General features: G+C 38.5%; 2 protein-coding genes and 1 long non-coding RNA gene across 4 annotated transcripts; 1 reads left to right on the forward strand and 2 right to left on the reverse strand.

Annotated features, from left to right (window-relative positions):
- Nucleotides 1-1,811: 1,811 nt before the first annotated feature.
- PRSS12 (serine protease 12) lies at nucleotides 1,812-74,354 on the forward strand. Of its 2 annotated transcripts, none has more exons than XM_082600411.1 (13): nucleotides 1,812-2,343; nucleotides 18,443-18,581; nucleotides 21,360-21,538; nucleotides 25,258-25,408; nucleotides 34,789-34,967; nucleotides 36,726-36,867; nucleotides 40,106-40,302; nucleotides 44,714-44,855; nucleotides 54,758-54,963; nucleotides 58,759-58,837; nucleotides 59,578-59,700; nucleotides 69,672-69,952; nucleotides 71,900-74,354. In XM_082600411.1, the coding sequence occupies exons 1-13, from the start codon at nucleotides 1,854-1,856 to the stop codon at nucleotides 72,205-72,207; spliced, it is 2,616 nt and encodes an 871-aa protein (XP_082456537.1). In that variant the 5' UTR covers nucleotides 1,812-1,853; the 3' UTR covers nucleotides 72,208-74,354. The 2 variants fall into 2 exon arrangements, with proteins under 2 accessions (XP_082456537.1, XP_082456536.1); XM_082600410.1 differs by lacking the exon at nucleotides 1,812-2,343 and adding an exon at nucleotides 8,262-8,294.
- Nucleotides 15,695-16,843, reverse strand: LOC309791589 (ADP-ribosylation factor-like protein 6-interacting protein 1; the record flags this gene model as incomplete). Its single annotated transcript, XM_082600470.1, has 1 exon — nucleotides 15,695-16,843. The coding sequence occupies one exon, from the start codon at nucleotides 16,841-16,843 to the stop codon at nucleotides 15,971-15,973; it is 873 nt and encodes a 290-aa protein (XP_082456596.1). The 3' UTR covers nucleotides 15,695-15,970.
- A 376-nt stretch (nucleotides 74,355-74,730) lies between the features above and the next one.
- Nucleotides 74,731-75,779, reverse strand: LOC309791598. Its single transcript, XR_014291527.1, has 3 exons — nucleotides 75,394-75,779; nucleotides 75,101-75,143; nucleotides 74,731-74,882 (listed from the first exon to the last, which is right to left on the reverse strand). It is a non-coding gene; the product is annotated as an uncharacterized lncRNA (long non-coding RNA).
- Nucleotides 75,780-105,326: the final 29,547 nt, after the last annotated feature.

Genomic DNA, 105,326 nt, shown 5'->3' on the forward strand with positions numbered 1-105,326 from the left:
AAAAGGGGGACTCCTTTTAGAATTGTCACCTATTATATCAAGAATCTGTGATTGGTGAACACTGTCGACCCTACTAAAATAAGTAAATCAACCTCCCCCAGAGAAGGATTTTACCTTCACTCTCTTCCCCAAGTACAGTTTTAACTATGCTTTTGGAGTCAGAAAACTATTAGTTAAAAAAAAAAAAAAAGAAATAGTGGGTAAAAACATCTTGAATAAAGATTTGATAAATACATTCCTGGATTCCTAATATCATTCACTTGCCCACTTCTCTCTGAAGTCAAATTAAATGTTTCATTAATAGGAGTGAACAAAATTTAAAAAGAAACAACAGATGATTCGAAAAGATTAAACTAAGATAGATTATTATTTGAACTGGGGGAAGGAAATTAATTCAGTTTCTAACTGAAATCTAGGCTTTAACAATAATCGTTTAAGTCATGCTCAAGTTTTCTTCAGAGGGCAGTATATACTATGGGACAGTAGTTCTACCCCGCACTGAAACACGATTATGCCAGAAAGTAAAATATTGCCTTCTTTACGGCCTTCCTTTTTCTTGTTTAACTTCAGTGGCATAGTCAGGAACAACTGAAAGGGGAAATCCTAAAACATCCAGCTCCAGTGATTTTTTAAAAAATTCTAAACCAACTTTTTTTTTTTTTTTGGCGGCGGGAAGCTGTTGAAAGGGCTTTGCTAGGGTCGAGCTAACAGCTACAAAATTGCCGGCAGGCAGAGTCCACTTTGGAGAGGTGAAAGAGTAGGCTTAACTCAAGTCCCTTGCCGGGCAAAAACGAGGCAGGTGTTAGAGGGATGGCCTTTTTGGATAGGATGGAGACCCGGACGGATGAAGTCTTCTCTGGTTAGAAAGGAAATTTGGTCTTAAGAGGGCCTCACGGAATCCCAATAATAACCAAACAACTGGTGTTGTTCAGGGCACCGGTGGAAAGTGGGTGGCAGGAAGTAGAAAGGCTCAAGTTGTTTTCCCTGCGTCGGTTCAGGAATTTAATTTCAGCAAATGTTTACTGGAGCCTAATAAGTGTTGGCCACGGTGTTAAGCACTGGGATATAAAGCGGAACGGAACGTGGTCTTGTCCTTGAGGAGCTCACAGCTCAGGAAAACGGCTTCTGCATTCCAAGTCGGCTTTGATAACTTTCACCCCGGGACTTATCAAGGGAGAGTTGCAACTAAACCCATCCACACTTTTAACGATTTCAGAATAGAGGAAACGAGGCGCGGGGTGGAGGAGAGATGGCTGCAGGGGCTGGTGGCAGGCTTGGCAGCCGCCAGACGCGGGGCTCTGGTGGTGTCGCCTGCTGGCAAGGAGCGGCCAAGACCGTCCCCCTCGTTGGCACCCTCGGGCTTGGCTCGGGCACACTGAGGCCGCAGCGGTGCCATCAGGTGGTCCGGCCCGGCCGGGCGGGCTGACAGCCGGGAGCCAGGCAGCGGCCGCGCGGAGGTCCGGCTCCGGGGCGAGACTGCGCGCCCCGTGCCGGCAGCCAGGGGGCAGAGTTCCCGGGCCCGTGTCACTGCAGGCTACCTGGGGCTCCGGCCCCGCCACTGTCCGCCGGGTCCGCGTCTTCTCTTGGCGGGTTCTCTCCACCAGCCGGGACTCCGCGGAGCACAGGATTTCCCCGCCCGCGATCGCTCCCGAGGCGCAGGAGCAGAGGCACGGCCGGGGATCCGCGGCGGGAGGCGAGGTGGGGAGGGGAAGGCGGACCGCGCGCGGGGGACGGGAGGGGGCTCGAGTACGGGATTCCAGGGACGCGCAGCCCCGCCCTCGCCCCCTCCTCTCCTACCCTTCAGAACCCGCGGAGCAGGGGGAGTATGGAGCAAACGCCGCTGCTCTGGCACCATGACGCTCGCCCGCTTCGCGGTGGCTCTGATTTTCGGGGCGCTCCCCGGAGTGGTCAGCTTTGATCCGGTCCTCAGTTATCCCCTCCACCACCGCCATCGCCATTCGCCCCCTCCGGGTACCCAGTACCCTTATTACCTTCCTACCCAGCAGCGTCCACAGAGGACATCTCTGCCGCGCGTCCCGCGCCCCACGGCGGCGCTCCGGACCCCGCGCCTGCAGGCCCTCCACGCCCGGCACACGCCCGGGCCGCGCGCCGGGGACTGCCCCGCCGGCGAGCCCTGGGTCAACGTGACGGACTTCGGCGCCTCTTGTCTGCGCTGGGCAGAGGTGCCACCGTTCCTCGAGCGGTCGCCCCCGGCGGGCTGGGCTCAACTGCGAGGGCAGAGCCACAACTTTTGCCGGAGCCCCGACGGCGCGGGCAGACCCTGGTGCTTCTATGGGAACGCCCACGGCAAGGTGGACTGGGGCTACTGCGACTGCCGACACGGTGAGTGGCCTCGGGGCAGCGGCGGCGACTTGGACTGGCGGGGAGCCACCCTAGCTAGGAGAGGGCATTAGGTGTTCCTTGAAGAGAGAGAGTGAGAGGGGGTGCGATTGCGGGTTTGCCTCGCTCAGTGTGATGGTGGGCTGCCACTGAGTTACCATCCAGGTACCTTGGTACCTTGACTTTGAATTAGCAAGGCGGGCTTCGTGTGTGAAGGTTATTTGGGGCAATAGTTTCTCTGGAAGATGCTGCGCTCTGGGTTCCTGGATAAGGTCTTGTCTCTGCCGTGTGTGTGTGTGTGTGTGTGTGTGTGTGTGTGTGTGTGTGGCCGCGCACATGTGTTGGGAGGATGTGTGTTTTCTGGATCATCTTGCCTTCAGAATGTTACCATATTTACGTAGACGAGGCAAAGCAAAGGAGGCGATAGTTTCTAATTACTTGTTTTGGAAAGGGAAATATTAAATCTAATATGACAATCAATAACCTTCCCCCCCACCCCCGCCCCGACCCGATTTGGGAAAACGTGGTAAAATTTCTGCCTTACTCCCACCATTGACATATATTTGAAAAAGTTTGGCAAAATTTCCCAGCCAAAATACAACTTATCAAAATGATGTTCATGTTCTGGGGCACAGTGTGATAAATATCATCAATGAGTGAAGAAAAAAGAAAGGGAAAAGAGATCTGAATAGTAACTATCTTAGAGAAGAAGCAACCTGACATAGTCAAGTGCGGTTTTCAAGAGTGCCAGTATTCAGCTGTGTATGTTGTTTGTGGAAAATCGGGATCAATTGGTAAATAGATAAAGTTGGTAAGATGTTTTGGTTTTGTGGTAATAAAAGCATCACATTAACAGATTTAATGTAAGTGAATAATCGGCCTTTGAACAGTGCTTTGTTTTGAGTTGGTGTTTTGTTTAACATTAGGGCTTTTTTTTTTTCTTTAATATTTGTGGGAAAAAAAACCTTACATGTCCTTCAAAGTTTGGATTTTCTTTAAAAATTCTTTTTTTGGCAGCTCTCCATCCAAGCTGTGGGGCAGCGGTTTCACTAATTGTGATTCTGAGATATGTTGTACTTTGTACCTTTTGGAGGTAATTTGGAGGTTAACTTTCACAGGGCCATTCTTTCCCTTCAGAAATTGTTATTTATCTGTGCTTTCAATTGCATTAGTGCTTTGAGTTAAAGGAGAGTGATAGGAAGGTTAAGATCAATTATCCTTTATGCTAGAGAATGAAGTCATCACTATACTTGTGTTTCACAGACAGAATGCCAATGTGGCTGTAAAAAATTTGAGGTGATATCAAGCAGAGAGCCCTAGCATTGTTTCACTATTTACTGTAAGAGATTATTTGTAGTAAAATCTCATGTTTAGCCAACACTGACAGTTTTTTCATCTTTCTATTATTATATTTCATATTTCCTACTGTATATACATAGACATAAATAAATGTATTTCAGAGTTAAAACACTAGATCTATTGTTCTCTTCCTGACACATAATTCTTTTCATTTTATATTCCAAATGAGGAGAGTAGCTTGTTCATTGATTCTCCCCACCCTCTTGTGTTGAAAAGAGATTTAAACCTAACAGCAACGCACTCTTTGTGATTCCTTTATGTTCATAGTCAATTCTCACTAGACAGAACTCTGAACACTGCGTAATAGTGTGTGTACTTCCTGGAGTACAGTGGTTGAACACAAGAGAAACAAAAGAAAACACCCAAGATGGGAGATAAATTCTCCCCCCGCCCCCCCCAAAAAAAAGAAAAAGAAAAAGAAAAAAAAACCAGGACAGCAATCTGCTGGCTATGTAATAATTTAATTACTCTCACAGGCTTAGTCTTGCTAACCCATTCTGTCATTTATTCCTCACATTCTGATTGGATGTAACTCATACCTTCAAAATGACTGGCATATTCTGAACCTATGACTTTTTTCGTTCCACATTTCAGTTAAGAGTGTGAACAAAGCTGTCATGGAGTGGTGAAAAGAATTTGGAATTAATTGTGCTTTAGAAAACACTGGTGTCCGCTTTGGCTCTGCCAGTAGCTATGCAGTATTGAGTAAGACTCAACCCCCAGAGCTTTAGTTTCCTTATCCGGAGGAAGGCAGCTTTGAAACAGATTTATTCAAAGGACTTTCCCAGCACTGAGCATGTACCAAAACACCCCGGCCTGATAATAACAGGTAGGATTTATTGAGCATTCACTCTTTTTTTTTTTTTTTTTTTTTTTTGCGGTACGCGGGCCTCTCACTGTTGTGGCCTCTCCCGCCGCGGAGCGCAGGCTCCGGACGCGCAGGCTCAGCGGCCATGGCTCACGGGCCCAGCCGCTCCGCAGCATGTGGGATCCTCCCGGACTGGGGCACGAACCTGCGTCCCCGGCATCGGCAGGCGGACTCCCAACCACTGCACCACCAGGGAAGCCCGAGCTAATCATATATTAGTTTTCTCATTTAATTCTTTTATTATTTTTTTTAAACTATTTATTTATTTGGCTGAGCCGGGTCTTGGTTGTGGCACATGGGATCTTCGTTGTGGCATGCAGGATCTTTTTTTTTTTTTTTTTTAGTTGCGGCATGTGGGCTTCTTAGTTGTAGCACGCACGTGGTTTCTAGTTACCCGACCAGGGATGGAACCCGGGCCCCCTGCATTGGGAGCGCAGAGTCTTACCCACTGGACCACCAGGGAAGTCCCTCATTTAATTCTTATAGCAACATTATAAGATAGTGCACATTTCACTCCACAGCTCATTTTATTCTTTAATTATATAAACATGTAGAAATATCTGTACTGTCTAATGATCCTATTCTTGTAGTTTAAAGACTAGTTTAAAAAGAAAGAGAAAGGAAATTATGTTTGGTCCAATGTACATGATTTCCAGTCTCTTCTGACTTGAGAATATCCAGGGTTTTCTTTTTCTTTTCTTTCTTTCTTTTTTTTAACAAAACAAACAAACAAACAAAAAGGACAAAAGGAAAGAAAATTAATTGTAATGAAATCCCTCCTTTAAAAAATAAACTGGAGGCTAGAGTCATGTACTTGTTTGCATCGAGAGTAATGAGGAAGTTGGTGCCCCTGAGGTGGAGAGTTGGTTGAAACCAAGTTGAAGGGGTGGCAGGGGGATATCAGGTGAGCCGGGGCAGGGCATGGACACTCCAGTGGCTCAGATATCTGAGAACAAGAAAGACGATGCCTGGGCCCTGGTTGTGTGAAACTTGGAAATTAGTAATAAAGAATCATCTGGGGGATTCACCCTGAATCAGCCCTGGGAGTTAGTTCTTACAATGAGCATTAGAATCACGTGGGGGCTTATTCAAATGCAGATACCTGGGCTCTAGCCTTCAGAGACCCTGATTAAGTAAGCTAAGGAATTCCGCTCAGGAATGTGCATTTCTAATGAGCAGTCAAGGTGATTTGGAGGCTGAAGACCCTTTGTCACTGTCAGGGAAAACCATGGGAGGGCATCAGAACCCACCTAAGCTGTGTAGCGGTGCGTGATCATGTCAGCTGAGTCTACCATTCTGTGACTTCATCCCGCTAGATTTAGGATCAAGCATAAGGCAGGCCTATGGTAACTTTTTGTGTGGTTTTAGAAAATGGTTTTGTTTGACCAGTGTGGGATAATAACAACTTAGTTCACCAGAATATGATTATTAACTGAATGTGAGCCAGATTATTTTCACATGTCTATAGGAAGAATTAACAGGCAACTGATTCCCCCCAACAATACCTTGCAGTAATTTGGAGCTTCCTGACTAGAAAGAGGGATCCCTTTTCCAGTCTCCAGTTGGTGTGGCAGGTGGGGCAACTTGCGTACACTGTGCTAGGAGCTCCTCTTTGTTACAGGCAGACAAGTGGAACTCAACCATAGGTGACCGATGACTGATGGGTACAATAGGTATAATAAACGATAATGCTCTAATGATTGAGATTTTGAAACAGGAGGGAAGGGGCAGGGCACAACCTTTAAAAGAATGACGTAGCCATAGGACATGACAAAAACTGGGTAGACCAACTAGGTCCAAGATGGCGGAAGATTTGATTTCCAGTGGACCTTGAGCCTCATTATATGCTCACTGTAATATATTAGCATGCTAAATGACACACCCACCTGTGCCTTGGCAGTTCTGAGGCTGATCAAAGATCAAAAAGTGGTCAGTGGCCCAATTCCTGGAAATCACATCTTCCCACTCATTAGCCTATGAAATTACCCAGCCCATAAAAACTAACCACACCATATTTCAGGGCCTCTCACCCTCTGAGATGGCCCACACTCTATCTGTGGAATGTGTTTCTCTCTAAATAAATCCACCTCTTATCTATTACTTTGTCTCTCACTGAATTCTTTCTGCAACTAGACGTCAAGAACCTGAGCTGTGTGATCTCAATTAAAAGACCATGGGTTCAAGTCCCAATCTGGGTTTTGGCCGGGTTTGAGTCCCAGCATGCGGGTTCAAGTCCCAATCTGGGTTGAATGGATTCAATTTTACCAGAAAGAGTGATTCATAGATCTGACTTTTTGTCATGTCATGCAGATTAGTTCACCCAAATCTCCTGATTCAGATAGAGATAGCGGACTTGTGGGATGATACAGGCTGTACTCTTTGAAGTCCATCTGGTGTTTGAAGTGAAGGTTAATTTAAAAAGTTGGTAGAAAGCAGTCCCTTTTTAAACTTTTTTAACGCTGCATCTTGATTCTATGTAGCAGGTGCTGAAAAACATTTATTAGCAATAACAGGTTTGATACATTTCCTGGCTGGATTTTAAATATTGAGCTCACTCTGCTTTTCAGGCTAAGGCAGATATAAAATACTTTGATTTGGGGCATTATCTGACTTTTTACTAGTGTGAATTTTTTTTTTAAGAAGAAAATTAGATATCCACTTACTACTGCCTTTTATGAGTGATTATCCTGGACTCAAAAATACTCTCTCTCTCTGCATATATATGCAGTCCTTGGTGTGTGTGTGTGTGTGTGAAGGTAACCTTTGCAAAAGTAATTTGCTTTATAACTGTGAAGGCAAACCTAAATATCAAACAATAAGATATTACTCAGAGATCTCTTTATTCGATGGATACTCTGCAGCTCCTAAAGTGATAATAACAAAGATTGTCTATAAAAAATGGAAAAATGCTCACAATAATGTTAAGGGGAAAATATGGATACAAAATTTAGATACATTATGACTAACTGAAAACAAGGATGGCTGTGAAAAGTTTGGAAGAGGAAAGAGATGATAATTACGAACGTGGGTATGAGTGTGGCTTGGATCAGTTAAGGTGGTTTTGGTGGCAAAGAATAGAAAACCCAATTCAAAATGACTGAAGAAATAAGATTTGTTGTTCATATGACAAGAAGTCAGGCTCCAACATGGTACAGCTCTATTTCTCTGCTACTCTTGATTCCTTTATTTTCAAAGTGTGGCTTTTATCCTTAGGCTAATGGTTATTCCAGATTTCATATCGAGATAGAACAACTTGAGGAAGAAAGATAGAGCCCCCTCTTCATGTATGTCCAATTGAAAATGCAAGGAGACCTTCCCAGAATTCCACCCCCCCCCCCAGACTTCCTCTCGTATTTCATTGGCCAGACCTTCCTGGCACTATCTGGGAAGGAAAATGCAATTACCATGCTTGCCTAGATTAGTCAGGATTGACCTCTGAACACATGGGGACAATACTGGCAGGGAGAGGCAGGTAGTTATTGAGGAGGACCAACAGAGTCTGCCAAGAAGTGTGGTTGAGGTTTGTCCTTGTTGGCCTGCACCCCTCAGGCCTGCAAGCCCTGTACTTGCCCAGCCTCCTGACCGAAGAAAGAGCCCAGAGTCAGCGACAGAGACATCAGTGGTTTAATGGATGGGGGATCTTACATCTCTGAAGTAAGGTCCTGGAGCAACATCCCACCATGTGCAGCAGAGGGTGGGCAGGACATGGCAGCAGTCTTTGCTACAGGTGAGTGTGTGTGTGTATGTGTGTGTGTGTGTGTGTGTATAGGGGCCTGGGGGTGGGAGGAGTAGGGGTGAGGGTGGGGGATGAGGGGGTAGAGAGGGAGGTTACCAGTTACAGAGGGAATTGACATCAGGTTGGCTCATTGGTTACCAGGGAAACCAGCAGGGGAGCACGCCCCTCACCACCCCTTTGATAAGCTATCACAGTGGAGATGTTCTGATCTAAAAATTAAAACAGTCTCTAGCTGGAGTTGAGGCAAGTGTGTAGGTGTTTACTGTTAGGCTCTATGATTAAGAGGGAAGGTCAGCCACGTGAGTAGCGTGTAGGTGAAGCAGGGACTGGTTGAGCAGGGGATGAACAGAGAGCAGGAGAGCTGCCATCTTGGGTGGCCTGACCATACAGTCCTTATACAGGTATCCCCACTTTGTGAAAGTTTGCTTTACGCCACTTCACTTTTACAGAAGACCTACATTAGTACCTGTTTCTGCTAGAAAAGAAATCCAAAGAGAACTTTTGCTCTTATGAAAGAGCAAAAGGTGAAAGGTGAAAATTGAAAAGAGCGTTCAGTGTTTGTTTTGCAGTGAGCCATTATAGAGGCAGCACACACCCAGAGCAGTGAGAGTGGCGCCCCTAAGCTCCTTCTCCAGGAACTACGCTCAGTATCTCAGCATCAGGCTGCTGTCAGGCTTTGAGCTGTGTCTGTGAGCATCTGTGCTTTTTCTCAATTTATTTTGTGCATCTCTTAGCAAGATATGTCCTAAGGTTAGTTGCTTCTTGGCTTTATGCCATTTTGGCTTACAAAAGGTTTCATAGGAAAATTCTACTTTTGGATAGCGGGGAAAACCTGCATTGGGGAAACTTAATGCAATTAGAAAATAGTTATAAGTAACGTAAAAAATTACACCGTGAAATGCTTCACACATTTTTTTGCCATATGTAGATGAATAACATTTAGACAGTGATTTAACTGGTAGAGCATATTTACTTGTTTTAAGATGCTATTTGCAGCTCTAGCAATTTATGTATGAAATGAATAATTCCATTGTTAAGAATATGGAAGTTGGTTCAGTTGTTAGGTAAACAGTGTTTAATTCTAATTTTTAAACTTTTTCCCCCTTGAATTAACCTGTAAAGAAGGAAGTCCTCTGAAGCCTGTCCCTTTAGTCTGCATAGCAGACGAGAGTTTAGTTGTGCGCTATATGAACAATTGTTGTAGACTGCCTTCTACATGGTTGACATGCTGTTGTTAGAAAATCAGGAAATGTTGATTTTTGCCTCCTTTGTATCTAACTTTTCCAGAGCAGTCACCTCCTCTCACCTCTTCTTCCTCTTCCTGAAAATTAGCACAACAATATTAATAAAAATTTTATTGTTTGCAAAACACTAAAGTAATGAGATTTGCCTGCAAGAAGCCATGTATGCTCATTCAGCTTCATGCTTTTTATAAGGGTCACCAGAGAGACGCAAAGACTGAGAAATGCTGATTCTTGTAGAAAGGCAAGAGTAGATTTCATTAAACATTTACTGAGTTCACACTAGGGGTAGAATTTACAAAGATGAATAAGAAATCACCTGTGTCCTCTAGTTGAGGATGGCCACTCTCTGGTTGAGATGTCAGGAGAGTACTAAGCATTTTTATTACCTTTCCTATGATATGTACTTTGGGAGACAGCTACGATTACTATTAAGTGTAGTTTAATTTCATCATTCAGAGTTGTACAATAAAATGGTAATACCCATACCATGTGTTTATGTGTGGATAGTTCAGAGACAAACAATTTGTGGAATTTTCTGCTCCAGTTATTTAAATGCATGTATTGTTAGTGTACCATAACTTAACCTTGCATAGAGTCTTCTTTTATATAACATTATATAACATTTTAAACCCACGAATAATCGATAAGCTTTATAAATTTCTAATAAGCCCACTGTAAATGGGTAGAATTGCTTACAGAGGATATGCTCTCATTGTGAACCAGACCAGTTCCTATTTTTTTCTCAGTACTAAAGGTATCTACATGAATAATAAATGAACAATTAATATGAATTATAGATGTGAACTAATGGAGGCAAATATAGTTCAGTTGGGTAATAGTTCAGGGGAATGCTTCGTACGTTAAAAGATGATTTGATTTCATTTTGACATGGCATGATTTGAATAAAATCTATTTCGCAATGCTAAACTGGTTTCAGTTATGGGTAAATGTAATCATAGACAAAACAATACCTCAGTACCATCAAATAAGGTATAGGAAAAAAACCCATCAAAACTAACGTAACCCCCCCTACTGTTCTTGAAAAATTCAGCTAACTGCTGCCCAATTCATTTGTTTTTAGGGAGCGTGATTTTTTGTCTGTATTTTATAATTAAGATAGGAAATGATCATTTAGTATATTTTTTCCAGTGTTACCTTTGGTATAAGACAAAAGATTATGTTTCATTCTCAAATATGTGTACTAAATTGTCCAACATGTAATGGGCTTTTTTCTATTCTTTTAAATAGTTCATAAACTGAAATTTCTGCATTTTCAGCTTCAAGTATACTTTTTGTCAAGGATCTGAACAATAGCTTGATGTCACCAGCATGGATTCTTTCTGATTCCACCAGAACAATAGAAATGACTAAAAGTAATTACTTCGTGCCTCTCTGAAGTTCAGTAATAGATGAGAAAGGACCTGTGTGATAACATTAATTTTCTTTTACTCATTTATCAAACTGTGATTTTAAAAGATTTTTTAAATATTTATAATTAATTCTATTCAGAAAACACTACTGGGATGGATCTTTGTTTTTTGCTGTTTTTCTTTGTCTTCAAGTGAGTGCTATTCTATAAATATATTTTAAGGAGTTAACTAAATAGGCATGTCTTTTCATTTGATTTATTTTGGAATGAGCTGGATTTAAAGAACAAAGATAGCTGACCTATTTGGTTCCTTTCCTAATATTTCTTTTACGCCTCCTTGAAGTATGGAGTATGAGAAGGGAGGTTTTGCCAGCTGTCCAAGGAGGGGTAATACCATAATGGCTCTATTAGTTTGCTAGGGCTGTCGTAATGAGTACCACAAACTGAGTGGCTTAAACAAAGAAACTTATTATTTCACAGTTCTGGAGACTAGAAGTCCAAGGTCAGTGTCAGCAGAGCCATGCTTCCTCTCAAGGCACTAGGGAAAGATCTGTTCCAGGGCTGTCTCCTAGCTTCTGATAGTTCCTTGGCTTGTGGAAGTTAGCTGCAACCTTCAGGTGGCCTTCTCCCTATATGTGTCTCTGTCCAGATTTCTACTTTTTATGAGAATATAGTCATGTTGGATTAGAGCCCTCCCTAATGATCTCATCTTATCTTGATCATCTACAAAGACCCTATTTCCAAGTAAAGTCGCGGGTATTCATAGGCACTGGAAGTCGGTACATCCACATCTTTTGGGGGAATAGTATTCAGCCCATCACAATAGCCTTAAAAACTATAAAACCAATGAGACTTGTGAAGACAATTTTAATCTAGTTAGCTGTCCTTCTCTAGATTACCTTGTGTCGAGAGAGGCTGATAACATGGTTAAAGAGAACCCCTCGGGAATGTCTCTTTGTTTTAGGAATTCCTGTTTTTTAGCAAAGTTTAGCAAAGCAAATTTCTGTAACAAAAAACTTATATGTTCCTTTTCCTTTATAAAACTGGAGCTACATTTACATAGAAGAAAAGTAATAGTAAACTAAAATGACAGTAAGCTCAACATTTTTGGCAGGGAATTAAGGTAGTAGAATTCTTACCATTGTTGTGCACTGGCACATTTTGCCTTTAGGTAGCTGTAATAGCAGCAGACTGGTACAGCTGACTGGTTTTTGTTGTTGTTGTTTTTTGCAACAATTCATTTCATGAACTCTGGGGCTCCTCTCCATGGCGTGCCATCATGCATAGCTTCATAGTTCCAGACTTTCTTCTGTTACTGGTTTAGCCTATAAATTTGCAGTGCTTATTATAGTTGACCAAAAACCTCTGTTTGAGACTTCAACTTTTAAATTATTGTTATTACCACATTTTAAAAATAGGAATATTTAGAATAGAATATTTTCCATCAAATTGGCACATGAGAGACTTTAAGACTGTGCAGCCCTGGATTCACTGGGGTGTGGCCCAGAGGCATTAGCAGAGACTATGAGGGACATCGCAAAGTCCTGGGCTGGAGTAGGAGAGTGTGAGCGAAGGAGGACGGACCGATCAATTTTTGATAATAAGAGTCTGTGACAATGGAGCAGTATCGCCAAAGAATTGGTCTAGAATTTATCTGAAGGACTTTAGTATTAGTAAGGTAGCAATAGAAATAGAGTTTACCAGGCTATGAGCTTTGTGGATTGCTTTATTGTTTCATCCTCTCTCTCTCTCTCTGGTTTTTTTTTTTCCATTGAGCTAAGGGTATTCCCTCTTGTAATTGTGCACCTATAAATTTGTGCAAATATATAGTTCTCCTACAAATTTGTTCAGCCTCCACTGGAGGATCAGCCTCAAGTGTAGATCACCAGAAAGCCACTTCTCTCCTGTTGTGCAGTGTAGAGAAACTCTTCAGGCTGTCTTATGCTTCTGCCTGGCTAGTTTATCCCCATGTAATGTTTGGTAGATTAGTTGTAATAGTTCAAACAGAATGGTGAAAACCAACATGTCAGAATGCATAAACTGGTAGCTGAAGTATTGAAAGGTGCTTATTACATCACAGGGTCTTTGCTCAGATTGAGAGACAAGGGGACCATAGCAAGGGTGGGAATCTAGGAGGTCATGGCTCTGCAACTGCTCAGTTGATTGGGTCCATAGCTTACACATCCATAAATGAAGGGAAATGAATTACAGTTCAACCATCTCAACCATTCTAAGAGAGTCAATGAAGCAAGAACAGAGTAAAACCAAACCAAACAAAAACTACTGCCTGTCTTAAATGTGCATAGTGTGAATTGTGTGTTCATGCTTTTATTATTTTAGGCATATTATTAAGTTGATTTTTTTTTAAAAAAGCTCTCAAAAAATTATTAGAAGAATTGTGAACTTCACAGAATTACATACCAGTAAGAAATACTCACTTTGAGTTCAAGGTAGATGATTACTCAGAATATTTTGGAAATTTTTATGGCCTTAAGGAAAGGATAAACTATGTGGAGGGGCACTGCTAGGAAGGTGTGTGCCTTGGGGATGTTGGTGTTGGGAATGGATTCTGATAGAGAATTAATTAGTCATTGACATGCAAATTGCCTTTCCAGAATTGCAAATATTTGTCTTCATTTGTTAAAGGAAAATTGGATGAGCACTCCACCTTTCCTGCCATATAGCAGATGCAGCTAAATGAATCCAGGCTTTCACAGCATGTTGGGAGCATCTGAGAAATGATGGTGGAACTGATAGTTGACCTGGAAATTATTTCCAGTGTTATCATTTTCATTATAATGATGTTATGGTAACAATTATACTTTATGCAGAGTCTTTGCCTTCTCATTTGTAGATGCCTTAATCATTTAGATGATATGCATGCATCATTTCTTCTTGATAGTTTTTTAGTGATTTAGGCAATATTTTACATTTTATTATGATTACTTAACATGCATAAGTAGAGTTCCAGTTTGTTTTCATTACTAGAAATTTCTTCCACCGCTTTCACGTGAATAATTTGGTGGTGGTGGTGGCGAATTAATAAACAGATAATAGATTAAATATCATTTCAAATAAACATTTGTTTCAGGTGAACAAATGAATTCTTTGAAATAAACTGCTGGCATTTGTACTGTGCATAATATTATGTGGGTCTCTATAGAAGACATTTTGTGGTTAAAAAAATCATTAAAGGGCTTCCCTGGTGGCGCAGTGGTTGAGAGTCTGCCTGCCGATGCAGGGGACACGGGTTCGTGCCCCGGTCCCGGAAGATCCCACATGCCGCGGAGCGGCTGGGCCCGTGAGCCATGGCCGCTGAGCCTGTGCGTCTGGCGCCTGTGCTCCACAACGGGAGAGGCCACAACAGTTAGAGGCCCGCGTACCGAAAAAAGAAAAATCATTAAAGTTCGTTAAACTCTTCAGACATATTTCTTTAAAAATATTCTGCAGTTCACAGTTTTCACCGAGCTAGACAGGGCTTCCTCTTGCTTGGTCGAATTAAAGAAGTTTAGAATATATGAATGATTTTTAGATTATCTGCCATATGAACGACCCACACCCATGTTCTCTCCTGAATAATCAGGATTTGGTAGTGCTGTGTTTGCCTCCATTTATGATTGCCTTTTTTTTTTTTTTTTTTTTTTGCGGTATGCGGGCCTCTCACTGTTGTGGCCTCTCCCGTTGCGGAGCACAGGCTCCGGATGCGCAGGCCCAGCGGCCATGGCTCACGGGCCCAGCCGCTCCGCGGCATATGGGATCCTCCCAGACCGGGGCACGAACCCGTATCCCCTGCATCGGCAGGCGGACTCTCAACCACTGCGCCACCAGGGAGGCCCTATGATTGCCTTTTGTTCGACAATTTTGATACAAAATTGACACTTTGTCATGTGAAATAGGATATGTTTCTCTTAAATAGTTACTTATTATTTTTTTGGGGGGGGATTCCAGCTTTTTTATTTTTCCCCTTTTACACACAACAAAGTAGAAGAAATAATACAGGATTAAAACTGCAAAAGTAGTTAATTGGTAGAACACACATACACACAAAAATCTAGGAAGACAAGCTTATTTACAATGAGGAAACACATGTAAATTATGGTAGTTTGTATATGAAACATTAAAAAAGAAAAGTCAAACATATGCTACATGGGTGCCACTGTTTACAGCAATATTGAAGGGGAGAAAACAACACTTATTTAGGAACAGATATACCACAAGGTCCAGGTTTTACAGCATCAGTGCAATAAATTCACAAAACTATATTACAGCTAGTTAATCAGTTTAAGAATTGTTCCCAAATATGTCACATTTCCAGCCCTCGGACGTTCATTCCTACAGATTTCAACTATTCCATCTATGGGGACCAAAAGCAGCCAGTGTTACCATAAAATGAGAATCTTGAGGCTTACCTTTAAAGGCTTATTCTGGTCTTGAAAAACTGGTAGGATTTTCTACTGAAATGAATCTTGACTAAACACAGGATGAGTTTTGTTCTTTATTGGCTGGTCTTGGAGTGAAGGTCACAGACATGACTCTTAACCTATTATGTACTTTAGTTTCATTTAGCTGAAAATCTGAAATTACAACTATGCTAAAAATCCTAAATACCATCTTGCTTAAGCCTGCTACTAAGAAGCCCTTAAGGATGTACTAACTTCAAGTTTAAGTGCACGGGAACAAGAGTTCTAAGCCTGTCAGATTACCCATTTGGGAGGAAGGATCAATGCTTCCAACAAATTGCTAAATTCTGCACAAAGGAGAAGCCAACACAGGCTATGGAATTACTTTCATTTTATTCCATGAGGATTCTTCTCCCACAGTATGGAAACAGAATGAGGAATGAATCTTAACTGGTCTCTTCATCAGAAGTGGTAAACTTGGTTTCTATATTCACGAAGCCATACAGTTGTTTAAGCAGAGTGTGGAAGTAGACAGTAGAACCAGCTTCCTGTAGTCACAGACCACTATCTTGTATCCAGCTAAAGCAAAGATCAACTTGAACAGTTATCCCAGGCCACTGTTAACTGTACTAAAGGATGAAGTTCACCACTATATTATTTTAAAAGTAAGAGTTCAATTAACCCTGGGTGAGAAAAACCAAGACAAGTGGTAATGACGAATGAGTTGTCCATATAAGGCCAGCTGATGAGAACACACCCATGAAGACACTGGGCATAAAGCCTTACTTGGCAAGTCAGAATTTCTTCTAAGGGCAGAATGAGGGACAGCAAAGAGCTACATCTGTAACATTTGAGTATCCAGACAGCATAACAGACACTGTCCCCAAGGACACCATTAATCACACTGAATAAAGCAGATATATTATTCATTTTTCTTTTCTTTTTGAGAAGCTTGTTTATCTCTCTTTTGGCCATTCCAGTGTACTTCGAAATGATTCCATGTTGGTTTAGTCCAGGAAGCAAGAGTAAGGAAGTCACTATCAGGTAGGTGAGAAGGAGATTGTGGACTTGCTGTCCCACCCAAGCAACTGCAGCAAGAGAAATGATCATGGTCATGAAGTACATTTTAGGCTTTTCTTCCTTTAGCGTAAAGAGGCGTTTCCACCAGCCCACAACTCTGCATCGAGTTTTTACTAGATTGCTGCAAATTTCATGGAATCTCTGCTGTTGCTCAGTGATCCATTTATTGGAGCCAAAAATTCTAGGCACTAGAATGGGAATAAGGTAGTCAGCCAAGCACAAAAACATAACAAAACAGGAAACACCTGACAGAACGGATGGATCTAGATAGTAGGTAGTCAGAAACACCAAAAAAAACACACCCATGATGGCAGGTGGAAACCAGGCTCTTTCCCATCGGAGGACTTTATCTGCCATCAGCATCACTTCTCCCCATCCTTGCAGCTGCTCTTCCAGATTTGCAGTCTCTGCAGCCAGCAGGTTGGTGCTGCTATTATCTCCTGCCATTGTTCCTGAGGTGCCCCCTCAGAGAGTGCAAGACGCCCCCCAAACCCGGCCTTCCTCAGAGGCACTCACGATAACCCTCAATAGTTACATTTTTTAAGGATGATTATGTGGAAAGTAATAATGGTAGGTGACTAGGCTAGTGCAAATGAAATGTATGGATGATTTGTGAATCTAATGTTTTCGGAAAATCATTATAAAGCCATACATAATGACTTTGAAGTATGCAAAACATGCCAGAAAATTTTGGTAGAATTTAATTTCTTAATTTCTTTACCTATGAAAAAAAGGCCATCCTAAGCAACTTTTCACAGAATTTTATGAAATTTTTAAGTTGTCTGAGTTTGATTCTATCTCTGCAAGTGTCCCAATTGCTGCCCGTCAGTCAGTACCCACTCTGAAAACCAATGACCATGAGAAGAGAAATGTAGGCCTTTGATCCACACTTCTTTAAAAAAACTGAAATATATTTGATGTATGATATTATGTTAGTTTCAGATGTACTGATAGTGATTGGATATTTGCATATGTTATGAAATGATCACCACAATAGGTCTAGTAACCACTTTGATCCACACTTAAGGGATAAGACATAAAATATTATTTTCCCCAGGGGTGCTTGAATTTAAATTTTGACTTTTAAGACTGAAAAGAATGACTCAAATTGTGGACTGTGAAGCAGCTGAGTGGGATGGTATGTAAGGGGAAGTGAAGTTCCAGGGCCATTCAGTTACACCAAACTACTTTACTTAGCGGCAGTTTCCCTAAGACTAACTTTAGGCAATGTTTTCAACACTTAACACTTTTCTGAACTTATAGACATAAGCTTTAGACTTGTCACGAGTAGTGCTGGAGGCTAAAAGGGGAAAAGCATTTTATTCTTCTTTAGTGGAAGAACAAATCAGATAGAAGGAAGATATAACAGCCAATAACAGGTAATTTATAAACAGAACATTGAATTTAGTTTCTCTGTTTTTTTTAATCTGTGACCTCATGTGAAGATGGAAAGTGATCCATAAATGATAAGAACTTAACATGTGATGTGATCTAATACTTGGGATGTAATTATCAGCCATTAGTCATAGTCTTTCAATTTTTCCCTTTGAAAAATCATAATTGGACTTTGTTTGCCTAGATAAAAGAAAGTATCATTAGCATTGACATCAGGATGTTAATTACCAAAAACAAAAAAAGAGCCTGCTAGGGCTTCCCAGGTGGCTCAGTGGTTGAGAGTCCGCCTGCCGATGCAGGGAACGCGGGTTTGTGCCCCGGTCCGGGAGGATCCCACATGCCGCGGAGCGGCTGGGCCCGTGAGTCATGGCCGCTGAGCCTGCGCGTCCGGAGCCTGTGCTCCACAACGGGAAAGGCCACAACAGTGAGAGGCCCGCGTACCGCAAAAAAAAAAAAAAAAAAAAAAAAAAAAAAAAAAAAAAAAAAAAGGGGGGCCTGCTAAATCCTCATTTAAAGAAAGAAGCACATGCTGTGAACAGTGAGAAACTGGATCTCTCACCACTTCAGTGGAAAAATCATGTTATCAGTATGTTCAGTATGTTCAAATGATTATTTGCTATTAAAGGATTTTGGGATTCTTTTCCACTTTAGGGTCAGTCCGACTTCATGGTGGCAAAAACGAGTTTGAAGGCACAGTAGAAGTATACGCAAACGGAGTTTGGGGCACAGTCTGTAGCAACCACTGGGATGACTCTGATGCATCGGTTGTTTGTCACCAGCTGCAGCTGGGGTGAGTTCGCCCCTCCTTGACCAAATCTGTCTGATGATATCTGAGAGGAATGCTGGGCACCCATCGTTACTGTGGAGAGGTTACATCTTCCTTCCTCATTCTCATTTTTCTCAGAAGAGATGTAAAGAAAGGGCCCCAAATGGAAGGAGTAGTTCTTTTACATACAAATGCACTTCACTTGTTACTAGCCCTACTGAGTAGGAAATGCGCAAATGCTAAGTGGTCCAAAGTTCAAAGCAGCTTTTGGCCTTTGAGTTTAACAAAATAATTGTTCAGTGCTAGGAAGCAAGGAATTTGGCCCTAAGAGTTTTACTTTCTCAGCAGCCTGTGCAGCCTGAAGTTGCTGTCATTTGCTTTTAACTTTCTACCTTGAGCCACCCACAAATTCCTTATGTGTGTATGTGAAGGAGGTGAGGGTCACTCGTGCTTTCATCCCATGCTGGGTAAGGGGTGATATCCTGGGACATAGATGTCTGTGCCAAGGAGGACCTGTAATAGATGGCAGCTTCGCTCAGCCCCGGCAGCATCCACTGTCCTCTGAGAAGCTGCCTGCCCTTCCAGGACTGTAGGCGCACTTAAAATAGATTGGTGTATGCTGACGCCCACCAGGCCCTGCACCTTTATGCCTTGTTTCAAGGGATTTCCCAGGGGCAGAAGGTTACATTTTGGAACAAACGTTTTTGGTTTTTGTTGTTATTCTTATTGTTCTGTTTTTGTCTCATTTATTTTTTCGAAGTATACATGCCCTATATTTTTCTTGGTCTTTATCACCAGAGATCTTTAGAAAGCATGGAAAAGATCTTGTTATGAAGGTTAAAAGAACTGAAAGAAAAGTTTTCCATTTGCAAATATTTTGGATTAATAATCAGAGAGTAGTAATATCTAATGGGATGACACAAATGAAAATGTTAGTCAACTCCAGTCAAATCAGTAAGAATTAAATAAAATTAATTAATTATTTATTTTCGGGCTTCCCTGGTGGCGCAGTGGTTGAGAGTCCGCCTGCCGATGCAGGGGACGTGGGTTCGTGCCCCGGTCCGGGAAGATCCCACGTGCCGCGAAGCGGCTGGGCCCGTGGGCCATGGCCGCTGAGCCTGCGCGTCCGGAGCCTGTGCTCTGCAACGGGAGAGGCCACAGCAGTGAGGGGCCCACGTAGAGCAAAAAAAAAAAAAAAAAAGGGTTGGAATAAATCAGGATAAAAGAAGGAAGAAGGGGAGAGACTACAAAGTGTTAATGGTGTTTAGGATGTTAATTACTGATTTTATCAATGAGTATTTTGTCTGGCAAACAGTCACTGGCAGGTGGGCAAGTCACAAAAAATGTTGACTTGCTGCTTTTTCTTTTGAGGGCCTGGAGATGTAACAAATTTGTAGGCTGGTGTCAGTATCTTCCTTTATGTACATTTCTACCTGTGCTTTTATTACCCTGAAAATCAGGGAAGAATAAAATTTTCTGAGATTCTGACATAAAACAAAAAAAAGGTACAAATAAACTTATTTACAATACAAAACAAATAGAGTTACAGATGTAGAAAACAATCTTATGGTTACCAGGGGATAAAGGGGGGAGGGATAAATTGAGAGATTGGGATGGACATAGACACACTACTATATATAAAATAGGTAACTAATAAGGACCTTGTATAGCACAGGGAACTCTACTCAATACTCTGTAATGACCTATATGGGAAAAGAATCTAAAAAAGAGTGGATATATTTATTTATATAACTGATTCACTCTGCTGTACAGCAGAAACTAACACAGCATTGTACATCAACTACACTCCATTAAAATTTTAAAAAAATAAAGAAAAAAGAAAACAAGAACATTGCAATGGAGACATGAATTACAGTGGTAGGTTACTAGTCTCTTGATTGATGAAAGAATGTAAACTATCTTTCTGCAAACATAAACTTCAGATAAGCTGATCTGATTCCTTCTATCATCTCTTAGTAGTCCATTAATAAAAAAGGATTGCACAATAAGAGCAGGGCAACCCAGCTTTATTGCTGTTAAGACACATTCATATTTTGGATAAACCCCAAATATTTACTGTTTGGTTAATGGAAGCTGTTGCATGAAGACAGTTCTAGAGATTATCATGTTATTCGGATAAGCATTTAATCTTTTAAAGGTGTAATACCAGTTTTGTACATATCAGAGTTAAAAATATGTAGATTATATGAGTTATTATCTTATTAATTGGTTTCAAAGTCTTGCTAGCAAATACTATATATAAAGTTTAAAAAATATGAATGGATTGCCTCTCTTGATACTATCTTGCTTAGACGTGGTAATAATAATTGTTTTGAAAACGAAAGCCTGAAATATTGGAGTAGGAAAGACTCTTCAAGCATCCAGACTTCTTTTACATATCAGAAGGTGGAGCTTAGAGAGACTTTAGAGTGATTTGCAGCTGAGTTCAGACTAGAATCCAAGTCCCACTGGGCCACATGACACACTTCTTCCACAAAGCCACCCAGACTCCCTTTTTATTTATATCTGTAGTGTTTGCCCATTTTCTTCTAAAATCAGCCATAGATAGTAAAGACACATGCCTACCATTAGTTATTCAAGATTAACTTAGAAGATTACCATAGGTAATCAATCCAAGTTCTGATCTGATGTTTTGATTTGCTTGAAATTTACATAATGCATTATGTTTTTCTTTTTCTTCCATATCTGTCTTTATTGATTTCTTCCATTTTTAAAAGTCCTAGTGCTTTGATAAAAATTAGCCTACATTTGATAAACCTAACCTTATCATTGTACTTACAGAGGTAAAGGAGTAGCAAGACAAACCCCATTTTCTGGACTGGGCCTTATTCCCATTTATTGGAGCAATGTCCGTTGCCGAGGAGATGAAGAAAATATACTGCTTTGTGAAAAAGACATCTGGCAGGGTGGGGCGTGTCCTCAGAAGATGGCAGCTGCTGTCACGTGTAGCTTTTCCCATGGTAAAACAAAATATTTATTCTCTTGCTTTACTGTTATTGTGGTTTCAGCCTGATTCCAGATGATAAAAGTGTCTCAGTTAAATCATTTCCTAAAAGAGTTTAAATACAGACCTAAGTGGAATCATCATAGTCTGTCTCCAGTCTAATTAGATAGTCTTCAATAGGATTTCATCTAACAATTGGATTTCCATTTGACCTCACTTTTTATGTATTTTCTGTTTTATCTAATTTGCTTATAGAAGTATTATATACTGTATATGAAAACACTTATTTTAGTAATGGAAAATTGTGATGTAATCAAGTTAAAAGTCATGTTGAAACCAAACTTAAAATACAGCAATTACAACAAAATATTCTCACTTTATAGAATGGAATAGAATCATGGTACCAGTGTTCTTTTTTGAGTTGTAGACGGCACATTTCATAAACAAATTGCTTCCTTGGATAAGGGCTCCTTCTAAGCACCATATACTAGGCATGAGGTGATTAGAGTATGGTTTCAGTATACAAGTATGCATATGTTCATGAGAAAAGGAAGCAGAGGAGGGAATAGCTGCCTTTCACAATGGCAGATGGGTTTTCTGGGGTCCATGGTTGTTTTAATGTGTGACCACAACCTGAGGCTACCACACTGTCACAGTATCCCTTTTGCATTTTCCTTGGAGACAGCAGCCTGACCAGATGTCCCAGGTCTTAGAATGCCAGCAGCCAGCGCAAGGCAGTGGTTTCTGTTTGAGTTCAAGTATCAGGGGAGGAATTGAAAAGTTTCCACCGCAAAACATACAGAGACCCAATTTAGGGTCATTCCTGTGAACTGGCTGGAAGAACCAGTGGAAATGGTACAGGATATGGTACAGGTGTGTGCTCGGAGAGCTACAATCCTTTTGTGGGTAGGCAAGGTGCATGTTACATCTTTGGTTTTTTTTTTTTTTTGCATGTTACATCTTGATGTCTTGTAAGTTTTTCCTTTTCTTCTTTTGCCTCTCCACCTTTGGGTAATGCTACTTTTGGCAAATACGTGTTTACACATTGCTACATCAGGGATGCTGTGAATTGGGCTAAACAGTGCACTGCGTTTCGTAGATATTGCTTGCATTCTATGTTCAACCCAATTGATAAAATATGTTTAACATTTTTCAAGTAGTGAAGTAAAATCTTGAAAACAATCTCTTTTTTCCAGGATCTCTATCTACTTTAAAAAAAAACCTAATTCTACTCTTTGTGATCTGTCCACTTGTTTATTCTCTGGTTGCAAAGATAAATTTAAGGTCCGTTGTAAGCATATATAAAACATAGAAGGTTGAGATAAATTAGAAGTGAGAGTGAAAAAAGATGCTTTTATGGTAAATTAAATGAGAATGTGAAAGCAAATAGCTCAGCAAACATGGAGTCTATCTTAAGGCATAGCAGTAGACTTTTAATACATTCTTTTAGTTTGGAATTTACATTTGGCGTCTAGTACTTTTCCAATGCTTACAAAGTAGAAGATCGTGTGTGAGTACTGGACACAGGAAATAGCAATCTAAATGAAACATCTGGGAGTTTTATTTATCCATATGTTAAATATGAGTCAATTACTTCACTGAAATCTTTTTCAAATGCTTTTTTTGCTTTTTTTTTGTATGTGTATTTGTTGGGAGGATGTGAGATGTTGACTAAATTTTGTCTTTGAGCTTCTCTATATTTTCACAATTACTTATAGAACCAGTGGAAAAACTATATGTTTTAAAGTAAAACATGACCTTAAAAAAATGTAAGGTAATATGCGATAATGTTTCTAGGTTGTAGGTGATTTTAAATTTCCTCTTAAAAAATTTTGTTTTTCTGTTTTCTCCAAGCTTACCATGGAGATGCGGGGAGGGGAGGTAGAGGAGAATATAATAATTTAAGAAATTTATACATTTTTTTCCATCATTTTTTCTATATTTTCCAAGCTTCTTAAAGGAAAAATAAACATAATAACATGCAAATTTAAGTTTATTAGCATAATTCAGTGATCAGTCATTATAAGAAGCTAATATACAATAATGAGACCAGTTATGTTTATTAAACCTGTCTTTTATCCTTTTACAAATTACAAGTGCTAGTTGACATGTAAGAAAACTATATTACAAGTATTAATATATGAGTAGATGCAAATGTTCACTTTTCTAAATCCCTCCTCAAGTGTGATATTTGAATATAAATATGAAAGTCCAAATACCATTTATTGACGCCACTAACACTGTGGAAGAATTAGGAGCATATTTCATGTGGATAAATGATGAACATTTGGCAAAAGTTGCAACTAAATTTCCTGACAGGGACCCAGGCTGTTCTGAATCTTTTACCATCTCACATCCTTTATTCCAGAAAAAGTAGACTGCAACACTGTTTCCCCAATACATACAGCTTTGTGCTTCTATGTTTCTGTTCATACTGTTCGTTTTGCCTGAACTGCACTTCCCCCGTGTCTGACTTCTGAAATCCCATCCATCATCTTGGTCCTCTTCAGCTACCAACTTCTTCAGAAGAGATTCTCTAATTACCCCCACTGGTGAGCAAGCAGCCCTTGCACCTGGACCCCTGCAGGGTCTTCTCGATGCTGTCTCGTCTGTACTCACGTTGTCCATGTCCTGAGGCAGTATACTTCTTGAGGGTAGTGTCTGTGCAGTGCCTTTCTGCCTAATACCCGTTTAATAAACTGAATTGAATGAACAGATATTGCTAATTATTTTTCCTTGTTTGGGATATCCTTTCTAGGCTTTTAGTTATCACTTGCCAGTCCACTCAGTCAACAAATATTTTTTACATGCCTCTGTATAGCTGGGTATCTGAGGTACACAGGCAAAAGGGAAGGGCATTCCCTGTGTCCTCAATTTTAGACCAGGATAAACAGGGAGAAATTCAGGGACTTCCCTGGTTGTCCAGTGGTTAAGGCTCCATGCTTCCAATGCAGGGGCCCAGGGTTCGATCCCTAGTCAGGGAACTAGATCCCGTATGCCACAACTAAAAGATCCCGCACGCCACAACAGAGACCTGGTGCAGTGAAATAAATAAATAAGTATTAAAAAAAAAAAAGAGGGAGAGAGAAATTCAGAAATGGATGAAGCTAGATAAGGGCACTGTAGACTACAATACAGAATTTGCAGTGGGAATCCTCTGGTGGTTCTTCACCGAGTATGAACTGACTCATACCTAAATGAATTTTCAATATTGTTTTTTGAAGGTGCTGGTTGTGATGTCCACCAACTTGTTATAATGTGTTAGATGTTAACTTTGTCTTGATTTCTATGTAAATGTAAAAGTATTTCTATGCTGAAAACAAGTATCTTATAGACATAAGTGACATTCTTAATAATTACATATTGGTAATGCTCAAGTTACTGTAAATAAAAAACCAATGCCACCACCACAATGGTGGCAGCAACCCCGTAAAAATCAAATGGGTTTCCAATAACTGCAGTTTTGAGTGTGTCTTTTCTGGTTTCTGAGGTCCTTGGGGGAAAGTGAATTTAGACTATTTCTTCTTGAGAGCTATTTGTGTGAGCGTAATTCAAGTTGGAGTATTTTAATTGGTAGAGAGTACCATAAAATATATTAGACATGTGTGGGTATGTCCATATCACTTAATAAATATAACTTAATTATAGAGAATGGCAAAGAAATAAACTATACCTGATCTTCTCACCCGGTGTGAATCCGTAGGTTTACTTTGTTGTTAATTTCACGTTGTGCAGGCCCTGTGTTCCCCATCCTACGCCTTGCTGGGGGGAGTAGTGCGCGTGAGGGCCGAGTGGAGCTCTACCATGCGGGTCAGTGGGGGACCGTCTGTGACGACCAGTGGGATGATGCAGATGCAGAAGTGGTCTGCAGGCAGCTGGGCCTGAGGTTGGTCTTTCTTGTTCTTGTTTTGTTTTGCTTGAATTTTTGAGTTTATTATTTCCATACCCAAAGGTAGATGTGTTTAAATTGCAGATTTCTTTGAACAAATGGAAAAAGCCACCTTCTGATCTTTGTATTAGGCTGTAGGCTCCCTGAAGAGAATGGTATGTACTCTTAGGTCTAACCTATTTGTATCTGAATTCAGCTGATTTTATATCCCTAAGAATCTAAGCCTTTTACCACTTTTCATCAGGAGCCTTTACATTACTCCCAGGTAATGACTAGCATTGTCAGCTGCAGCGACTTACCAGAGTCATATGATAAAACTAGTTGTTAGGCTTTAACTGAAGTTCAATTCCTTTCCCCCAGACACTGTCTAAACTTTTGACCTTTGCCTCCTTATTTGTGAGGTATGTGCTTAGAACAAAGGATGTTTATTAGTGTACAAAGGAAATAATTCCTATGCAGGATATGGCAATGAAGCATGTGCGATAAAAACAACAATATGAAAACCAACATTAAATGTTGCTTTAGTTGTGATTATTTTGGAATAGTATGTTATAATTTTGGATCCTCTAACCCCTGTCTTTATAGTGATTTTGAACATTGATATAGCAAGCCTAAAAGTTTCTCTAAAATTATATTAGGGAATCTTTTGAAAGTTGATATTTTACTTTAAATTAGAAAAAAAATTATTTAGCATGTCGTGGCAGGTAGGGGTGGGTGGATGTGGAGGCTTTTAAAGCTTCTCTATGTATCCTTTTGTCGATTTAAGCATAATCTTTGACACTAGAGCATGAATTTTGTACCTTGAACCATCTACTGTAATTTTTTTGCAATTGTTTTGCAGCTGACCCCCCTATTTTTCAGAACTGTATGTTAATATTGAAGTATTTTAAATTAAAATAAAGACGTTTCAACATTTTACCTCTAAATACTTCAGTATGCATCTCTTAAAAATAAAAACATTGTCCTACATAGCCAAATTATCATTATCACAACTAATATAAATGGTAATCATTCTTAAATTGTCTAATACTCTGTCATACTCAAATTCCCATAGTTGTTCCCACCATGTCCTTGACAGATCGTTTGTCCACAGCAGAATTTAGCCCAGGACCTTGCAGTGCATCTGGATGTTAAGTCCCTGAAATCTCTTTTAATCTAGAACGGCCTCTTGTTTTTCATGACACTGTCTTGTTGAAGAGACCAAAAACCAAGCCAGTTGTTTTGGAGACTATCCTACCTTCTGGATTTGTCTCATTTCTTCCCCCTGGTATCATTTAGCCTACTCCTCTGGTTCTTGTAACTCTTGAAATGGGAGGCTAGGTCCAACAGCTTGATTAGATCCAATCAATCAAGTATTTTGGCTAGAAACCATCACAGGTGATATGTTCTCATCTTGCACCTCATCAGGAGTCACAGAACAGCTCTGGTTTTCCCCACTGATAAGGATAAAGTTAAGCACTGAATTAAAGTGGCATCAGCCTAATCCTTCACTGTAGGTTACATTTTCCCCCTGTAACTGATTCTGCAACCTAAATGCTCTTTCACAGTTTATGCATGGGAAAGGAATAAGCATGCAAAATCCTGTGTCCATAGGGCTTATAATTACTGGTGGTGTATTATCTGACTGGTATGATCATTTTCTTTGGATGGGTCAGGAATAGGGCCAACTAGCTATTTTTGAGAAAAACTGTTATTAATCATTAATTTTTTTTTTTTTTTTTTTTTTTTTTTTTTGCGGTACGCGGGCCTCTCACTGTTGTGGCCTCTCCCGTTGCAGAGCACAGGTTCCGGATGCGCAGGCTCAGCGGCCATGGCTCACGGGCCCAGCCGCTCCGCGGCATGTGGGATCCTCCTGGACCGGGGCACGAACCCGTGTCCCCTGCATCGGCAGGCGGACTCCCGACCACTGCACCACCAGGGAAGCCCAATCATTAAATTTTGAGACTAGATCTTCAATACATTCTGACGGGGTATCAATTTCAAGACCAATTTTTCTCAAAATTTTAGATGGTTGTCAGAGTCAGCATAGCATAAGATTATGAGCATGTGCCCTGTACTCAGAATGACCTGAATTTGAGTTGTATTTCTGGAGATAAGAAAAATTGCAGAATATCTCTTAGCTGCAGTTTCCTCATCTATAACACATTTCCTGATGTAGAGAGTTTAGTGGTTATAAAGCAGTTAGCACACATAGTAGGTATACAGTATACATTGACTATAATTGGGGACTTATAGCTGAAAGATGTTATTAAACATTCAAAGAAGAATGTTATTAAACATTTCAAAGTAAGCTGGACATTTGGTAGGAGATCATCAAACACCATTCCTCTATCTAGAACTTCTATTTAGTTAGGTGTATCTATGAATTTCATATTTTTAAAAGACTCTAATGTGGGTATATGTGTATTTACTGTGTTACCAATTATAGTATCAGTGTTATGCTAATTGATTTTCATGTTAGTTACTAAGAAATCAATGTCTTTGCCAAAAATACAAGAATTTTAAGGGTATAGTAATCATATTTAACATTACAAGTTGCAGTATAGATTACTCTAAATTTAAGGTATAAGGCATTTATTATTAGTTATATATTTCTGTGGGAAAAGACAAGCTTTTGTTGCTTAGAAAAATGTGTAGAAAATTTAAATGACACTAAATTTTAGTTACATTTATAGTTATTCTAAAAATTCATGTTTTAACGTAGAGTTCTTTCTTGAGAGCCAAATTTTCTTTTTTCACTCATATAAACTGTTGTTAAACAAAGACCGTGTTGCAAACAGTAGTCTACTACATGGAAAGAATGTAGAGATAGAATCACAAGGAAGACTATATTAATGTTGAACACATGCGTGGGTTGAGTAAAGTGTTTACATCTTTCTCAAGCATTGGCTCACTGCTATCTTTTGTATGAGAAGATTTGTGTTCAGAAAAATGATTAAAAGGAAAAATATCTTCAAATATTCAAGGCAGCAAAGATCCTCCACAAGCCTATGTAATCACCAACAATCCAGCTTGGTGATTTGTTTTTATTATAAGTACTTTAGGTTCATTTGCTTTTCTTTCCCTTGATTTTATACTTCTCTCATAAGCTTGCAACAAAGCAATATGCTGCAACTGCTCTTCCCCTAGAATTTGTTTTGCTCACTTAATGGCACAGTACTTTCAGATGAAGTAATTTTTAATGTTACAAGGTTGATAGCAGACAGCATAATCATAGCTTATCTCAATTTATGATTTGTTCTTAAGCAAATTTCATCTCAGTCATACTAGCCTTGTCAAATTCCCAAAGGGAAACTACACCATGCCTCTCTGGAGTGCTGGTTACAATTTCTTTGTGAGATGCTGTCTTTGATGACCCCCATCTTTTAATGATGTCTGTAGATTTTGGTAGCTGGCAAGCTTCCTAAAACGCAAAAGGAATTACTGTACTTAAGATACTGAAATTTGATTAGCCTAGAACTCAGAGAAAGATGAGGAGCAGGAAAGGAGGCAGCCCGATGTTAGAAAATTGAACTTGAGAATGCATATGTACATAATGAAGTTTCAGGTAGAGACATTTTAATTGGAGTTCCTTTGGTGCACTTAACATTGAAGCATTTCCTATGTCTTTTAGAACTCTTAAAAGCGTAGTGTAGAACTGTGACATCATATTTTATGTGTGGATATGCCATAATTTACATAAGGATTTAAAATTTTGGAACACTTTTTCTTCTTAGGTTTTTTTTTTGCTATAAAATTATCATGTAGAACCATACTACTGAGTGGTCAGAATAAAAATTCTTCTGGTACAATTAAAAATGTTTCTTTGGGGGGGCTTCCCTGGTGGCGCAGTGGTTGAGAGTCCGCCTGCCGATGCAGGGGACATGGGTTCGTGCCCCAGTCCGGGAAGATCCTACATGCCGTGGAGCAGCTATGCCCATGAGCTGTGGCTGCTGAGCCTGCGTGTCCGGAGCCTGTGCTCTGCAACGGGAGAGGCCACAACAGTGAGAGGCACACGTACTGCAAAAAAAAAAAAAAAAAAAAGTTTCTTTGTTCTCTTATTTCACTGTTTATTAATTTCTAAAATACTTTATAAACATTACTGGTATGTGGAATTATTGAGCAGGAAAGAGGCCTTATATAACAAGATAAGAAAGTTAGGCCCTCTGAGATTACTCAAAGCCCCTAAATCATACTGTGAGTGAGGGCCAGAATCTTGAGATTTATGGCTTCCAGTGTAGGATTTTTTTTTCTTTCATGTTACACTGTTTGCAAAATAGACAGATGTTAATAAGAATACTTATGAATATAAGTCTGAAAGAAATAAGTAAATCAAGAGAGAAAAGTTAATTGTAGGAAGAAACAATGATGAACATGTTTTAGACAGACTGTATTTGCGATGCCATAGCCACCTCACTGAAAATGCCCCAGGAGACTGCAAGAAAGCCAAGTGTTTCAGGGTCTGCTGTGTAGCCAGACAGGCCTTACCAACTCATGGTGGTGTGATGCTGGGCTAATTGTTAACTTCTGGACCTCAGTTTCCTCATTTGTAAATTAGGGATAATAACATCATGGGGTTGTAGGGAGGATTAAAAGAGTTAATACATATAAAGCTGTTAGACCAGTGTCTGGCATGCAGTAATCATTCAGTGTACTTCAAATATCATAATTGGAGATGGAGGGGGTTGTTTTCCAGGGAGAAATATAGGCTATTGATCATTAAAAATGAGCTTTTTTCATCCATATGTTACAAGTGCCACAAACTGATATTTGCAGTCAAAGGACCAATCTTTTATAACATATCAAGTAATTATCTTGCATGATAGAATTGCCTGACTCTATTCTCTGTCTATTCAAAGTAGTGGCTAAGCCTGGGGATTGAGTTAGTCAGATGGTACTATTTATTTGCTTTTTTTTTCTATGGAAAACAAACAAACTTTATATGAATACAGTCAGATTAGCTAAGTAGGTTTAGGAATGTTTTGGGTAGAGATCAGACATAGAATCAATTCAGTGTTTATTGGGGATTGCTGCTATGTAGGTCAAACAGCTTTACAGAAAATAACCTAATAAATCAGTGTATTATATCAGAGAACCCCACAAATTTATTCTGTGGTCAGAGGGTAAGAGAGTAGGTAACACTGGGACTATTACTACAAATGAACTGCCAGGGCTGGTGTGGACATAATTTCCATAAAGGAAGGACAGAGAATACACAACTTTATCGAATTCACATAGCACTTATTTGCCTTTAACAACCCATGAGGTTTTTTTGTTTTTTTAAAAATTTTATTTATTTATTTATTTATTTATTTATTTATTTTTGACTGTGTTGGGTCTTCGTTTCTGTGCAAGGGCTTTCTCTAGTTGCAGCGAGCGGGAGCCACTCTTCATTGCAGTGCGCGGGCCTCTCACTGTTGTGGCTTCTCTTGTTGCGGAGCACAGGCTCCAGACGCACAGGCTCAGTAGTTGTGGCTCATGGGCCTAGTTGTCCCGTGGCATGTGGGATCTTCCCATACCAGGGCTCGAACCTGTGTCCGCTGCATTGGCAGGCAGATTCTCAACCACTGTGCCACCAGGGAAGCCCCAACCCATGAGTTTTATGTTGCTTTCCCTAGTATTGCACAGTCTCTTGAAGGGCAGAGTCATCAATTTCTTTGGTATTCCCCTGAGAGCCAGCACAGTCCAGGGCACCAGGAAATACTAGTGACTGGCTGAAGGAATGTGTGTATTTATAAATATTATAATCTTAATTTTAATAGACTCAAAAATTAGCTAGGAAACCTACTTTGTTTTACATCATAGTTTCCTAGTTAGTTTTTTTTTGGTTCTTGAATTTATTATATTAGTTTTTCTGATTAGTTTATTTAATTTTTTTATTTTTTTATTTTTATTGTCCCCTGCGTCGGCAGGCGGACTCTCAACCACTGCACCACCAGGGAAGCCCTGATTAGTTTATTTTAATTAAACATTTTTGTGATTATTAAAATAATGTTTGTAAATAATAGAAAATATGGAAATATATAAGGAAGAAAATAAAACACCCAAATGGTGTTTTAAGACTGCATTATAGGACTTCCCTGGTGACACAGTGGTTAAGAATCTGCCTACCAATGCAGGGGACACGGGTTCGAGCCCTGGTCCGGGAAGAACCCACATGCTGTGGAGCAACTAAGCCCATGTGCCACAACTACTGAGCCTGCACTCTAGAGCCCGCAAGCCAGAACTATGGAGCCCGCGTGCCACAACTACTGAAGCCTGCACGCCTAGAATCCATGCTCCGCAACAAGAGAAGCCACCGCAATGAGAAGCCTGCACACCATAACAGAGTAGCCCCCGCTCGCTGCAACTAGAGAAAAGCCCATGTGCAGCAAGGAAGACCCAATGCAGCCAAATATTAAAAAAAAAAAAAAAAAAAAAGACTGCATTATAACATAGATGACTTTCCCCAGAGTCACTGTTTGGGGCTTCTGCTCTCCCATCCTGTGTCCTCCCTTAAGGAAGGGACACAATTCAGAGGCAGTTAATCAGGCCTTTTGTTTTTTCCTAGGACCTCTATCACATAACCTTTAACATATTTGAAATACAATATATTTCAGTTACTCTGTCCAGCCCATCTCAAGTCACTCCCAACTAACGAATATTTTAGGCTTGGTTTGTTATTTTTTTCATGAGAATAAAAAGGCTTTAGTTTGTAAACTTTTAGCCTAAATATTTAATGAAAATGATATTAAGGATATGTATAAATGCATTCTTACTGTTTTAATTTGACCATTGTAAGGTTGAGCATCTTACCATATGGTCAGTGGCCATGGGTATTTCTTCTTCTTATTAGTATTATTTTTTTTTATATTTGATTTGATTTATTTATTTTTGGCTGCATTGTGTCTTCATTGCTGCGCACGGGTTTTCTCTAGTTGCGGCGAGCGGGGGCTACTGTTCGTTGTGGTGCGCGGGTCTCTCACTGTGGTGACTTTGCGGAGCACAGGCTCTAGGCACATGGGCTCAGCAGTTGTGGCACGTGGGCTCTAGAGCGCAGGGTCAGTAGTTATGGCGCACAGGCTTGGCTGCTCCGCGGCATGTGGGATCTTCCCGGGCCAGGGCTCGAACCCGTGTCCCCTGCATTGGCAGGCGGATTCTTAACTACTGCGCCACCAGGGAAGCCCTATTTCTTCTTCTGTAAATAACCTGTTCCTCTCCTTCGCCATGTTTTTTTATGTTGGTCATTTTGTCTTTCCTTATGATAATAATAAGTTATTATTTATTTCTAGGAGTGTTTTTTTCTTTGATTGTGGTTACATTTTACAAATATATCCTCCAGCTTGTTTGCCTTTTGACTGATTATGGTGTATTTTGCTATACAGTAGTTCAAATTTATATGTGATTAAATTTAACTTTTTTAGTCTTTGTTTTCTGACTTCTGGATTTTTTATTTTTTATCTTGCTCAGGAAATTATCTTATTACCAAGGTTATAAGAACTATGTTCTTTTTATTTCATTATATTAACTTTTTAGCCATCTTCCTTCCTTCCTCCTTCCCTTCCCTTCCCTTCCCTTTAGGTCTTTAAACCATCTGGAGTTTATTTTTTGTTTCTGTTATGAGTTTGGGATAAAATTTTATATTCTCTCCTACTGGTCCCTGGTTTTCTTATAGCACCTAATCTTGGCTCAGTGAATTATACCCATTGAAATTCTCTTTAACAGATCTTTTTCTTTCCTAGCATTTATCCCAGGGCAAAGATCCAAGGAGGCTGTTAATCTGCCATTCTCCAAAGCTTTCCTATCTGGCTTCCCCATGACCTGCATTAGTCATCCTGTCTCCTCCTCCTCTGTTCTCCAACTTTCAGTGTTCTCTAAATCAGTTTCCATATTTGCTTTCATTAATCTCTTTCCTCTAGAGCAAGGGTCAACAAACTTTTTCTGTAAAGGGCCAGATAGTGAGTATTGTAGACTTTCCAACTACTCAACTGAGCTTTTGTGTAGTGCAAAAGCAGTCACAGACAATAAGTTGGGAATCAGTGTGCCTTTGTTCAATAGAACCTTATTTCTGGACAGTAAAATTTGAATTTTATATATATAAAAATTATATTCTTGTTTTGGTTGTAAATTCTTAAGATAGTTATAATGTTATAAGAAAAGGACAACTTAAATAATGGGGAATAGATGCAGAATCATTGAAAAACAAACTGCAAGTATAAATGCTCTAGTCTAAAAATTAAAAGGCTAAAAGGGGCTGAAGATGCAATTTCTGAAGTCATTAACCATTTTGACAGGCAATCGTGATCTTCTTCATTTAAATCTGGGGTTCTAGAAGATGGTGTCACGTTGAATTGTGGGAGAAGTAAATTTAGTCAAATAAATTTGAGTGAAGAGATATTTGGCCATGAGTAACAGAGAACTGAAGATAACAGTGGCTTCAACAAGACAAGAGTTTACTCTTCTCTCTCAAGAGACCAGAGATAGCTCAAGGCTGATATGGTGGTTCCACAGTCATCAGGGCTGCAGGCTCTTTCTTCCTTGCAGTTCTTTCATTCTTAGTGTGGCACCTTATGGACCAAGATAGCTTCTCAAGCTCCAGCCATCACCTCTGCCTGACAGTCAGCAGGAAGGAGGAAGTGGGGCAAGGATACTTCCTGGAAGTGATACATGACACTTTTACCTAAAGGTTATTGGTCAAAACTTAGTCATATAAAATGAATACAGAGCTTCAACTTGGGATGACTAAAAAGTTCTGGAGGGCTTCCCTGGTGGCGCAGTGGTTGAGAGTCCGCCTGCCGATGCAGGGGACACGGGTTCGTGCCGCGGTCCGGGAAGATCCCACATGCCGTGGAGCCTCTGGGCCCGTGAGCCATGGCCGCTGAGCCTGCGCGTCCGGAGCCTGTGCTCCGCAATGGGAGAGGCCACAACAGTGAGAGGCCCGCGTACCAAAAAAAAAAAAAAAAAGTTCTGGAGATGGATGCTAGTGATAGTTGCACAACAAGGTGAATGTACTTAGTGCCACTGAATTGTACACTTAAAAATGGTTAAAGTGGTAAATTTTATGCTATGCATATTTTAAAACAAACAAACAAACTTCACTGTAAGGAAGGGAGGGTGGGAAATGTGGTCTTTATTCTGGATAGCCATTGTCCTCCTAAAACTCTGAGGTTCCTTTACTAATGAAGAAAAGGGAAGTAAATATTGGAGAATAACTAGCAGTCTTGGAAAGATTTGTGATAGCTGAAAATATAAAGATCAACAAACAAGCAAACAAAAAAGAAATAGAGCAAGTCATGTGTGACCTATGGAGTGAATTGATAAGGGAAATTATGAATTAATCATAATTTTACCTTTGCCAGGGGCAAAAGAAAAAAGTCAGACCAACCTTTGATCTGACTTATGTTCTTATGTTTGTTCAGTGGCATTGCCAGAGCATGGAATCAGGCATATTTTGGGGAAGGATCTGGCCCAGTAATGTTGGATGAAGTACGCTGCACTGGGAATGAGCTTTCTATTGAGCAGTGTCCAAAGAGTTCCTGGGGAGAGCATAATTGTGGCCATAAAGAAGATGCTGGAGTGTCCTGTACCCCTCTAACAGGTAAGAGCTTCACCCCATCAATCTTAACCAACACTTGCCCCCAGCACCATTTGGGCTTACCTTCCCTTCTCCTCAATTTAGCTGATACTACTAAATGAGCTTACAAATAAAGCCCCCAAATAAAACTTAAAAAAAAAGTAATACAAATGATATATTAAAATGCTATCTCCTTATTCATAGATATTTCTGAATTTTTCAGTTGCAAGCTATACAGTCCTATAAAGCTAGGTCAGAAAATATGATCTTGTTGCAATATATAGTACCCAATAGTCAAAATCCGTGTGCAATGATAAATTTCGTGTGTTAGGTATTATACTTCTATATTTAGTCCATTCATACATTAACCTATCTTGATTCTAGGAATGTGATCGTAGCTGGTAAAACCATATTGATGGGATTGTTGATTAAAGCACACTATTAAAGAACAAAGTTACCTTTGCTGTGCTCAATATTCAGACTATTCCAAATCACAGCATGCTTGTCAAGTATGTCTTGCGTTGCAAGAGGACATTTCTGAGTGTAAATGAGTGTATGTGTATGTACTTATATGTTTGGGGGGAAGAAGAGGGAAATGGAGAGGCAAGAGAAGTGGGGTCATCACAAATCTGTTGTTTCTACAGTAAAAAGAGCTTGAAGAAAAAAATTGGGGGCTTTAATCTTTTTTTAAAAAAAATCAAATGAAACACTTCTTAGGGACTGTGAAATGCTGAAGTTCTACTTTTTTATTTACATAGTTCTATACACACTGTTTTTTTTATTAGAATAATACATTTATACACAATAGAAATATAAAATTTACACCAGTTTGTAAGCCAGAGCACTTCATTCTCTTGAACCTCCATTTTTTCCTCTTTCAAGTGAGGATAGTCTTATAATGTTTCTGGGATGGTCAAATGAGATAATAGGTGTGACAGTGCTTTGCAGATGGTGAAGTTTTACATTTGTAAGTGATTCTGTTGCTAGGAGACCTTCATTTACTTTAAAAGAACCCAGAAAGTCATGAGAAGTATGACTTTTACCCAAGATTATTTATGTTTCATTTGGTGGGGGGGTGTTTGGATTATTTTGGATGGAAATAGCTTTTTAATATACTTTTTTGGGAATAAATTTATTGTATTGTGTATCTGCTTAGAAGCTTTTTATGGAATTCTCTGGGAATTAATTATTCATCGAATTCACAAGATTCAAATTCAGATTTGTATTATTGATAAAAGAACAAAGGGAAAACATGAACCCCAGTTTTGTAACTTATGAATGCCTAAGGAATAATAAATGCCTTGACATGATAGATCACTCTGTAACCAGAATAGCTTTTTCTGTCTCCATATTGCAATATTTTTTCATTCACAGTTAAATTTTTGAGCTATTTCCAAGTTACTATTTTTTTAACTTTTAAATTTAAATGACTAATACTGCTCATACTTAAGGAGATTGAAGCCATAGGAAATTTCCCAAATATTATGTAATCTGGAAAAATCTAAATAACTACTTTGGAGTTCTATCAGAATATGTTTTTCTACTTAGAAATAGGAGTACAAATAAAAAGGAAAGACTATTTTGTTAGGACAGATATGTGTTATGACTTTTACTCCAGAAACAGTCCAGTGACCTCAGGTCATTGAGCACAGTTCTAATGGAAGTTTAACGAAAGGCCTAGAGAGAGATCTGAGTAGGGTGATATTTCTCGTGCAATTAAAATGTTGTTCTACCATTTTTGATAATTATTTGATTAGTATCTATGTCTCCTTCTTGTCACAGATGGGGTCATCAGACTTGCAGGTGGTAAAGGCAACCATGAGGGTCGCCTGGAGGTGTATTACAGGGGACAGTGGGGCACTGTCTGTGATGACGGCTGGACTGAGCTGAATACATATGTGGTTTGCCGACAGCTGGGATTTAAGTAAGATCCATTGACAGGAGGCAGCTAAATGCCAAGTTATATTTTTAAGAGTCTAATTTTGTAATCCTTACTTGTAATTTCTATAATACTAAAAATATATGTTCACAATCATTATCTACCTATCTATTCTACCTACCTTCCTACCTACCTTATCTACCTTCTCTATATGGAAATTCAACAACAAAAAAACCAATAACATTTTCTTTGATGATAAATAACCATATCTTGCTGTTTATCTCATTTGCCTTTCCTGCCACCACCCCTATTCTTTTTTTTATAAATTTATTTATTTATTTGGCTGCATTGGGTCTTCCTTGCTGCACGTGGGCTTTTCTCTAGTTGCAGTGAGCAGGGGCTACTCTTTGTTGCGGGGCGCGGGCTTCTCACTGCTGTGGCTTCTCTTGTTGCAGAGCACAGGCTCTAGGCGCACGAGCTTCAGTAGTTGTGGCACGTGGGCTTAGTTGCTCCGTGGCATGTGGGATCTTCCCGGACCAGGACTCAAACCCGTGTCCCCTGTACTGGCAGGTGGATTCTTAACCACTGCGCAACCAGGGAAGTCCCACCCCTCTTCTTGAATAATGGAGCCATGGATGACTTTTAGGTCTCATTGTGTCTGTTCAAGTAAGACTGTATGCTTTGAATGCTCAGTTTTATTCTGATGCTTCACTACTATTGGATGTTTTTAGTACTGACGTCACTGTATCTAAAATTGCATAGAAGTCCAGTGTCAAATGCTTTGCTATTACATTATTTCCTTTCTCAGAATGTGATGATAATTATCACTTTTATTTGAGAAAAACAGCTTTCTTGTCATGAGATGACCTTTAGAACTCACCCTTGACCTCACTCTCTTAGAAACTGAGTATCACACTTTGGGCGATATATTTCATGTCACACACATAATGCATTCCAGAGTAAAGACTTAAGTTGGCTGAAGTAGCTGCAAATGATGCCTTTGAGCTAATATCTGAATGAAACCCATGAATGCCCATTCTTTCTTGTTTTCCTTATTTCTGTGTCATGCTTGAAGTAATTGTCTCATGCTTGAAAAAATGAGTAAAATTATTTCATTTCAGCTTGAGATAGAGCTAATTGCAAATATTTGTTAAACCTTAAAAATATGCTGTCATTCAAGCTAGGTATGACCATGTTTAAACATATATTTTTAAGTTTGTAAAAGTAATATAAAATTTCAGAGAAAGTTTGGAAAATAAAGAAAATAAAAAACTACCCCTTAAAAAAAAAAACTACCCCTAATTTTTCCATTCTTATACCATCATTATTATAACTTGTGTGTATAACTTTATAACAGCTCTAATAGTAGATATGTAATTTTTCTATTCATTTTTTTACTTTTATATTATTACACAGTCATAATTTTTAATAACATAATAACTATTGAATGTTCATACTATAATTTACTTAATATTTAGATTAGTTTAATTTTTCCTGTTATAAATAATGACATCATGAAGATATAGATGCATGTTATTGACTAATATTTTGAATTTTCATGGGCAGTGCAGTTATTATTATATAATTGTCAGGTCAAGGGGTATGACATGCCAGCCAAATAAATATTGTTGTTTAATTAATAAGAATTACTTAAAAATATCATTTCATCTGAGTAAATCTGTTAGTTTGAGAACTGTATCCTGTTGTCACAGACTTAGAAAGATTCAAAAATACTATTATTTACTATTTTTATATTTTTCCTTATTAATTAAAACAATTGAGTGACTTTTTTTCCATATTTTATTTATTTTGTTTCACAAATACATTCAGTTTTTCTTGCATATACAGAGTATCAGAACTTAATGGTTTTAAAAATGTTCTCAATATTTGTTAAAAGTTCTAAATGACTGTGTTAGAAGGTAGAATAGGCATGTGCTACATTTACATTTTAGTTTATGGAGGAGTTTCTGAAAGAGAATACTCTTTTGGAATGAGAAAGAGGGTAAACTCTGGGTTTCTTCATACAAATGAAATCCTAAAGTAAAATGACCTCCTGCTGTCTGTTATATAGTTGATATGGACAGATGGTAATCACATTGATGCATTTTGTGGAAACATGGTATAAGTTGAAAGTGATAGCAATATGGGATTTGGGATAATTACTTTTCTATCTAAGACTTGATTAGTCAGCACAATAGAAGTCTTAGAATGACTCATTCAAAGTTACATTGTTTTAATTTATTGAAATGTTTACCTTGTTAAATAAATTTAATAAATAAGTGCATGGTAAAACAATTAGGAAAATTCATGGGGAAACAATTAGGAAAATTCATCTTTCAAACAGAAAGATCTCTTCATATTCTTAGTACAGAAATAATAAAAACATTCAGTGGTGGAAGTGACTGACATAAAATTTATGAGTAAGAGTTTAATTATATAGACCGAGAACTGAAAGACACTTCAAATATCTTTTAGCCCAGGAATTTCTGGAGGTTTGTTTGTATTCTACAGAACAAAAGAAAACAAAATTGAGGGGAGGTTGAATGAAGGTAGAGACTGTGACTTAGTTACCAATTTTTAATTTTTCAGGTCTTTCCTATTTCTATTAATACATTTAGGATTTTTTGTAGTGCAGTGTTACAAATAAAATCAATTGAAACACAAATATATTTATAAAAATCTTAAAAATCAGATTTATGTAACCTTATGAAAAGCTAAGAACATTGTCATTAATCTGATTTTGATGGGTTGAAATCCATGTTTCATCATGGTTTGGAAATGGTGCTTGAGAAATCACTGAACTAATACACACTTTTTATTTTGGAAGAGAGGATACCAAAGAGGCCTAGAGAAGCTAATGAAATCAAATGAGCTTTGATGGCTCTTCAGAGGCTGATTTAAGACACACGTTCTTACTTTCTGGTCCACTGTGTTATTTCCATGGTCAGGAATTTGAGGTTTATCTCTGTCTGCATTCTCTGTGGTTGGTGGGTTAAATTGTAGACAAAACACAAGAATGGTTGGGAAAAAAGGATTAATTATCCACTAGTTAACCAAACATTGTTGGTTAACTAGTGGATTAGTTAACCAACATTGTTAAGATGATCAAAATATGTGATGGAGCAGAACACTGCTCTGAGAACTGAGTTCTCAAGATAGGAGAAAGAACAAATACTTACCCTCTGAAGTCATGCCGCTTAATTAGGTTGTTTGTTTTATGTTTTATGGTTCCTTGAAACAAGAGACAAAAGTTCTATGCACAGTGTTTATTTTATTGCCACAGATATGGCAAACAAGCCTCTGCAAACCACTTTGAAGAAAGCACAGGGCCCATATGGTTGGATGACGTCAGCTGCTCAGGAAAGGAAACCAGTTTCCTTCAGTGTTCTCGGAGATCCTGGGGAAGGCATGACTGCAGCCATCGGGAAGATGTTGCTATCTCCTGCTACCCTGGCAGGGATGGACACAGACTGTCTCTGGGTGAGGTCCTGCCACAGCTCTTGAGTATCCGTATTTCAGTAGCCACTACACCTCTATCCACTGGTCTGGAATGTGAAGCATTTCTCATCTTTGGCTTTTTTTTTTTTTTTTTTTTGTCTGTTTCCCCAAATGCTCTAATTTTTACTAATTTGCATTCAGAGAAAAATAGTCTTTTGAGTCTTTCCGCCAATGTTATAAATTTCTACTCCTAATTTTTCTTTACCTGTAAGCCTAAATTTCTCATGTATCTGAAAGATGGATTAAAGAAGCCACGATGTCCATTCCCCAAATGATCAGTCACCTATTCTGCTTCTCATTTACCTTGAATTCTAATGAACTATTTGAGAAAGGATTAAAAATAAATCAGAACAAAACAATAGCTCTCTTTCCCACCCTCCATGATTCATTTCTTCTTTAGTCCCGAGGCCTTGTCAATCATTGGTTACCAACCAGCCTTTGCTCTGTCCTAACCTAGATCTTTCAAGTTTCTCACTGGGCTCCTAGGTGGATTCATTGGAGTAAGTAGCCCACCTATCTTTCTAAGATACCCTGTTACTAAAAATCCATTAGTGTCCTTTATTACTCCCTAGTTCCAAATTTCTTCAGACTTATGGTCGGATAAAAGGTACCTAGCTCATCTAACAGTTTTAAATATTTGTAGATGAAGGTCCTTTTGTGAGCAGAGAGCAAATAACTATATATCCTTGACAGACTTAATATCCAACAAGGAGGGCAGAATAAATATGAATGAAAAATATAGAGGGACATATTCAAAAGACATGCCAGGACTCTACCATAGCTCTATTTGTATCTATACATGTTATTTTTTGGTGCATAGATGTTAAAATAACCACAGGTGGTTCTTAAGTTTCACCTCAGGCTTGAATCAGCCCTTTTTGTATCCTCCTGTTTTGAGACTGTGAAGCTGGAATCTTCACATTATAAAATAATGGAACGTGTTGAATCCCACAGTATTAACTGTTTTGTATACTTAAGTTTGTCAAAGTACGTGGTTGATTCCTCATTGTACTCTATCTTGTGAGATCATAGTGACTCACTGCACTAATCTAGCATTACACCAGGTAGAAATACAGCCTTTTACCCCATACCTTATGGGTCATATTTTCAATTTTGTTTCTTTTTTTTTTTTTTTTTTTTTTGCGGTACGCGGGCCTCTCACTGTTGTGGCCTCTCCCGTTGCGGAGCACAGTCTCCGGACGCGCAGGCTCAGCGGCCATGGCTCACGGGGCTCAGCCGCTCCGCGGCATGTAAGATCCTCCCGGACCAGGGCACGAACCCACGTCCCCTGCATCGGCAGGCAGACTCTCAACCACTGCACCACCAGGGAAGCCCAATTTTGTTTCTTTTTGTTTGTTCTCTTACCTTGCTCCTTTCTTCTTATAAAGGATTTATGATCCTCCCCGATTATGTGATGATTCCATGTGGTTGGGGGAGTTAGAGCCTATTTGCTAGAACTGGATCCTCTTAGCCCCAGAGAGTGGGTATTTGGATCATGGAGTGATATGTTCAGGCACATTCCATCAGTGTTCCAGGTAATGAAATATTAGAAATACAAAATACTATAATCTGAGTTCTCTGAAGACCTGTGTGGTTTAATATACACATAGAGTTAGGACATCTAATCCTTTCAGTTCCCCTAAAAATCTTTAATCCGAGGGTGATAATTATTAATAAAATATGGGATCATTATTATGAAGTCTTTGGTCCTAATTTTGGTAATATATCTACTAACCACTCATTTGTCCAAAGGATATTATATCTGAGCCAAATTATCCTTTTGGAATAGAATCAGATTACCATTTATTCATCCAAAGAGATCATTACTTTCCCAGTTATCAAAAAGGACTGCATAATGAAAAGAGAAGGAGATCATAGAATAGTGGTATAAACAACAGCATTTTAAAAACAATTGAGATTTTTTACTTCCTTGGCACTGTGATAAGAGCTGTTAGACTATTACAGTTTTCAACTATTTGAAGGGTAACTTGTGGATCTTAACTTTAAATGTGAATGAAAACTTTCCTCAAAATTAGTAGTAGTTCAATAGACACTTTCTAACTTTGGGTGTGTGGTAGATGGAATGCTCAAAAGCAATATTCTAGGTCAGTAAAAGTAATTTTAGTAAGAATGCAGTTAATGCCTATGTGAATTGGGAGAAATTTGTGGGATGGTCAATATGTAGATTTCTCATTTAATACTGCTTTAATTCTAAAGTTTAGAGTATTAAATCTTAGCAGAGATTTCTTTCACAGTGAGAGTGTCTCTTACTCAAAGTTTGACTTTTAATTTACATTTCTGCTAGATTTTATCTTTTTTTCTAGGAAAAATATTATTTTCTTAAGATAATGTATTAAATCAGTGTTACAGGAAAATTGAAATAAAGAAAACTACTGTAATCAGAGTTTGAGGTATATAATTAAAGATGCTGTATACCCACAGGACTGTTTGGTTTTCCCAAGCATTTTATATTTATTTAAGATTTTAGAAATAAAACATGTATATTATTATTGCCATAACAGATAGAACTTAAGCGGTAGGGTGGTATTGATAGAATGGCTTTGTCATTCAGTTTCCCTTCAGGCATTGAAAATCCAATAATTTTATAAAATGGATGGCTAAGATTAGGTTCATAATACTGTATTATTATTTTTACAAAGTACACAACTTAGGCTTTAAAAACACTTTATCATTTTTATTTTTATGGTATGTGAAAAGCTGCCCATAAAACAACTAGGGTGGAATGTGGAGGTCTAACTCCATGTACATATGATTTCTTAATTTTGCACCAAAGATCTAAAAAATGTAAAAATTGAAAAATTTAAGAATTTCATCTGTTTAAATTCTTTTATTGAGGATCACATTTTTGCCTTGCTCCTCTTGCAGAGAATCCCCAAATTTCAGATACAATAATAAGAAATGTTAAGTTTCAAATACACTGTGTTTTGTGACACACCTAAAACACCAAGATTTTCAGCTAATATAAGCAGTGCATAGAGTAGGCACTCCACAAACATTTGTTGATTTTGACTTTGCTATGTTGATTCTACTGTGATGCCTGTTCCACGAAGTATGATCAGGGACGGAAATTAGAGAGCCAGCAACTCTGGGGGCAACAAAGAATCAGAGGAATCAAAGTAGGATGTGTCCATCTTGCCAACAGTATTTTCCTTCAGTTAACAAATGTTGTCTAGTGATTCCATATGTTGGTTTAAACACATATAGAATGATACTCTGTTCATTAGCTGCTTACTTCACCTCCTTGGTTCTGCTAATTTCACTGTGTTTGATGGTATTCCCTAACTCCTTATCAGTCAATCTTAAGGGCTCCGAAGCTGGAGACACTTCTAGTAACTAAGTAATCTAAAGTATATATATTACTGTAATCAAGTATCACATACTGGGTGGCTTAAACAACAGATATTTATTGTCTCACACTTCTGGAATCTAGAAGTCCAAAACTGAGGTTGTCCACAGAGGTTGGTTCCTTCTGAGGGCCGGGAGGGAAAGATCTGTTCGAGACCTCTCTCCTTGGCTTACAGGTGGCCATTTTCTCCTATGTCTCTTCACTCTGTCTTCTGTATATTTATGTGCACAAATTGGATTAGAGCCCCCTCTAATGACTTCACAATTCAACCCCTGGCAGTATGCAAGCCATAGTGAGGGCTTTTGATAAAACAAAACCGTATTTGTTGGTGTTGATAGAGATGTGGGACTCTATAAACCACTTTATTTGCGTAATTTAGATAAATCCCAATTTGCTAGAGGTCAGTTTCTCAACTTTTACATCTTAATAATTTTTATGATTTAAGCCCTTCCTTTGGAATCCATAGTAAATAGGAGGGCTGAGATAGAAATTGTCCTTGTGCTTGCCTTTTTTTTTTTCTTCCATCATTCAAGTTACTCATGCATTTAAGGGTATATCTAAAAATCCTTCCTAAAAATCCTAGCTTTGGAGTATAAATTTCTAGGTTCATGGATAAGTGAGTAGATGTAGAACAAAAACAACTCCAAGTTAATGTCTTTTACTAACTAGAAGTTAGTGGTAATAAAACAATCCACGATTTTACGGTGATATATATTCATTTATTCAAGAAACAGCTATTACGTGTACTCTATACACTATAATGCCAGGCACCGCTCCAAGTGCTGGGAATACAAAGTTAGACAGGATCAGCACTCTGACTTCAAGGCTACAGAAGATATTGCAAAAGTAGATACAGTTTTTTTTTTTTAATTGGTATCTCTCCTCTCTCTCTCTCTCTCTCTCTCTCTCATTGCCCAGCTGATTTTTAGCCCCTTTTACAAACAAATAGTACTTTATAAAGTCTCTCATGCTTTAGTATCAGTTTGCTTGTTTTGGCTTTTCTAATACTTTTGAATCATGACTTAGGTTTTCCAATCAGACTGATGGATGGAGAAAATAAGAAAGAAGGACGAGTGGAGGTTTTTATCAATGGCCAGTGGGGAACAATTTGTGATGATGGGTGGACTGATAAGGATGCAACTGTGATCTGTCGACAGCTTGGCTACAAGTAAGGAAAACCTAACTCTATTTGGGATGTTCATCTGATGAAAATTTCTGATTTTTTATCCTTGTTCTTGCCTAAAATTAACTTCTGTGATTCAATTGAAAATACTGGCAGCATGCTTATTTGATTCAGAATTATAAAGAAATACGAAGTAGAGTCTCTTTAAATTTTTCTATTTTCTCACAAGAAATATACATTATGTTACTTAAGAAATGTAGCTTTTATCTAGTAACAAATTGTCTAATAACTCTTGGCTATTCATTCTACTGCTTTTGTCAGCCAAAGGTGTTAACCTTTTCTCTGTGATTTATGTCGTAACACAGCCTTATAAGGGATTCTACTGTTACTGAAATTACAGTTGGTTCTTGTTGTTTGAAGTAGTTACATTCTGTAAAGTCACTGTGAACATCGAGTTAGAAAATACTGAGCCATTGCTTCTAGACCTGAGGTTGAACCAAGCCATGTTCTGCCTTGTTTTAGCTCTCGTGCTTGCAAACAATTGCCCTTTTTGCAGTCTCCTAGTGCTTTTTTTTTTTCCATTTCTGTACCTTTTTGTTGATGATTTCCCTGTTTAAAATGTTCCCCAAGAATTTTGCTGAAGTGCTGTCTAACATTCTTAAATGAAGGAATGCTGTGATATGCCTTACAGAGAAAATAAGTGTGTTAAATGGGCTTCATTCAGGCATGAGTTATAGCATGAAAAATGTGGCACTAAATGAGGTGAGAAAAGACACTTATTTCCAGTTTGAGAGCTGAACTAGAAAGGCAGTTTATCTCCTTGTGAGACCTCAGCTGGGCAACTCAAATTTTTTGAGACTTTACGCATGTCTGCAAATGACTGTGAAAGGGCTGATTGATTTTGGAGTTGCAAATGTATGGAACATGTTACAGTTTAGAGGGTCATGAAATTTAAGCTAATATACATAATTTGCCTCATTTATATTGGATTACTAATGGTTTGGATTTTAAAATATATCCTTAATTACATATCTATGTGTATCTTAAATATTGATAAATTTAACTGGTTATTCCTGTGCAGAATACATTTTTCTTTTTAAAATTATTTCTATTTTGATAAAAGTTCAAATGCATTTTTTTTCCCTAAAGTTTTAAGTCAGAATTTGTTTTTGGTTACTCAGATACTACTTCAATTTACGGTTCAGTTTTAGACCTAGTTGCAATTCCAGTTGTCCTATGATCAGTGGGTCCATTATTTGTAATATAGATTTTCAGTATTCAAAATTGGTGGTATGTGACATATTTTCAGCTTTCAAAATATGGAGTAGTAGAGGAAGGGAGGAAGCATCTACATTAGATGCCTAGATGAATTCAGTCAACAATTTAAGTTTCCTTTGCTCACTACACTTCTAACATTTCGTTCTCCATTTGAAAAAAAATGTATATATATACACACATATATACATTATTGTTCTTACATTACATGCCCAGTGAGTTTCCTTACCTAAAGTCAGCCATTAATGTATATACTGCTTGAGACTGGTATTTTGGCTTACTTTTATTTTTTTGGTAGAGGTGATCCAAGAACCTAGTGTTACCTTTGGAAATATGAAGGAAAATATGAAAGAAAAGGTCAAATTTGATCCTTGAATTGTGTGTCTAAGTCATGTTTAAGGAGAAAAAAAATTGTAAGAATATTCATCAATGCATTTTCACTTTGATTTCTTTCTAAATTTTTCATTGCTTTTTATTTATCATTAAGTCCATTTTACGTTCAATTCAAATGGTGAATTTAGGTAAGAACAATCTAGATTAAGTGAACAAAGTTTGTAGCAATTTTCAATACTATTTCTGTAACAATTATCAAGAAAAGCATTAAAGGAAGATCATACTTCATAATTGTTTTTAAAATAAAGCCTCTTAACACATAATTCAGTAATTTAATGTAACTATGACAAATTGGATAGACATCTTCTAGTGCACAAGCTACAATTTGCCATCAAATAGTATATAAAAGAAAATCATTTCGATATTTGATCAATCTAAATATACTTGAACGATTTATAATTTTCCACCAAGGGGAGATGGAATTTTATATAAGAACATATATATAATTGTAAATAGGTATGTGATTAGAACAGGTTTTTTTTCCCCATGTTACTTTGAATTAATAAAAGTCTTTAATAAGGCAATTTATTTGTAGAAATCAATCCAGAAAACTTTGAAATTGTCAAAAGGCTTGAGTTTTATTAATAAGAATTCCAGAGAACTGTCCCCCAGCCAGCTATATCACACTTGAGGATTAGTCCTTGGAAACACTGAGAATCAAAATAGCATTAGAAAGCTTCTTCATAATGGGAGAAACAGAAATGAAGTAATAAAAACCAGGAACATGAATGGTAACTAACATAGATACGCTTAGAGTGAACAGAAAGTAAAAGGCACTCTTTAATGATGTATTACCTAATGTCTGACAAAGTCTAGCATATGAGCACGTTGTTTTTAGAGGGTTGAGAGAGAATGTATTGCTATCAGTTAGCCTCGTTAAGAAAGACTAAATAGCCATGATGGAAATTCCATTCTATCTGAACTTTGTGTGAATCCATTAGCATATATTTCAATATGACATTGTTTTTGTTTGTTTGTTTGTTTGCGGTACGCGGGCCTCTCACTGTTGTGGCCTCTCCCGTTGCGGAGCACAGGCTCCAGACGCGCAGGCTCAGCAGCCATGGCTCACGGCCCCAGCCGCTCCGCGGCATGTGGGATCTTCCCGGACCGGGGCACGAACCCGTGTCCCCTGCATCGGCAGGCGGACTCTCAACCACTGCGCCACCAGGGAAGCCCCTGACATTGTTTTTGAACTGTGTATTTATTAGAGTAGTATCCCTTAAAAGAATTTAAAAAATGATGTACCCCTATTGTCTTAGTAGAGACCTAAAGTTAAGTATATCTAATTTTTATCTTACATTTAAATAGCTGCAAAGGATTTAATTTCTGGCATACTTGTATATGACATTTAAAAATAGAACAGTTACTTCACTCTTAATTATATCCAATAAAATATAAATATAGTGCTTTGATACTCCGTCATTCATTTAAAAAATACATGAGCAAGCTCTTTTTTGACCTTCACAAATTTTACATAGTTCCTTTTTCTCCTGAAATTGTGGTTTAAATTTTCTTTCCCCACAGAATCCTAATGTCCTATGTCTTTAAAAATGTGTGTGTGTGTGTGTACACACACATGGAGAGAGCGAGAAAGAGAGAAATTAAATTCTTCTAACAAGTTCCTCTCAGGATTTTATAATTTCTAGTATACAACTAATTAAAAACAACAACAACAAAAAGTAAAATTTGATAAATAAGTATTAAACATAGGAAAGAAAAGTTGACCAAAGCTTCCATTTCCTAGACTGATGGGCTGGGTTTTTGGTCCTTGGATAAAATTTATTTTGAATTGTTCTTTTGGCCACTTTAGAGTCTTTTAAATCTTGGAGCAATGCACTGTGATTGGATTTGGTTTGAGTGAAAGATATGCCTTTGTTTTGTGCAGTGGGAAAAGGGAAATTTTGAAAGAGAAGTTGACCTTGACTTTAGTAAGACCAGTTTTAGGAGAGAATACACGTGGGTTTTGATGATCTGCATATCAGTTCCCATAAAGTCCTTATGTCCCTTGGAAAGTCATCACCTACTCCCAGGAGCACTTGATACTCAGTTTAAAGACTAATGTATTAGAGCCTATTGTCTCATTGGAATTCTTAGCTATGAATTACTGCATGCTTATAGTCCAGTGAGAAGTCTCTATAGGTAACACAGTCCTTAATTATTTTTTTAAAAGTCAAAAAAAATTTCTTAGATTTCACTATATCATTGAAAATGTCTTTAATTATGTACTTTCATTAGTTAAAATGTTCTCTAATTCTACTTGTTGATATATCTAAAATGGTGCATTCTCTTTAGTTTGTGCATCGATTGGTAAATTGCTAAGGAATCATCCTTTTGTTTTATTTAATGAGTCTAATTTTATTTTCTACATGTTTACTTCCACCTGTCATCTACTTTTTTTTTTTTTTTTTTTTTTTTTTTGCGTTATGCGGGCCTCTCACTGTTGTGGCCTCTCCCGTTGCAGAGCTCAGGCTCCGGACGCGCAGGCTCAGCGGCCATGGCTCATGGGCCCAATCGCTCCACGGCATGTGGGATCCTCCCAGACCGGGGCACGAACCCGCGTCCCCTGCATCGGCAGGCGGACTCTCAACCACTGTGCCACCAGGGAGGCCCTGTCATCTACTTTTATGCTATTTATCATGCTTTATTGTCTGTTCTTTGTGTAATCTTCGGTTTTTTTATTTGCAAGCAATCCAATTTTCTTTCTTTCCTTTCTCTAGTTGTCTGGAATTTCAGCATTCTTGTTATTTTACTAGAAATTTGAAAAAATTTTTAGCAAACATACTGGCATATTTTCTTACCAATTTCAAAAATTATTTGTAACTTCCCCTTCCTGAAAAACATCAAGAGATTTAGCATACTATTATTTACCTTCTACCTCTACTCACCTTCACACCCAAAACTGATGGGAATCATCTGGGATATTAGTTTCAGGATGCTATTAGTTTTTAATTTTCTTCAAAGTATACCTATTTGAATTTTAAGTTGCTCTACATTACGCATGCACTTATTAGCAATTATTTCCATTTTTTAAAAAGGTTAATAAAATAATTCCTGACAATTCTGATTAAGAAGAAGGAGAGAATACAAGTAAACATCAGAGAAAAGAAAAGGAATATAAGCACAGATACACAGAGGGTTAAAAATTGTAGAATACTATGAACTACTTTTAGCTAATGAATTTGCAAATCTAGATGAAATGAACCATTATCTAGGAAACTGTACATTTTCAACAAAAATATCATTATCAAAATTGATACAAAAGATAGAAAGCCCAATTTTTTTTAAAAATTGAAGTGTAGTTGATTTACAATGTTGTGTAAATCTCTGCTGTGCAGTGACTCAGTGATACACATAGAGACATTCTTTTCTTTTACATTCTTTTCCATTATGGTTTTTCCCAGGAGATTGTATATAGTTCCCTGTGCTATACAGTAGGACCTTGTTGTTTATCCATCATATGTATAATAGCTTACATATGCTAAGCATAAACTCCCAGTCCCTTCCTCCCTCCCCCCCACCTTGGGAAACACAAGTCTGTTCCCTTTGCCTGTGACTCTGTTTCTGTTTTGTAGATAGGTTCATTTGTGCCATATTTTAGATTCCACATAGAACTGATATCATATGATATTTGTCTTTCTCTTTCTGACATACTTCACTTAGTATGATAATCTCTAGTTGCATCCATGTTGCTGCAAATGGCATTATTTCATTCTTTTTATGGCTGAGTAGTATTCCACTGTATATATGTACCAATCTTCTTTATCCATTCGTATGTTGATGGACATTTAGGTTGTTTCCATGTTTTGGCTATTGTGAACAGTGCTGCTATGAACATAGGGGTGCATGTATCTCTCTGAATTATCATTTTGTCTGGGTATATGCCCAGGAGTGGGATTGCTGGATCATGTGGTAATTCTATTTTTAGTTTTCTGAGGAACCTCCATACTGTTTTCCACAGCGGCTGTACCAACTTACATTCCCACCAACAGTGTAGGAGGGTTCCCTTTTCTCCACACCCTCTCCAGCATTTGTTATTTGTAGACTTTTTAATGATGGTCATTCTGACCAGTGTGAGGTGGTACCTCATTGTAGTTTTGATTTGCATTTCTCTAATAATTAGTGATGTTGAGCATCTAGAAAACCCAAATAAATTAATGATGACAGAAGAAGTGACTCTGACTTTTTGACCAAGAGTTTTAACCAATCTTTAAGACACAGATGACTCCTGAGTTATATGTTATTGTAGAGCAAAAAAAAAAAAAAAAGATGAAAATCTTTCCACTCATTTTATGAGGCTAATATAACTTGATTTCAAGACTAAACAAGATAAATACACATACACAAAAGAAAACTCATGAATCTACATTAAATATTCTAAACAAAACATTAGCAAATTTAATTCCGTAGTGTATTAAAAGAACAATATCCCACAAAGAGAGTCTATTGTAAGAATATGAGAGTGGTTCAACTGAGGCATTCAATCAGTGTATTTTAGTTTGTTGTCTATAAGTGAAAACAACTATGATCATCTTAATAATGTTGAGAAGTTACATGGTAAAAATCAACACTCCTTCCTCATATATCTTAGGAAGCTGAGGATGAAATAAAACTACCTTAACTTTATATCACAAACAAGCATGAAATAGGAACAAATAAGGGTGCCTGCTATTTCTGCAATGACTAAATATTGTCTGGAGTTTCCACTCATCATTAAGAATTGTATTGTATTGAAAAAAAAGTCAGAATTGTTATATGAATAATATGATGTCCACCTGTAAAATCCAAGAGAATCAACTGGAAAGACACTAGAACTAGTGTTTATTAATGTAACAGTATGAAGTATAAATATTTTTTAGAAAGCAATAGTGTTCCTATATGCTAGATTGAAAATTTTTAAAAATCTCATTTATAGAAAGTACAAAACTGAAAAAAAAATCAAGGAATAAACTTCACAAGAATTGAGGTCTGTGTGAAAAAAAATAAACCTCTACAAAAGCTAGAAGACTTCATAAATGATACTCTACAACCCTGAATGGGAAGACAAAATAGAAATTAATCTATACATTAAATCCTCATAAAAATCTTTTGTTTTTCTTGGTGTGTGTGTTGGTTGAGGAGGGGGACTTCCAAATTTATCTGAAATAAAATCCATGGGATATTGGCACAGGAATAGGCAAAGAGGTCAGTGATACCAACTACGGCAGTGGTTAACAGCCTTGGTTGTGCATTGAAATCACTTTGGGACTTAAAAAATATTACCCCTGCCTCACCCCACTCCCATTTTACTTGATGTCTTAATTCTACTTTAATTGACATCAGGTGGGGTTCAGGTGGTGCTATATTTTAAAAGCACCCAAAGGAAATTCTAATGTGTAGCCAATTATTGAACTCTAAAGACCAAGAAATGGCTTGTGTACTTATAAGCATGATAAATAAGTAAATAAAAAAGCCCTTTAAATCAGCAGGAAGAGTTGTTGGGACAGTTACTTTAGCGACAGAACTAAAACTAGATCCCTTACTAATACTAAACAGAAATAAATTCCAGACACATCAGAACTGTGATATACAAAGTAAAACAGAAAAATACCTTTTCTTTAAATGGTTATATACATATTTTAAATGCATAACTTTCTTTCCAAAGATTTGTTCTGTATTCAGCAACATATATCCAGAATCTTAAAAAAAGTTTATACCTGTTGAATAAAAATTTCACTTCTGGGAAGAAATCTAAGCTGCCCACAAAGATTTATGTATAAGGATGTATATAATTATAAAAAAGTCTAAAATTCTTAAAATAAATGTGCAACAATAGGGAAATGAATTCTGTTTTTTTCTACACTAAAGTTTGATGCAGAACCACCTGTATAAGACTCACCCACTTAGTTTGAGATCCACTAATCTGTACAATGAATTTTTTTTAACCATTAAAAATTGTAGTTAGGGGCTTCCCTGGTGGCGCAGTGGTTGAGAATCTTCCTGCCAATGCAGGGGACATGGGTTCGAGCCCTGGTCTGGGAAGATCCCACATGCCGCGGAGCAACTAGGCCCGTGAGCCACAACTACTGAGCCTGTGCGTTTGGAGCCTGTGCTCCGCAACAAGAGAGGCTGCAATAGTGAGAGCCCTGCGCACCGCGATGAAGAGTGGCCCCCGCTTGCCACAACTGGAGGAAGCCCTCGCACAGAAACGAAGACCCAACACAGCCAAAATAAATAAATATTAAAAAAAAAATTGTAGTTCGTATGCAATATTTTCCCCATAAATGTGTACCAAATGCTAGCAGAGTGTTGTTGGGATTTTTTATACTTTTATTTTGCAAACTTGATACAATGAGCATTTATTACTTATACAACTATTAAAAGTTTTGTATGTTAAAAAAGAGTAACTTTTTTTCACCAACACTCTTTATTGTCCATCTCTTTGACAATGGCCATCCTAGTAGGTGTGAGTCGTGTCTCACTGTGGTTTTGATTTGCATTTCCCTGATAATCAGTGACACTGAGCATCTTTTCATGTGCTTGTTGGATATGAGCATATCTTCTTTGAAGAAATGTCGATTCAGATTCAAAAAAGAGTAACTTTAGAGTTACCTGTTTGATCTTCCATGACTGTAAGCATTTCTAATGGGTTAAATCTTATTTTTATTTGCAATTTATGTCAGAGTAGCAGTTACCAATACAGAAGAAATGACGGGGTATATTTTTGAAATGAGTGTACTGCCAACTACAAGCATGTGAGGCCAGGTCTCATTGCTGAAAGAGGATTATTCAAGCAAATTCCTCAGATAATTCATATCAGTAAACTACTTTGCCTGAGTTCCTTGCATAACTATAAGGAAAGTATAATAACCTTATCTTAACTAAGTAGAATATTTTAGTGTTAGAAATCTGGTCCAAATTGTCATTTTTAATAAGACAGTTTCTTTTGATTTAAAACCTGTCTTTTGCCTGTTTTTCTATTAGGTTGTTGATTTTTTATTCTAAATGAAATCTGAGAGTTATTTGTATATTGTATGCTACGTCCCTCTATCAGAGAATGCATCCACCAACATATATATATATATATATATATATATATATATGTATTGCAAATATATTTGTCAACTTTAAAACTTATCTTTTCACTTTCCTGTGGGTGGTTTTTAGTAAAGTGGCATTCTTAATTTAATTTTTGTTGAATTTATCAATCTTTTAATTTAAGGTATACATCTGTGTCTTGTTTAATAAGTCTTTCCCTAACTTGAGGTTATAAGGATAATTTTCCTATAATTCAAACTTTAAAACTTTTCCGTTCTTATGTCACTAATTTAGCAGGAACTGAGTTTTGAATATGGTGTTAGTTTGAAATATTTCACCAAAAAGATTTTGTATTTGGATATTTAAAAAGAAGTAATATATTATTAAAAAAAACAGAAACCAAAGAAAAGTGATATACCAAAATAAGTCTGCCTTCTATTCATGATTCCTGGTGTTCTCTTTCTCAGTTAAAAATTGTGCTTTTGTACTTCTAAAGTAGGCTTTAAAAATTCTTAGCTCCCTAGGTAATTATTTAATTCTCGTAATTTTCTTGGAAATACTGTACCAAGTTCTTTTTTATTAATTTTTATTTAGTTTTGGCTGCGTGCAGGCTTTCTCTAGTTGTGGTGAGCGGGAGCTACTCTTTGTTGCGGTGCGCAGGCTTCTCATTGCGGTGGCTTCTCTTGTGGAGCATAGGCTGTAGGTGCACAGGCTTCAGTAGTTGTGGCGCAGGCTTCAGTAGTTGTGGCACGCAGGCTCAGGAGTTGTGGCTTGCAGGCTCTAGAGCACAGGCTCAGTAACTGTGGCACACAGGCTTAGTTGCTCCGCGGCATGTGGGATCTTCCCAGACCAGGGCTCAAACCCATGTCGCCTGCATTGGCAGGCAGATTCTTAAGCACTGCACCACCAGGGAAGTCTTACTATACCAATTTTAAGAGAGTATTATGCTCTGGAAGGGAGTAGAAAATTTTGAGGTGATTTTTTTTCCTGATTAAGCTAGAGTTTAAGACTACCATAAATTTTTGACATGCCATTAAATGTGACTTTCTTAGTAGGAGCTAAGATGTAATCAAGAAGTTCGGAGATATGAAAATAAAGAATGTATAGTTATTACCTCTCAAGCTTTTTTTTTTTTTTTGACAGTCATGAAATAAGTGTTTTAATGTATGAGTTAAGAAATATAATTGAATGAGGGTATATGTTGTGATTTATTCAATTGTATGTTTGACTGATTCTCCACATCCTCAAGAATGCTCTGTTTCCAGGGGTCCTGCCAGAGCAAGAACCATGGCTTATTTTGGGGAAGGAAAAGGACCCATCCACGTGGATAATGTGAAGTGCACAGGAAATGAGAGGTCCCTGGCTGACTGTATCAAACAAGATATCGGAAGACACAACTGCCGCCACGGTGAAGATGCAGGAGTTATTTGTGATTATTTTGGCAAGAAAGCATCAGGTAACAGTAATAAAGGTAAGTCACCTTCTGGGGCCTATACAAGTCAAAGAATACAAAGCCACACTTCATTATTCTAAGCAGTACTTTGATAATGAAACTCCCCTCCATAAGAATACACTCAATCCCTTGTTCCTTCTGCTAGTATTTAGAGGCAGTGGTTCTTGACAAACTTTACTGGATGGGACTCACAAGGGAGAGCAGGGTTCAGGGGCAGGAGTGGATTTACAGGATTTTGTAATCTCTGAGATTGTCCCCTTTTGACATTCTTAGCCATTTCTAACCGTTCCTTCTCTGGATGTAATAAAACTATCAAACTTGCTGGTGTTCTTGAAGATTCAGAATTTATATTTGCTTCATAAAAAGAAGAAATGAAAATTTAAAGATGAATCAGAGAAGGGCACTTCTTCCTCTCTTATTAATATCTTAAACAGCAAGGGTAATTTTTAAAATTAATTGTAAAAAGAAAATTATCTTTTGTAGATTCTACTCTCTGAAATTTAAAAATGTAACTGGGGACTTCCCTCGTGGTGCTGTGGATGGGACTCCGTGCTCCCAATGTGGGGGCCGGGGTTCGATCCCTGGTCAGTGAACTAGATCCCACATACATGCTACAACTAAGGAGCCCGTGAGCTACAGCTGAGGAGCCTGCCTGCTGCAATTAGGGAGCCCATGAGCTGCAACTAAGGAGACCGCCTGCCGCAGCTAAGACACAGTGCAACCAAATAAATAAATAAATAAAATTTAAATAAAAATAAAAATGTAAGGAAAATACAAGTAATCTTCTAGTATAATACAGTAATGGATGTGTCATACATATATAAATAGAAGAGTTCCTAAAAGCTCTGAGTTTAATTTTTATGAAACAAATACAGCTTTAAATGAATAAGGGGGAAAACTAGCTCTTTTGGAGAAAACTATGGTTATGTTTTATGAAAAGAACAGTCATTTATTTATGTGGATTAAGAATCCATGGTTTTGGGCTTCCCTGGTGGCGCAGTGGTTGAGAGTCCGCCTGCCGAGGCAGGGGACACGGGTTCGTGCCCCGGTCCGGGAAGATCCCACATGCCACGGAGCGGCTAGGCCCGTGATCCATGGCCACTGAGCCTGCGCGTCCGGAGCCTGTGCTCTGCAACGCGAGAGACCACAACAGTGAGAGGCCCGCGCACCACAAAAAAAAAAAAAAAAAAAAAGAATCCATGGTTTTGATACTTAAGATTTTCTTAAAATCAAGTGCATCTAGGGCTTCCCTGGTGGCGCAGTGGTTGAGAATCTGCCTGCCAATGCAGGGCACATGGGTTCGAGCCCTGGTCTGGGAAAATCCCACATGCCGCGGAGTAACTGGGCCCGTGAGCCACAATTACTGAGCCTGCGCCCCTGGAGCCTGTGCTCCGCAACAAGAGAGGCCGCGATAGTGAGAGGCCCGTGCACCAGGATGAAGGGTGGCCCCCGCTTGCCACAACTAGAGAAAGCCCTCGCACAGAAACGAAGACCCAACACAGCCATAAATAAATAAATAAATAAATAATCAGGTGCATCTATATCTGAGCATTCTCTTTTTCTAACATCTTTTAATAACCATTAAAGACAATGCAATAAATAAATTGGACGTTGTTAATATGATTCTTCACTATCTGAGGGTCTTTTGAGTGTGGAGAAGAATACTTATAACCCTTTGTGCTTTGTTTCATATATATATATTATATATATATACACACATATATATTACATGAAATAAATATGATTTGGTAAGCCAATTTTTCCTAAGTATTGACTATAATTTAATGTATTAAATTCCCTCCAATAATTTAAACCACAGTTACAAAGTGAACATAATTAATTCTTTGGATTGTGGAAAATTTCTTAAGCAGCAGAAAAGCATAAAAATTCAGTAATTGTAAAATGTTCTACCATATTTCTATGTAAACCTATTTTAAAATATGAAATACCATATTTATTTCTTCATTATTAATACATTTGTTTTAATGCCTTCCAAAGGTGTAGCACTGCTTATTTTGATACCCTTCCATGGTCTTAATGCTACCATATCTGAAATAAAAAAATTTCATCTTAGACTAGCTGGATTACTGAATCTGGTTTATTATTAACCTGTTGACTTTGTGTGGAGGCTCAAGACCTAATAACTTCTATAAGGTGATTCAAACCCAAGCCATTGGTTATTGGTCATCTGATGGGATCCTTTTATAAATGAATTTCATTTTACTTTATAATTTTTTTTATAATAGTGGGGTTTATGGCTTTAAATAGATTTCACTTTCTTGCAATCTGCTTCCTTACTCCAGAATGATGTAAACTTCCAGTTTTGCTTGCTTTGTATTACATCATTCCTTGTCATGGCATTATATACATTGACCTGACTTGGAACATTACTGGAAACTTCTGTTTTTCTGGTATCTTATAATTTGCAGTGTCATGTAGAGGACTCATATCCTAAGAGACGAGGATTAAGGTTTGACAGCATGTCTCTGAGATCCTTTGACAAATTAATGATCTTGGTACACATTGTTGAACCTCTCTCTTCATGAACCTCTCTCTCCGTGCTGATTCCATATTGGGCTCCCTTCTACCTGGTTATTATGGGAGAACATTAGTGCAGACTAGACTTTCATGGTCTTGGCACAATTCCTACCCTTCTCTTCTTACACAGGTAGAAAAACAGTATATATCTATACTTTATACACGTGTACTTAACCAAAGAAACAGTGTATCCCCATACAGATTCTCCTACTTTCTAAAATTATTTTTAAAGCTAGTCATAGTTTATTTACTCTTCTTTTATACACCACCTTTTCATATATTTTTAGTTTAACTCTTCTTTTTTTATGCTCTTGACAGAAATCTGTTATCTTGAGAAGTTTGACTATATATATCCTTAAATACAATTTGCCACTTAAATTGGCTTAGTAAATCCTTTCCATATATTAACATGCTATATGAGTAAATGTAAATTTATGTCAGAATTTCATCCTGGGAATGTGCTTTGCTCCTATGAATTACATTTGTGTATGTGGCTTGGAAGAGTGTTGTCTGTGAAAATCAAATAATTCAGAGCATTGTTGCCATTTGTAGTTCTCGTTTAATATTTCTGAACTCCCGAACAATCTCTATAATCAGCAGAGGAGGAGATGTGGGTACCACAAGGATGATGTACTAGACAGGGCCAAATCATTCAGCAGCCTGTGAAACCTCTTCAGAACTGATTGTAGGAAACCTCATAAAGTTCCTTGTCTACTTGTGAATTATTGTTGCCTTGGTTAAATGAGAAAACAACTTTTAATTTTTATTATAAGATAGGACTTCCCTGGTGGCACAGTGGTTAAGAATCTGCCTGCCAATGCAGGGGACACAAATTCGATCCCTGGTCTGGGAAGATCCCACATGCTGCAGAGCAACAAAGCCCATGTGCCACAACTACTGAGCCCATGAGCCACAACTACTGAAGCCCGTGTGCCTAGAGCCCATGCTCTGCAGGAAGAGAAGCCAACGCAATGAGAAGCCTGCACACTGCAACGATAGCTCTTGCTCGCCGCAACTACAGAAAGCCCATGTGCAGCAGTGAAGACCCAATGCAGCCAAAAATAAATAATATATATAAATAAAATAAATAAATTTTAAAAAAAGTTTAATTTTTATTATAAGAAAAATAGCCTATAATTTGAAGAGAAAAAGCACTTTAAAATAGAGGAAACATCAGGGGAATGTGTCACTAAGCATCAGGGGAATGTGTCACTTGTGTCTTTATCCCACTATCAGCAATATGATAGTTTAATTAAAAACCTCTTTCTGCTTCAGAGTCTCTCTTATCTGTTTGTGGTTTGAGATTACTGCACCGTCGGCAGAAGCGGATCATTGGTGGGAAAAATTCTTTAAGGTAAAAGGTTCTTCAAATACAGATTACACTGATAATTTCACTGTCCTTTGACCTATATTTACTTTATATAGACCATGTTCTTCAAATCACTGTCCCCTGATTTATGAGATAGATGGCTTGCTGAAAAGTTATGTGGCAGAAACAAACTAATTTAACAGGAAATCTGAAAAAAATGTATAACTACAAATTCATTTAATTTAGAATATATTTGTTTTGGACTTGACTCACTTTAATATAATTTTTTTATTTGTTGAATTTACTAGTGGAAAACCAGTGCTTTGCTTATTAAATACTTCTTCCGGGGAATTCCCTGGCGGTCCAGTGGTTAGGACTCGGCGCTTTCTCTGCCGTGGCCTGGGTTCAATCCCTGGTCGGAGAACTAAGATCCCACAAGCCAAAACAAAAAACAACTTCTTCAGGCTGCTTAGGTGAGGGAGAAAATATGCTTCAAATCATGAAATATAAAGAAGACACAGACTGTTTCCAAGAACATCAGAATTTGGTGGGATGCATACACATCCTATAGGCAAGTCTTCAGGGTGGTCTGCTCAAAGTTGTAGGAATATTCATTCTCAAAGTAGGAAGGGAGTCTACATCCTAGAGTCCCCTTTTTCCTCCCACCTCCCCTTTTTACTTCTTTCCTCCCACCTCCCAGCCTTCTAAGTCCTTGTTTTGCTGGATGACTGTCCTTGCTTTTCAGCCTTTTATGGATATTGATGAGTGGCTTACTTTCTTCTTAGGGGTGGTTGGCCTTGGCAAGTGTCCCTCCGGCTCAAGTCATCCCATGGAGATGGCAGACTCCTTTGTGGGGCCACACTCCTGAGTAGCTGCTGGGTCCTTACAGCAGCACACTGCTTCAAGAGGTATGTGTTCACCTTTCCAAACAACTCGGTTTGGCTCTTATTGGCCAGCTCTTCCAATCCCTTCCTGCTCTACAGCGTGCAAGAAACTTGGGGTTTCAGAGCCAGGGTATAGGCCTTCCTTGTCTCTACCAGCGGCACTGTGGAAGTGAGGGGGTAACATCAGTAGCAAACAGAGCTCTCAGGAAGCTACTTGCTACCTGGTGTTAAAGCAAACTCTAGAGTTAAGGAGAAGACAAGATCGGTTTTTGAAGGGGAGGCAGCTGTGTTAGTGCTTCCCCCAAGAACATATCTGAGGATGAAATTATATCCCATATTGCTAGAAGAGACCTCAGATTATTTGATTATGAATGGTAAGGAATAGGGAGTCCAAGTTTAGTGTTTTGATTTGGTGTTTTGATTTTAATTTTAGAACCTTTCGGTCTTCTTGGTGCTCTGTGTCTTTTAGATTTCTCTATTTGTACCTGTCAGGTTGCATCCTATAATTTCCGTTTGTCCCAGGAATTTTATCAGCCCAATCTGAAGTTTTCCCAGTTCAGAGGGGAAGCCATGCAGAGAGATTCAGTGTGCCAGAGTCACACTGCTTATGGTGACAGCACCTGCACTAGAACCTAGTGGTCCTTTCTCCTTGTTCTGTGCTCTTTTGTGGGCCCTGGCTAATGGCCATTTCCTCAGCATAAATTTTAGTATTTAAAAATGTATACCATTGCTTGCAAATATTGATAGTTATTGAATCAAGGTGATGAGTACAAGGGGTTTCACTATTCTGTGTACTTAAAAATACTCATAAAATGTTTTAAGTAAAACATGTACCATAGTGTTGAAAAATTGTTACAACCAAAAATTTGTTTTGTATTTTTTCATATGTGAAAATATATGGCCTCATTGTGTATTTACAATCCATCCATGTAGATTTTAACTGCCATATGAGTGTTAACTTCTATTGTAAGATGAAACCAACCTCAGTTTACTTATTCTCCTACTGGTGGAAGGTTAGGTGCTTTCCATTCTTTCATTATTAACACAATGTTGCATTAGATATCCATTATGTGTCTCATTGGTACAGACATGTGGGAGCATTGTGCTGGGTCCTGGAGTATGGGTGCCATTCAATTTTACTAAACACTACCAACTTATGTTCTAAAGCAACTGTATCAGTTTATATCAGAGCAATGTGTAAGTTCCTGTTTCCTCACATCCCTACCCCAACTTGATACCATCAACATTTTCAATTTTTGCCAGTCTTAGAGTTTTTGGATTTCTTTTTAATTCTGTTTTCCTGATTAGTGTCTTCCTCTTTCATGAATTATTTGTTCACATCCTTTGCTTATTTTTCTATTCGATTGTCTTTTGTAATTGATTTAAACATTTTTTTGGATATATTCTTTGTACAGAATCTTTGTTATTATGTGTTACAAATAACTTTTCTCAATCTGGGGCATGTCCTTTCACTAGTTTAAGGTCTTTTTCTTATGAAGATGTTTTAATTTTAATATATTTAAATGTGTCAATTTTTAAAGTCTTATAAAAGCTTTGTATATCTTATTTTAAAAATTCTTCTTTAGCCCCATATGAAGATAGTAGTTTTTTACAAAAAAAATGTACAATTTTGTTTTTCCTATTTAGATTTTTAATCTGTTTACAGTTTTTTTTTGTGTGTGTGTGTGTATGGTATACGGTATAAGGAAGGGACCTAATTTTATATTTTTCTTTATGGATAGTTAGTTTTCCCAGTACTTTTTAAAACTAAACATTCCATTCTTTACCAGCTGATTTATGTCAACTGTGTTGTTTGCCAAGTTCTCATATATCTTTGTTTCTAGAATCTCTATTCACTTCCTCTTATCTATTTTGATAAATATTATGGAGTAATGTTCCATGTTCAAGGTGCTGCAGAAGACACAAATCTGTATTTTACATAGCCTTTGTCATTTCTGCGGTAATAATTGAGTTTGAGAGTTCACCTATATACCAGTGGGTTTAATATAGTCCTGTGTTACATGAATGGCACAGACAATAAAGATTCATTTATTAACTTAACAAAAAGTTATTGAGCCTGTAATGTTCCCAGGAATGTGCCATGCGCTAGAAATATCTTGGAGAATAAGACGGATAGGACCCTTGGTACCATAAGGTTTTTTTGTTTGTTTGTTTTGTTTTTGTTTTTTGCGGTATGTGGGCCTCTCACTGTTGTGGCCTCTCCCGCCGCGGAGCACAGGCTCCGTATGCGCAGGCTCAGCGGCCATGGCTTACGGGCGCAGCCGCTCCGCGGCATGTGGGATCTTCGCGGACCGGGGCACGAACCCGTGTCCCCTGCATCGGCAGGCGGACTCTCAACCACTGCGATACCAGGGAAGCCCATCATTTTTCATATTTTTCCTAGTGTTAATACAGACTTTGGAATGCAGTATCCTATTGGCAGTTTGAAGCAGAAACTTGGATAAATTAAGTTTTTCTGCAGTTGCCCTATGAATTTTACACAATATAAATTGCTTGCTTTTGCTATTTTCTACTTTTTTTTTGCCACGCTATGTGGCTTGCAGGATCTTAGTTCCCCGACCAGGGATCGAACCCCTGACCCCTGCAGTGGAAGCATGCAGTCCTAACCATTGGACTGTCAGTGAACTCCCACTATTTTCTACTTTAAATCATTACTACAAGTACTGTAAAATGACCCTCTCTCTATGGTGGTATGGCAATATAATTGAGAGAAAAATTCCTGAATGTTAAACTAATTTCTTTTAATTGCTTTTTCTGATAACAAACACCACTTTGGAGGAAAGAATGTACCCAAAACAAGGATTCTTTCATTTCTGTAATTCTTCTGCAAATTTGATTTGATCAAGAATATAGCTTTACCTGATTTTATCTATTTGACTTTTTTGCCTAGAATCACCAAAGAAGCTGGAAATTGTCAGAGATTGCTGCTCTGAAAATCAGAAATATCTAAATTATTAGACATTATAATTAGAAAGATGAGCCAGAGTAATGGGACTTTTTTTTTTTTAAGTTTTACCTTTTTTAAAAAAAATTTGTTTATTTATTTATAGCTATGTTGGGTCTGTGTTTCTGTGCGAGGGCTTTCTCTAGTTGTGGCAAGCAGGGGCCACTCTTCATTGCGGTGTGCGGGCCTCTCACTATTGTGGCCTCTCTTGTTGCGGAGCACAGGCTCCAGACGCACAGGCTCAGTAGTTGTGGCTCACGGGCCTAGTTGCTCCGCGGCATGTGGGATCTTCCCAGACCAGGGCTCGAACCCATGTCCCCTTCATTGGCAGGCAGATTCTCAACACTGTGCCACCAGGGAAGCCTGGGACTTCTTTTTAAGAACAAAATGTGTGCAGTACTTAACATATGTTCCACCATGACTTAGTATATGGTAGAGTTCTTAAGGACATGGTCTTTGGTGATATACACAATACCATCAACTATGCTAAAACCATTTCCTGAACACACACTATATGTATGTAAGGGAGAGTGCGAGGTTCTACAGGGAACGTCTCTTCTCCATAAGCAACTGGAACCATTTACACAAGCAATTTCAGTCAACTACTTTTTGAGTTTCATCCAGACAACAGAGAAAAAAAAGATTCTAGAAGTAGCAGATGTGTACCGGCTGATGTAAAATACTGTCTTTTTGAAGAGATGAATCTATAAGGAAAGAAAATGACCGTCATAAAGAAAATGACCATCACCTGAATTAACTCTTCTAATTCTAGAAAATTTTAATTGTAGTTTAATTCCAGAATCTCAGAGAAATTAGAATAGTGGATTTTACTAACTGCCCTGTCTCAGATCCTCTCTTGCTCAAACTTGTCCAGGAATTTCATCCAATTTTTATTTGAGGGGGAGTTGAAAGCATTTCAGCAAAGCAAACAACTGAATGGCTGTGTCAGCCAAAACCTGAAATGTTTGTTTTAGAAACGTTTTTGAATAAAGTGTATCAAAATAACAAAAAGCTCAACTAGAAAGACCTTAAAATGCATTGAAAAAGAATTCCTTGATATATTTTTCTTGAGAAGCCTAGAACCATAGAAAATGATTTCAAAGTGCAAAATCATACTGGTAACCTCAGCCAAAGTGTTATCCCTGAAGTATATAATTGCACTCACTAGGAGAGGTGACACTGGAAGACAAATATTTGGTTAGAAAAGTAATCCAGCCTTGTGTCAGATGCTCTTCAAATTCCAAGCATAAATCTATTCTAAGAATAACTGGAGTGAAAGGAGTGTGGGAATCACTGCTTGGATTTAGCTGGTCCATTTCTTAAATCAGGATGACTTTAAAAGTATAGATTCTAATAAGGAACTTCATCTTAACAAGAATGATGCATTTTTCCTTCTTGTCAGGTAAATATTTTATTTTTATTCTCAGGTTAATATCAACTCCTGCTTGGTGAGCATATTAATTTGGGAGTATACTCAAAAATACCCGCTGAAATCTACCTGATCTGAGAACACAGTATAAGTATGGAATGTGTACATGTTTGTGTTATGGCAGTCTGTTAGTCATCTCTTAGGATGCTCACTTCACCCAGTGAAATTCCAGGCATGAAGAGGCAGGCGTTATGCCCGTGCCTTTAAGTCTCTGGTTCAGTGGTTCTCCAGACTGACTGTGAATTTGGATTACCCATGGTCCTACATCAGCCCTATTAATTTAATGTTCTCAGAGTTTGTATGGCCTGGACATTTGTATTCTTTTTTTTTTTGAGGTATGCGGGCCTCTCACTGTTGCGGCCCCGCCCGCCGCGGAGCACAGGCTCTGGACGCATAGGCCCAGCGGCCACGGCCCATGGGCCCAGCCGCTCCGCAGCATGTGGGATCCTCCCGGACCAGGGCACGAACCCATGTCCCCTGCATAGGCAGGTGGACTCTCAACCACTGCGCCACCAGGGAAGCCCCTGGACATTTGTATTCTTAAAAGTGGTACAGGGCCTCCCTGGTGGCGCAGTGGTTGAGAGTCCGCCTGCCGATGCAGGGGATACGGGTTCGTGCCCCGGTCTGGGAGGATCCCATATGCCGCGGAGCGGCTGGGCCCGTGAGCCATGGCCGCTGGGCCTGCGCATCCGGAGCCTGTGCTCCGCAACGGGAGAGGCCACAACAGTGAGAGGCCCGCATACCGCAAAAAAAAAAAAAAAAAAAAAAGTGGTACAGGTGATTCTGATGAACAGCTAGTATTAATGAGAACATTAGCTCTTTGTGGAGACTTTTTTTAAAAAGTAACTTTTGTGAGGGTGTTGTTATAACATAGGAATTGGTGAGAGGAGGTCTCATTTCAGTAAGTACGGGATCAGACTGTATGTATGTGAACAGAACGTGTCTTCCAAAGGAAGTCATTTAACATATATTTATTAAGAGCTTTCTCTGTGCAAACCACTTTGCTTGGTGCTGAGGATACAAAAGTGAGCATGACATGGACTTTACACTTAAGGAGCCTTTAACTGGGGAGACCTGACATCTTAACAAGTGGTAGAAGCTGTTATAAACGCTCTGACAGTGCTATTGCGAGTGTTCAAAAGAAGGATTGGCTAGCTTTCAGGGAGGGCAGGAAGAGCTTACTAGGAGATCTTGAGACTTGAAAGATAAAATCAGTTTTTGCCATATTAGGATGAGGGGTGGAGGGAATGATATTGCAAATAGTCTGAATAAAGACAGGTTTGTCAGATACCTTTTCAAGTGGCCAGAATGACAGGGACACAGACACGAGGACGAGGGTGGTATCAGAGAGGTGGACAAGGGCCATTCTTGGATGGGTTTGTATATCATTTAAGGAATTTGAACTTTACTATGTAGACAGTGAAGGGTATCTATCTGGAAGGGTATCCAGAAGAGTAGTTATATTGTTAGATAGAAACATTGCTCTGGCTGCAATGTGAAGGATGGCTTGAAAAAGTTGAAACTTGAAGCAGCAAGGCCATTTAGCAGACTGCTGTAGTAATCCAGGCATGAAGTGACGCATTAAGGCAAGATTCCCCAAGACTTTAAAACTGGGATATTTAAAAAATAAATTTCCTTGCTGTAGAAATGTCCTGTTTCTTTGTTCACTGGCTGAAGACTCAATTTTTAGATAATGTAGGATGTATTCATATAGCCAGTTTAGATGCAAGGATTATTTTAGTTAAGTGTCACAGCTCTTTTTCAAAGAATGGAAAATATTGTTGCAATAAAACTTTTCTTTTTGGCTGAACAGTAATGTAATTATCTTAAATATAAAAAGTTGACATATAAAGGGAATGTCTCATAACTCGAGCTTAAAAGTTATAAGCAACACAAGAAACTGCATTAAAGAAAAATTAAAAAATAGGATGCCTACTTTATGCCATAGTATTTCTCTAGACCAGTGTTATCTACTAGAAATATAACGTAAGCCACAAATACAAATCTTGTATATAAGTTTAAATTTTCTAGTAGCCACATTAAAAGATTAAAAAACCAAATGGGTGAAATTAACTTCACCCATATGATATATTGATATATATATATATCATTGTATATAATGATATATTTCATTTAACTCAGTATATCCAAAATATCATTGCAAAATAGGATATAAAATTGAGATATTTGATAGTCTTACTATCTAGAGAAACAATATATTTTATATTCTTTTTTCATAGCAAATATTTGAAATCTTGTGCATATTTTTGTACTTTTAGCACACCTCATTTTGGACCAACTGCATTTCAAGCACTTCATTAGCCACATGTGGCTACTGTACTGGACAGTGAAGCTTGAGATAATTTCTTAAATTCCACTCCAAAGATATATGAAACATTTAAGCAGCACTTTCAAGGATGCATTGACAGTTATTCTTGTTAGAAACATAAATCACTTGGGATTTTGCTTTAAAACCTGAATATATTAATGAGTCATATTGAATTTTTAAAATACATTAGTATCAATACACAGAAAGTAGAAGTGAGAGTTATTTAAATATCTGATTATTCTTCATGACTATTACTTTTTGAGTTTCAGGATATGAAATAATCCTAAACTTAAAGTTTTAAGTGGAATCCATAAGAAGATAGTCTCTAGGTACAATCTATGAAAAGCCTTCTGAACTTTAAAGATATGTGATAATTTAAGGTTGAAAATGGAGAATTTCAAGCAACCACAGGATTATTAGTTTCACAGATCACTGGTAGGTGGTTGTGTAAGCTAAATCATCTTTGTTGCATTGTTCAGTTTTTTTGAGCTGACACAGTTAAGAAAATCACTTTATATATTGCAATGTTGTTAGAGCCCTACTTAGGGCTATAAGAATCTTTGAGCAACTTATAACTTCCAGAAATTTTATAGGAATAAATGAAAGGTTATTTCAAATAGGCAGTCACTAGAAACTTCCAGTTTTTGAATACCACTTCTCTAAATTCACATTCAAGTACAGGACCCATTTCCAGTGGAAGATATTGAAGTTTTGATTAAAAAAAAAATTAAGGTGAGAGCTGTTAAATGTTCCTTTTGAACAGTCAGATGCTAGCGGAAAGTAGGTGGTGAGTTGATGAAACCAGAGTTGGAGTTTTGGCAGATCAGGCAAAGAAGGATTGAGAGCTTTTGCAAAAGAGTGATGATGGAATCCAAGCCTTGTAAGAAGTCATAAGCAGAGTGAGAATGACATGAAAAAACTAGTGGGGCCGACGGATTGAAGTCCAGTGGGGGTGAAGAGCTGTGGATGGAGCTGTAAAACTGTAAAGATAGGAGGTACTTAAGTATGAGTAGAGCTGTAAAACTGTCAAGATGAGGTGCTTGAAATCAAGACTTCAAAAATGTGTAATATTTGGTGAGTATGAGCTGTAGGTGTGGGGCTGAGATCAAGCAGAGAAAACACTCTCTGCAGGTGAGGTTAGGGAACTAAAAGGGAAAGGTGTTGGGAATTAAGTCATTGAGAATGTTTTAAGTAGCTATAGAGGGGAAGCGAGCAAGGTGCTATACTCTTCAGTGAGAAAGAGGAAGTGATCAGGAGGTGGGTTGGAAGATGTATTTTAGGTTGGCGGTTCTCAAGTGGGGACAATTTGCACCCTAGGGAATATTTGGGATGTCTGGAGACATTTTTGGTTGTCAAACTGGGGTGTGTGTATAGGAGTGTGCATGCTACTGGCATCTAGTGAATAGAGGCCAGGGATGCTTCTAAACATCCTACAATGCACAGCACAGCTCCTTACAACAAATGATAATCTGGTCCCAAATGTCACTAGTGCTGAGGTTGAGAAACTGCTTTAGGCAGATGTATCAGAATCAAGGTATGTTGGCTGAAAAACAGGCTGAGAACTGTCAGTCAAGTAAATATTGTATTTCTATTTTAATTGAATAGTTCCTATGGAAAAAAGACATTCATTAAAAATAAACATTCATTAAAAATAAACGGTATGGAGGTTCCTTAAAAAACTACAAATAGAACTACCATATGACCCAGCAATCCCACTACTGGGCATATACCCTGAGAAAACCATAATTCAAAAAGAGACATGTACCAAAATGTTCATAGCAGCCCTATTTACAATAGCCCAGAGATGGAAACAACCTAAGTGTCCATCATCGGATGAATGGATAAAGAAGATGTGGCACATATATACAATGGAATATTACTCAGCCATAAAAAGAAATGAAATTGAGCTATTTGTAATGAGGTGGATAGACCTAGAGTCTGTCATACAGAGTGAAGTAAGTCAGAAAGAGAAAGACAAATACTGTATGCTAACACATATATATGGAATTTAAGAAAAAAAAATGTCATGAAGAACCTAGGGGTAAGACAGGAATAAAGACACAGACCTACTAGAGAATGGACTTGAGGATATGGGGAGGGGGAAGGGTAAGCTGTGACAAAGTGAAAGAGCGGCATGGACATATATACACTACCAAACGTAAGGTAGATAGCTAGTGGGAAGCAGCCGCATAGCACAGGGAGATCAGCTTGGTGCCTTGTGACCGCCTGGAGGGGTGGGATAGGGAGGGTGGGAGGGAGACGCAAATGGGAGGGGATATGGAAACATATGTATATGTATAACTGATTAAATTTGTTATAAAGCAAAAAAATAAAATAAAATAAAATAAAATAAAATAAAATAAAAAAAAAAAAAAAAGAAAAAAAAAATAAAATAAACATTCATTCATTCACTAAATCAACAAACATATGCTGCATTCCTACTTAACTGGCATCACTATTCTCAATGTGTAAGATTCATCAGTGAACACAAAGATCCCTGCCCTTGAGTACCTTTTGTTCAAGGGTGGGGGGAGACAGAGAACAATAAATACAATAAACAGTAAATTAGATAATTTGTTAGAAAGTGTTTAATAAAAAAGGAAAAGTAAAGCAGATTAAGGATATTGGGAGTACTGGGGGATGGGAGCACAAGCAAGGGTGGGTTGCAATTTTAGATGTCAAGGTAGGTCTTACTGAGGTGATGTCTGAACAAAGATTTAAGAGATGAGAGCATATAATGAATGTATGTTGCCCTGAAGATAGTTTTGGTTTGCATTCAGTTCACAGAAAAGGGGAGTGAAGTGGATTGTGCTAAGTGCTTGGGGGGATAGAGTTAAATCAGTTTCCGCCCTCATGGAATTTCATGATGAACTAACAATCTTGGAAATGATAGAAAAATGACGACAGCAAACACAGGATGGTAATTTTGCCCTATACTATTTGTTTCTGTTTTGATCCTTTTTCATGGTGGGGAAATGACAGGTTAGTGATTAGCCCTTACTTTCCACATTTGCTCCTTCTCAGAAAACAGAGTTAGATGGTAACCTGGGTTAAATAGTGAAATGAATGAAGAAAAAAAGTGATGACAGTGGGTTTACAGTGTGACCCCAAGAGCAGTGGGATCAGAGAAAAGGAAAGGAAGGTTAAACTTATAAAAGGGATTAATGATTTGGAAGAAAGGCTTACAAGCATCTCTATTAACCTTCCTGGCTGACAGTTATCAATTTACAACATTTGAAACAAGCTTCCCATTAGCTCTCTCTGCCTCCCAGGTATGGTAACAGCACTAGGAACTATGCTGTTCGGGTTGGGGATTATCATACTCTGGTGCCGGAGGAGTTTGAAGAAGAAATTGGAGTTCAGCAGATTGTGATTCACCAGGAGTATCGACCAGACAGCAGTGACTACGACATCGCCCTGGTTAGATTACAAGGACCAGAAGAACAATGTGCCAGATTCAGCAGCCACGTTTTGCCAGCCTGTTTGCCACTCCGGAGAGAGAGGCCACAGAAAACAGCCTCCAATTGTTACATAACAGGATGGGGAGACACAGGTAACAAATAACCCAAAGAAACAATTAAAAGCTGGGCACCTGCTTGTGTCTGGGATTATCCATACATTTGGGTGTACAGTGGGTAGCAAAATCTTAAAGGGGGTTCAGGCTTAGTTGTCTGGAAATTTCGCCAAGTGTGAGATGCATGCATGTAATCTGGATTCATACCCTGAGCGTACTGTGGTTCCCATTAGAACTTAGACCCTACTCAGGACTTGGGCCTAGCTATCTCTATTTTAAAAAGTTTTCCTTGGGCTTCCCTGGTGGCGCAGTGGTTGAGAGTCCGCCTGCCGATGCAGGGGACACGGGTTCGTGCCCCAGTCCGGGAAGATCCCACATGCCGCAGAGCGGCTAGGCCCGTGAGCCATGGCCGCTGAGCCTGCACATCCGGAGCCTGTGCTCCGCAACGGGAGAGGCCACAATGGTGAGGGGCCTGCGTACCAGGGTGGGGGGGGGGGGTAGTTTTCCTAATGACTTTGATGTAGCTCCCCCAGCAAAGAGCTTTGGTGTTTGATGGTTTCTTTGTAATGGAGCCCTTTATCAAAGTGAATCTTATGCAGAATTCCTAAATGAAGAACAGACAAAAATCAGAGCTGCTGAGGTTCAAGTGGAAGGATCCAGCTCACTTGGGTTTCTCCTTCCACAACCTCCTTCTCACTCTTACCACCTCCCCATCCCCAAGCAGGATAGTGTTCAGCTTTCTGTATTGTCTTGCTAGAGTTAACATGAGCTAGTGCCTGCTCAGGATGGTCTTCGAAACATCTAGGTCTCACCTGGATTAGGTGCTTGACTCACACATGACTACTGAGTAAGGAGAAATGATTGGGTTGACTGCTTTCCATGAGAAGTAATTAACACTGAAAAGAACATCAAATAAGTATTTCTACAGGTGATAATTTCAATAAGGTTATATTTAGTAAATGTAAGTATTTGTTTTCATTTTATCGCATGCTACATTAAATCTGGGCTTTAAACTTACGTTATTTCATAGCAGCAAAATGTAGAACATCTGTAGCAGATATACAATACTGAGACTTCTGCGACCAATCCTGAAATAAACCTTAAAAAGTGGAAACATTTCCTGGATGATATAATAGAATCAGGTCAGAGTAAATGCCTTCTCACAACGCTATGCTGATCTGTGAGGCAAACTGAAGGCTGGAGTATAGCTGCTGAAATTATTACTTCATCAGGAAAGTGAATCAATCACCTCCCTTTAGACACTACATCTGAATAGAGATGACAAAGAAAGTAAATTTTACAGAATGTTTTATTATGGATGAATCACTCCAGTTAAGTAAATTGGACAATAATGTGGAGTTTAGATCCAAGAAAAGGCTATCATGGAGAACCTATCAATTATACATTTTAGCCACTAAATAGAGAATAAGTGGCTTACTAGTAAATAGAATACATTAACAAGTGGTTAAACTTCAGCCTGTTTCTATGTAAGAATGTTGTTTCTGAATCATCTTTATGAAATACCATGTTTCTCTTGAGGATAGTAATTGCCACCTTATGTGCTTATATAGAATTATTTTTAATTAATCCTCAAGTCAGTAAAGTAGATGAGTCCTACAGCAGTGGATTTGCTAATACAGAACCAGCATGAATGCACCCTCAGTGTTTTAATATACAGAATTCAAATTCTAAAGCCTGGACAAATGTGCTTTCTGTAGGTTACCTTTTTCTACTGGGCAAGTCCGTAAGCGTTACTAAAGTATTCTTCAAAAAATGCAGTACTGAGAAACAGAATGGTGAAGGGTTAGAGTATGGTTAAGTGCAAATAAAGAAAATACCATTTATAGTTACCACTCAAACTACACTAATGCCACAGTAGGGCTTTTTATTTTAATAGGGCTATTAAATGTTCATTAAACTGTTAAATGTAGCTCTTTTTGCTCCCATCTTTACCTGGAATCTAATTCAATTATTTGGTCTGCATAGGACGAGCCTACTCAAGAACTCTACAACAAGCAGCCATCCCCTTACTTCCCAAGAGGTTTTGTGAAGACCGTTATAAGGGTCGATTTACAGGAAGGATGCTCTGTGCTGGAAACCTCCACGAACACAAACGTGTGGACAGCTGCCAGGGAGACAGCGGAGGACCACTCATGTGTGAACGGCCAGGGGAGAGCTGGGTTGTATACGGGGTGACCTCCTGGGGATATGGCTGTGGGGTCAAGGATTCCCCTGGTGTGTATACCAAAGTCTCAGCCTTTGTACCTTGGGTAAAAAGTGTCACCAAACTGTAATCCTTCATGGAAACCTCAAGAAAATAATATTTAGAGAATCTGTTGGAAACTTTCCAACATTGGCATTTAGCCGAGATGCCAACTAATGGGAACGAAGATCCCCGTTTCTGTGTTTTGTGTTGTGATAAGAACTGCGCATCCCTTTGCTGCTTGAGAATTTGTGATGTGAACATTTTGGCTACAGATACCTCAGTGTAGTAATGATTATCCTTATTTAGCATTGTTGCCTACCCAAATTAGTTTAATGGACACTAAATTCATTATTCTCATCAGTCTCGTCTCTGCCTGTTCTCAGCATTCTCCAGAGATTATTGTATATTGATTGTGCAGTCAGGCTGTTTTTACATTTATTTGGATTGAGAACTCCTTTATAACTGAATCAATATGGTATATATTCATAAAGAGCCTACATTTGACATAAAAAATACTCTTTACTATACTCAAAATAAGAGTGGCATCGTTTTCTGTTCATGTAATTTTTTAAGCTCAGATTTTTTTCATTAGGCTGATAAAAAAAAAATCAGACCACATCTTTCTGGCCTTTCGTGAGAAAATTGAAGGCCAAAATAAAAGATAAAGGAATTCTGTTATAAACAGACTGGAAAAGAATATCATTGTCACGGTACATTCCTGAATGAAGCCTTTGTACCAAGCACTATGGCAACTAAAGAGAAAAACATTCTAGCTACCTTGTATGTTGTTAGCACAATTCAGCATTCCTGATAACATAATAAAGAATGCCTTCAAATTGTTCAATGCACAACCTAATTCAATCAGCTTGATTATTTTTAATCACTTCAAATTTACAGCTTGGTAAAACAAAAATGTTTTTTCCTTAGCATCATGCTCTTTTCCAGACAATGATTTAAGAGTGCCACCTATTGCAACCTTCTGGTAACTAACTTAAACCTGCAGACTATCCTGATACAGTCCCATCTAATAAAAATAGACTATTAAAAATGCTTTCCCTGTCTATAGTTTGAAAAAGTCTAAAATAACTGTTATATTTAATCCATATACCACTTATGTGCTAGGTGGCTATGCACCTCATTGACAATTTATAAAAGGTAAGATTTTATATTTCTAGTTTTCAAATGGGTTAACAGGCAGAGGCCAAGATGAGACAGCTGTTGAAAGGCTTTGAATCCAAACTCCAGGACAGGAAGAGTCCCAGTGCAGACAAGAGCATCTCCTCCCACCCCTCTAACCCATGGTTCTCCTGTCTAAAGGTAAGGAGAACCATAGGTTCTCCCTCTGGCTATTTCCCAAAGGAGTAAGGGATAGCTGCTTATGTATCCTACAGGGCATTCTTGGTAGCAGCACAAAATCTTTGCCCAAATATAAAAGCTAAGCCCTCAGGATACTTGAGTAATCCTTATCAGAGGTGACATGACTGCTATCATGAGTCCTTCCCAAAATCCCAGGTAGTGAAGCGTTGTGAGTGCAAACTATAGGATTAAGAATGCTTAAGTAATCCTCTTAAATGGCTAAATCACCATGGAGGGACTTCACCCCCATTCCTTTCCCTTCTGTATCATATTGCATCCCTTTTGTAAATTCTGAGTTATGTAAAAAAACTGGTGCTAACCTAAAAGTGCTTTATAGTTTACTACTTGGCAGAACTGCAATGCCGTTCAAGTAGAATAGCATTAATACGTTTTCTAAACACTCATGACTTTGGTAAAGGAAAAACTTTGCATTTACATCTAGAGATGACAGAGCTATAGACGGTGCACACATGCACAAGGGCTTGGGAAAAACCTGCATGCAGGTGAGAAAATTTATCTTCCTGAAAGTTTCTCATGGGCCATCCTTGTAATTGAACTACAGCGCTGATGCAAACATTTATATTGGCTTTTTAACTAGACCAGAGGCTGGCAAACTTAAAGAACAGATAGTTAACAGATGGCCTGCAGTTTGCTCAGCCTTGAGGTAGAATGTTTAGTTCATAAAATATGCATTTATCATAGCTTATTTTTTTCTTGTTAAATGTTAAGTGTGAGTTTTAAAGATGCACGTGTTCAGTGCACATCTGTGTAAGTAAAGTGCATAGCTTTTCACCGTGCAGTTTCCTTAATCTTCTGTGTGGTATTAAATGACCCTGCTCTCTTCCTCAGGGGTAAACTGGTTTTTATGTATAAGAGTTTTCCCCAGGGCCTCCCTGGTGGCGCAGTGGTTGAGAGTCCGCCTGCCGATGCAGGGGATACGGGTTCGTGCCCCGGTCTGGGAGGATCCCATATGCCGCGGAGCGGCTGGGCCCGTGAGCCATGGCCGCTGAGCCTGTGCGTCCGGAGCCTGTGCTCCGCAACGGGAGAGGCCACAACAGTGAGAGGCCCGCGTACAGAAAAAAAAAAAAAAAAGAAAAAAAAAAAAAAAAAAAAGAGTTTTCCCCAAATACCTTACACAACAATACTAATTCATGTTACTTCCACTCGAGCTCCCAACAGTGGAACAGGAGGTAGCCTGTTCACTACTTGTAGTTACCTTTGCACTTATTAGTCATTCAGTCAGGGAACACTGACATCTGTACAAATCGAGCATTTTATTGATACAGCAAGGAAGCTCTTATTTATTCTCCATTTAAATACCATACTTGAGATTTAAAATCACATTTGGCAGTGTACTTCAGGATGCTAAGTAAGACTTCACCCATATCGCTTTGGATTTCTTGACTTCTGCAAGAGAAGAAAACCAGCTTTATAAAACTCTAATTTGTGTACTTACCTCATGGTGCCGAGTCTTAGCAGCTACTTCAGTTACTTTCTATTCAGTTGGCTATTAACTCTTTTAAGTTACAAAATGCCAGCAAACTGCCAATTTTGGCCTTCCAAATCCTTAGCACTAAGGGTTTCAGATTCAGAAATAAATATATATATATAAAACAGGAACGTACCTTGTTGTTTTCCATCATCCATTGGAACAATTAGCTCAGCTTCCTAAAAACATTTGAACAGTAGTTAGATGTCTGCCCAATAACGCAGTACCCTCCTGATTTTTAAAGTGAAGAATGTTACTTGTGCAAGTCAGAATCTGATACCAATTAAATGGTGACAGCTTTGCCAATAAACAAGAATATGCTCTTCCATGGCTAGGAAGGGAGACTGCCACAGCTGACAGGTCCCAAAGATACATGGAGATTCATAATCCCAGAAAAGACCAGCAAGGACAACTACAGATACTACTCACCACCTGGATCAAACTGGCGGGTTATCAGGATGCGGCGTTACTATTTAATAGTGGTGGAGTAGATTCAAGATGGCCACATGACACCAACAGCGAAACTAATGACCTTAACCGGAGTCATCAGCTGCATTTAACCTTTGCCGGAAGGCCCACGGCCCACGGGCGCTAGTTTTCCGACTCAGCGCCCCCGGCTGAACGTGGCTGCCCCGCGAATCAATGAACATTTAAGTCCACTCAGGCGTTTGAACCTAGAGGTTTTCCAAGCTGACGTTGATCTACTTCTACAAGACTGTTGCATCTCCTGCATTTTAAAGTTGGCCGAAAGTTCTGTCTCAAGTATTTTAGCGCACGAAACACAATGCGGCACTCCCACATAAACTCGACCCTTCCCGGATGTAAAAGGCCGAGTCCTTCGCCACACGCTCTTTTATAGAGCGGGTGACGCTATTCCGGGGAAGCGCCGCGAGGGGCGGGGCCTACGCGCTTTCTCCCTCCGCCCCGCCCTCCCAGCTCCGCTCAGGTTCCACCCCATCCGTTGGCCACCGCCTTCCTGATGGCCCTCCCCTTCCTCAGCTTCTCCACCCCGCCTCGCCCCCCGGCTAGATCTGGGCTGCTCACGTGGCCTCCGATTCTGACGCGTGCGCATTCAGAGTTGCCAAAAGTTCTCGCGAAATCAGGAAATCTTGCCGGACTCGCGCGTCCGCTGAGTGAAGAAGGCGGAAGGGTTGTTTTGATAGGAGAGTTATTTTAGAAGTCACCCCTGTTACCAAAGCACCAGGTTCGATAGTTCTCTGCTTCTTAACCTTTTTGTTGGTTGGTTTTCATGGAACTAGCTGATTTTTTTTTTTTTTTTGGTCTCTGCTAAAAAACTCAGTATCTTCCCGTGTTCCGCCGACATTGCTGTTCCTGAAGCGCAGGTGTCAGTGGTCTGCAATCAGTTTTTGTTTTGTTTTGGAGGAGTCTAATCTCTTAGGAGTATTTGCACTCTACTGAAAGCCTTGCCAAACGATTTTGTAAACACAAGATTAGGAAAAGGAAAGGGTATTAGACCGGACGAGCGTGCGGGAGACCCTTTTACATGCGTGTGTGAACGTTTCCCGTGTTTCCTTCGGACCCATGGTTTGTGGTCCACACTCTAGCCGCTCCAGAGCTTCTGTTGACTCTTGCAAGTAGACACCTGGGTCTTAACTTCCCTGCTGTACGTTTCTTTGGGGGTGCAGCTAAAAATATCGTAGGTCTATTTCTTGAAAAAGGGAATTACAGACGTTTAGGAATACTTTTAGTCCTAGATATGTGCTTGTTAAGTGCCATTTAAATTTATTTTCTATTTTCCCTTTTAATTTTCCTCCTGTATGAGACAAAAGGGTGGATCGAGGTGAAGCTTTTACTTACTAGTGGACCATTTGGGGCACTATGTTGCAGCAGTTGCTGTCAGGGATAATGTTATCAAGGGATCTGGTGAATAAAGTGCTACAAGAGAGATCTGTGAAGCTTCATGAAATCACTACATACTTTTCTAGGGGAAACAATTTAGGACAAAAATTTCTGTTATGGCTAGGGTTGGAATGGACAAGTTTATAGGGCATAAAATTAGAAAGAACTAAAGTTGTTTTTAAGGCTCACTTTTTCCTTTTTTCACCTTAACTTTACTCTCTTCGTGATACTAGTGAATGGAAAGAACTACACAATAATAAGGTTTAAATAACATCACAGTGGGGAATTTTGCCAAATTAGATTTGATTTAGAATCTCTAACTGAGCATGTGTTGTTTTGCTAGGCCTGGTCTAGCAAAATACCACAGACAGGATGTCTTAAACAACAGTAATTTATTTTCTCATAATTTTGGAGACTAGAAGTCTGAGATCAAGGTGTCCACAGGTGTGTTTCTTCAGAGACCTCTTCTTGACCTGTAGATGGGCCTGTTTCTTCACATCGTCTTCTCTCTGTGCCTGTCTATAACTTAATATCTTCTTATAAGGACATCGATCATATTGGATTAGGGCCTGTCCTAATGACCTCTTTTAACCTCAATTATTTTTTTAAAGACCTTACCTCCAAATATAGTCATATTCTGAGGTACTGGGGGTTAGGACTTAAGCATAATGAATTTCGGGGGGACTTAATATAGCCCCTAACACCATTCACTTATGCTAACCTAGTAAGACTTAGTGAAGATCTTAAAATGAATGTTTGTGTTGGGTTAAAGTGCTAAAACACTGGATGAATGAGAGAGAGAGGGAGAGAGAGAGAACCCTCATATTTTGTTTATGTTCTTTTCTCCATCTTGAATGTCTTTCCATCTATTTCCCATCTTTTCTTTTTTTCTTCCTGTAGTTGACATAACGTTAGATTAGTTTCAGGTGTACAACATAATGATCTGATATTTGTATATATTGTGAAATGATCACCACAGTAAGTCTAGTTAACCTCCATCCTCATACATAGTTAAAACATTTTTTTTTTCTTGCGGTGAGAACTTTTAAGATTTACTCTCTTAGTAACTTTCAAATGTGCAATACACTTATTAACTATGGTCACTATGTTGTATATTACATCTCCAGGAGTTACTTATTTTATAACTTGCAGTTTATATTATGAGTCTATGAGTGGTGGTGGTGGTGATTGTTTTTTTGATTCCACATATAAGTGAGATCATACAGTGTTTGTCTTTCTCTGTCCAATGTATTGCATTTAGCATAATACCCTCAAGATCCATCCATATTGTCACAAATGACAAGATTTCATTCTTTTTTATGGCTTAATAGTATTCCTTTGTGTGTGTGTGTGTGTGTGTGTGTGTGTGTGTGTGTGTACCACATCTTTTTTCATTCATCCACCAGTGGACACTTAGGTTGTTTCCATATCTTGGCTGTTAAAAATAACCCTTCAGTGAACATGGGGGTGCATATATCTTTTTGAGTTAGTGTTTTGTTTTCTTTGAGTAAATACCAAGGAGTGGAATTGCTGGATCACCCTCTAGTTCTACTTTTAAATTTTTGAAGAACCCTCATAATGTTCTCCATAGAGGCTGCATATATCTTTTTGAGTTAGTGTTTTGTTTTCTTTGAGTAAATACCAAGGAGTGGAATTGCTGGATCACCCTCTAGTTCTACTTTTAAATTTTTGAAGAACCCTCATAATGTTCTCCATAGTGGCTGCACATCAATTACATTCCCACCAACAGTGCATGAGCGTTCCCTTTTCTCCACATTCTTACCAACACTTGTTATTCCTTGTCTTTTTGATAATAGCCATACTAACGTGTGAGGTGATATCTCATTATATTTTTGATGTACATTTCCTGATCACTAGTGACATTGAGCATCCTTTCAAGTGCCTCTTGGCTGTTTGCATGTCTTTGGAAAAATGTCTATTTAGATCTTCTGCCCATTTTTTTTTTAATTGGATTGTTTGTTTTTGCTATTGAGTTGTATGAGTTTTTATATATTTTGGATATTAGCTCCTTAGCAGGATATATGATTTGCAAATATTTTCTCCCATTCAGTAGGCTGCCTTTTCGTTTTGTTGATGGTTTCCTTTGCTGTGCCAAAACCTGTTAGTTTGTTGTAGCCCCACTTGTTTATTTTTGCTTTTGTTACCTGTACTTTTGGGGTCAGTTTCAAAAAATCATCTCCAAGGGACTTCCTTGGTGGTCTAGTGGTTAAAACTATGTGTTTTCAATGCAGGGGGCATGTGTTCAACCCCTGGTCAGGGAACTAAGTTCCCACATGCTGTATGGCACTGAAAAAAAAAAATCATCACCAAGACTGATGTCAAGGAGCTTACCACCTATGTTTTCTCCTAGGAGTTTTATGGTTTCAGGTCTTACATTCAAGTCTTTAATCCATTTTGAGTTCATTTTTGTGTATGGTGTAAGATAGTGGCCTATTTTTAATCTTTTGCATGTGGTTTTCCAGTTTTATTGAAGAGACTATCCTTTCCCTATTGTATATTCTTGGCTCCTGTGTCATAAATTAACTCATTGTATATGTGTGGGTTTATTTCTGGGATCTCTATTCTGTTCTATTGATCTATGTGTCTCTTTCTGTGCCAACACCATGCTGTTTTGATCACTAGAGCTTTGTAGTATAGTTTGAAATCAGGGAGTGTGATGCTTTCAGCTTTGTTCGTCTTTCTCAAGATTGCTCTGGCTATTTGGGGTCTTTTGTGATTTCATACAAATTTTATGTTTGTTGTTCCATTTCTGTGAAAAATGCCATTGGAATTTTGGTAAGGATTGCATTGAATCTGTAGATTGCTTTGCATAGTATGGATGTTATAACAATATTCTTCCAATCCATGAGCATGGATAATCTTTCCATTTGTTTGTGTCTTCAGTTTCTTTCATCAGTGTTTATAGTTTTCAGTGTACAAGTCTTTCACCTCCTTGTTGAATTTATTCCTAGGTATTTTATTCTTTTTGATGCAATTGTAAATGGGATTGTTTTCTTAATTTCTTTTTCCAATAGTTTGTTATTAACGTATAGAAATGTAACAGATTTTTGTATATTGATTTTGTATTCTGCAACTTTACTGAATTCGTTTGTTAGTTCTAACAGTTTTTTGGAGGAATCTTTGGGTTTTCTATATATTAAATCATGTTGTCTAAAATAGTGACAGTTTTACCTCTCTCCAGTTTGGATACCTTTTATTTCTTTTTCTTGCCTAATTGCTCTGACTAGGACTTCAAATACTATGTTAAACAAAAGTGGTGAGAGTGGGCATCCTTGTCTTGTTCCTGATATTAGATGAAAAGTTTTTAGCTTTTCACTGTATGATATTAGGTATGGGATTGATATATATGGCTTTTATTATATTGAGGTACATTCCCTCTATACCCACTTTTTTGAGATTTTTAAAATCATAAATGGTTGTTGAATTGCCATCTGTCAAAATTATACTCAGCTTTAAATACCTTGCTTAAATATCTCTTGTTCTATGAAACTTTTCATAACTCCAACTGAATTTGATTTTTCCCTTTTTGTGACTTAACTAGCATTATAGTACTTAACTAGCATTTTTATTGTGGTATATTTTCTCCACTATATTATTAACTCCTCATGATGCAGGTCTGTTTCTAACCATTATTTGAAGTGCCTAGCAGAGTTATTCACATTAAATGGGCACTAAATTGCATTAGCAAATGCTTTGAGGTACTCAGTATGTATTTCAGGAATTGAGTAAATTTTATATTTATTTTAAAAAGTCGCTTCTCTCCAGGAGATAAAGTTTAATCCCCCTTTCCTACCCCAGCACCATCTTGAGTATGGGCTGTGCTTAGTGACTTGCTTTCAAAGGATAGGGTAAGGCAAGAGGGGGAAAACATAACTTTACAGTAGAGAAATCTAGCAAATACTACCTAAACCAGGTAATCAATATCAACATCAGTGGTAAGTCATATTAATAGTGTGTACCCTGATAAGATGTGATGAGAAGAACACTTCACCTCCTTCTGTGTTATTCTTATGCAAAGCTCTAACCCCAGTCTACTCAGGATAAAAACATCAGACAAAATCAAATTGGTGGACGTTCTACTAATTCCCTAAACTGTACTCAAACTGTTGTGATCATGAAAATCAAAGTTTGTGAAACTGTCACACCAGAGGAGATGAGACATAATGACTGAATGTAATGTTGTATCCTGGCTGGGATCCTCAAGCAGAAAAAGGACATTAATGGAAAACTGGTGAAATTTGAATAAAGTGTGGAATTTAGTTAATACTAATGTGCCAGTGTTGGTTTCTTAGTTGTGACAGATGTACACGGTATTATAAGATATTAACAGTAGGGGAAGTTGGATGACAGGTGTCTGGGAACTCCCTGTACCATTTTTGCAACTTTTCTGTAAATCTGAAACTATTTTAAAATAAAGCTTAATAAAAGTCATCACTTTCTAGTCTGTTTTCATTTTAACAAGTGGTGCTTTAGTGATGGTTTTTGTCTACTGTTAGTGTGAAGTTTGTGGCTAAGATGGCAATATTTCTAAATTCAGTGGGATTCCGAGATCATACCTAATGGATTTAGCCACTGTTCAAGCCAAATCTTTGAGGCTTAGAGTGAGTTCTCAGGAGAGATAATGTGGTAATAGATAGAAGGATTAAAAATTGATTGTAAATAAAGGTTAGTTTAAGGATTTTAAAGGTAGACTGTGAGGTGAAGCTGTTAGACTGATAAAACGATGGCTGGAAAATATTTCAATTCTGCATTTGATACATGAACTGAAACCGTTCATTATAGAATACTCATTCTTCAACTATACTACTTCTCCCTTTTTCCTTTTAGCGTTTTAGTTTAGAAACTATGGTAATCATCAGGGAGACAAAAGTAGCGTAACTGCACATCTCTCATATGATTGTTGAGATAAGTGGGAGGAAATATAGTCAGGAAATCGCCTGTGGGCTTACTTTCGTCTTAAAATACTTTGGGAACTTAAACTTGCAGTTGGTATGTACTAGCAATGTGGTACTACTGGGAACAAAATTGTAATAGAGGTATAGTGTCTAGATGAGAGGAGATGAGAGTTCTCCTCTATCTGTAATGGAATATTTTTTTCAGTTCTGAACACTTTTTTCAGTTGTTAAACATTTACAAGACTCCAGCAAATGTTTGTTGAGCAGACATGGCCCTTGCCTCAAAACTACAATGGAATTGAGTAACTTACAGTCAGTGATATCACAATTTTTCCAAATTTTTCAAAGCTCAAAGCCTAGGAGCTATCTTTGATTTCATTCTGTCCTCAATGTTCAATTTTTAGTGTGTTTCTGTATCATTCAATGTATTTGTTATCTATTGCTGTGTATCAAATTAGCCTAAAGCATGGTGGATTAAGACAGTAAGCATTTATCATCTTGTACAATTTCTGCAGATCAGGAATCCAAGAGCAGCTAAGCTGTCTTAGTGTATCTCTTGAGGTTGCATTCAGGATGTTGCCTGGGGCTGTAGGATCCTCTTCCAAGGTGGCTCACTCCTGAGCTTGGCAAGCTAATGCTAATAGTTGGCAGGAGGCCTCAACTCCTCAGCATGTGGATCTCCATAGGTCTTCTCGAGTGTCCTCAAGTTACAGCAGGTTGGTTTTCCCCAAAGTGAGTGATCCAAGAGACAGTCCTAATGTTTTTCTCAGACCTAGTCTGAGAAGTTACATGCCATCACTTGTTAGAAATTAGTTATTAACTTCAGCTCACACAAAAAGGGAGGGAAATTAAGCTCCATCTCTTAAAGAGGGGAATGTAAATATTTGTCGACACCAGTTAAAACTGCCACAATCAGAATGGGTGAGGTTGAGTTGCAGTTATGAACAATCCAAAGTCTTTGTGGCTTAAAACCACAAAGGTTTGTTTCTTGTAATGCTCTTGGCCATTTAGAGACTCAGACTAATGAAACCTTCACCATTTGTAATATTTCTAGGCAACATGAAGGGAGAAGGGAAGGTAGAGAATCACACTTGTTATTAAAGTCTGCCATTTTGAAGTGGCACTTGTCATGTTGCTTCATATTTCTGGGACTAAAGCAAGTTTCATGGCCATGCATAGCCTCAAAAAGGTGAGGAAATGGAACCCTACTATGTGTTTAGGAGGAGAATCAGAAATCAATAAATAACACTAATGATTTCTACAGGTGCCATGTTATAACGTTTTAACAATTATTTTTATATTTACCTTTTCCTTTTCTCTATTGTCATACTAGTAATCTAAGACAACATGTGTGATTTGTATCCCCACTTTTCTGATTCTCCCTTTCCAATCAACTGAGTGTATTCCTGGAAGATAAATTTCCTGAAATAGCATTTTCTCCAGGTTAGTCATTTGCTACAGAAATGATAATGGCTTCCCCAGGTCAAATTCCTAATCCCTGGACAACATACAGTGTATGTTACACTTAGCATGCTCATCTTGATTTTTTTCATACTATTTCATAGTGTAGACTGTATTTCCTTCCTATCCATCCATTAAGACACATTCCAGTTTTTAATTTTTACAGGAACCTTTCTTCTAGAACATCTATTAGTCTTTTCCTTTTCTTGCCACCCTTAATATTTATTCTTAGTGCCTTATGTTTTAAAAAATTGTACTATGTACCAGGCCCTGTTCTAGGTGCTGGGGCAAGAGCAGTAAACAAAACAGACAATATTTTTTACTCACAGAGCTTATGTTTTAATGGCAGAAAACACACATAAATGAATATTAGAGTTCTATCAGAGGAGCAGAACTACTAGCAAAAGGTCAAATCACAATTGTTGTCAAGTGGAGGAAGCAAGGAAAACTGGCAAGGATGAACTGGAACCTGTGAGAATGGATTGGAATCTGCACTGATTTCTCCCTGGTTCCCAGGGTTCAACTTTGATGATGGAGGTGATCTGCAGGAGGGGCTAGTCCTTTGTCACAGACTCAAGAGTTGCTGAAATTGGAAGAGAAGATCTGGCAGGCGTTGAAGGTTTGGACCTGACTGCTACCCAATACCTACAGCATGTGTTGGCAGAAGACGTGACAATGTGCACGATCTGCAACATTGCCTCGTGCCCTGCACTGGCCTTCCTCGTGTAAAAGTATAGGACTTCTGCTTCACTTCCACCTACCAAATCTCAGGCAGAATGAGTCTGTGGTCCGTGCTATCTTGGAACTTTTCAGGGAAGGAAATGGAAATGCAGTACTAGCTTAGCTAATTTGACAAAATAGAAATCAACCACAGTAAATAAATTAATATAGTATGTTAAAGTCAGTAAGTGCTGTGGAGAAAAATAAAGAAGGGGATGAGGAGTGTTTGGGGGGTAGGAATTGTAATTTTAAAAAGATATCACTGATTGCTTCCCTGGTGGCGCAATGGTTGAGAGTCTGCCTGCCGATGCAGGGGACACGGGTTCGTGCCCCGGTCCGGGAGGATCCCACATTCCGTGGAGCGGCTGGGCCCGTGAGCCATGGCCACTGAGCCTGCGCGTCCGGAGCCTGTGCTCCGCCACGGGAGAGGCTACAACAGTGAGAAGCCCGCGTACCGCAAAAAAACAAAAAAAGATATCACTGAGAAGGTGACATTAGGTCAAAGACTTGAAGGTGAGGGAGTGAAACATGCTGATATGTGGAAGAATGTTCTATGCAACCAGTGCTTCCTGAGTGGCACCAAACCTGTGTGGTAGACAGCATTTTACAAGACTCTTAATGATGCCCACCTTATGTCACTCCCTCTGTTATGCAATCCCCTTCCCTGGAGTGGCAAAGGGAGGAGATGTCACTTCTGGGGTTAGGTTATAAAAGACTCTGATCTGTGTCTTGCTCCCATTCTTTCTCTTGCCTTTTTGGATTGCTTGCTTTGATGAAGCAAGCTCCTATGCTGGAGAGGCCTGTGTGGCAAAGAACAGAGAGTGGCCTCTGGCCAACGTCCATTAAGGAACTGGGGCTATCAGACCAGTAGGCCACTGAATCCTGTCAACAGCCAGGTAAGTGAGCTTGGAAGTGAATCTTTAACAAGCCGAGCCTTGAGATGATTACAGCCCCAGCTGTTGATTGCAGTCTGTCAGAGACGCTGAAGCAGAGAATCTAGCTAAGCTATACCTGGATTCATGACCTACAGAAAGTGTGTGAGATATGTTTGTTTTAAGTCAGTAAATTTGGGGATAATTTGTTATTCAGCAATCAATAGCTCATATACTTGATGTAGTCAAGGAACAGAAATGAAACCAGTTTGGCTGGAGTTGGGTAAGCAAATAGGAAGTGAAGTTAGAAAGGTAATAGGCTACCTAGGGCCTTATAAGTCATCGTATGGTTTTTAGGTTTTATTTTGTTTGTTTGAGTAACCTCGGTAACCGCTGGAGAGTTTTGAGTAGAGGAATGACATGATATGACTTTGGACTTACATGTTCTTTCTCGAAGCTCTACTGAGAAGAGAGAACAGTGGTGGGGAATAGGGTCGGAGCAGGTACACCAGTTAAGCTAGTGCAATAATACAATGAGAGAACAGTGTTGGCTTAGTGGTACCAGTGGAGTAAATAAACGATTCAACTCAACAGATTTTTACAGTAGAACTGATAGTATTTGAGGACAGATTGGATATAGGCTATAAGAGAAAGGGAAAAGGGGTATGAGAAAAATGGCTTCAAGCTTTTTTGATTATTTGCTGAGATGGAGATGACTAAGGAGTAGCAGGTTTGGTTGGAGGAGTATTCAGGAAGATAGTTTTGTCTGTGTTAAGTTTGAGATGCCTTTTAGACATCCAAGTAGAATTGTTGAGGGGGGAGTTCACTATATGCGTATGTTCTGGGGAAAGGTCTGGGCTGGAGGAACAAATGTGGGAGCTGTCATGGTGGTGCTTAAAGCCATGAGATTGGATGCTGAATACCAAGGGACAAAGTATAGATAGAAAATAGGATCAAAGACTGAGCCCTTGGGCAGGTCCACAGGAAAAATACCGGGAACCAGCCAAGGGGACTGAGAAGTGAGGTAACGAGAAGTGTGGTATCCTGAAAGGCAAGAAGAAAGCTTTTCAAATAAGAGGGAATGATCAACTGTTCATGGTACAGGTAAGATGGGAGTTGAGAAATGACTATTGGATTTTCTGTGTGGAGGTCATTTGGGACCTTGTTAAGAATAATTTCAGACAGAAACAGACTCACAGACACACAGAACAGACTTATGGTTGCCAAGGGGGAGTGGGGCAGTGGAGGGATGGATTGGGAATTGGGATTAGAAGATACAGACTGCAAACTATTATAAATAGAATGGATAAACAACAAGGTCCTACTGTATAGCACAGGGAGCTATATTCAATACCCTGTGATAAACCATAATGGAAAAGAATGTGAAAAAGAAAAAAAAAATGTAACTGACCACTTTGCTGTACACCAGAAACTAACACAGCATTGTAGATCAACTATACTTCAATAAAATAAATTAAAAAAAAAGAATAGTTTCAGAGAGAATGGGAGGGGCAGAGTTGGTGACAATGGATTTGGATGACTCATCTAAGGAGTTTTACTATAAAGGGGATGAGAAATGGGGCAGTACCTCAGAGCGATGTAGGATCAAGGGTGGGTTATTTTTTAAGCATGGGAGAATGTAAAGTGTTTTCGTATTGATGGGAAATATCCAGTAGAAATGAAAAAATTGATTATACAGGAGAGAGTTAGTAAATTTCTTGGTTGATGAGGTGGGATCTTGTGCACAAAGTAGGAGTTAGTCCAAATGGTAGTTCAAGCAATTTTTCATCCACTGAAGCAGGACTAGCAGGGTACAGATACTGCTAAGTGAATGATGTGCTGATGTGAACTTCTGAATAGTCTCTTCTATTAATTTGTTCCTGTTTTTCAGAGTAATAGAAAGCAAAGTCATCAACTGAGAGTGAGGATGAGGGAGGGAGTGTTGGATAGTTGAGGAGAGAGGAGGAGATATAATTAGGAGAGAGTGTGAATAGACTAGGAAATGTAGTAGGATTCCCGGGCCACTTTAGGGGTCCACTTCAGTTCTTGTAATGAATCTAAATTGATTTAAATAAAAAAAAGTCACGATTGTATATTTTCTCCACACCAAGCTCAGCTGCATAGGTGTAGGTGTAAAGCTGACAAAGAGTTGGAAATAACTAAGGTTGGGGTTTGCCAAGGAAGTAAACAAAGTGACAAAAGGGAGAGGGAACATATGAATGAGAGAGATTATGTTGATTTGCCATGGAATTTAAGCTAGATGAAGAGGGATGATAACACATGAGCAGAGTGGGGGACACTGAAAATGTAAGTAGGACTAATGAGCTTTGAGGTGATGGTGAGTCAAATTTTGGAGCTGGGGTACTATAGTAAATGACTTCATGAAATGTCTATAACACATATTGGGAGATTTAGCAAGCAACCTGCTGAGCCTTTTATGGTTTAGCATGACAAACTGGAGTCGCCAGGTGTTCAGTGATCTTAAATTGGCCTCCATTACCTCAAGAGTGATTGCTTGCCTTTGTTGTAGAAATGTGCTTGTTGGTGAGATGTTGCATTCATGTTTCACTAAATATTTAACATCTCAAAACTTGACTTTCTTTTTTCCCTTCTCAGACGACTTGCGATCCTTGGTCTTTGGTTTAATCTGTTTTCTAATAAGGCCTTAAAAAATTTTTTTTGGCTTGCATGCCTTTATGCAAGAGATTATTTAATATATAATATAGAAATATAGTACATTAAAATGAAAGATCTTATTACTGTTTTATAGTATTTATAAACTAATATTTGTAAAATACCTAATGCTTTTATACTGGACGTATTAACATAAGTTGAAAATGATCACTTGCTAAAATTCTCTTTGTTTTTCTTTATTTCCCCCTATAATATACTTTATAGATGTTCCATGATGTCAGACATTTACTCTAGTACACTAAATATTATTAATACCTGTATCACTGAAAAGATAAGCTTATGTGTATGCAAAACTTAATGGAATGAAAATGACAAGCATCCAATTTTTATGAGTCCACGAGGTGGCGCTGTTACCCTATTATTTAAGCCTGTGTTTAACCCTAGATTTTATTTTACATTTCAAAATTTTTATTTATTTTATATTGGAGTATAGTTGATTTACAATGTTGTGTTATTTTCAGGTGTACATCAAAGTGATTCAGTTATACATATACATACATCTATTGACATATACACGCTACTATATTTAAAATAGGTAACCAACAAGGACCCACTGTATATATAGCATTGGGAACTCTACTCAATATTCTTTAGTAACCCAGATGGGAAAGAATTTGAAACCCTAGGTTTAAAATAACATACATTCATTTATTATTGTATGTGAGTGTATAAATGAATGTGTGAATAATAATATGAAAAAGTCAGGATATATAATGGCTCTACCAACCTACCTTCAGGCTCTGGTTTTATATAATAAATATCTATACTGAATATTGAAAACCTTATATTCTGAAAAGGAACAACTTTCCCCAGATGCATAAGAATATAATTGAAATACCACACACGTTTTTATATGCAAATTTGATGTATAGGTTTTTAAAATACTAAATTAATCAAGTAGGGATTTGATTCATTTCCTACTGTCTGAAGTATTTAAGTTGATACATTTTTAATTTGGAGTGTATCGAAGTAGACAGTGATTCTGTTGGAGAAGAGAAGTATTTTTGCCCAGTCTACCAGAGGGTAAGGATGTAATCATATTCATCTTACCTATAGCAGTACTTGGTCCATGAATGTGAATGTTTGTTGAATGAGGAAGCTTGGATGGTAAAGGTGAAAAAAAATTTGTGGGAAATTATACACAATCTTCGAAAGGAAAAATAAGTTGCCAGTTAGTATATTTAAAGCAAAAATGTTTTTTGATTTGGGACATATCTTACCTCTGTCTTTGCCAAAAGTTTTCAATTGAGGGTTTTTTTTTTCCCTTCTCTGGGAATATATTTCAAATGTTATAATGGAAAACATTTTACAGAGAACATTTTATAACAAACTCTGGAACTGATCCCTATTAGTCAATGTTTATAACTGAAATAGATCTTCACTGTCTTAATTCTCAGTATTAGAGGTCCACATTCTTCATGAGACTGTAAGGACTATATTGATTAATTTCTATTTGATCCTCAAAGAACTGATGGGACTCATACAATGCTCCCTCAAAAATTTTAGTTTGAGGTGAATCTAGAAAAATCTTAACACTCTTTTTTTTTTTTTAATGAAGAGACTTCAGATGGCATGTGGAAATACTCCAATTTACTATATAAGATGTTTTAGTAGTTATTTAATAATTCTATCCAAGTAAATTTATAGAAAATCAAGTAGAATTAGAACCAGAGCAATGACTTTTATATTTCTTTAATATAAAACCCTTTTTACTTGTATGATAATTTGTACAAATGGGTATTATGTCTTAGAAATCAGAAGAGTCCTGAAAGAAATCTCTGGAATTCAGTACATTTGATAAAAGCAATACAAATTTTGGAATACTCATCATTCTTTAAGGCACCAAACAGTAATGACTGAGAAGGTGTAAGGAAGGAAATATAAAATGAACAGACACTAAAGGGGTTCTGAAAAGAACAATTACTTGCTATTATTACCTCCTTGAGGTAATTATAATAATAATGATAATGATGGTAACAGCTAATGTTTGTTGAGTCTATATGTGTTCATTAAGTCATTTCTTTGTCTCAACAATTGTATGAGAATGTACTATTATCTCCATTTAACAGATGAGTAAATTGAGGCACAGAGAAATAATATGATTAACCTAAGGTTAGCTCTGGGATTTGAGTGGAATCTGGTTCAGGTCCCCATTCTTAACTGGTGTGTGTTGTAAAGAATGAAGAATGATGTTAGGTATAAGGTAAATTTAAATCTGGGTTCAAATCTCACATTTTTGACTTTGCTTCTTGTGTGACTTTGGGAAAGTTATCTGACCTTTCCATACCCATTTCTTCATCTGTAAAGGAAGCTAGAAGATTAGTATTGTTGTTTGGGTAATTTATATGAATAGTCTGGTAAATAGAAAGCACTACTTAAAGGCTAGAGGTTTTTTTGGTCTTACATTTAAAATTTATTTTGCTAATTTTAGTTCTTTATTATTTAAAGTCTGAACTTGTTTCTTGTTATTTAGAAGAGAGACATAGCATTGTAAGTCTTTGCATGATGGGGGAAATATATATCTTTGTTTATCAAATTTATTTATTTTAAAATATTTTCATTATTTATTTGGTTGCACTGGGTCTTAGTTGTGGCAGGCGGGCTCCTTAGGTGTGGCATGCGAACTCTTAGTTGCAGCATGCATGTGGGATCTAGTTCCTTGGCAAGGGATTGAACCCAGGCCCCCTGCATTGAGAGCACAGAGACTTATGCATTTCACCACCAGGGAAGTCCCTACCGAATTTATTGATTTGTAAAAAGTTATGCTTTTTTCTAACACTTAAATGTAAGAAAATATGCCATGTTAAAACTATCATCCTTTGCCTTTTTTTCTTCCCCAGTTATTGATTCCTAATAATTAATTAATTCAACAAGTATTGAGCACCTATTATGTGCCAGAGATTAGACACGTAAATGTGGGGATACATTGATGAAAGAAAACAAATACACTTGGCTTCATGAAGCTTATTTAAGTAGTAGAAGACAACAGATGTAGTAAAATCAGTAAATTATATAGTTAGTTTTAAGATAATAGGTGCTATGGCAAAGCAAAAATTAGACCAGGGTGATGAGAATCAGGAGGGCTGGGAAGGGTAAACTTTCTATAAGGTTGTTGGTGTTGGCCTTTTAAAAAAGATGATATTTGAGCAGGGTCCCAGATAAATTGCAGGAGTCAGCCATGTGGACATCTGAGGGAACATTAGCACAGAGGCTCTAAGATAGCAAGCAAGTCAGTGCAGCTGTTGCACTGGGGGACAGGGGAACTGAGGTCTCAAAGGCAGTGAACATCAGGTCACATAGGACTGCGAACTCTGACTGAAAAGAAGAGCTACTGCAGGACTTGTAACAGAAGTGTTCTGACTTAATGTGTAAAAAGGTTATTTTGGGTGTTGAGCTGACAGCAGATTATAGAGGACAGGGCGGGGGAAGCAGGGAAGATATGGCAGATAAAGATTATGCTATCTCAAGCAGGGTGGCAGCCATGGAATTGGCGAGAAGTGGTTGGTTTTAGGTAGAATTGAAGATAGAGCCAACAGGATTCTTGACAGATTGAATGTGGGGTGTGCTAATCAAGAGAACAAATATCCTAACATATCTACAGGTTCAGCCCACACTCAAGGCAATATCATACAAGGGCATACCTCTTAGGGTGTGTCCACCATAGGATGGAACAGATTATTTTGTGGGAGGATGAAAATCTGCAGATGTGCTCTTTCTGCAGACTCATGCCTAGTAAATCACCATGCCTACCCACAGTTCTTTTTTTTTTTTTTAACATCTTTATTGGAGTATAATTGCTTTACAATGTTGTGTTAGTTTCTGCTGTATAACAAAGTGAATCAGCTATACATATACATATATCCCCATATTTCCCCCCTCTTGCGTCTCCCTCCCACCCTCCCTATCCCACCCCTCTAGGTGGTCACAAAGCACCGAGATTGATCTCCCTGTGCTATGCGGCTGCTTCCCACTAGCTATCTATTTTACATTTGGTAGTGTATAAATGTCAATACCACTCTCTCACCTCGTCTCAGCTTACCCTTCCCCCTCCCCGTATCCTCAAGTCCATTCTCTTCATCTGTGTCTTTATTTCCGTCCTGCCCCTAGGTTCATTAGAACCATTTTCTTTTTTAGACTCCATATATATGTATTAGTGTATGGTATTTGTTTTTCTCTTTCTGACTTACTCCACTCTGTGTGACAGACTCTAGGTCCATCCACCTCAGTAGAAATAACTCAATTTCGTTTCTTTTTATGGCTAAAAAATATTCCATTGTATATATGTGCCACATCTTCTTTATCCATTCATCTGTCGATGGACACTTAGGTTGCTTCCAAGTCCTGGCTATTGTAAATAGAGCTGCAGTGAACATTGTGGTACATGACTCTTTGAATTATGGTTTTCTCAGGGTATATGCCCAGTAGTGGGATTGCTGGGTTGTATGGTAGTTCTATTTTTAGTTTTTTAAGGAACCTCCGTACTGTTCTCCATAGTGGCTGTTACATTCCCACCAACAGTGCAAGAGGGTTCCCTTTTCTCCACACCCTCTCCAGCATTTATTGTTTGTAGATTTTTGGATGATGGCCATTCTGACCTGTGTGAGGTGATACCTCATTGTGGTTTTGATTTGCATTTCTTTAATGATTTGTCATGTTGAGCATCCTTTCATGTGTTGGTGGGCAATCTGTATACCTTCTTTGGAGAAATGTCTATTTAGGTCTTCCACCCATTTTGGGATTGGGTTGTTGGTTTTTTGATATTGAGCTGCATGAGCTTCTTGTATATTTTGGAGATTAATCCTTTGTCAGTTGCTTTGTTTGCAAATATTTTCTCCCATTCTGAGGGTTGTCTTTTCATCTTGTTTACAGTTTCCTTTGCTCTGCAAAACCTTTTAAGTTTCCTTCGGTCCCATTTGTTTATTTTTGTTTTTATTTCCATTTCTAGAGGAGGTGGGTCCAAAAGGATCTTGCTGTGATTTATGTCATAAAGTGTTCTGCCTATGTTTTCCTCTAAGAGTTTTATAGTGTCTGGCCATACATTTAGATCTTTAATTCATTTTGAGCTTATTTTTGTGTATGGTGTTAGTGAGTGTCTAATTTCATTCTTTTACATGTAGCTATCCCATTTTCCCAGCACCATTTATTGAAGAGGTTGTCTTTTCTCCACTGTATATTCTTGCCTCCATTGTCAAAGATACAGTGACCATAGGTGCGTGAGTTAACCTCTGGGATTTCTATTCTGTTCCATTGATCTATATTTCTGTTTTTGTGCCAGTGCCATACTGTCTTGGTAACTGTAGCTTTGTAGTATAGTCTGAAGTCAGGGAGCCTGATTCCTCTAGCTCCATTTTTATTTCTCAAGATTGCTTTGGCTATTTGGGGTCTTTTGTGTTTCCATACAAATTGTGAAATTTTTGTTCCAATTCTGTGAAAAATGCCATTGGTAGTTTGATAGGGATTGCACTGAATCTGTAGATTGCTTTGGGTAGTATAGTCATTTTCACAATGCTGATACTTCCAATCCAAGAACATGGTGTATCTTTCCATCTGTTTGTATCGTCTTTAATTTCTTTCATCAGTGTCTTATAATTTTCTGCATACAGATCTTTTGTCTCCTTAGGTAGGTTTATTCCTAGATATTTTATTCTTTTTGTTGCAGTGGTAAATGGGAGTGTTTCCTTAATTCCTCTTTCAGATTTTTCGTCGTTAGTATATAGGAATGCAAGAGATTTCTGTGCATTAATTTTGTATCCTGCTACTTTACCAATTCATTGATTAGCTCTAGTAGTTTTCTGGTAGCATCTTTAGGATTCTCTATGTATAGTATCATGTCATCTGCAAACAGTGACAGTTTTACTTCTTCTTTTCCAATTTGTATTCCTTTTATTTCTTTTTCTTCTCTGACTGCTGTGGCTAAAACTTCCAAAGCTGTGTAGAATAATAGTGGTGAGACTGGGCAACCTTGTCTTGTTCCTGATTTAGAGGAAATGGTTTCAGTTTTTCACCATTGAGAATGATGTTGGCTGTGGGTTTGTCATATATGGCCTTTATTATGTTGAGGTAGGTTCTTTCTTTGCCCACTTTCTAGAGAGTTTTTATCATAAATGGGTGTTGAATTTTGTTGAAAGCTTTTTCTGCATCTATTGAGATGATCATATGGTTTTTATCCTTCAGTTTGTTAATATGGTGTAGCACATTGATTGATTTGCATACATTGAAGAATCCCTGCATTCCTGGGATAAACCCCACTTGATCATGGTGTATGATCCTTTTAATGTGCTGTTGGATTCTGTTTGCTAGTATTTTGTTGAGGATTTTTGCATCTATTGGCTTCTAGTTTTCCTTATTGTGACATCTTAGTCTGGTTTTGGTATCAGGGTGATGGTGGCCTCGTAGAATGAGTTTGTGAGTGTTCCTCCTCTGCTATATTTTGGAAGAGTTTGAGAAGAATTGGTGTTAGCTCTTTTCTAAATGTTTGATGGAATTCACCTGTGAAACCATCTGGTCCTGGGCTTTTGTTTGTTGGAAGATTTTTAATCACAGCTTCAATTTCAGTGCATGTGATTGGTCTGTTCATATTTTCTATTTCTTCCTGGTTCAGTCTTGGAAGGTTGTGCTTTTCTAAGAATTTGTCCATTTCTTTCAGGTTGTCCATTTTATCGGTGTATAGTTGCTTGTAGTAATCTTGCATGATCTTTTGTATTTCTGCAGTGTCAGTTGTTACTTCTCCTTTTACATTTCTAATTCTGTTGATTTGAGTCTTCTCCCTTTTTTTCTTGATGAATCTGGCTAATGGTTTATCAATTTTGTTTATCTTCTCAAAGAACCAGCTTTTAGTTTTATTGATCTTTGCTATTATTTCCTTCACTTCTTTTTCATTTGTTTCTGATCTGATCTTTATGATTTCTTTCCTTCTGCTAACTTTGGGGGTTTTTTTGTACTTCTTTCTCTAATGCTTTAGGTGTAAGGTTAGGTTGTTGATTTGGATTTTCCTTGTTTCTTTTTTTTTTTTTAATAAAATTATTTATTTATTTATTTATTGTTGGCTGCATTGGGTCTTCGTTGCTGCATGCGGACCCTCTCCAGCCGCGGCGAGCAGGGACCACTCCTCGTTGCGGTGCGTGGGCCTCTCATTGCCATGGCCTCTCTTGTTGCAGAGCACGGGCTCTAGGCGTGCATGCTTCAGTAGTTGTGACACGCAGGTTCAGTAGTTGTGGCTCATGGGCTCCAGACCGCAGGCTCAGTAGCTGTAGCGCACAGGCCCAGCTGCTCCACGGCATGTGGGATCCTCCCGGACCAGGGCTTGAACCCGTGTCCTCTGCCCTGGCAGACAGATTCCCAACAACTGCGCCACCAGGGAGGCCCTTTCCTTGTTTCTTGAGGTAGGATTGTATTGTTATAAACTTCCCTCTTAGAACTGCTTTTGCTGCATCCCATAGGTTTTGGTTCATTGTGTTTTCATTGTCATTTGTTTCTAGGTATTTTTTCATTTCCTGTTTGGTTTCTCCAGTGATCTCTTGGTAATTTAGTAGTGTATTGTTTAGCTTCTATGTGTTTGTATTTTTTACAGTTTTTTTCCCTGTAGTTGATATCTAGTCTCATAGCGCTGTGGTTGGAAAAGATACTTGATATGATTTCAGTTTTCTTTAATTTACTGAGGCTTGATCTGTGACCCAAGATATCATGTATCCTGGAGAATATTCTATAAGCACTTGAGAAGAAAGTGTATTCTGTTGTTTTTGGATGGAATGTCCTATAAATATCAATTAAGTCCATCTTGTCTAATGTGTCATTTAAAGCTTGTGTTTCCTTATTTATTTTCATTTTGGATGATCTGTCCATTGGGGAAAGTGGGGTGTCAAAGTCCCCCTATTATTGTGGTACTGTCAATTTCCCCTTTTATGGCTGTTAGTATTTGCTTTATGTAGTGAGGTGCTCCTATATTGGGTGCATAAATATTTACAATTGTTATATCTTCTTCTGGATTGATTCCTTGATCATTATGTAGTGTCCTCTTTGTTTCTTGTAATAGTCTTTATTATAAAGTCTATTTTGTCTGATATGAGAATTGCTACTCCAGCTTTCTTTTGATTTCCATTTGCATGGAATATCTTTTTCCATCCCCTCACTTTCAGCCTCTATGTGTCCCTAGGTCTGAAGTGGGTTTCTTGTAGACAGCATATATACAGGTCTTGTTTTTGTATCCATTCAGCAAATCTGTGTCTTTTGGTTGGATTATTTAATCCAGTTACATTTAAGGTAATTATCAATATGTATGTGCCTATTACCATTTTATTAATTGTTTTGGGTTTGTTTTTGTAGGGCTCTTCTTTCTGTTGTGTTTCCTGGCTAGAGAAGCTCCTTTAGCATTTGTTATAAAGCTGGTTTGGTGGTGCTGAATTCTCTTAGCTTTTGCTTGTCTGTAAAGGTTTTAATTTCTCCATCTAATCTGAATGAGATCCTTGCTGGGTAGAGTAATCTTGGTTGTAGGTTTTCCCCTATCATCACTTTAAATATGTCCTGCCACTCCCTTCTGGCTTGCAGAGTTCCTGCTGAAAGATCAGATGTTAACCTTATGGGGATTCCCTTGTATGTTATTTGTTGCTTTTCCCTTGCTTCTTTAGTATTTTTCTTTGTATTTAATTTTTGATAGTTTGATTAATAAGTGTCCTGGCCTGTTTCTTCTTGGATTTATCCTGTATGGGATTCTCTGCACTTCCTGGACTTGATTATTTCCTTTCCAATGTTAGGGAAATTTTCAACTATAATTTCTTCAAATATTTTCTCAGACCCTTTGTTTTCCTTTTCTTCTTCTGGGACCCCTATAATTCCAATGTTGGTACATTTAATGTTGTCCCAGAGGTCTCTGAGACTGTCCTTAATTCTTTTCATTCTTTTTTCTTTATTTGGCTCTGCAGCAGTTATTTCCACTGTTATGTCTTCTAGGTCACTTATCCGTTCTTCTGCCTCAGTTATTCTGCTATTGATTCCTTGTAGAGAATTTTTAATTATTGTGTTGTTCATCATTGTTTGTTTACTCTTTAGTTCTTCTAGGTTCTTGTTAAATGTTTCTTGTATCTTCTCCATTGTATTCTTGAGATTTTGGATCATCTTTACTGTCATTACTCTGAATTCTTTTTCAGGTAGACTGCCTATTTCCTCTTCATTTGTTTTGTCTGGTGGGTTTTTACCTTGCTCCTTTATCTGCTGTGTATTTCTCTATCTTCTCATTTTGCTTAACTTACTGTGTTTCGGGTCTCTTTTTCACAGACTGCAGGTTCATAGTTCCCGTTGTTTTTGGTTTCTGCCCTCAGTGGGTAAAGCATGGTTGATTGGCTTATGTAGGCTTCCTGGTGGAGGGGACTGGTGCCTGTGTTCTGGTGGGTGGGACTTGATCTTGTCTTTCTGCTGGGCAGGGCCACGTCCGGTTGTGTGTTTTGGGGTTGCTGTGAACTTATTATGATTTTAGGCAATCTCTCTGCTAATGGGTGGGGCTGTCTTCCTGTCTTGCTAGTTGTTTGGCATGGGGCATCCAGCACTGTAGCTTGCTGGCTGTTTGGTGGAGCTGGGTCTTAGTGTTGAGACAGAGATCTCTAGGAGAGCTCTTGGTGATTGATATTATGTGGGGTCGGGAGGTTTCTGGTGGTCCAATGTCCTGAACTCGGCTCTTCCTCCTTGGAGGCTCAGGCCTGACACCCGGCCAGAGCACCAAGACCCTGCCAGCCACACGGCTTCTGCTGTCTTCTGTCAGGTGTCCTAGCATCTTTTACTGCAACAGCTTTGGGGCAAGTAGTGTACAGCTAGTAATGTTGCATCCCATTCTCATCCCAGCTGTTGGGTAGGAAGAAATTGCCCTCTACCCTTCTAGGTTCTTCTGGCTGGTCTAAGAATTAAATTGAGAAGAAACAGATTAACAGGAGAAAATCAAACAAAAGTTTAACAACATGTCTACATGGGAGAGACTCAGAAAAACTAATTCCCCACTGCTGGCTCTTCTTAACTGGGGTGGTTTATCAATACACTTGACCCTGGCTGTTTGCTCTTTTTCCATGTATCTCCATTGTTGCTAATTGAACCTGGGTTACAATGCTTATATAGTGGGTATAAATTCTATAATCCAGAACCTGTGCAGAAATGTAGCTTTTTTTAGTTTTCAGTGACTGTCTCAGTTTAAGATATGGTTCATCACTTTAGGAATTTTTAATTCTATTTAAAAAAAATCCAGTCAAGGGGGCTTCCCTGGTGGTGCAGTGGTTGAGGGTCCGCCTGCCAATGCAGGGGACACAGGTTCGTGTCCTGGTCTGGGAAGATCCCACACGCCACGGAGCGGCTGGGCCCATGAGCCATGGCCGCTGAGCCTGTGCGTCCGGAGCCTGTGCTCCGCAACAGGATAGGCCATGGCAGTGAGAGGCCCACGTACTGCAAAAACAAAACAAAACAAAACAAAAAAACCCCCAATCAATTTCAGAATTCTTCTCTCCTTTCTTCCCAAGGTTGTCTTGGACATGAGGTAAGAGGGTGAGACCTTGGCCTCAGCCATCATCTGTCTTCTGCTGGCACCGGTTGAATCTCATCAAGTTCAGTCTTCGGTAAGTGGCCTATGGCTTCCATGTTCTGGGCTCTTCCCATGCCCTGCAGTTATCAGGTGTCCTCCTGGTCCTAGCTGCCCCATCCCTTTGGATCTAAATATGCCTATTCTTAGTGGTTTTTGCAGCTTCCACGGAGAACGGGAATTTTTGTATGTTCTCCTGTGCCCCTGTGGAACTTGTACAGTCTTAGATCATATGCCTGGAACACCTGGTCCTGTTGTTACTATTTTGCTCCCATACCATTGGTGGGCAGAGCACACAGAGGAGGTTGCTGCTTGGCCAACTTTTAGATGCAAAGTAGGACACAGCTTTCTCCACTCTTGGATCCTCAGTCTTAAGGAAGAACTCTCATCCTGTCATTTTTATGACTCACTTGGGCAGCAAGAAGGAGGAGCAGGGAGAGAAGAAACTCATACCCATGTTTACTTCTCTTCTCCCTTTCCAGTATTCCTTCATCTCCAGCCAGGCAACTTACAGTCTGGGAGTGGAGTGGAAAGGCGATAGGAGGTGTAGTCTGGTTTTCCACCTGTTTTCTTTCTTGTCTGTCATTTATGGTGTAAGTTTTGGCTTTTGGTACTTAAATTACTTTCAACTCCTATGCCAGTGTTTTTCACACTTTTTGGTCTCTGGATCCCTTCTATCTTTTAAAAAATTATGAGGACCCTCATGGCTTTTGTTTGTAAGTGTTATATCCATCAATATTTGCTGTACTAGATTCATTTTGCTGTGCAGTAGAAGCTAATACAACCTTGTAGAGCAACTATACTCCAATAAAAATAAATTAATAAAAAATTTACTGTACTAGAAATTCAAATCGAGGAACTAAAAAATACTAATTAATTTAAAAGCAACAAGAGCAAATCCATAATAAGATCATAGTTTTAATTTAAAAAAAACTATTTTCCAAAACAAAAAAAAATTAGTGGAAGAGTGGCATTGTGTTACATTTTTGCAAATCTCTTTAATGCTTGGCTTAATGGAAGACAGCTGGATTCTGATATCTATTTTTGCATTTAATCTATTTTCATATGTTGTTTTTGTTGACGTGTGTGAAGAAAATCGAAGCTCACCCAAATATGTATCTGGGAAAGGGAAGTATATATTTATAGCCTTTCAAGTAATTGTGTATATTTTTCTTTGATACTATGAGAAAACTTGACAAGTGGTATTTTTTAAAGGTCATTGTAATGTGGAATCTGAAACCAAATCAATGAGCTTTTCATACTCTGCTACATTAAAAACTATTAGTTTATCTTGCCCTAAGAATGGGTCTTTTACCGTTATAATGGTTGCACTATGTACAATGATTTTGTAACCTCATACATGGATCATTTGGAAAATACTGTTTTACTGAGTTGTGCAGATATTCCAAACATTTGTACATTTCAATATATAATATTAAAAAATTATATTTGTTAATATCACCATTAGTCTCATCAAAGAAAGCATTTAGATAATAGCCTGTTGTTAAGCTCCTAGTAGTAGACACAGGTTCTACACAATTCTTATTTTCACTTGAAAGCTCAAATCTTATTGGCAGTAAATGCTGTCAGTTGTTTTTCTTGAAGTGACAGGCTCACTTTGTTCTTTTTCAAACAAATGTCTGCCAATTACTCAAGTCTGAATAACCATAGTTCCCTCTCAGTCATTCTTTTAAGTCAAAATGATGTTCTGTGAATGAAGTATCTAGTTTTTTTCAGATTAAATAAATTGAATAAAAAAATAAAGTAGCTAGTTCAATTTGCAACTCAAACGATTGCTCAGGTGCTTTTCCTTGAGATAGCTATCTACTTCATTAAGAAGTGGAGGTGCTCTAGGCATGCTTCACATTTTGAAACAGAGATCATTAAAAAGACAGGTACTTAGATTCCATATGTATGTGTTAGCATACGGTATTTGTTTTTCTCTTTCTAACTTACTTCACTCTGTATGACAGACTCTAGGTCCATCCACCTCACTACAAATAATTCAATTTCGCTTCTTTTTATGGCTGAGTAATATTCCATTGTATATATGTGCCACATCTTCCTTATCCATTTATCTGTTGATGGACACTTAGGTTGCTTCCATGTCCTGGCTATTGTAAATAGAGCTGCAATGAACATTTTGGTACATGACTCTTTTTTTTTTTTTTTTTTGTGGTACACGGGCCTCTCACTGTTGTGGCCTCTCCCATTGCGGAGCACAGGCTCCGGAAGTGCAGGCTCAGCGGCCATGGTTCACGGGCCTCGCCACTCTGCGGCATGTGGGATCTTCCCAGACCGGGGCATGAACCCGTGTCCCCTGCATCGACAGGCGGACTCTCAACCACTGCGCCACCAGGGAAGCCCCATGACTCTTTCTGAATTATGGTTTTCTCAGGGTATATGCCCAGTAGTGGGATTGCTGGGTCGTATGGTAATTCTGTTTTTAGTTTTTTAAGGAACCTCCATACTCTTCTCCATAGTGGATAACACATATATATGGAATCTAAGAAAAAAAAAAAAAGGTTATGAAGAAGCGAGGGGTAAGACGGGAATAAAGACACAGACCTACTAGAGAATGGACTTGAGGATATGGGGAGGGGGAAGGGTAAGCTGGGACGAAGTGAGAGTGGCATGGACATATATACACTACCAAACATAAAATAGATAGCTAGTGGGAAGCAGCCACATAGCACAGGGAGATCAGCTCGGTGGTTTGTGACCACCTAGAGGGGTGGGATAGGGAGGGTGGGAGGGAGGGAGACGCAAGAGGGAAGAGATATGGGAACATATGTATATGTATAACTGATCCACTTTGTTATAAAGCAGAAACTAACACACCATTATAAAGCAATTATACTCCAATAAAGATGTTAAAAAAAAAAGACTGGTACTGAAGGAATGAAATTGAATAGTATTAATAATTGTTACTGCTTTGTCAAGGTTATTCTTAAGTGAAGCTGACTTTGTAAATGATTGTGTGATGGTGGAGAATATAATGACTATGAGTACAGGTTGATGTTACTGCCTTGTTTTATGTTAAAGCACCAGCACTTTTACCCATTATTACTCTTGCAAAATCAGTGAAAATATCAACACAGTGACAAAGGAATATGATAAATTGGTATATTATAAAAATAGTTTTGACCTTGCAGACTTCCCGAAGAGGACTTGGGTCTGCCAGGGGTCCACATGCTCTACTTTTAGAGCCATTGCTCTACAGCACTAAGTAAGGCTCTGCATCACCACCGAGGTCTTACCTACTAGTTAATCTCCAGGGTAACATCCAACATCTGACACCAAAGTCAGCTGCTGCTTAGCTCTCTTGCCTCTGTGATCTTCCCACCAGATTGGATACTGTTGGGCCTAAATATTTAGACTTTTTTTTTTTTAATGATAGTTGTTGCTGTTGTTGTCATAAAAGTAGTGCATGCACTTGGAAATAAAACTTCAAATGTTTCTGCCTGGTTCTGCACCCTAGCCCCATTTGTCAAAGGTAATTAACTCCCTTTTACCATTTCTATCCAAGTTGCATTGATTAACTCCATAATTCCAGCTATCGTTTACCTTAAATTCTTGGTTTGTGAACTTTAAGCAGCGTCTGTTGGTTCCCACATGAAGGATGAGACGTTTGGCTCATTTAGACCCTTGTTCCTCATTTACACTCTTGCTCATCTTTCTAATTTTTTAGTGCATATTTTTATTTCTGTTTCTAGTTCTTTTGGTTGTGTTTGTAGCTTTAAATAATGTATTTAAACATAGATTTCTGCTGAACTTACCACAGGTCAAAAGCAGACCAGGGTGTTCTCCAAAGAGAAGTGAGGGAGAAGGGGTTGAACTACTCAGGCCACCTTTCTGCTTCCAGCTTTACCACCAAGATAATTCACAGGTCCTGCCCTGTGGCAGAATGTGTGAGAGACAGGGAGAGTCACATGTTATAATAACTGATGATAAAATAAAGCAAGGGGAAGAGCTGGGATGATCACATTTGACCTCTTCCATTGATGGATGAGGAAATTGAGGCCCCCAAAGGAAAAGTGACTTACCCAGTGTCATTTTGGTTAAGAACAGAGATTGGACCAATATCTACATTGGTCTAATCTATCCTGTTTACTATTCCAGTTGTATTTAGGACATCCTTGTAATTAGCTGGACATAGAAACAATATGGTTTTATCAAGTTGATCATAGGTGGGAATGAGGATTTGTCAGTATTACATTAAAAAAATAAATTTATTTATTTATGTATTTTTGGCTGTGTTGGGTCTTTGTTGCTGTGTGCGGGCTTTCTCTAGTTGTGGCGAGCCGGGGCTACTCTTCATTGCAGTGCGTGGGCTTCTCATTGCAGTGGCTTCTCTTGTTGCGGAGCACGGGCTCTAGGTGCACGGGCTTCAGTAGTTGTGGCTCGCGGGCTCCAGAGTGCAGGCTCAGTAGTTGTGGCGCACTAGGGCTTAGTTGCTGTGTGGCATGTGGGATCTTCCCAGACCAGGGATTGAACCCGTTTCCCCTGCATTGGCAGGTGGATTCTTAACCACTGTGCCACCAGGGAAGTCCCAGTATTACATTTTCATAGCTTTTTATTGTTCTTAAAATTAGAATCTTTAACTTCTTATAAGTTTGTCAATTTGTTCATCTGTATGTGAAGCAAACCCTATTTTTTTTTTTTTTTTTTTTTTTTTTTTTTTTTTTTTTGCGGTATGCGGGCCTCTCACTGTTGTGGCCTCCCCCGTTGCGGAGCACAGGCTCCGGATGCGCAGGCCCAGCGGCCATGGCTCACGGGCCCAGCCGCTCCGCGGCATATGGGATCCTCCCAGATCGGGGCACGAACCCGTATCCCCTGCATCGGCAGGCGGACTCTCAACCACTGCGCCACCAGGGAGGCCCGCAAACCCTATTTTTTGATGGCATATGTTTTGTGGGCTTTTAAAAGCTTTGTTTGCTTTGAAAGATGTAAATTAGGTTCTGAAAAGATACAGCACAGCCCTAAGAGTATATAGCATTTTGAGCTTGCATTTCTGTTTAAAGTGGTTGAAACTGAAAAAATTCAGATTCAGAATAGTATTTACCAAATAGAGAAAAGAAGACCAATCTTCTCTGGTCCAACTGTATAAATTATGCATAATATTTAAGAGCAAGATCTGCTTTCCATTTCAGTTATTGATTTGAAATAGAGCATTTTGGCATCAGAAATGCAGACAGCAGGCATTTCCTGCACTTAATTTATTCCCTCATAACCAAGAAACAGCTTGATATAGATAGTTTTATGTAAGATTTGTCATAGATCCTGTGTGCTTTGGAAATATTTCACATTTCATTCAGTTTCAGTTTTTTGTATGATAAAATGTGGGTAAATACATTCTTCCTAACAATATCTTGGAGACTTTATGCTGTGAGTATTTAATTTGTGAAATTTGCCTTGACTTCCGTGAAAGGGAATGAATGCTAGGCAAGTAAAATATCTGACCTGAATCTGGCAAATGAATGTCTTTCTTAAACACATATTGACACTATTCATGATTCTTCTTTCTCTAAAAAGAGAGATGGCGAAAATCTAGCAGGTTCCAATTTCAGTGATTTATTAATCTTTGTGTATATAACTTTTGGGAATAGACTGAAAAATGATAGAAACTCAAAGATTAAGATAGTTACAGGATTAATGGAAGAAGGTGGAAGGGCAGAGTAAGAAATAAATTTCACATACTAATAAATAAGTGAATAAATGTTTGTGACTTTTGTTAAGAGCACTGGATATATCAAGAACCATATAGACAACAAATTGAGGACAAAAACAGCAAGAACTAGTAGTAGCAATGGTTGGGGAAAAGTGGTCCTCAAATTCTCTTAGGTACCCTTGGCCACAGGTGAGAGGCTTCCTCAAAGTAGATTCTAGATTTTCTTGGGAATGGAATCAATGTCACACTGTGTCTTTAGCTTTTATACTCAAAGCTAAAATTCACGGCTTGACCTTATAAAATTTAGTTTGCTTTTGGGTAAAGTAAGTGAAGAGAAGGTAAACATTTCAAGCCAACACAAATAATTTCTTAAGGATTATCCACCACAAGTAATCATTGCTGTTGCCATGACTGCCATCTCTTTGGGGATGGGTGTGTGTGTATGGGGTAGGGTGGGCAGGAAGAAGGTAGCAGCTATGCTGTAGGTGGTAACCAAGCAGAGTCAGCTTTGGCAGAACTCAGCCATAGAGTATGATTCCAAAAGAGAGAAATCCCTTCATTTTAAAATATTTGAACTGTTCAGTGCCTCCCCGTTAGTGAGCCTTTAGCCTAAAACATATCTCCTGGAAATGCAGTGCTGATATCTCTGGAAAGTAAAATATTGTTAAGTCATTATAAGCCCCTAACATCAATGGGGTTGGTTTATTAGCCACTCACCAGTTGGTCCTGGAGTAGATAGAACATAGGATGGCATACTTAGAAAATTGGGAGTCAGATGTACTCTGGATTGGGGAACTGTGTGTCTGGGAGATAATCCTATGAGGAATCAACTGGTGTATGTTGACAGGGTGGGTTGCAATATGAGAAAACCTGATGTTTAGAAAAGAAAGGGACTGGGTTAGAGAAAAAGAAAGTTTTGTGGAAAATGTAGATAAATGTCTAACTCTCCCGACCCCCTTTTTTGCAGATAGTTTGTTTTTGCTAGATTTTTAATAAAAGAGAGCCTAGCTAACGCCTTTTAAAGCTCTAAAGAAAGGCGCCGATTTGTCGGGAGCAGAGCTGAGCACTGGGAGTAAGAAATGCTATAATTATTCAAGTTCTCAAGTCTGTTAAGTAACAGCTGTGTGCTTCTCTTATTCTCTGGTTTCATGAGTGACGCTAGGAACTGTTTTATATCTATTAGAACTAAAAAAAAAAAAAAAAGACTAACATTGATTAGAAGATCTGTTAAAGGTTATATTGTTAAAAATAAACTTATTTCCTCCTGGGAAGTTTTCCATGTGTCTCTCCATTTAGAACTGTATTAGTGGTACCTATGTTCTGTGACCACCTCCCACTCTGTCACAGGCAAACACAAACAATCAAAGAAATGCCTACTTATTACCTAAAATTACCAGGCCCAAACTCTTCATTTTCTTATCACAGTTTATTGTTGAACATATGAGGTACCATGCTACTATCAGAATTATATCCAGGTTTTTTATTTTAAAAAACTCAGAGAAAAAAACGTTTCCATTAATTTTCATTCAATGTGAATGACAAGAATATTATAGCTATAAACATTGAAATAACCATTTCATTTCTTCCTGAGGAAGTTTCATATTTTAAGCAATGAA

This window comes from Mesoplodon mirus, assembly GCF_964341445.2.
Source record: "Mesoplodon mirus genome assembly, chromosome: 2".
NCBI lineage: Eukaryota > Metazoa > Chordata > Mammalia > Artiodactyla > Ziphiidae > Mesoplodon > Mesoplodon mirus.

Excerpts from the sequence above, each read along its gene's own strand:
- PRSS12 (XM_082600411.1), top strand. The coding sequence starts at position 1,854 with ATGACGCTCGCCCGCTTCGCGGTGGCTCTGATTTTCGGGGCGCTCCCC. Across the intron at positions 18,582-21,359 it reads TGTCACCAGCTGCAGCTGGG|AGGTAAAGGAGTAGCAAGAC; the intron begins GTGAGTTCGCCC and ends TTGTACTTACAG. Across the intron at positions 21,539-25,257 it reads CACGTGTAGCTTTTCCCATG|GCCCTGTGTTCCCCATCCTA; the intron begins GTAAAACAAAAT and ends CACGTTGTGCAG.